Source organism: Pseudophryne corroboree, chromosome 4 (genome assembly GCF_028390025.1).
Source record: "Pseudophryne corroboree isolate aPseCor3 chromosome 4, aPseCor3.hap2, whole genome shotgun sequence".
In the NCBI taxonomy this organism is placed as follows: Eukaryota; Metazoa; Chordata; class Amphibia; order Anura; family Myobatrachidae; genus Pseudophryne; species Pseudophryne corroboree.
The window spans coordinates 814,433,330-814,577,508 of record NC_086447.1 but is presented as its reverse complement, the minus strand read 5'-3'; the positions used below and the strand labels follow the sequence as shown (position 1 = coordinate 814,577,508).

Below are 144,179 nucleotides of genomic sequence, written 5' to 3'. Positions count from 1 at the left end.
TAGGATAGCTCCAAAAATCCCACAATACCCTCTGAAGCCAGAGGTGGAGTTAGGAGTTTACCCTGTAATAGAGCGCTTGCTACAACAGGGCATTCTGGTAAGGACGTCAAGCACTGCCAATAGTCCCATCTTCCCTGTTAAAAAGAGTGGGGGGAGGGGTTACAGATTAGTGCAGGATCTAAGAGGGATCAACAAAATAGTTGAGAGTCAATTCCCCGTAGTGCCAAATCCAGCTGTCTTCCTTATGCAAATACCTCCCACTGCCAAATTTTTCACTGTAATTGACCTCTGCTCCGCTTTCTTCTCGGTACCTCTGCACCCTGACAGTCAATACTTATTCGCATTTACATACAGAGGAGTTCAGTACACCTGGACTCGCTTACCACAAGGTTTCATAGACAGTCCATGTATTTTCTCACAGGCCTTGCATGATTGTTTACAGTCTTTCCAACCTGAGAGTGGATCAGTATTAATACAGTACGTGGATGATTTACTGCTGTGTTCTGATTCACTAGAAGCGTCCCTGAGAGATACGAAACAACTCCTGTTTCATCTTTCAGACACAGGACACAAGGTTTCCAAAGATAAGTTACAATTATGCCAGACCAGGGTGAAGTATTTGGGACACTGTCTGACACAAGGACTGAGACACCTCACCGCTGATAGAATTCAAGCAATTCGTGACATGACCCTTCCACAAACCCAGCAACAGATTAGAACGTTTTTAGGAATGTGTGGGTATTGCCGTAACTAGATCCCAGGTTTTTCCATACTGGCCTTACCTTTGCAGGAGATGGTCTCATCAAGCAAACCTGATCGGATTTCGCACACGGACGAATCTGAGAAGGCATTTGAGAGACTTAAACAGTGCCTAACGCAGGCACCGGCATTAGGTATGCCAGACTATGGGAAACCCTTTGAGCTGTACGGAACAGAGAGTGCTGGGTGCGCAGCAGGTGTCTTAACCCAGAAGCATGGTGATGCCAGCAGGCCGGTAGCCTACTATAGCGCTCAGCTAGATACGGTAGCGCGATCCCTCCCCACATGCTTACGAAGTGTTGCAGCAATAGCATTGCTAGTTACAAAAAGCGAAGATGTAGTGCTAGGACACAACCTCACAATTCATACACCACATGCAGTGTCAGCTTTACTGAATTCTGCCCAAACCAGGCACGTCTCATCAGCACGGTTTACAAGGTGGGAATTGGAATTAATGGCCCCGGTAAACATTACTATAAAGAGATGCAGCGCACTAAATCCTGCAACATATCTCGCAGGAGTGCCTGGACAGCCACAAAGGGTGGAGGATGAGAGTGATAGTGAAGGAGGATTTAGTAAGGACAGCGACACACATGATTGTATGGAATATTTGACCCAAAATTTCACGGCAAGGCCTGACATCAGTGACAACCCACTGGAAGATGTAGATTTTACTTTCTACACTGACGGTAGTTGTCACAGACAGACGGACTCGGGAGACTTGTGTACTGGATACGCAGTCGTAGATGACCAAAGTACCATAGAAGCAGAACCGCTAGGCCCACCACACTCAGCACAAGTTGCTGAACTGGTTGCCCTAACCAGAGCATGTGAATTGGCTAAGGGCAAGTCAGCCAATATTTACACAGATTCTAGGTACGCCTTCGGAGTAGTCCATGATTTCGGGGCCCTATGGCGCCTCAGAAATTTCATGACGGCAGCTGGCACACCCGTAGAGCATGCAGCCCACATCAAAAGACTTCTAACAGCACTACAGGAACCCGACAGAGTGGCTGTTATCAAGTGTAAAGCCCACACGTATAGCCAAGACCCGGTATCACTTGGTAACAGCCGAGCAGACGAAGCTGCTAAATCAGCAGCCGGTACCCTCATACAGACAGACATCACGCAACTGATGGTATTTAATACTGTCAACACACAGAAATTGTGTGAAATGCAAAATTTGTGTTCACCACAGGAAAAGGCAGTTTGGAGGTCAAAAGGATATGGCCAGGAGTCCTCAGGACTCTGGACAGATGGACAGGGTAAGCCAGTGGCACCCAGAGCATACCTTCCAAGTCTAGCGGAAGCGGTACATGGGCTGACTCATCTAGGCAAAGAAGGAATGTGTAAGTTGGTAAGAGCTTATTGGTGCGCCCCAGGATTTTCTTCCCATGCGGGTAAAAGAGCGATGACATGTCTCACCTGCTTGAGGAAGAATATCGGAAAGGCAATACCAACAGAGCCATCCCATATCCCTCCGACAGATGGCCCTTTCCAGGTAATACAAATTGATTTCATACAATTACCACCTTGTAGAAATTTAAAATATGTATTGGTCTGTATTGATGTGTTCTCAAATGGGTTGAAGCATTTCCCGCGGCCACAAATACCGCTATGTTTACTGCAAAGAAAATTGTGCAGGAATTTGTGTGCAGGTATGGTATCCCTAGAATCATTGAGAGTGATAGGGGTACCCATTTTACAGGTGAAGTCTTTCAAACAATGTGTAAGTTGATGGGAATTAATAGTAAGCTGCACACTCCGTACCGCCCCCAGGCGAGTGCGAAGGTGGAAAGAGTAAACAGCACTATTAAAAATAAATTGAGCAAGGTAATGACTGAAACAGGACTGTTATGGCCTGAAGCTTTGCCAATCGTATTATACAGCATCAGAACCACTCCCAGGTCCCCTCTTAATCTGTCTCCTTTTGAAATTCTGTTTGGTCGACAACCCCATGTTATGATTAACCCCCAGGATGATTTGAAATGTAACAATGAAGTAACCGTAAAGTACTTGGTTAAGATGAGTAAGCAATTGAGGAATCAGAATGATAATCTAAAGTTGGTGATTCCTGATTTGCCGGACAGTAATTGTCATGACATTGAACCTGGGGATTTTCTACGCTCAGGTTGCCTTATTGACAGATGGGAAGGACCATATCAAGTCTTATTGACCAGCACAACTGCATTGAAGGTTGCCGAGAGGGAGACTTGGGTCCATTCGTCTCATTGTAAAAAGGTTGCTGACCCAGAGAGGTCCCGTGATAAAGAACAGACGGTAGAGGTTGTATCACTAGAGTGTCTGTTCAGGGAAGATTGAGACGACACCCGAGCGCTGAGAATAATAAGACCGGAGGCGTTTGTCGAGCCAGATTTCTTTTTGCTATTTGTTATTTTCTCCAGTTCCCACACCCCTCCTATTTCCCTTCCCCCTTCTTATTTTTCTCCTTTTTCTCCTCTAAGATGGACTTGCCCCAAGAGACTGTGATCTGGATTTTCCTGTTGACCATGATGTTGACCAGAGCAGTCTGTTTCTGTGAGAGTACCATGGAGGTCGAGAAAGGATCTGGAATGGGTTCTGATGACCAGGATGGAGGCGTAGATTTCCAAGAGCAGCACAATCACCGAGTAAAGGCGAGTATCAGAAAACGATCTGATAGCATTGACAATAGAAGGAATTGTGAAGGATTGTTAGCTGAAGAGAACTGCATCTGTAGGCACTGTGACAATATAGTTGAGGATGGGTGCATCAAGAAATGTCAGTCCAGTTTTAATATCCACATGGACCGGCATCTATTGAGTGACTATCACTCCTTAGTGGGTAAAGTGTTAAACCAGACAGACTGTTGGGTATGCTCTCAAGTACCTCAAGGTCATAGCAAATCAGGACTAGTACCATTCCCTTTAACTGTAGGAGAGGTACTTGAGCTAAGTGGTGGGAGGCCGGTGGACAAGAGGTTTAATATCTCTAGTCCTCCTAGTTTGAAGCTCCACCAATATCATGTGGATAGGTCCTTAGTATGCTTTAACATTTCCAATCCCCGAAAGCCGGGAAATTGGGAAGTGTCATGGAGTAATCAAACCATGACCTTTTCATACAGAGCCGACAGAATGCCCATAGACACAGAACTTATACGCCAGATAGCCGACAATGGAAGATTTTTCCGGTATAGGTACACTTTAGGAAGTAGGACCATGCGAGTTGGAGAAGTATCACCAGGATACTGTGCACATATCGTACAAACAGATACGTGTACTAAACAGATGGGAGAATTAGGGTTAGGAGATTTCACATGGAAAATTTGTAACATGGTAATGTCATACTCCGTCCCATATGTTCTCCCCGATGATGCATATTTCATATGCGGGAGGAAGGCGTATAAGTGGCTTGCCCCAAACTCAGAGGGATTATGTTACATTGGAAAAGTACTGCCTGAAGTAATGACTGTATCCCATAGTAAAATGAAAGATATTCACCGCAGTGCCCAAGCTCCTTATACTCACACTCATTACGAGCACATCGTTAAACGGCACCTGATAGAAAGAACAGAGCATCCGGCCTCTGACCTGATCCATGAATCCACCGGGATTCAAGTCCTACTCACGTTAGATATCACTCGTACCGCCAGAGAAGTGTTAAACTATAGATATATATCTGCGCTTGCAAATTTATTAGACAATATCACCGAAATGTATGACGACACATTCAGGTATACTGGGAGAGAGTTACAAGCCTACAAAACAGAACTGGCTCAGCATATGATGATTCTTAATTACCTCACAGCTGTGACAGGCGGGTATTGTGTTACCCTAGCAACTCAATATGGAATAAAGTGCTGCACGTACATTACAAACAGCACAGAGGACCCGGCCGAGGTCATAGACCAAAAGATGGTTGACATTTTGCAATTAAAGTGGGAGTTCCGAAGGAAACACAATCTCACTCTCGCTGCTGTGGGTAATGAGCTGACCGGTTGGGGTGTCATGGTTGAACCCACGAAATTGGTTCTCGGGCTTAGGAGAATGGGCCCAAGGTATTATCATGGATGTAGGGAAATTTCTCTTGTGTATTCTGGGAGTCGTCATATTGGTTGGCCTGATATTTAGATGCGTTCGGATTTTAACGAAGTGTAAAGGTAATACCAGAGTGATGAGTCTGAGGAGCGAGGACACTGTAATAACAACAACTAATTTGATTTATGACCCAACGATAGAGACAATGTTGTGATGAAAATGTGATTCCACGGTCCGTTTCTTTCACCCGTTTCTCCTTTGTTTTCCTCCAAGGTACAAAGACATCCGCTTGGAAGAAGAATTTGACAACCTCTTTTATACAGACCATCAATGAACTATGTCACCGACCCCCCCCCCCCCCAATATCCCTAGTGACTTTAAATTTTTACGAAAGCCCAAATACTTTAGTGACTGTAATTTTCTGGACAATGGAAAAGCTTTTGTCGCCATTTATAGCAAAAGCATCGAGAGACATCAGACAACATGTACATCAAGACAAGACACAAGACAAGACCTCAATCGGCGAATGCATACTAAACTCACATAGTTTATGACTGCATTTATAATAATTGCTTCTTATCTTCACCTCTACAACCTTCAGGTAATGACACACATAGTCGAAAGGGAATATAGACACAGATATCAGCACTCACATACCCCCCATTCATGTATCATCAACTAAATGTGCTCCCCCATTTGTTGCAACCAAAAGCCGAAAAGAGCTCGGTAAAGTTTGACAGCCCATCCACAGACCCTTAATACGGGATAAGAAGGATTCAAATGTATACTTCGCAATACCTCAAAGCTTGATTTAAAACACGTACGGCACGATGATACATGACCCCTCAAACATGGATTCATACACACATGCTTCTACTATCTCACTAGGTCATACCTTTTTCCCACCTTCTCGTCTCCTCCCTTTACCCAATCATAAAAAGGTATTTACATGATGACATATATTTTTCTTTTTTGAACTGTTTTAGGAAGTGGCAGTTATTGATGACTGCCAAAGGGTGGACTGTCAAAGTCGGAAAAATATCATGCTACACGTTGCCATATATTCACCCCATGCGCTTGCCCGCTGCACGTGCACATTCTCTCCCGTGCGTGCGGATACTCGCAGCTGCGTGACGGTGCCTCCACGGCCATGCGCTCGGGCCCGTGGTATGTGCATTTACGGTAGAGTTTGTGTGCGTCTGGCGGGCGACTCAATCGTTACATAGTAAATCCAAATAGTATGTTTTATAGGTAATGTTCCCCTTAATAATAACTGTAAGTTTGTTTATTGTAACTGGTCCCTGGACAGAGAAATTCCTCTTTGCATGATACGAAGGGTCAGATAGGGTCTGAGCGGTGGTGTTTGGTACCTAACTAAAGAACATTTTATTAGGAACAATCCGGTGCTGGTTAGGTAAAGATTAATCGCTCCTGCGTATAGTTATGTCTATTAGTAGTTTCTGGACATTTACTATATTTGCGGTTCATTACCAATGCGGCGGGAATCCTGAGATTCCCTCCCACCTGAGCAGTTCGATATAGTCACAGCCCACCTGTTTAAACCAACCTATGACCTTTTGTTATAATGCGGGGAGACATTCCTGTGTCCAATGAACAATGAGATTATAGGTCCCTTTGTAGTATACTGTATGCAGGGTATATAAGAACAGCCAGCCTGGCCCAGCTCAGTCTTCTCTCCACAACGGTTATCATCATTGACAAACTCGAGAGCTGGTGACCAGGACTGCGCAGCGAATCATTCCCCAGTGTGTAAGTTCTCTCTGTGACCATCCTTATTCTCTGACTGTATTTTGCCACGTTCTCTCTCTCTCTCTCATTGTATGTTATTGTTTGCGATTGTGCCGCTATTGTATATCTATGTGTAGTTATACTGTTTAGATATTAATGTTAGCCTGTAGAGTATAAGATGTTAACTGTGTTTCCCCTTTTGATATAACTAAATCTCGTTAGTAAAGGTTTTGGAGCCTTAGCAAGGTATTGTGTGTTTATTACATTGCTGAGGGTAATCGGAGCGTCTCAATCGCTCAAGCAGCTTTTATATTAACAAGGTTAAGCAACGTTATATCGCTACAGTATTTCAGTAGTAAGGTTTACAGTATAAACTCAATCTTTCAGTGTGTTGCATACAAGGTTTACTGAGTGTCATCCCGTGAGCGTCTGCGCCGCTCGTGTTCCCCTCGTGGTCACAAGCGTCCGCTACGCTAGTAGCGTAGCATTACGGTAGTCGGCCGCCTATAGCGTGCTCGACACCAAGCGTTAAGCTGTGAGCGAGCGTGCCGCTCGTGCGTCTCGACCACGGCTAAGCGTCTGCTACGCTAAGTGCGTACCCTTACGGTACCCCATACGCCAATTGCGTACTGAGTCTCTTACCCACATACAGTGAATGTTATAAGGTAATTAATCAGCATTATCAGGGCAAAACCATGGTGGTCATTCCGAGTTGTTCGCTCGTTAAATTTTTTCGCATCGCAGCGATTTTCTGCTTAGTGCGCATGCGCAATGTTCGCACTGCGACTGCGCCAAGTAAATTTGCTATGCAGTTAGGTATTTTACTCACAGCTTTTTCTTCGTTCAGGCGATCGGAGTGTGATTGACAGGAAGTGGGTGTTTCTGGGCGGAAACAGGCCGTTTTATGGGTGTGTGTGAAAAAACGCTACCGTTTCTGGGAAAAACGTGGGAGTGGCTGGAGAAACGGAGGAGTGTCTGGGCGAACGCTGGGTGTGTTTGTGACGTCAAACCAGGAACGACAAGCACTGAACTGATCGCAGATGCCGAGTAAGTCTGGAGCTACTCTGAAACTGCTAAGAGATGTGTAATCGCAATTTTGAGAATCTTTCGTTCGCAATTATAAGAAGCTAAGATTCACTCCCAGTAGGCGGCGGCTTAGCGTGTGCAAAGCTGCTAAAAGCAGCTTGCGAGCGAACAACTCGGAATGAGGGCCCATGTGCACTGCAGTGGGGGCAGATATAACATTTGCATAGAGAGTTAGATTTGGGTGGGTTATTTTGTTTCTGTGCAGGGTAAATACTGGCTGCTTTATTTTTACACTGCAATTTAGATTGCAAATTGAACACACCACACCCAAATCTATCTCTCTCTGCACATGTTATATCTGCCTCCCCTGCAGTGCACATGGGGGATAATTCTGAGTTGATCGCAGCAGGATTTTGGTTAGCAGTTGGGCAAAACCATGTGCACTGCAGGGGAGGCAGATATAACATGTGCAGAGAGAGTTAGATTTGGGTGTGGTGTGTTCAATCTGCAATCTAAATTGCAGTGTAAAAATAAAGCAGCCAGTATTTACCCTGCACAGAAACAAAATAACCCACCCATGTCTAACTCTCTCTGCAAATGTTATATCTGCCTCCCCTGCAGTGCACATGGTTTTGCCCAACTGCTAAAAAATTTCCTGCTGCGATCAACTTGGAATTACCCCCATGGTTTTGCCCAACTGCTAAAAAAATTCCTGCTGCGATCAACTTGGAATTACCCCCAGAATCCGCTGTTCAGTCTTTGTATAATTACTTTGAAAACTGCTGCTTAAGGCAGCCACCTGTAAAGTGCCTGCATACTGCAAGGCACCAACTTACAAACTGAGCTCACTGGCATGGAGGCGGGGTTAAAGAGGAGGTGGCGCTGTGCATCTTTGGAACAGTCAAAAGCTTTGAGCCTGTTGGTGCCTCGGATCAAGATCCTACTCTACACCCCGATGTAATTCCTTGTGGAGCCCAGTGTACCCCGCAGCAGAAATTAAATTATCGAAACGTCGATACTTTGAACTAGTGACCTCCGTGTCTGTTCTTACCTGATTGAAAGTCCCTTGAGTGCCACCATTTTCTACCCTGTATATATATACATATATACTGTGTATATATATATATATATATATATAGACAGAGGTGGTGGTCCGGCACAGCCACATAATTAGATAATGTCCTGGGTGCCCTCACAGAAAAGGAATGGATAGCATACAGGTGGTGCGGCACTCCAAGGATTTTCACACCGACAGCAGTTCAATTGCTGTCGGTGTGAAAATCCTTGGAGTGCCGCACCACCTGTATGATATATATATATATATATATATATATATATATATATATATATAACACCAGCAATGGAGTGGCACTCGTAGGACTTCAGTCAGACAACAAAGGACACAGCGGTCACAGGTTTGGTGAAATCGACGTTTCGATAATTTAATATCGTCTTCAGGATAACGAAAGTGCATAAAAGACAACATTTAAATACCTACTGACCACTCCTCATGTCTCCACGCCACCGCTGCGGGCGCCGGGTCCTCGGACGACAGCAGACTGCGTCGCGCACTTCCTGTGCGCCCGGACGCTCGAGCGGTTGCCTGGAAACCAGAAACATCATGTGACCCAAACAAACAACATACGGCATTGCGGAAGCGAGTGTATCTGTTGAAGATCTACATACAGGGACAGCATATTAGTAACTGGAAATATACATGATCGATGTGTCATGACTACACAATGCATATACAGGAAAGTAATATCTATTGATATAATAAGCATAGCCAGACAAGGCACAATACTCATGAATATTATATGAATAAATGCATGATTCAAACAGAGACTGCTGTAAAAAGAATGTTAGATGCTATCTGTAAAGGCAGTAAGAAAAAACAAGTGTGTTAATAGTCACTCACATAGGAGATAATAAATCCCAGAGACATCTAGTAGCTAAACAGACCACCTCAGAGCCAGACTAAAGAAATTGTGAGTACATATAAACTCACAGGAAACAATTCAGAGGGAGATTCTCATTTAACCCTTTGGGTGTGATCGTATTCAGGCGGTGTATCCACCTAGCTTCTCTCTTAAGGAGGGCCTTGCCCCTATCACCCCCCCTAAGGCGTTTCGGTTCAGTGTCAATGATTTTGTACCGCAATGTGGAAAGGCCATGACCCGATAATTTAAAGTGCCGAGCAACTGGTTGATTGGATCCACTCTTACCCCCTTCCAAAGCAAGTCTAATGGCAGATCTGTGGAGTGCCATGCGCTCTTTAAACATCCTTGTGGTCTTTCCCACATAAAGGAGACCACAGGGACATCTGATAATGTAAATAACATAGGTGCTACTACATGTCAGCACATGGCGTATGGCGATCCGTTCCCCCGAATGTGGGTGGGCAAAGGAATCACCATACTCCATGAAGCTGCATGTAGTGCAGCCGGTACATCTATAGCATCCCGCTTTTCTCGTGAGAAAGGTACTCGGCCCACTCTTCGTGACACTAGAGACATCATTTTTAACAAGCCAGTCTTTAAGGTTCCTATTTCTAGAATAGCTGGCTAGGACTTTGGTATTTCTTAACATCGTTAATTCAGGATCTGCTGTCACCACGGGCCATAAGTTCTTCACTGCCTTCGCTATACGTGGACTGGCTGGAGAGTATTGTTGTACAAACGGAATACAGTCACCAAGACGTTTTTTTACTGTCCACAGATGGAATCAGGGTTCTAGATCGTGGAATAACGAGGGCTCTCTCTTTGGCTTTCACCAAATCCACATGTTTATATCCTCTGAGCATGAATTGTTTAATCATAATATCGATCTCCCTCTCGGTATTACCGATATCATCTGATACACGGTGTATTCTCAGAAATTGTGAGAAGGGTAAACCCTTCTTTGTAGAATTAGGGTGTTGGCTACTAGCATGCAATATCGTGTTACGATCAGTAGCCTTCTTGTACAATGAAGTACAGATTCTGCCATTCTCTACAGAGATTTGGACATCCAGATAATTCACAGACTGTGTACTCATATGATACGTGAATTTGATGGTACTTTCCATGGCATTGATGGCTGTCATAAGGATATTGTTATATATATATATATATATATATATATATATATATATATATAATGGCAGAAAAGAACCGTCACTCGATGCTTGAAAAAGTTCCAGATGGTGCCCTCAGTATAAATGATTGATAGCAGATACGAAGAACTGCGGCACTCGTGGTTATTATTAAAGACAACAAGTGTTTACTGGGTCATATCCAATGCAAAAAAATGGCTATAGTAGCCGACGTTTCGGTGCTACACGCACCGTTTTCAAGGCAGGCATAACAGTATAACTTGGCAAAGGACTAAAATTTGCACCGTCAAATCAGATTAATAAATTTGAGACTTTTATTGATCTCAACAAGTTTGTCAGGGCATTGACACTTAAGAGACATTTCGCAAGAAAAGATAAAGAAACCACACTGTCTCAATCAACCAAATCTGGTTTAAAAAGAAAATCTAAATTTTATCCCTTGGAGTCCAAAGGCAACTACATTAATGTATTCTACGAACAAGTAAGAAAAGATTTATGTGAAGATGACCTTGAAAAAAGCAAATTCTCAAACTTAAAAAATGCTGAAAAAGAAGCACTGAAAAAGTTACAAGAAAACAGAAACATTGTCATTAAGCAGGCGGACAAAGGAGGAGGCCTCGTAATAATGGACAGAGATGCATATGTGACAGAAGCCATCCGTCTTCTCAGTGACGATATCTCATACAGAAAACTTCCAAACGACCCTACAAATACATTCGTTGAAGAATTGAGAGTTTTACTAGTACAGTATCTTCATAACCAAATTTTGGAAAAAGAAGAATTCCAATATCTGATGACATCAAATCCGGTCATACCCATCTTCTACTTCCTACCAAAGATACACAAGACACTTGTCAATCCACCAGGTAGACCCATTATTGCTGGAATCGACTCATTGACAGCACATATGTCCGAGTACATAGATGTCTTTCTTCAGAAATACGTGGTGCAACTTCCATCATATCTCAAAGACACGAAGAACGTATTGGACATACTACCAATGGTACAGTGGAAGAATTCTTACATGTGGATAACCATAGATGTCCAGAGTCTTTACACCTGTATTGTACATGAAAAAGGGATTGAAGCATGTCGGAGGTTTCTAGACAGGGATTTGGATCTCTCCATACCCCATAAAGATGCCATTTGTGAGTTCATCAAGTTCATTCTCCATCACAATTACTTTAAATTCCAGGACACCTTTTTTCTTCAGACATGTGGGACAGCTATGGGGACGATTTTTGCGCCCAGCTTCGCAAACCTCCTCATGGGAAGCTGGGAGGAGGACCATATTCATTCCAATAATCCATGTATCGATCAGCTGATACTATACAAACGTTATATTGATGATATTCTCATAATCTGGGAAGGTCAAGAGGAAGACTTCATGGTTTTCTTTAACCTAATATCTACTAACGACTATAACTTGAAATTCACATATCATATGGACAAAGTGAAAATAGACTTTCTGGACATGACTTTATCAAGTACCAATCAAAAAATCAATACCTGCAACTATATAAAAAAAGTGGATACTAACAGTTACTTACACTACAAAAGCTGTCATGCAAAGGGTTGGAAAAATAACATCCCGTACTCTCAATTTCATCGGATCAGACGTAACTGCAGCAATCCAGATGAGTGCGCCAAACAACTTGAACTATATGCAGGAAGATTTAAAGAGAGACAATATCCAGAGACTACCATTAAGAAGGCACTTGAAAAAGTTTATGATGCCAATACGGCGACCGTATCAATCAAAGAGAAATCAGATGAGAAATTCATCCCCTTCATCACCACCTATAACTGCCAGGAACAGTTCATCAAGAAATCGTTTAATAAACACTGGAACCTCCTTTTACTTGACCCCGTCCTCAAAGATATCATTCCAGAACGGCCAAAAATTGTCTTTAGAAAGACCAAAAGTCTCAAAGACATCCTAGCCCCAAGTCTTTTGAAAAAGGAAGAGCCTACAAATAAAATCGGGATGCCTAAGTGTAAAGGAAATTATAAATGCGGAAATTGCAACATGTGTAAGTTTGTACATCCAGTTAGAAGATACTTCTCCAACCATAACAACTCGAAAGAATATTTAATTAAAGACTTCATGAACTGTAACTCAACCATGGTCATATATCTTTTAGAATGCACATGTGGCCTAAAATATGTGGGCAAAACTAAACGACTACTTAAAATTCGACTACAGGAACATGTCCGAAATATAAAAAACAAGGTTGAGAATCACGCAGTTTCCAAACACTTCAAGGAAAAACACAAGTCCAATCCCGAAGATCTGACATTCAAAGCTATCGAGCAAATCAAATCAGGAGAAAGAGGGGGAGATATATTGAACAAATTATCGAAAAGAGAGATGTTCTGGATCTTTGAACTCCAAACTATGGCACCTCTGGGCTTCAACGAAGCATTTGAAATCGCCCCTTTTTTATAAGAGACTCATCACCTATACTATCAAACTTTTAAAAAAAACATTTTTAAATTTTTTTTTTAAATTATTAATATATAAAAAATTCTCTTTAAGATTTAATTCTTTATTATGTTCATATACACTTTTAGTCCACAATTGCACTATATTATTGCACCTTAGTCATTTCTTTCTTTTATTATGATCGTTATAATGATCTTGAGTCATCACGTCACTTAATTACCTGCAATTTAATTGCACATCTTACATTTCTGCATGTTTTATTGCACTTGTTCTTAATTACTCCAGTCATCATATAATAAATTAATCTATCCTCTTAATGTTCCAGCCCATTGGCGAAAAACCAGCTCCGTCCAGCTTCAGTTTGGACGTTTTTAAACTTCACGACCACTACGTGTGAACCACTATGGACTTTATGTTGGAATCCATGAAAACCTATTAAGATGGGACATACCCCTATACATGGAAAAAGAACTACACCACTATGTGCTTTTTTATATATATATATTTTTTTTATATATATATTTTTTATGTTTATCTACTTCTCTTTTAATTAGGATTACTCCGGATATGCTCTATATATTTATGTGCCTTCATACATTTAGTACTTTGCCCACTTCATCGCTCCGTCACTGCCCCCCTTGTTTCAGTCTCCAGTTAAAGAGCAGCAGTTAGTAACTGCTGTTAAGCTCCGCTGCACAGGGCGCATCGTCACTGAGATGACGATGCGTTCCACAGTGCGTTCCACCGGCCGGCGGAAGTACCTTCCGCGAGACCGGAAGTGACGCGCGGCGGACCACGGCAGGAACTAGCTGTGCGTTCCAGCGTGCGTTCCACCGCGCTACACAGCGCCATACGAAGCTTTTAAGCTTCGTTTAACACTTTATTTTCCCTGCCTCATCACTTGGTTGTGCCCTATATACACCCCACATATAGCTACCATGCCTTAAATTAAAAATAGAATGTTTCTCTTCAGCAAAAATCGATATCACCCAACAGGAAGTGATGTCATCAATTACCTGGCCATGTGCTGGGCTCTCACTATCTCCTTAGGTATAAATGGAGCATCTTTGCTCACTGACCTTATCCCCATGATGAAGTCTAATTAAGGACGAAACGCGTTGGGACTGATGCACCTGAACTTCCCTTATGGGCAGATAAGCTGTTTTAATACTTATTTTTTGTACGTTTGAATTTTTACTATCTATCTTGGATGTTTATGGAAAATCTGATGTATCCCATTCCTGATATGGACAGATAAGCTTGTCATTCATTTTATCTTGTACGCTCGCATTACTTCTACCTTTTATGTTTTATGTGTTTTATTAAATATTGTGAAAAACTTTAAAAAAATCCCTGGCTGTGGATTTTAAAATTGTGGGATTTGCCTTTACCCAGAAAGTTTTTTATAACACATAATTGGTTCATTTGATCTGTAGATTGAAAATTGCGTTAAAAACAGTACGCGCTATGTTATTTTGTTCTTCTTTTTTCATGTACCTATACTGGTCCTATGACTGAAGCAAAAGTCTGTTTATGCCAGATAAGTAGCGTCCTGTTCTCAATCACACCAGCTCTATATTTCATATTTTTATATAATTTTATTAGACACTAGTAGGCGCCCTTTTCTTCACTTCCTAAAAATAACAGTATAACAATTTAACAAACGACGTGTAAATGACACTCACCTAAGTAGGTTAGAGCCACCTCACCGCGGGAAAGCCAGGACCGGCGTGCGCTTCTGTTAGCCGCAGCTTCCAGTGCGTCACATCCGGTGACGTCAGACAACTTCCGCCTCGGTTACCCTGGCAACGCGTCCAGTTGTCCTGTTGCCCTGTTGCCAGGCCAAAAGCATGATGCCGCTGAGTGATCTCCCCGGCCCTCCAAGCGGCGAACTGGAATACAGACACGTGCACAGAATAAGCTACAGGGATCAAACATTCAACACTCATATATTGATCAATCAGTGCATAACACTATATGCACCTTCCCTGATGCTAAGCTAGTGGGGGTCATAAGCAACACACAGGAAGGTAAACAATTACCATATGCTACAGATACAGGCAAAGCAAAATGAACAAAATAGTAGTAAGAATCATAGATGTGAGAGCAGGAGGATTCATGTCCTCAACACGGTATCCCCGCTCGGGATGAACGAACGATTAAACTTGAACGTTTTTGGAGGTCATTGATCTTCTACATAGTTCCTGTAGTCCTGCATAGTGAAACATGCTCACATTCCCACCATGGTGGTAGCATTAACTTGATAGGGTTTACTTATTGCCCGTATCAAGTTGCAAGACACATTTACATCTATGATTTATCTGTTATTCTTACTACTATTTTGTTCATTTTGCTTTGCCTGTATCTGTAGCATATGGTAATTGTTTACCTTCCTGTGTGTTGCGTATGACCCCCACTAGCTTAGCATCAGGGAAGGTGCATATAGTGTTATGCACTGATTGAACAATATATGAGTGTTTAATGTTTGATCCCTGTAGCTTATTCTGTGCATGTGTCTGTATTACAGTTCGCCGCCTGGAGGGCCGGGGAGATCACTCAGCGGCATCATGCTTTTGGCCTGGCAACAGGACAACTGGACGCGTTGCCAGGGTAACTGAGGCGGAAGTCGTCTGACGTCAATGGATGTGACGCACTGGAAGCTGCGGCTAACAGAAACGCACGCCGGGCCCGGCTCTCCCGCGGTGAGGTGGCTCCAACCTATTTAGGTGAGTGTCATTTACACGTCTTGTTTGTTAAATTGTTATACTGTTATGCCTGCATTGAAAAGGGTGCGTGTAGCACGGAAACATCGGCTACTATAGGCATTTTTTTTGCATTGGATATGACCCAGTAAACACTTGCTGTCTTTAATAATAACCACGAGTGCCACAGTTCTTCGTGTCTGATATATATATATATATATATATATATATATATATATATAAATAAAAGAAAAAAGGAGGGTACCCAATAGCGCTAAGAGAATGAAAGAACAGCACCTCTAGAAGAACCTCCTGTTGGCAAAGGTTTGGGAGGAAACAGCAAACAAACAGATCTGGGGGCGCTTACATGTATGGTATTGTTTTGATAATATTAGTACATCAGTTTAAAAAAAAAACAATTTTCAATTACATAGAATAAAATGTATTCATAAAAGTTCAGAATAAAACATAGTACGTCTTTGTAATTTTACAGAGGACGTCTTAGGATATATCCGGGTTTACATTCAGTTTTTAGTGTATTACTTTGTTGAAACATATGATACATAAGTAGAACGATCAATGTGTATACAGGGGCGGATTGGCCCACCAGGACACCATGACAGATTCCGATGGGCTGGTCCATATCCCCCTCAGCCAAGCTGATTCACACTCAGGCTGGGCTGGCTCACACTGCTTCCAGTACTTGCGGTTCATTGGAATGCAATCCAGAAGTTAGGCTAGCGGGCACTTCCAGATGCCGCTAGCCGTGAAAAGTGGTGATGCTGTTCTACCAACGGGGGACCTGGAGAAAGTTAACCAGCCCAGCTGCATCCTCTTTCTGGCCCCGACCAAAGGTCTCTTCAATGAGCCCAGACCGGGAGCAGCAGCATAGCGATGGTTGGAGCCGGGTTCACTACACCCGCTGCCACCCTAGCTCCCGCACTGTCACTGAACTGGCCAGAGCAGCAACTGAGCACTGAAGGGGACCCGACAGAGAGGTTATTTTTAATTACATTATTTGCATTATCATGATGGTGTAAGGGTTAGGGCGTCCCTGGTCACAGTGTATGGTTTGGGTACTGGACAGGAGCAGGATGTACCTTGTTCTCAGGATGCCAGCTGATCAGGCAGCACTCACAGCCAGCCCTGGGACAATCTCTAATGCAACGTCCTTCAGCCCTATAGCTGCCCAATGTCTGTCCATGATGATGGGCCTATTTATGTAATGCGGTGGCTACATGTGTAATGTGGTGCTATTTGTGTAATGTGGTGCTATACCTGTGATGTGGTGCTATTTGTGTTATGTGCTGCTATTTGTCTAAGGAGAGAGAATTGACTGCATAGGAAAGGAAAGAGTTAAACATCCTGTGAGGGGTGGACCTAGCTGTGAGGAAAGTACAGCCTTTGGAAAAAGGGGAGGGTTAATATATATAGGGAATGCTAGGACAGTTTGCTCTCTCTTGCTTCTGAATTGCCTTTGGGGTGAGTGCTGCATAGCAGAGTCTCCCCATTAATTGTCAGATTATTTAAATTACATTATATCAAGCCTCTTTACCTTACATTACCCTCCTTTTGTAACATGGCTGCCTCTCGCCCTCGCCGTTCCGCCGGGACCCCAGCTCGGTACCGCATATCGGGCGGTGGGGCTGGGCCCGAGGACGGGCTGGCTGGCCCTGGGGACGGCGTCCCGTCCCCCGGGGCCTACACGGGCTCTGGCAGGGTCACGGAGCGGCGGACTCGGTCATCCGTGCCGCCGGGCGCAGGCGGCGGCGGGGCGGAGGTTCAGTCAGGCCGCCCGGGGGTGGCAAGGGAGGCATCAATGCCGGGCGCGCGCGTGCGCGCCGTGGTGGGCGCCCGTCGATGGAGCCGCAGGAGTCTCCAGTCTCTTCCCCCTCGTCAGGGCAGCACAGCGGTGCCAGGCGAGGGGGGAGATCAGGCGGGAGGCGGCGGTTAGCCGGACGAGGCCCATCGCGGGGCCTCGTCCGTCGGATGCACCAGGTAATGTGGACGGGGGCTTGATGGCGGGAAGAGGCGGGACGCGCGCACGGGGTGCGTGCGCGCCCGCATCAGGCGGCGCCGTTCGTGCACGTGTGCGCGCAGCGGCGCCGCTGGTCTCCCTGTCTCCCCAGCTCACTCCCCTGCAGCCGGAGTCCGGCGGGGAGCGGGGGAGGAGGAGGGACAGGGAATGGGTCAGAGGCAGCAGGGCTGCCCAAGACAATAGAGGGTCTCGCCGCGGCGCCCTCCCAGCGGGCGGAGGTAGCTCCGGTCTGCGGGGGGAGGGGGCGCGCGAGGAGCTGGAGAGCGAAGGCAGCGCTGGCACCGACGGCCAGTCCCAAGACGGGAGCAGAGTCTGGTGGGGGACTGGGCCGCTGGTGGTCAGGGGCTCTCCCGTTTCCCCACCGGGGCAGACGGGGCGGCAGACGTCGGGGCCCCAGTTGGCGCCTGTCGGGCGTCGAGCGGGCAGGCGCGCGCCGACACCGGCTGGGGGGCCCTCGGGGGCCGACGCCACATTTTGGGGTGGTCAGGACCCCTCCGGAACGCTGGCGTCGGCCCTGGCCACGGTGGTGGCGGCATTGGGGCCGCTGGCCTCGGCCGCATCCCCGGGAGTGGCTATCAGTTCCGGCACGCATGCAGTGGCAGGCGGCGCAGCGAGTTGCCCGCGCCTGCCGGGAGCTCGGGGCGGCCGCGGTGCAGCTGGATCATCGGGCCGGGCGGGACGAACAGGGGCGGGCAGCGGGGACGCCTCCCCCCCGGGGTACTCGGCATGGGCCGCGACTGCTTGCTGGGTCCTTTGCTCCTTTTTCTTCTGCAGGTGATCGCGGAGAAGTGGAGATGGCGGAGACCGAGGATGAGGATGTCGGATTTGCCACACCGGAGGATTCCAGGTCTGAGCAGTCGACGGCATCAGGTGAGGTGGAACAATCGGGGTCGGGCTCCTGCACGCGCTCTAGTTCTCGCAGCTCTTCCTCTTCTTCCTCTTCGTCTTGTCTGTCGTCGTCGGCGTCCGAAGTCAGTAGTACGACTAGGGCAAAGAAGTGCGCAACGAAATACGCCAAGAGGGCGGCGGGTCAGCAGGAGAGACGGAAGAGACGCAAGCGGCTTAGCGAGGACGCTCGCAAGGCCAAGAAGCGCCGCGATTTGCCGGGGGTAGTCCACTGCGATTACACTGCTGTGATGCGGGGACTGCGGGACAGCTGCCGTAGGAAAATATGCAGGGGTGACTACGTTGATATGTTCGTATTGACGAAGGACGCAAAGAAGGACTATAAGTCGGCGTCAGCCAAGAAGGGCATCGGGGCCGAGGCTTTCCGTACCTTCGATAACTGGCTGTCCGGTTTTCGTGTCTTCGCGGCTTGTTACCTGGAAGATAGGCCGGACGAGCATATGAATGTTATTCGATACCTGCATTTAATCCACGACATGCAGCGCACATCGTCGGGCATCGAATGGCGGATGTACGACGAAAAATTCCGGGAAAAGCAGGACTGCTTGCAAGTGATAGATTTCGGTTGCAAGGACGTCGAAGTCTGGCTACAAGTCACCCGGGCCTCTCAACAGGCTAGGGAGCCCCGTATTCCGGGGGCGGACGGGCATCGCGCAGGGTCGTCCGCCCAAGGGACCGGCGCGGATGGTCGATCGGGCAAGGCAAGTAGGCCGGCCGTCCGCGGAGGGGGGCAGGCCGTCGCAAAAGGAAAGTGCTTCGCGTTTAACAATGCGACCTGTTCTTTCGGCAAGCAGTGGCGGTTTTGACATTTGTGCTTGCAGTGTGGCGGCTCCCACCCAGCCTCTACCTGTTTTAAAGGCAGTCGCCAGGGTGCCCGGGGTAAGCAAACTTACTCAAGACCTGGCGCAAGCGGGAGCGCTCCGCAGAGCTCCAATGCCAATTAATTTGGATACAATGGGCAAGTGGTTGACGTGGTATCCAAATAGGGCGGACGCGCAATTTTTGTTTGACGGTTTTCGTTTTGGTTTTCGCTTGCCTGTTGCGAGCAAGGTTTCGGTCCGGGCCCAACGGAATCTCCAGTCTGCTCGTGCCTTGCCGTCGGTTCTGCGGGAGAAGGTGGATAAGGAGGTTAGGCTGGGTAGAATGGAGGGACCATTTAACTCACCCCCGGTGGATGACTTGGTCATCTCCCCAGTGGGGGTGGTTCCCAAGAAGACTCCAGGTGCTTTTAGGCTCATTCAGCATCTTTCTTACCCGTCGGGGTCGTCGGTCAACGACGCGATACCGCCGGCTCATTGCTCGTGGTGTATCAGTCGTTTAACGAGGCGCTAGAGCTGGTCCGTAGTTACGGGCCTGGGGCCCTTATGGCTAAGATAGATGTGGAATCCGCCTTTCGGTTGCTGCCGTTGCATCCGGACTCACTCCATTTTATGGGTTTGCGGATTGGAGCGGAGTATTTCATCGACAAATGTTTGCCGATGGGATGTTCCGTTTCCTGCTCGTTCTTTGAACGGTTTAGCACATTCCTTCATTGGTGCGTGGAGTCTTCGTCAGGTGGTCACGGGGTCGCCCATTACCTCGATGACTTCCTGTGTGTGGGTCCGGCAAATTCACCACGGTGCGGCGACTTGCTATTCAGCATCCGAGCTCTGTTTTTTCACTTCGGCGTTCCCGTGGCCGAGGATAAAACAGAGGGGCCGGTCTCCTGTTTGTCATTTTTGGGGATAGAAATCGACACGGTGGCGGGATCGTGTCGACTGCCTCAGGACAAGGTTGCGAAGCTGCGCGAGGCTATCTGCCGGTTCGGAAGGTCGCGCAAGGTCACTCTGCGGCAGGCGCAGTCCTTGCTGGGCATTTTGAACTTTGCTTGTCGGGTAATCCCGATGGGCAGGGTTTTCTGCCGGAAGCTGGAAAGGGCGACTGCGGGTTGTGCCAGACCACATCATTTCGTGCACTTGTCCTCCGAGATTCAGAGGGATTTGGCCATATGGGCCTCGTTCCTGGAGGACTTCAACGGGATGTGTATATGGCAAGCCCCAACGGTCGACAGCGCCGGGCTGCAGCTGTTTACCGACGCGGCGGGTTCCTCTGGGTTCGGTTGCTATCTGGAGGGATCTTGGTGCGCGGCCTCGTGGCCGGCGGAATGGCATCGCAAGGGTTTCACTAAGGACCTTTTGCTGCTGGAGCTTTTCCCCATTATGGTGGCACTGGAGGTTTGGGGCGATCGGCTGGCTCATCGCAGCATCTTGTTTAGATGTGACAATCTGGGCGTGGTGCATGCGATAAATAACCAGGGGGCGAAGTCGCTGGTGGTCCTGAGGGTGCTGGGGCAGTTGCTGTTGACATGCCTGCGTAGGAATGTGTGGTTCCGCGCGCAGCATGTGCCTGGGCTGGAGAACGGAATTGCCGACGCATTGTCACGAGGGCAGTGGGAAAGGTTTTGTTTGTTGGCACCCGAGGCCGACGAGCACGGTTTTCATTGTCCCGGTTATGTCTGGCAGGTGATCGGGCCGGACTGGAGGGTCTAGCGATGCGGTCAGTCGCGCCGAACACCCTTAAGGCTTACGGGCAAGCCTGGAGCGAGTGGGAGGAGTTTGTTCGAGGACGAAGTCAACAAGGTAAGAGCGGGCATCGGATGATGCTTTCTTTTATTTGGCAGCTATATGTTACGGGTAGGTCCAGAGCGGTGGTATCCCGGTACTTGGCTGGTATTTCGTTCTTTAGCAAAATCAGGGGCGTCCCTGACGTGACGAAAAGCGGGATTCTGCTGAAGGCGATGAAGGGATGGGCAAGCGTGGCACCGACGCCGCCTGATAGGAGGTGGCCCATTGATGCGGCCTTGCTTCCGGCTGTCATCAGGGCGGTTGGCGGTATCGCGTCGTCCATGTTTGAGTCGCTGCTGTTCAGTTTGACGTTCTCAATGGCTTATCACGGTGCCTTTTGGGTTTTGGAGTTGGTGGCGCCTTCTAAGCGAGCAGATTCGCGCATGCTTGTCGGGGACGTGGTGGTGGGTGAGAGGTCCTTGCTGTGCAGATTGCGTCGCTCTAAGACGGACCAAGTTGGTAGAGGTCGCTGGGTCACCTTGGTTCCGGCACTCGAGGAGAGCATTTGCCCAGTGAGGTTGGCAGTTCAATATGCTGCAGTACGGCCCGATGGTCGGGGGTCATGGCTGCTGCATTATGCCGGTCTGCCGGTGACGAAATATCAGTTTCGTTGGATGCTGGGTCGCTGTCTGGCGAGCTTGGGCCTTCCACCCGCTGCTTTCGGGACGCATTCCTTCCGCATCGGGGCTGCGACGTCGGCTGCGTCGGCAGGGTTTTCCGTGGCTGAAATCCAGGCGGTGGGGCGATGGAAGTCGTCAAGTTACAGACGATATATTCGCCCCGTTGCATGAGATGTTGGCTTGCATGGGGTTTTGTTTAGTTGTAGTTGTGATAAGTTATGTTGTACAGTTCAGTACGTTCTTGTGTTGTGCGTCTGTTTGTCTTCCCGTTTTATCCTACTCAGGGATTAGCCACTCGCCGCTGCTGGCAGCGGGGGTCTGAAGTTCTTTTGCGATTTTTTGCCTGACTTGACGGACTGAATTCTAATCCACAATTCAGCTGATCAGTTCTAATCAAAGTCCCTCAGCAGGTTTTTACGCTTTCACCTCCAGCTGAGTTCTTACATATTTTTCCCATTTTATAACCCCCCTCCCCCGTTTAATTTTAATTTTAATTTTGATCTTCCCATTTGTGTGTTTATGTTCTGCTTCAAATTGGCTGGAAGCTTGTGCAGATCGGCTAGGCCGTGACTTCTGCAATAAACGAAATCTCAATTTTTTCTTTTGGCAGATCCTTCAGGTTAATGCGTTTAATAACAATGCTATAGATAATTAGTAACCAATTTTACCCCCTTTCCTTCTCTTCAGGTTGGTTTGACGATGACTTGGCTATCTGGGTGGTTGGCCACTCTTATGTGTATTGGGCAGCCAGGTTTTTGGCCTCGGAGGGGGCACAGATGTTTCCTAGGGCTCATGGAGTTCTTTGGCTTGGTTGGCGGGGGATGATGTGGAAAGATCTGAAGAGTAGACTAGTCAGTCAGGCCAGTGAGCATGGAGTCCCTAGGGTGCTGGTTGTCCATTTAGGTGGCAACGACCTGGGGAAGAGGACATATTTGGAGCTGCGGTGGGCTATGATAAAGGATCTGGCCAGTGTGGCCGCAGCATGGGCTAATTGTGTCTTGGTGTTCTCTTTGATGGTGCCAAGGTTGAGTTGGCGAGGTGTGGCGGATGGTCGCCTGATTGATGAAGCCAGGCAGAAGTGAATGGGGCGGTGGCGAAGTGGGTATTGTCCCACGGAGGCAAAGTGGTTCGCCACCCTAGGATTCGGTTCCAAAACAGTCACCTTTTTCGGCCTGATGGTGTGCATCTGTCCAATGAGGGGATGATGCTTTTCCTGGAGGATCTGTGTCTAGTGTTGCAGGAGTTAGGGTGAGGTTATGCTGGCGGTGCAAAGACTCTGGGGAGGAGTCTTTCGCTGTTGGCGGAAAAGAACGGCAGGTTGTAGTTTGTATTGTTAGCTGTAGTGATTTACAGTTTGGTGTGGTTTAGGTGCACTCACCTCCATCGACTTTTAGGGCCGATCGACCACCCGTCCGGGGGCAGCGGCAGGCACCCATCAGGGTGGGTAGTCACTGTGGGGGTTGAGTTGGGCACCTATTACCGATTTGATAGTTTGTATTTAAATTAGGATAGTTTTGAATTTTAACATTTTTAAGGTTAGCGTCAGTTCAATAGAGCCGTTCTTTTTTCTGCCACCATATGCCGGCTGAATCGCCATGTTAACAAAATTTTAAATTACAGGTTTGCTAATAGTTAGGGTACAATAAATAGCTAGCAATTTTTCTGCCAAATTCAAGTCTCCGTGTCATTATTTCTTGGTATTAGAGGTAATGAATGCTTTACTTTGAATGAAGGGGTCCACCGAGTATCATTAGGAGGTTTATGCAGTGCTATACGTGTAATGTGGTGCTATTCATACAATTATATAGTGGCTATGTATGTAATCAGGGGTGGATTGGCCACTGGGACAGATTCCATTGCACTGGTCCCGTGTCTGTGTTTCACTACTTGTGTGTGCTCTCTCCCTGTACTGTGCTGTATGTAGTGTGTGCTCTCTCCCTGTACTGTGCTGTAGTAGTGTGTGCTCCCTCCCTGTACTGTACTGTGCTGTAGTAGTGTGTGCTCCTCCTCCCTGTGCTGTATGCATACCCTCCAACATCACTCGCCCCACTAGGTACAAAATGCTCTGTTTCTGGACTTCCCTCTTAATTTATTATTACCATCACCTGTGAAGAAACAGCTTTCTTATCATTCAACTAGTTCAACACAGGTGATGGAAATCATTAATTAAGAGGGAAGTCCAGAAACAGAGCATTTTGTTCCTAGTGGGGCGGGTCATGTTGGAGGGTCTGCTGTATGTAGTGTGTGCTCCCTCCCTGTACTGTGCTGTATGTAGTGTGTGCTCCCTCCCTGTACTGTGCTGTATGTAGTGTGTGCTCCCTCCCTGTACTGTGCTGTATGTAGTGTGTGCTCCCTTCCTGTACTGTGCTGTATCTAGTGTGTGCTCTCTCCCTGTACTGTGCTGTATGTAGTGTGTGCTCCCTCCCTGTACTGTGCTGTATGTAGTGTGTGCTCTCTCCCTGTACTGTGCTGTATGTAGTGTGTGCTCCCTCCCTGTACTGTGCTGTATGTAGTGTGTGCTCCATCCCTGTACTGTGCTGTATGTAGTATGTGCTCTCTCCCTGTACTGTGCTGTATGTAGTGTGTGCCCCCTCCCTGTACTGTGCTGTATGTAGTGTGTGCTCCCCCTCCCTGTACTGTGCTGTATGTAGTGTGTGCTCCCCCTCCCTGTACTGTGCTGTATGTAGTGTGTGCTCCTCCTCCCTGTACTGTGCTGTATGTAGTGTCTGCTCCTCCTCCCTGTACTGTGCTGTATGTAGTGTGTGCTCCCTCCCCGTACTGTGCTGCATGTAGTGTGTGCTCCTCCTCCCTGTAGTGTGCTGTATGTAGTGTGCGCTCCTCCTCCCTGTACTGTGCTGTATGTAGTGTGTGCTTCTCCTCCCTGTACTGTGCTGTATGTAGTGTGTGCTCCCCCTCCCTGTACTGTGCTGTATGTAGTGTGTGCTCCCTCCCTTTACTGTGCTGTATGTCGTGTGTGCTCCCTCCCTGTACTGTGCTGTATGTCGTGTGTGCTCCCTCCCTGTACTGTGCTGTATGTCGTGTGTGCTCCCTCCCTGTACTGTGCTGTATGTCGTGTGTGCTCCCTCCCTGTACTGTGCTGTATGTCGTGTGTGCTCCCTCCCTGTACTGTGCTGTATGTAGTGTGTGCTCTCTCCCTGTACTGTGCTGTATGTCGTGTGTGCTCCCTCCCGGTACTGTGCTGTATGTCGTGTGTGCTCCCTCCCTGTACTGTGCTGTATGTCATGTGTGCTCCCTCCCTGTACTGTGCTGTATGTCGTGTGTGCTCCCTCCCTGTACTGTGCTGTATGTAGTGTGTGCTTCTCCTCCCTGTACTGTGCTGTATGTCGTGTGTGCTCCCTCCCTGTACTGTGCTGTATGTAGTGTGTGCTTCTCCTCCCTGTACTGTGCTGTATGACGTGTATGCTCTCTCCCTGTACTGTGCTGTATGTCGTGTGTGCTCCCTCCCTGTACTGTGCTGTATGTCGTGTGTGCTCCCTCCCTGTACTGTGCTGTATGTCGTGTGTGCTTCTCCTCCCTGTACTGTGCTGTATGTCGTGTGTGCTCCCTCCCTGTACTGTATGTAGTGTGTGCTCCCTCCCTGTACTGTGCTGTATGTAGTGTGTGCTCTCTCCCTGTACTGTGCTGTATGTAGTGTGTGCTCCCTCCCTGTACTGTGCTGTATGTAGTGTGTGCTCTCTCCCTGTACTGTGCTGTATGTAGTCTGTGCTCTCTCCCTGTACTGTACTGTATGTAGTGTGTGCTCCCTCTCTGTACTGTGCTGTATGTAGTGTGTGCTCCCTCCCTGTACTGTGCTGTATGTAGTGTGTGCTCCTCCTCCCTGTACTGTGCTGTATGTAGTGTGTGCTCCCTCCCTGTACTGTGCTGTATATAGTGTGTGCTCTCTCCCTGTACTGTGCTGTATGTCGTGTGTGCTCCCTCCCTGTACTGTGCTGTATGTAGTGTGTGCTCCTCCCTGTACTTTGCTGTATGTAGTGTGTGCTCCCTCCCTGTACTGTACTGTATGTAGTGTGTGCTCCCTCCCTGTACTGTGCTGTATGTAGTGTGTGCCCCCTCCCTGTACTGTGCTGTATGTAGTGTGTGCCCCCTCCCTGTACTGTGCTGTATGTAGTGTGTGCTCCTCCTCCCTGTACTGTGCTGTATGTAGTGTGTGCTTCTCCTCCCTGTACTGTGCTGTATGTAGTGTGTGCTCTCTCCCTGTACTGTGCTGTATATCGTGTATGCTCCCTCCCTGTACTGTGCTGTATGTAGTGTGTGCTACTCCCTCCTGTACTGTGCTGTATGTCGTGTGTGCTCTCTCCCTGTACTGTGCTGTATGTAGTGTGTGCTCTCTCCCTGTACTGTGCTGTATGTAGTGTGTGCTTCTCCTCCCTGTACTGTGCTGTATGTCGTGTGTGCTCCCTCCCTGTACTGTGCTGTATGTCGTGTGTGCTCCCTCCCTGTACTGTGCTGTATGTTGTGTGTGCTTCTCCTCCCTGCACTGTGCTGTATGTAGTGTGTGCTCTCTCCCTGTACTGTGCTGTATGTCGTGTGTGCTCCCTCCCTAGTGTGTGCTCTCCCTGTACTGTGCTGTATGTCGTGTGTGCTCTCTCCCTGTACAGTGTTGTATGTAGTGTGTGCTCCCTCCCTGTACTGTGCTGTATTTAGTGTGTGCTCTCTCCCTGTACTGTGCTGTATGTAGTGTGTGCTCTCTCCCTGTACTGTGCTGTATGTAGTGTGTGCTCCCTCCCTGTACTGTGCTGTATGTAGTGTGTGCTTCTCCTCCCTGTACTGTGCTGTATGTCGTGTGTGCTCCCTCCCTGTACTGTGCTATATGTAGTGCGTGCTTCTCCTCCCTGTACTGTGCTGTATGTCGTGTGTGCTTCCTCCCTGTACTGTGCTGTATGTAGTGTGTGCTCCCCCTCCCTGTACTGTGCTGTATGTAGTGTATGCTCCCTCCCTGTACTGTGCTGTATGTAGTGTGTGCTCCCCCTCCCTGTACTGTGCTGTATGTAGTGTGTGCTCCCCCTCCCTGTACTGTGCTGTATGTAGTGTGTGCTCCCCCGCCCTGTACTGTGCTGTATGTAGTGTGTGCTCCCTCCCTGTACTGTGCTGTATGTAGTGTGTGCTCCCTCCCTGTACTGTGCTGTATGTAGTGTGTGCTCCCTCCCTGTACTGTGCTGTATGTAGTGTGTGCTCCCCCTCCCTGTACTGTGCTGTATGTAGTGTGTGCTCCCTCCCTGTAATGTGCTGTATGTAGTGTGTGCTCCCTCCCTGTACTGTGCTGTATGTAGTGTGTGCTCCCCCTCCCTGTACTGTGCTGTATGTAGTGTGTGCTTCTCCACCCTGTACTTTGAAACATATAAAGGTAAAAAAAATTAAGATTTTACTCACCGGTAAATCTTTTTCTCGTAGTCCGTAGTGGATGCTGGGGACTCCGTAAGGACCATGGGGAATAGCGGCTCCGCAGGAGACTGGGCACAACTAAGAAAGATTTAGGACTACCTGGTGTGCACTGGCTCCTCCCTCTATGCCCCTCCTCCAGACCTCAGTTAGGATACTGTGCCCGGAAGAGCTGACACAACAAGGAAAGGATTTTGGAATCCCGGGTAAGACTCATACCAGCCACACCAATCACACCGTATAACTCGTGATACTATACCCAGTTAACAGTATGAAAAATAACTGAGTCTCTCAACAGATGGCTCTCAACAATAACCCTTTAGTTAAACAATAACTATATACAAGTATTGCAGACGATCCGCAGTTGGGATGGGCGCCTAGCATCCACTACGGACTACGAGAAATAGATTTACCGGTGAGTAAAATCTTATTTTCTCTAACGTCCTAAGTGGATGCTGGGGACTCCGTAAGGACCATGGGGATTATACCAAAGCTCCCAAACGGGCGGAAGAGTGCGGATGACTCTGCAGCACCGAATGAGCAAACTCTAGGTCCTCCTCAGCCAGGGTATCAAACTTGTAGAATTTTGCAAATGTGTTTGACCCCGACCAAGTAGCTGCTCGGCAAAGTTGTAAAGCCGAGACCCCTCGGGCAGCCGCCCAAGAAGAGCCCACCTTCCTCGTGGAATGGGCTTTCACTGATCTAGGATGCGGCAGTCCAGCCGCATAATGTGCAAGCTGAATCGTACTACAGATCCAGCGAGCAATAGTCTGCTTTGAAGCAGGAGCACCCAGCTTGTTGGGTGCATACAGGATAAATAGCGAGTCAGTTTCTCTGACACTAGCTGTCCTGGAAACATACATTTTTAGGGCCCTGACCACGTCCAGCAACCTGGAATCCCCCAAGTCCTTAGTAGCCGCAGGCACCACAATAGGTTGGTTCAAATGAAAAGCTGACACCACCTTAGGGAGGAATTGGGAACGAGTCCTCAATTCCGCCCTATCCATATGGAAAATCAGATAAGGCTTTTACATGACAAAGCCGCCAATTCTGACACACGCCTGGCCGAAGCTAAGGCTAACAGCATGACCACTTTCCACGTGAGATACTTTATCTCCACGGTTTTAAGTGGCTCAAACCAATGTGACTTTAGGAAATCCAACACCACGTTGAGATCCCAAGGTGCCACTGGAGGCACAAAAGGGGGCTGAATATGCAGCACTCCTTTAACAAATGTCTGAACTTCAGGCAGTGAAGCCAGTTATTTTTGGAAGAAAATCGACAGAGCCGAAATCTGGACCTTAATGGAACCCAATTTGAGGCCCATAGGACTGTAGGAAGTGCAGGAATCGACCCAGCTGAAATTCCTCCGTTGGGGCCTTCCTGGCCTCACACCAAGCAACATATTTTCGCCATATGCGGTGATAATGTTTCGCGGTCACATCCTTCCTGGCTTTGATCAGCGTAGGAATGACTTCCTCCGGAATGCCCTTTTCCTTTAGGATCCGGTGTTCAACCGCCATGCCATCAAACGCAGCCGCGGTAAGTCTTGGAACAGACAGGGCCCCTGCTGCAGCAGGTCTTGTCTGAGCGGTAGAGGCCATGGGTCCTCTGAGATCATTTCTTGAAGTTCTGGGTACCAAGCTCTTCTTGGCCAATCCGGAACAATGAGTATAGTTCTTACTCTTCTCCTTCTTATTATCCTCAGTACCTTGGGTATGAGAGGAAGAGGAGGGAACACATAAACCGACTGGTACACCCACAGTGTCACTAGAGCGTCCACAGCTATCGCCTGAGGGTCCCTTGACCTGGCGCAATATTTTTCTAGCTTTTTGTTGAGGCGGGACGCCATCATGTCCACCTGTGGCCTTTCCCAACGGTTTGCAATCAGCTGGAAGACTTCTGGATGAAGTCCCCACTCTCCCGGGTGGAGGTCGTGCCTGCTGAGGAAGTCTGCTTCCCAGTTGTCCACTCCCGGAATGAACACTGCCGACAGTGCTAACACGTGATTTTCCGCCCATCGGAGAATCCTTGTGGCTTCTGCCATCGCCATCCTGCTTCTTGTGCCGCCCTGTCGGTTCACATGGGCGACCGCCGTGATGTTGTCTGACTGGATCAGTACCGGCTGGTTTTGAAGCAGGGGTCTTGCCTGACTTAGGGCATTGTAAATGGCCCTTAGTTCCAGAATATTTATGTGTAGGGAAATCTCCTGGCTTGACCAGAGTCCTTGGAAGTTTCTTCCCTGTGTGACTGCCCCCCAGCCTCGAAGGCTGGCATCCGTGGTCACCAGGACCCAGTCCTGTATGCCGAATCTGCGGCCCTCCAGAAGATGAGCATTCTGCAGCCACCACAGTAGAGACACCCTGGTCCTTGCAGACAGGGTTATCAGCCGATGCATCTGAAGATGCGATCCGGACCACTTGTCCAACAGATCCCACTGAAAGATCCTTGCATGGAACCTTCCGAATGGAATTGCTTCGTACGAAGCTACCATCTTTCCCAGGACTCGCGTGCAGTTGTGCACCGACACCTGTTTTGGTTTTAGGAGGTCTCTGACTAAAGATGACAACTCCTTGGCCTTCTCCTCCGGGAGAAATACCTTTTTCTGTTCTGTGTCCAGAACCATTCCCAGGAACAGTAGACGCGTTGTAGGAACCAGCTGCGACTTTGGAATATTCAGGATCCAGCCGTGCTGCTGTAGCACTTCCCGAGCTAGTGCTACTCCTATCCACAACTGTTCCTTGGACCTCGCCTTTATAAGGAGATCGTCCAAGTACGGGATAACTATAACTCCCTTTTTCCGAAGGAGTATCATCATTTCGGCCATTACCTTGGTAAATACCCTCGGTGCCGTGGACAGACCAAATGGCAATGTCTGGAATTGGTAATGACAGTCCTGTACCACAAATCTGAGGTACTCCTGGTGAGGAGGGTAAATGGGGAAATGCAGGTAAGCATCCTTGATGTCCAGTGATACCATGTAATCCCCTTCCTCTAGGCTTGAAATAACCGCCCTGAGCGATTCCATCTTGAACTTGAACCTTTTTATATATGTGTTCAGGGATTTCAAATTTAAAATGGGTCTCACCAAACCGTCCGGTTTCGGTACCACAAACATTGTGGAATAGTAACCCCTTCCTTGTTGAAGGAGGGGTACCTTGACTATCACCTGCTGCGAATACAGCTTGTGAATTGCCTCTAGCACTGCCTCCCTGTCTGAGGGAGTTGTTGGCAAGGCAGATTTGAGGAAACGGCGAGGGGGAGACGTCTCGAATTCCAGCTTGTACCCCTGAGATACCACTTGTAGAATCCAGGGATCCACCCGTGAGCGAGCCCACTGATCGCTGAAGTTCTTGAGACGGGCCCCCACCGCACCTGGCTCCGCCTGTGGAGCCCCAGCGTCATGCGGTGGACTTAGAGGAAGCGGGGGCGGACTTATGTTCCTGGGAACTGACTGTATTTTGCAGCTTTTTCCCTCTACCTCTGCCTCTGGGCAGAAAGGACGCGCCTCTAACCCGCTTGCCTTTCTGGGGCCGAAAGGACTGTACCTGATAATACGGTGCTTTCTTTGGCTGTGAGGGAACATGGGGTAAAAATGTTGATTTCCCGGCTGTTGCTGTGGAAACTAGGTCAGAGAGACCAACCCCAAACAACTCCTCACCCTTGTAAGGCAAAACTTCCATGTGCCTTTTAGAATCTGCATCCCCTGTCCACTGCCGAGTCCATAATCCCCTCCTGGCAGAAATGGACATTGCACTTATTCTAGATGCCAGCCGGCAAATATCCCTCTGTGCATCTCTCATGTATAAGACTGCGTCTTTAATATGCTCTATGGTTAGCAATATAGTGTCCCTGTCTAGGGTATCAATATTTTCCGACAGGGAATCTGACCACGCAGCTGCAGCACTGCACATCCATGCTGAAGCAATAGCTGGTCTCAGTATAATGCCTGAGTGTGTATAAACAGACTTCAGGATAGCCTCCTGCTTCCTATCAGCAGGCTCCTTTAGGGCGGCCGTGTCCGGAGACGGTAGTGCCACCTTCTTTGACAAGCATGTGAGCGCTTTATCCACCCTAGGGGATGTCTCCCAACGTGACCTATCCTCTGGCGGGAAAGGGTACGCCATTAGTAACTTTTTAGAAATTACCAGTTTCTTATCGGGGGAAGCCCACGCTTCTTCACACACTTCATTTAATTCATCAAACGGGGGAAAAACCACTGGTAGTTTTTTCTCCCCAAACATAAAACCCTTTTTTGTGGTACCTGGGGTAATATCAGAAATGTGCAACACATTTTTCATTGCCGTAATCATGTAACGGGTGGCTCTATTGGAATGTACACTAGTCTCATCATCGTCGACATTGGAGTCAGTATCCGTGTCGACATCTGTGTCTGCCATCTGAGGTAGCGGGCGTTTTAGAGCCCCTGATGGCTTTTGAGACGTCTGGGCAGGCACGAGCTGAGAAGCCGGCTGTCCCACATCTGCTATGTCGTCAAACCTTTTATGTAAGGGGTTGACACTGTCACGTAATTCCTTCCACATATCCATCCATTCAGGTGTCGGCCCCGCAGGGGGTGACATCACATTTATCGGCACCTGCTCCGCCTCCACATACGCCTCCTCATCAAACATGTCGACACAGCTGTACCGACACACCGCACACACACAGGGAATGCTCTGACTGAGGACAGGACCCCACAAAGTCCTTTGGGGAGACAGAGAGAGAGAGAGTATGCCAGCACACACCAGAGCGCTATATATACAGGGATTCACACTACCCACAGTGAGTTTCCCCTATAGCTGCTAATATTATGCAGAATTGCGCCTAAATTTAGTGCCCCCCCTCTCTTTTTTACCCTATGTAGTCTGGAAACTGCAGGGGAGAGCCTGGGGAGCGTCCTTCCAGCGGAGCTGTGAGGGAAAATGGCGCCAGTGTGCTGAAGGAGATAGCCCCGCCCCTTTTCCGGCGGGCTTCTCCCGCTTTTTTATATGTATATTTGGCAGGGGTATTTTACACATATATAGCCTTTATGACTATATTATGTGGTATTTGCCAGCAAGGTACTCTTACTGCAGCCCAGGGCGCGCCCCCCCCCCCCCAGCGCCCTGCACCCATCAGTGACCGGAGTATGTGGTGTGCATGGGGAGCAATGGCGCACAGCTGTAGTGCTGTGCGCTACCTTGATAAAGACCGAAGTCTTCTGCCGCCAATTTCCAGGAACGTCTTCTTGCTTCTGGCTCTGTAAGGGGGACGGCGGCGCGGCTCCGGGACCGGACGACCGAGGCTGGGCCTGTGTTCGATCCCTCTGGAGCTAATGGTGTCCAGTAGCCTAGAAGCCCAAGCTAGCTGCAAGCAGGTAGGTTCGCTTCTCTCCCCTTAGTGCCACGTAGCAGTGAGTCTGTTGCCAGCAGATCTCACTGAAAATAAAAAACCTAAAATATACTTTCTTTTCTAGGAGCTCAGGAGAGCCCCTAGTGTGCATCCAGCTCGGCCGGGCACAAAATTCTAACTGAGGTCTGGAGGAGGGGCATAGAGGGAGGAGCCAGTGCACACCAGGTAGTCCTAAATCTTTCTTAGTTGTGCCCAGTCTCCTGCGGAGCCGCTATTCCCCATGGTCCTTACGGAGTCCCCAGCATCCACTTAGGACGTTAGAGAAAAGGGGTTTGTAGAATGAAAAATCAGTAAAATCAGAAGTAGATTAAAGGTATGACAGCAGTGTCGGTAGAAACAGAAAGTGGGCATATGAGTCCTTGTATATCAGACGTACAGATGTACATCAGGGAAGGGCATTGTAGCAGCATATGCATAAAGTCGAAGGTAAACAATAGCATAACGCAAAGCAAAGGAGGCCCCAACTGTGTCTATCTCAGAATCAGGACCTCTGAGGAGTGACCCCTCCCCCTCTGACTCCGCCCCCATTAGGGATGCTTCCATAAATTTCCCGGGCTGGTGTTCGATCCCAATCCGCCCCTGTGTGTGTCTGTCTATCTATCTATCTATCTATCTATCTATCTATCTATCTACACATCGATCTATTGTTCTACTTCTGTATCGTATGTTTCAACGAAGAAATACACTAAACACTTAATGTGTGTGTGTATATATATGTGTGTGTGTATCCACAACATACATAAGGAATCCCTTCAGTAACACTGATAAAGATAAGGGACTATTTTCCCACAATCCATCACGCGACTACCTTACACACATACCGCTTCCGCCGATTCAGGTGCGGAGCAATACTTGGCTGTTGCGCTCGCACTTAGAACGCCGGGTAATGTAGTCCTGTCCGTGCGCCGCGTGACTGGGTTCGCCTACACGTCGCTCTTGTAGGAGACTACAGAACCCGCTCACACTCTGCGTCAGGGAAAGGGGGTGTGAGAGTCACGTGAGCGTGTGTCCTCGCGGCTGTTGGACGGTTGGTGAAGTAAAGGTGACCTGCTGCTACCGCTGACACTGACTGTGAGTCATTCATCCCAACTGCTCCAGCTATCCGCCGGGACATCGCCATCCCTCCTCTGCCGCCTGCTCTATCAGCCGCCTGTCAGAAATCATGGTGTGTATATGGCCTCGTACAGCCGGAGCTTTCTTACTGCAGTCTGCTCCATTCATTACACGCATAATATCTGTGGAAGGATTAGTGGCGTGATATTATGGTATAGTGCTGCAAATAATACGGTGCCTGCGCCACACGGCGCGTTATATGCATTTATGTATGCGCGCTATATGCATTATGTGCGGATGCAGTCTGAGCCGCCCTCTGCCTGGGTTATATAGCTGGCAGGTTACCAGGACGCTATTCCCGCAGCGGGGTTTAACCTTGCTTGATCTCTGTTGCGGGATGCACTCGATTGCCTCAGTTGCTGTATCCTCCTTTTACACTGGAAATTGCAGCTTATCTTTATTTTAAATGTCTACAGGGAACCATTGCACTCTTATTACACGTACTTCGCTAACTTCGAGATAAACTGCAATGCAGGTCTAGTTCAAGGTCTCTCTAAGGATGACCTAGAAATCTGGAGCTTCATTCTACATGCTGGAGGATGAAGTTCAGGCCTCATGAGTTAAATGTGCATATATGGCGCATAGCTGTGATGTAATTATGTTTGGTAGCAAATACACTAAATTCAGTCTGGTTGTGTGTTGCTGGGTTTTCTCCTGCCCATCACAATATTACTTTCTATTTCATAAGAGAACTATTACAGCGCTGTGTAATATATTATTTTGTGGGGTTTCACCTTTCTGTGTGTGAAATCCAGCAGTAGTAATATAATGACTTTATTTTTAAGCTGTTGAGTATCTAAGTGGTCCATGGCACGACACTCATTATTGTTCATGTAAATAAGCAACCCAATTTTATTCACATCCATATTGGCCACGCCCTAGACAGGCGTAACTAGGGGAGGCAGTTAAAATACTGGGATTTAGGAGACCACTGCTGGTGAAATATCACCGGACAGAATCCCGACCTCCGCAGGGTATTCCCACTCAATTGGTGGGTCCACGCATCCAGTTGAATGGTAATATAACCTGTGGCAAGAGGACTCGCTGCTGGGATTTTGACAGATTGGGTGCTGCTGTTGGTGTACTTACAGCCATAATAATTTGTCGGACAAACATACCTATTCTGTAACTAGAACTTTGTGGGCCCCATAGCAAAATCTTGATGGGGCTCCCCTTCGGGTGTTGTTCGTTTTATCGACAGTGTTTAGGTCGACCACTATAGGTCGACAGTCACTAGGTTGACAGGGATGGAAGGTTGACAGGGTTTCTAGGTCGACATGTGCTAGGTCGACAGGTCTAAAGGTCGACATGAGGATTAAAAAAAAAAAAAAAATTGGTGTCTTTTTCTTCGTAGAGTGACCGGGATCCCAAATTAGTGCACTGTGTTCGCTCGCCATGCTTCGGGCATGGTGCATATGCTTGGCACACTTTACCGTTCCAATCGTAGTCCACGTGGATCGTTAAGTATGAAAAAATCCCCCCCCCCCCCCCCCCCCCAAAAAAAAGTGAAAACCTCATGTCGACCTAGAAACCCTGTTGACCTTCCATCCCTGTCGACCTAGTGACTGTCGACCTAGACACTGTCGATCTTCAATAGAAATAGATATGTATGAGTTCTGGCGCAGTGAAGTTAGCAGCCCAATCCTAACCTTCCTATGATCCGCCCAAATCCAGATCACACAAACAAGTGAAAAACAATAAATGGAAGGAAGATCAAAGGCGCTACTTTACAAAAAACTTGTATATCAAGAAAGAAATATAATATACATCACATACAATCTTCGTAGTCCTTCGTTAATTTCTTTCTATTATTCCAATGATTGCCGGATGTTTACATGTAAAAAAAAAAACAAAATTGAACACCAAATGTGTAGTAATGTTTCTAATATGGTCAATTTCTGTGAGTTCTCCGGTGAAACAGAGCCCTATGTTGTGAGGATTTCTTGATAGTAGATAAGGATAGTTTCTCTAACGTCCTAAGTGGATGCTGGGGACTCCGTAAGGACCATGGGGAATAGCGGCTCCGCAGGAGACTGGGCACAAAAGTAAAGCTTTAGAACTACCTGGTGTGCACTGGCTCCTCCCCCTATGACCCTCCTCCAAGCCTCAGTTAGATTTTTGTGCCCGAACGAGAAGGGTGCACACTAGGTGGCTCTCCTGAGCTGCTTAGTGAAAAGTTTAGTTTTAGGTTTTTTATTTTCAGTGAGACCTGCTGGCAACAGGCTCACTGCATCGAGGGACTAAGGGGAGAAGAAGCGAACTCACCTGCGTGCAGAGTGGATTGGGCTTCTTAGGCTACTGGACATTAGCTCCAGAGGGACGATCACAGGCCCAGCCATGGATGGGTCCCAGAGCCGCGCCGCCGGCCCCCTTACAGAGCCAGAAGACAGAAGAGGTCCGGAAAATCGGCGGCAGAAGACGTCCTGTCTTCACCAAGGTAGCGCACAGCACTGCAGCTGTGTGCCATTGCTCCTCAGCACACTTCACACTTCGGTCACTGAGGCTGCAGGGCGCTAGGGGGGGGGCGCCCTGAGCAGCAATAAAAACACCTTGGCTGGCGAAAATACATCACATATAGCCCCCAGGGCTATATGGATGAATTTTAACCCCTGCCAGAATCCATAAAAAAGCAGGAGAAAAGTCCGCGAAAAAGGGGCGGAGCCTATCTCCTCAGCACACTGGCGCCATTTTCCCTCACAGCTCAGTTGGAGGGAAGCTCCCCTGGCTCTCCCCTGCAGTCACTACACTACAGAAAGGGTTAAAAAAGAGAGGGGGGCACTAATTACGCGCAGTATTAACAATACAGCAGCTATAAGGGGAAAAACACTTATATAAGGTTATCCCTGTGTGTATATATATATATATAGCGCTTTGGTGTGTGCTGGCAAACTCTCCCTCTGTCTCCCCAAAGGGCTAGTGGGGTCCTGTCCTCTATCAGCATTCCCTGTGTGTGTGTGCTGTGTGTCGGTACGTTTGTGTCGACATGTATGAGGAGAAAAATGATGTGGAGACGGAGCAGATTGCCTGTAATAGTGATGTCACCCCCTAGGGGGTCGACACCTGAGTGGATGAACTGTTGGAAGGAATTACGTGACAGTGTCAGCTCTGTATAAAAGACAGTGGTTGACATGAGACAGCCGGCTACTCAGCTTGTGCCTGTCCAGACGTCTCATAGGCCGTCAGGGGCTCTAAAGCGCCCGTTACCTCAGATGGCAGATATAGACGCCGACACGGATACTGACTCCAGTGTCGACGGTGAAGAGACAAATGTGACTTCCAGTAGGGCCACACGTTACATGATTGAGGCAATGAAAAATGTTTTACACATTTCTGATAATACGAGTACCACCAAAAAAGGGGTATTATGTTCGGTGAGGAAAAACTACCTGTAGTTTTCCTGAATCTGAGAAATTAAATGAGGTGTGTGATGATGCGTGGGTTTCCCCCGATAACAACTGATTTCTAAAATGTTATTGGCATTATATCCTTTCCCGCCAGAGGTTAGGGTGCGTTGGGAAACACCCCCTAGGGTGGATAAAGCGCTCACACGCTTGTAAGAACAAGGGCTCTACCCTCTCCTGAGATGGCCGCCCTTAAGGATCCTGCTGATAGAAAGCAGGAGGGTATCCTAAAATGTATTTACACACATACTGGTGTTATACTGCGACCAGCAATCGCCTCAGCCTGGATGTGCAGTGCTGGGTTGGCGTGGTCGGATTCCCTGACTGAAAATATTGATACCCTAGATAGGGACAGTATATTATTGCCTATAGAGCATTTGAAAGATGTATTTCTATATATGCGTGATGCACAGCGGAATATTTGCCGACTGGCATCAAGTCTAAGTGCGTTGTCCATTTCTACCAGTAGAGGGTTATGGACACGACAGTGGTCAGGTGATGCGGATTCCAAACGGCATTTGAAAGTATTGCCTTATTAAGGGGAGGAGTTATTTGGGGTCGGTCTTTCAGACCTGGTGGCCACGGCAACAGCTGGGAAATCCACGTTTGTACCCCAGGTCGCCTCTCAACATGAGAAGACGCCGTATTATCAGGCGCAGTCTTTTCGTGGACAAGTGGGCAAAAGGTTCCTCATTTCTGCCCCGTGACAGAGGGAGAGGAAAAAGGCTGCAGAAATCAGCCAGTTCCCAGGAACAGAAACCCTCTCCCGCCTCTGCCAAGCCCTCAGTATGACGCTGGGGCTTTACAAGCAGAATCAGGCACGGTGGGGTGCCCGTCTCAATGAATTTCAGCGCGCAGTGGGCTCACTCGCAAGTAGACCCCTGGATCCTTCAGGTGATATCTCAGGGGTACAAATTGGAATTCGAGACGTCTCCCCCTCGCCGTTTCCTAAAGTCGGCTTTACCGATGTCTCCTTCTGACAGGGAGACAGTTTTGGAAGCCATTCACAAGCTGTATTCCCAGCAGGTGATAATCAAGGTACCCCTCCTGCAACAGGGAACGGGGTATTATTCCACACTGTTGTGGTACCGAAGCCGGACGGCTCGGTGAGACCGATACTAAATCTAAAATCTTGAACACTTACATACAGAGGTTCAAATTCAAGATTGAGTCACTCAGAGCAGTGATTGCGAACCTGGAAGAAGGGGACTACATGATGTCTCGGGACATCAAGGATGCTTACCTTCATGTCCCAATTTACCCTTCTCACCAAGGGTACCTCAGGTTTATGGTACAGAACTGTCACTATCAGTTCAGACGCTGCCGTATGGATGGTCCACGGCACCCCGGGTCTTTACCAAGGTAATGGCCGAAATGATGATATTCCTTCGAAGGAAGGGAATTTTAGTTATCCCTTACTTGGACGATTCCCTGATAAGGGTAAGATCCAGGGAACAGTTGGAGGTCGGTGTAGCACTATCTCAGGTAGTGTTGCGGCAGCACGATTGGATTCTCAATATTCCAAAATCGCAGCTGGTTCCGACGACTCGTCTTCTGTTACTAGGGATGATCCTGGACACAGTCCAGAAAAAGGTGTTTCTCTATCGTCCTAGTGGATGCTGGGGTTCCTGAAAGGACCATGGGGAATAGCGGCTCCGCAGGAGACAGGGCACAAAAAGTAAAGCTTTAGGATCAGGTGGTGTGCACTGGCTCCTCCCCCTATGACCCTCCTCCAAGCCAGTTAGATTTTTGTGCCCGGCCGAGAAGGGTGCAATCTAGGTGGCTCTCCTAAAGAGCTGCTTAGAAAAGTTTAGCTTAGGTTTTTTATTTTACAGTGAGTCCTGCTGGCAACAGGATCACTGCAACGAGGGACTTAGGGGAGAAGAAGTGAACTCACCTGCGTGCAGGATGGATTGGCTTCTTGGCTACTGGACATCAGCTCCAGAGGGACGATCACAGGTACAGCCTGGATGGTCACCGGAGCCTTGCCGCCGGCCCCCTTGCAGATGCTGAAGTAAGAAGAGGTCCAGAATCGGCGGCAGAAGACTCCTCCGTCTTCTAAAGGTAGCGCACAGCACTGCAGCTGTGCGCCATTTTCCTCTCAGCACACTTCACACGGCAGTCACTGAGGGTGCAGGGCGCTGGGAGGGGGGCGCCCTGGGAGGCAAATGAATACCTATTTTGGCTAAAAATACCTCACATATAGCCTCCGGAGGCTATATGGAGATATTTAACCCCTGCCAGAATCCGTTAAAAGCGGGAGACGAGGCCGCCGAAAAAGGGGCGGGGCCTATCTCCTCAGCACACAGCGCCATTTTCCCTCACAGAAAGGCTGGAGGGAAGGCTCCCAGGCTCTCCCCTGCACTGCACTACAGAAACAGGGTTAAAACAGAGAGGGGGGGGCACTAATTTGGCGTTAGAAATATATAAAACAGATGCTATAAGGGAAAACACTTATATAAGGTTGTCCCTATATAATTATAGCGTTTTTGGTGTGTGCTGGCAAACTCTCCCTCTGTCTCTCCAAAGGGCTAGTGGGTCCTGTCCTCTATCAGAGCATTCCCTGTATGTGTGCTGTGTGTCGGTACGTGTGTGTCGACATGTATGAGGACGATGTTGGTGAGGAGGCGGAGCAATTGCCTGTAGTGGTGATGTCGCTCTCTAGGGAGTCGACACCGGAATGGATGGCTTATTTAGGGAATTACGTGATAATGTCAACACGCTGCAAGGTCGGTTGACGACATGAGACGGCCGACAAACAATTAGTAATAAACAAACGTATTCCTTATTAGGGCCACACGTTAAAGGCAATGAAGGAGGTGTTACATATTTCTGATACTACAAGTACCACAAAAGAGGGTATTATGTGGGATGTGAAAAAACTACAGTAGTTTTTCCTGAATCAGATAAATTGAATAAAGTGTGTGATGATGCGTGGGTTCCCCCAGATAGAAAATTATGGGCGGTATACCCTTTCCCGCCAGAAGTTAGGGCGCGTTGGGAAACACCCCTTAGGGTGGATAAGGCGCTCACACGCTTATCAAAACAAGTGGCGGTACCGTCTATAGATAGGGCCGTCCTCAAGGAGCCAGCTGACAGGAGGCTGGAAAATATCATAAAAAGTATATACACACATACTGGTGTTATACTGCGACCAGCGATCGCCTCAGCCTGGATGTGCAGAGCTGGGGTGGCTTGGTCGGATTCCCTGACTAAAAATATTGATACCCTTGACAGGGACAGTATTTTATTGACTATAGAGCATTTAAAGGATGCATTTCTATATATGCGAGATGCACAGAGGGATATTTGCACTCTGGCATCAAGAGTAAATGCGATGTCCATATCTGCCAGAAGATGTTATGGACACGACAGTGGTCAGGTGATGCAGATTCCAAACGGCAAAAAGGTGTATTGCCGTATAAAGGAAGAGGAGTTTTTTGGGGTCGGTCCATCGGACCTGGTGGCCACGGCAACTGCTGGAAAATCCACCGTTTTTACCCTAAGTCACATCTCTGCAGAAAAAGACACCGTCTTTTCAACCTCAGTCTTTTCGTCCCTATAAGATCATATCTGCCCAGGGATAGAGGAAAGGGAAGAAGACTGCAGCAGGCAGCCCATTCCCAGGAACAGAAGCGCTCCACCGCTTCTGACAAGTTCTCAGCATGGCGCTGAGACCGTACAGGACCCCTGGATCCTACAAGTAGTATCCCAGGGGTACAGATTGGAATGTAGAGACGTTTCCTCTTCGCAGGCTCCTGAAGTCTGCTTTACCAAGGTCTCCCTCCGACAAGGAGGCAGTATGGGAAAAAATTCACAAGCTGTATTCCCAGCAGGTGATGATTAAATTACCCCTCCTACTACAAGGAAAAGGGGTATTATTCCACACTATATTGTGGTACTGAAGCCAGAAGGCTAGGTGAGACTTATTCTAAAAAAATTTTTGAACACTTACAAAGGTTCAAATCAAGATGGAGTCACTCAGAGCAGTGATAACGAACCAGGAAGAAGGGGACTATATAGTGTCCGGGGACATCAGGGATGCTTACCTCTATGTCCCAAATTTGCCCTTCTCACTAAGGGTACCTCAGGTTCGTGGTGCAGAACTGTCACTATCCGTTTTAGACGCTGCCGTTTGGATTGTCCACGGCACCCCGGGTCTTTACCAAGGTAATGGCCGAAATGATGATTCTTCTTCGAAGAAAAGGCGTCTTAATTATCCCTTACTTGGACGATCTCCTGATAAGGGCATAGTCCAGGGAACAGTTGGAGGTCGGAGTAGCACTATCTCGGATACTGCTACAACAGCACGGGTGGATTCTAAATATTCCAAAATCGCAGCTGATCCCGACGACACGTCTGCTGTGCCTAGGGATGATTCTGGACACAGTCCAGAAAAAGGTGTTTCTCCCGGAAGAGAAAGCCAGGGAGTTATCCGAGCTAGTCAGGAACCTCCTAAAAACAGTGCATCATTGCACAAGGGTCCTGGTAAAAATGGTGGCTTCCTACGAAGCAATTCCATTCGGCAGATTTCACGCAAGAACTTTTCAGTGGGATCTGCTGGACAAATGGTCCGGATCGCATCTTCAGATGCATCAGCGGATAACCCTATATCCAAGGACAAGGGTGTCTCTCCTGTGGTGGTTATAGAGTGCTCATCTTCTAGAGGGCCGCAGATTTGGCATTCAGGATTGGATGCTGGTGACCACGGAGCCCAGCCCGAGAGGCTGGGGAGCAGTCACACAAGGAAAAAATTTCCAGGGAGTGTGATCAAGTCTGGAGACTTTTCTCCACATAAATATACTGGAGCTAAGGGTAAATTTATAATACTCTAAGCTTAGGAAGACCTCTGCTTCAAGGTCAGCCGGTATTGATCCAGTGGGAAAAACATCACGGCAGTCGCCCACGTAAACAGACAGGGCGACACAAGAAGCAGGAGGGCAATGGCAAAAACTGCAAGGACTTTTCGCTGGGCGGAAAATCATGTGATAGCACTGTCAGCAGTGTTTCATCCCGGGAATGGAAACTGGGAAGCAGACTTCCTCAGCAGGCACGACCTCCACCCGGGAGAGTGGAAACTTCATCGGGAAGTTTTTTCCACATGATTGTAAACCGTTGGGAAATACCAAAGGTGGACATGATGGCGTCCCGTCTGAACAAAAAACGGGACAGGTATTGCGCCAGGTCAAGAGACCCTCAGGCAATAGCTGTGGACGTTCTGGTAACACCGTGGGTGTACCAGTCGGTGTATGTGTTCCCTCCTCTGCTTCTCATACCTAAGGTGCTGAGAATTATAAGACGTAGAGGAGTAAGAACTATACTCATGGCTCCGGATTGGCCAAGAAGGACTTGGTACCCGGAACTTCAAGAGATGCTTACAGAGGTTTTATGGCCTCTGCCGCTAAGAAGGGACTTGCTTCAGCAAGTACCATGTCTGTTCCAAGACTTACCGCAGCTGCGTTTGTCGGCATGGCGGTGGAACGCCGGATCCTAAGGGAAAAAGGCATTCCGGAAGAGGTCATTCCTACCCTGGTCAAAGCCAGAAAGGAAGTGACCGCACAACATTATCACCACATGTGGCGAAAATATGTTGCGTGGTGTGAGGCCAGGAAGGCCCCACAAAGAAATTTCAACTCGGTCGTTTCCTGCATTTCCTGAAAACAGGAGTGTCTATGGGCCTCAAATTGGGGTCCATTAAGGTTCAAATTTCGGCCCTGTCGATTTTCTTCCAGAAAGAATTGGCTTCAGTTCCTGAAGTCCTGAATTTTGTCAAGGGAGTATTGCATATACAACCCCCTTTTGTGCCTCCAGTGGCACTGTGGGATCTTAACGTAGTTCTGGGATACCTCAAATCACATTGGTTTAAAACCAGTCAAATCTGTGGATTTGAAGCATCTCACATGAAAAGTGACCATGATCTTGGCCCTGGCCTGGACCAGGCGAGTGTCAAATTGGTGGTTTTTTCTCAAAAAAGCCCATATCTGTTTGTCCATTCGGACAGGGCAGAGCTGCGGACTCGTCCCCAGTTCTCTCCCTAAGGTGGTGTCAGTGTTTCACCTGAACCAGCTTATTGTGGTGCCTTGCACCTACTAGGGACTTGGAGGACTCCAAGTTGCTAGATGTTGTCAGGGCCCTGAAAATATGTTCCAGGACGGCTGGAGTCAGGAAAACTGACTTGCTGTTATCCTGCATGCACCCAACAAACTGGGTGCTTTTGCTTCTAAGCAGACTATTGCTAGTTGGATGTGTAATACAATTCAGCTTGCACATTCTGTGGCAGGCCTGCCACAGCCAAAATATGTAAATGCCCATTCCACAAGGAAGGTGGGCTCATCTTGGGCGGCTGCCCGAGGGGTCTCGGCTTTTACAACTTTGCCGAGCGGTTATTTAGTCAGGGGCAAACACGTTTGTAAAATCCTACAAATTTGATACCCTGGCTAAGGAGGACCTGGAGTTCTCTCATTCGGTGCTGCAGAGTCATCCGCACTCTCCCGCCCGTTTGGGAGCTTTGGTATTATCCCCATGGTCCTTTCAGGAACCCCAGCATCCACTAGGACGATAGAGAAAATAAGAATTTACTTACCGATAATTCTATTTCTCGGAGTCCGTAGTGGATGCTGGGCGCCCATCCCAAGTGCGGATTATCTGCAATACTTGTACATAGTTACAAAAATCGGGTTATTATTGTTGTGAGCCATCTTTTCAGAGGCTCCGCTGTTATCATACTGTTAACTGGGTTCAGATCACAGGTTGTACAGTGTGATTGGTGTGGCTGGTATGAGTCTTACCCGGGATTCAAAATCCTTCCTTATTATGTACGCTCGTCCGGGCACAGTATCTAACTGGCTTGGAGGAGGGTCATAGGGGGAGGAGCCAGTGCACACCACCTGATCCTAAAGCTTTACTTTTTGTGCCCTGTCTCCTGCGGAGCCGCTATTCCCCATGGTCCTTTCAGGAACCCCAGCATCCACTACGGACTCCGAGAAATAGAATTATCGGTAAGTAAATTCTTATTTTCTCCCGGAGGAGAAAGCCAGGGAGTTATCCGAGCTAGTCAGGAACCTCCTAAAACCGAGCCAACTCTCAGTGCATCAATGCACAAGGGTTCTGGGTAAAATGGTGGCTTCCTACGAAGCAATCCCATTCGGCAGATTCCACGCAAGAACTTTCCAGTGGGACCTGCTGGACAAATGGTCCGGGTCGCATCTTCAGATGCATCAGCGGATAACCCTGTCACCAAGGACAAGGGTGTCCCTCCTGTGGTGGTTGCAGAGTGCTCATCTTCTAGAGGGCCGCAAATTCGGCATTCAGGACTGGGTCCTGGTGACCACGGATGCCAGCCTGCGAGGCTGGGGAGCAATCACACAGGGAAGGAATTTCCAGGGCTTATGGTCAAGCCTGGAGACATCACTTCACATAAATATCCTGAAGCTAAGGGCCATTTACAATGCTCTAAGCTTAGCAAGACCTCTGCTTCAAGGTCAGCCGGTGTTGATCCAGTCGGACAACATCACGGCAGTCACCCACGTAAACAGACAGGGTGGCACAAGAAGCAGGAGGGCAATGGCAGAAGCTGCAAGGATTCTTCGCTGGGCGGAAAATCATGTGATAGCACTGTCAGCAGTATTCATTCCGGGAGTGGACAACTGGGAAGCAGACTTCCTCAGCAGACACGACCTCCACCCGGGAGAGTGGAGACTTCACCCAGAAGTCTTCCACATAATTATAAACCGTTGGGAAAAACTCGACAGGTATTGCGCCAGGTCAAGGGACCCTCAGGCAATAGCTGTAGACGCTCTGGTAACACTGTGGGTGTACCAGTCAGTGTATGTGTTCCCTCCTCTGCCTCTCATACCCAAGGTACTGAGATTGATAAGAAGGAGAGGAGTAAGCACTATATTCGTGGCTCCGGATTGGCCAAGAAGGACTTGGTAACCGGAACTTTAAGAGATGCTCACGGAGGATCCGTGGCCTCTACCTCTAAGAAGGGACCTGCTCCAGCAAGGACCCTGTCTGTTCCAAGTCTTACCGCGGCTGCGTTTGACGGCATGGCGGTTGAACGCCGGATCCTGAAGGAAAAAAGGCATTCCGGATGAAGTCATCCCTATCCTGATCAAAGCCAGGAAGGATGTAACCGCAAAACATTATCACCGCATTTGGTGAAAATATGTTGCGTGGTGCGAGGCCAGTAAGGCCCGACGGAGGAAATTCAACTGGGTCGATTCCTACATTTCCTGCAAACAGGAGTGTCTATGGGCCTGAAATTGGGGTCCATTAAGGTTCAAATTTCGGCCCTGTCAATTTTCTTCCAAAAAGAACTAGCTTCAGTCCCTGAAGTTCAGACGTTTGTAAAAGGGGTACTGCATATACAGCCTCCTTTTGTGCCTCCAGTGGCACTTTGGGATCTCAATGTAGTTTTTGGGTTCCAAAAGTCACATTGGTTTGAACCACTTAAATCTGTGGAGTTAAAATATCTCACATGGAAAGTGGTCATGCTGTTGGCCCTGGCCTGGGCCAGGCGCGTGTCAGAATTGGCGGCTTTATCCTGTAAAAGCCCTTATCTGATTTTCCATTCGGACAGGGCGGAATTGAGGACTCGTCCTCAGTTTCTCCCTAAGGTGGTTTCAGCGTTTCACCTGAACCAACCTATTGTGGTGCCTGCGGCTACTAGGGACTTGGAGGACTCCAAGTTGCTAGACGTTGTCAGGGCCCTGAAAATATGTTTCCAGGACGGCTGGAGTCAGAAAATCTGACTCGCTGTTTATCCTGTATGCACCCAACAAGCTGGGTGCTCCTGCTTCTAAGCAGACTATTGCTCGTTGGATTTGTAGTACAATTCAGCTTGCACATTCTGTGGCAGGCCTGCTACAGCCAAAAATCTGTAAATGCCCACTCCACAAGGAAGGTGGGCTCATCTTGGGCGGCTGCCCGAGAGGTCTCGGCTTTACAACTTTGCCGAGCAGCTACTTGGTCAGGAGCAAATACGTTTGTAAAATTCTACAAAATTGATACCCTGGCTGAGGAGGACCTGGAGTTCTCTCATTTGGTGCTGCAGAGTCATCCGCACTCTCCCGCCCGTTTGGGAGCTTTGGTATAATCCCCATGGTCCTTACGGAGTCCCCAGCATCCACTTAGGACGTTAGAAAAAATAAGAATTTACTTACCGATAATTCTATTTCTCGTAGTCCGTAGTGGATGCTGGGCGCCCATCCCAAGTGCGGATTGTCTGCAATACTGGTACATAGTTATTGTTACCAAAAAATCGGGTTATTGCTGTAGTGAGCCATCTTTTCTAGAGGCTCCTCTGTTATCATGCTGTTAACTGGGTTTAGATCACGAGTTATATGGTGTGATTGGTGTGGCTGGTATGAGTCTTACCCGGGATTCAAAATCCTTCCTTATTGTGTACGCTCGTCCGGGCACAGTATCCTAACTGAGGCTTGGAGGAGGGTCATAGGGGGAGGAGCCAGTGCACACCAGGTAGTTCTAAAGCTTTACTTTTGTGCCCAGTCTCCTGCGGAGCCGCTATTCCCCATGGTCCTTACGGAGTCCCCAGCATCCACTACGGACTACGAGAAATAGAATTATCGGTAAGTAAATTCTTATTTTCTCACCACCACTTCATAAACATAGGTAAACGTACCAAGACTCACTTAGAATTATATATCACCATACACGTAAAGGTTTCTTTTACACTTCTGATCATAGCATATGAACCAAGCTCTGTTCAATAAAACTATATAATTCTAAGAGAAAGTGGCAGGGGGAGGAAGAGCAAGCTGGAGATGCACTACCTGACTACAGCAGAGGTCTCTGATGAGGCGAGCACTTCATGGCATTAGGTTCTGCCCCACTAAATAGCCACAAATTGTGGCTCTGGCTGGGTAAGTGTGTGTTCCGCGCTATATCCTACGTTCTCCATGTGACTGCAGCCTTGTGAGAGCTATCTGCGGCAGCTGTTCTTCCCATGGGTAAGGGTGAAGTGGTAGTGGCGAGCCTTGGAGGCAGCACGTGACTGGGTGCAGGAGGAGAAGCGGGCCCTGGAAGCAGCCCGAGCCCCATAGCTGCTGCACCCACGGTAGTTATGCTACTGGCTCTAGGTGTCTAGGTAATGCTAATCAGTAGTGACACTGCACAAGGGGGGTAATTCCAAGTTGATCGCAGCAGGAATTTAGTTAGCAATTGGGCAAAACCATGTGCACTGCAGGGGAGGCAGATTTAACATGTGCAGAGAGAGTTAGATTTGGGTGGGGTGTGTTCAATCTGCAATCTAATTTGCAGTGTAAAAATATAGCAGCCAGTATTTACCCTGCACAGAAATAAAATAACCCACCAAAATCCAACTCTCTGCACATGTTAAATCTGCCTCCCCTGCAGTGCACATGGTTTTGCCCAATTGCTAACTAAATTCCTGCTGTGATCAACTTGGAATTACCCCCAAGATACAGCCCTGAGATAGTGGACACTGCAATCTCTAATTTAACAGTTACTTGTTGTAACTGTTGGTGTTTTGAAGCCATCACTGATCCAGGTACTGTAGTAAATAAGATTTGTATTGGACATAGTGGTTTAGAGTGCTAAGGAGACTAAGGGGTATATGCAATTGTGGTCGAATTCCCGAAATTGTCGAATTTCGGGTCATTTTCGACCAAAAAAAAAAATTCCCCTATGCAATCCAGTGCTTTCCGACCAAAAAACGGACTTTCAAAATTCGACTTTTTGAAATTCGAATTTTTGCAAATTCGACTTTTCTGCAATGATACAAGTGCTGCAATTCGACCAAAGCATATTCAATTCAAGTTTGAAAATTCGACAGCAGTGCTTTTAGACAGCAAATTCGTCATTTTCAATCCGCCACACTTTGGAGGGTGAAAACAAATAAAAAAAATTTTAAACATGTTTTTTTTTGGTGTTTTTTTTTTTTTTTTTTGGGAATAGCAGATCTATTTATATTAGAAGGGATTAGGTACTTTTTTTTTTTTTTTTGGGGAGGCACAAATATTATTTATATATTTTTTTTAAAATATTAATTTTTTTTTTTTTTTTTTTTTAATATGCTGGAAGGGTAAAATCATAAAAAAAAAATGGCGTGGGGTCCCCCCTCCAAAGCATAACCAGCCTCGGGCTCATTGAGCTGGTCCTGGTTCTAAAAATGCGGGGGAAAAATTGACAGGGGATCCCCCGTATTTTTAAAACCAGCACCGGGCTCTGCGCCTGATGCTGGTGCCAAAAATACGGGGGACAAAAAGACTAGGGGTCCCCCGTATTTTTAACACCAGCATCGGGCTCCACTAGCTGGACAGATAATGCCACAGCCGGGGGTCACTTTTAGGCCGTGCCCTGCGGCCGTGGCATTAAATATCCAACTAGTCACCCCTGGCCGGGGTACCCTAGGGGAGTGGGGACCCCTTCAATCAAGGGGTCCCCCCCCCCCAGCCACCCAAGGGCCAGGGGTGAAGCCCGAGGCTGTCCCCCCCCCCCCCCCCATCCAATGGGCTGCGGATGGGAGGGCTGATAGCCTTTTGTGATAGAAAGATATTGTTTTCTCTATCGTCCTAGTGGATGCTGGGGTTCCTGAAAGGACCATGGGGAATAGCGGCTCCGCAGGAGACAGGGCACAAAAAGTAAAGCTTTTTCAGATCAGGTGGTGTGCACTGGCTCCTCCCCCTATGACCCTCCTCCAGACTCCAGTTAGATTTTTGTGCCCGGCCGAGAAGGGTGCAATCTAGGTGGCTCTCCTAAAGAGCTGCTTAGAAAAAGTTTAGCTAGGTTTTTTATTTTACAGTGATTCCTGCTGGCAACAGGATCACTGCAGCGAGGGACTGAGGGGAGAAGGAGTCAACTCACCTGCGTGCAGGATGGATTGGCTTCTTGGCTACTGGACATCAAGCTCCAGAGGGACGATCACAGGTACAGCCTGGATGGTCACCGGAGCCGCGCCGCCGGCCCCCTTGCAGATGCTGAAGTCAGAAGAGGTCCAGAATCGGCGGCTGAAGACTCCTGCAGTCTTCTAAAGGTAGCGCACAGCACTGCAGCTGTGCGCCATTTTCCTCTCGGCACACTTCACACGGCAGTCACTGAGGGTGCAGGGCGCTGGGAGGGGGGCGCCCTGGGAGGCAAATGAATACCTATAAAGGCTAAAAATACCTCACATATAGCCCCTAGAGGCTATATGGAGATATTTAACCCCTGCCTGATTTTTCTAAATAGCGGGAGACGAGCCCGCCAGAAAAGGGGCGGGGCCTATCTCCTTAGCACACGGCGCCATTTCCTCTCACAGCTCCGCTGGTCAGGACGGCTCCCAAGTCTCTCCCCTGCACTGCACTACAGAAACAGGGTAAAACAGAGAGGGGGGGCAAATTTATGGCGATATTTTGATATAACAAAGCAGCTATAAGGGAGCACTTATTATAAGGCTATCCCTGATATATATATATAGCGCTTTTGGTGTGTGCTGGCAAACTCTCCCTCTGTCTCCCCAAAGGGCTAGTGGGTCCTGTCTTCGTTAGGAGCATTCCCTGTGTGTCTGCTGTGTGTCGGTACGTGTGTGTCGACATGTATGAGGACGATATTGGTGTGGAGGCGGAGCAATTGCCAAATATGAGGATGTCACCCCCTAGGGAGTCGACACCAGAATGGATGCCTTTATTTATGGAACTACGGGATAGTGTCAACACGCTAAAGCAGTCGTTTGACGACATGAGGCGGCCGGACAATCAATTAGTGCCTGTTCAGGCGACTCAAACACCGTCAGGGGCTGTGAAACGCCCTTTGCCTCAGTCGGTCGACCCAGACACAGGCGATGACTCCAGTGGTGACGGTGACGAATCAACCGTATTTTCCAGTAGGGCCACACGTTATATGATTTTGGCAATGAAGGAGGCGTTACATTTAGCTGATACTACAGGTACCACTAAACAGGGTATTATGTGGGGTATGAAAAAACTACCTATAGTTTTTCCTGAATCAGAAGAATTAAATGACGTGTGTAATGAAGCGTGGGTTGCCCCTGATAAAAAGCTGATAATTTCAAAGAAATTATTGGCATTATACCCTTTCCCGCCAGAGGTTAGGGAGCGCTGGGAAACACCTCCTAGGGTGGACAAGGCGCTAACACGCTTATCTAAACAAGTGGCGTTACCCTCTCCTGAGACGGCCGCACTTAAAGATCCATCAGATAGGAGGATGGAAAATATCCAAAAAAGTATATACACACATGCAGGTGTTATACTACGACCAGCTGTAGCGACTGCCTGGATGGGCAGTGCTGGGGTAGTTTGGTCAGAGTCCCTGATAGAAAATATTGATACCCTGGACAGGGACAATATTTTACTGTCGTTAGAACAAATAAAGGATGCATTTCTTTATATGCGTGATGCACAGAGGGATATCTGCACACTGGCATCACGGGTAAGTGCTATGTCCATTTCGGCCAGGAGAGCTTTATGGACGCGACAGTGGACAGGCGATGCGGATTCAAAACGGCATATGGAAGTTTTGCCGTATAAAGGGGAGGAGTTATTTGGAGTCGGTCTATCAGATTTGGTGGCCACGGCTACAGCCGGGAAATCCACCTTTCTACCTCAAGTCACTCCCCAACAGAAAAAGGCACCGACTTTTCAACCGCAGCCCTTTCGTTCCTTTAAAAATAAGAGAGCAAAGGGCTATTCATATCTGCCACGAGGCAGAGGTCGAGGGAAGAGACAGCAACACGCAGCTCCTTCCCAGGAACAGAAGCCCTCCCCGGCTTCTACAAAAGCCTCAGCATGACGCTGGGGCTTCTCAAGCGGACTCGGGGACGGTGGGCGGTCGTCTCAAAAATTACAGCGCGCAGTGGGCTCACTCGCAGGTAGATCCCTGGATCCTGCAGATAATATCTCAAGGGTACAGGTTGGAATTAGAGACAGATCCACCTCGCCGTTTCCTGAAGTCTGCTTTACCAACGTCCCCCTCCGAAAGGGAGACGGTTTTGGAAGCCATTCACAAGCTGTACTCTCAGCAGGTGATAGTCAAGGTACCTCTTCTACAACAAGGGAAGGGGTATTATTCCACTCTTTTTGTGGTACCGAAGCCGGATGGCTCGGTAAGGCATATTCTAAATCTGAAGTCCTTGAACCTGTACATAAAGAAGTTCAAGTTCAAGATGGAGTCACTCAGAGCAGTGATAGCGAACCTGGAAGAGGGGGACTTTATGGTATCCTTGGACATCAAGGATGCGTATCTCCACGTTCCAATTTACCCCTCACACCAGGGGTACCTCAGGTTCGTTGTACAAAACTGTCACTATCAGTTTCAGACGCTGCCGTTCGGATTGTCCACGGCACCTCGGATCTTTACAAAGGTAATGGCCGAGATGATGATTCTTTTTCGAAGAAAAGGCATATTAATTATCCCATACTTGGACGATCTCCTAATAAGGGCGAGGTCCAGAGAACAGCTAGAGATGGGATTAGTACAACAGAAGTGACAGAAAATAAAATCACAATGCGCTACACACGGTGTAAAATGAATAAAACTGGATACATTCACCAATATCTTTCCTCCTCCACGTTAATGTAAATGGATTTGTTCCTCATGTGCATGTAAGGAAATTAAAAAAGATATGCCATATGGTGAAGTACAGTTTAATAAAAATACATTTAAAAACTCAATTTCCAGCATCAATCATTCACAGAAAGTGCAAGTGCAATAACAGCAATAATGGGGAATCCTCTGGAGGCTGCAAAATGAACAATTACCGGCAGGATGCAAGGTCATTCGCATAGAATAATCTTGACAGCATAAAAGTCTGTTGGATAGCCCGGGTTCCTTTAGACCATATGTGCAGATGGTTCTCCCGTCTGGTCTTGGTTCAGTCAGCTGCCTCCGTCACCCCACGTCCACCAACGCGTTTCTACCCGCTCAATCGGGTCTTTTTCAAGGTGTGTGTCCAGAAAAGGATAAGTCCGTCTGTCCCGGAGCCTGATTTTAAACTAAACCTGTCCAATCGCCGGCCGGCGGGCGCAGCTGATTCCTATACATCAATCAAACTACAAGTCCCATGAATCATTGCGGCGCCCGTCCGGCCGGTTTCCTGTTTGTTCCATGTGCCGATACGTCATTTCCTGTTTGGTAACCATGGTAACCTCCGTACGGCTTCTTCAGTTCATTATATACATCAGGTACTCCTTAACGTAAATCAGTCCAAACATTTAATACCTCCGGAAGGAAGAGGATATGATATTAGTATTGATTCCACTTAGTTTCAATGTAATTTTAAACGGACATTTAAAACAATCTTAGATACCAATTTTCCACATAAAGTGCACATTGCGTATATGAAAGTGACTGGTGCAGACATATAAAACCCGGAATTTAAAGTGCAAAGCATAGAGTTAGAGGGTAACAACAATTATAATAATTCCAAATGCAATCAAAGAAACCATTTTAACTCGAAATCAATATTCAGGCCTCCAGGTTGTAGAGTTTTTAGGTCAAAAATAGCTCTCATCTCAGCCTGTGCTAATTGAGTTGCTAAATCCTTCCTTCTCCAGTGACCTTTTACTGCCCGGAGTCCTACAAATCTTTTGATCTGTGTTGTACATTTATTATGAATTTTTTTAAAATGATCTGACAGTGCATGGGTGTCCAGACCCCCCCGAATGTTTCTAAGATGTTCTCCTATTCGGATTTTTAGGGGTCTGGACGTTCGGCCAATATAAAATAGTCCACACCCACACTCTATGGCGTAAATAACATTCTTCGTATTGCATGTCACGAAATCCCTAATCTCATATTTATAATTATTGATTGTTACCTCTGTGGTTTTATTTCTCCCATCCCCCTGAATGTTACGGCACCCTATGCAGGTCCCACACCGAAAAAAGCCTTTCGACTTAATCGTTGAAATTGATTTGGTGGGTGGCAAAGCACTTCTCACCAGTCTGTTCTTTATGTTGGGGGCCTTTCTGTATATACATTTTGGCCTTGCTGGTAATAAATTCCCCACAATAGGATCATTTAATAAAATCTTCCAATGCCTTTGTAAAATTCTCTCTACCTTTTTATAGTTGGAATTAAAATCTGTAATGAAAGACCATTCGAAATTGTTACTTGTCTCTTTTCTATTCTTTCTTAAGAGAGTGTCTCGGGGAATATCTTTCACTTTTTTCAAATCTTTATCAATTGCATCCTTTTGATAACCGGATGCAACAAAATTATCCCTCATTTCTGTTGCTTGTTTCTCATATATTCCCTCATCTGTACAATTTCTTCTCAGACGTCTCAGTTGTCCCCCAGGAATATTCTTGAGCCAATCGGGATGATGACAACTTTCATTCCTTAGATAGGCATGAGAGTCAGTGGTTTTAGAGTAACCCTTTGTTAAAATCTTATTTTCCTCTATATAGATGGTCACATCCAAAAAGTTGATGGTTTGAGTATTGCTCTCAAATGAAAAATTGATGTTAACACTATTCAAATTTAAATCGATAAAAAATTCCTCTAAAAGCTCCTGACCTCCCCTCCAAATAAAAAACACGTCGTCTATATATCTCGACCAGGACACCAGGTTCGCTCCAAATGGGTTATTTTCCCATATATACTCATTTTCCCATGCCCCCATAAAAAGGTTGGCATAGCTAGGAGCGAACCTGGTGCCCATGGCCGTGCCGACGTTTTGAATATAAAAACTGTCTTTAAAAGCAAAATAATTGTTAGAAAGTATAAACTCTACACCCTCCAATATTAGTGTTTGTGTAGTCTCCTTTATGTCACTAAGCTGGAGTACTCCTTCAACAGCCTTTATACCAATTTCATGTTTAATCACTGTGTACAGCGATTTTACATCTGCTGTCACCATAATCCAAGTATTTTCCCACTGTACTTCGTTAATTTTATTCAAAAAATCGAGCGTATCTTTTAAGTGGGAACGGTTTTTGAGTACCAGGGGCTGCAAAAAATAATCAATGTACTCAGAAAGGTTTGCAGTCACTGAGTTCACTCCTGATACAATTGGTCTTCCCGGTGGCCTCAGTGGATCTTTGTGGATTTTTGGTAATACATAGACCACCGGGACGACTGGTTCTTCATTCATCAGAAATTTATATTCTCTCTCATCTATAGTGTTTATCCCTTTATGTGGTTCCAGCATAACCTTTAATTTTTCTACAATTTTGTTCGTTGGGTCTGTTTTAAGTTTAGTATAAGTTACTTCATCCTCCAGTTGTCTATAAATCTCGGCTTCATAGGATGATTTGTCCATCAGGACGATACCTCCGCCTTTATCCGCCGGTTTTACAATCAACTCGGCATTCTCCTGCAATGTTTTTAAGGCTTTCCTCTCCTTGAACGTCAGATTATTTTTGGTATTTTTTGATGGTAGTTTCTTAATATCCTCATAAACCATTTCATAAAAGGTATCTAAATGATTTCCTTTCATATGGACTGGGTTAAACAGTGATTTGGGCTTAAAGGGCGTATTTGGAGTTGTTGTCATCCCTTGTTCACCCATAACTGTCTCCTTGCTTTCAAAGAAACGTTTTAATGTCAATTTCCTGATGTACTTATTTAAATCTATAAATATAGAGAATTGATTGAGGGGAATGGAAGGGGCATAATTAAGCCCTTTCTCTAGAACTGATATTTCATGTTCCCCCAGTAGGTGACTACTTAAGTTGAAAATTTTTACTTTTCCTCGTCCCCCTTGATCATCCTGAGTGGTCTCATCTTTCGATAAGAGATGTTTCTTTTTTCTCTTTCTGTTTTTTCTCTTTCTCTTTTTAGTCCGCCCCCCTCTACATCCTCGTTTGTTTATTTGGGGTAACGTAGTTTTCTGGCCTGTTCTAAAAAATGTGGGGACCTTCTCCTTTCTCCTATTTGTGGGAGTCTATTTTCAATAGAAGTGTTCACCTGTTCTCTTCTCTCCTCATAAGTTCCCTGTAATTTCGGGGGTGTGCATTCCCACCTATTAAATCTCCAATTCCCATTTATGGGGGAAACATCTCTTCTGTTCCTCTGCTTAGCCCCTTCTTCCCTTTTCCTTTCCCTATTTTGTCTTTCTGGGACCTCATATCTCTGTTTTCCTTCCCTTCCCTCGATATATGAACCTCTAGGGTTGGTATGTCTTTCTGAGGTTTGTGGGAACTTTCTCCTCCCCTGTTTTCTAATGGGGGTCTTTTGCTGTACCCTGGGGGCTAATGGAGTGTTGATAACAACTCCCTCCCCTTCAACAGGATTTAATAATTTGCGGTCTCTATTGAATTTCTTGACCTTTCGGTCAATCAAAACCCTCTCATTTCTTTTTAAATTTGTATCAATTCTTTTTTCATAATCTTTATATTCCTGTGTATCCGCAAATTTATTGGAGAGATCTTTGTATACTTGGATCTCTTCTTCTAATTTACTTAAGTCTTGTTTTCTGTCCTCCACAATCAATTTTATTAGGGACAGTGAGCATGACTTAAGTATTTTATTCCACTCCTCTTTAAAAGTTTCCCTTGCGGACGAGAAAGATGCCGCTTTATGGATAACCAGACCTTTAGGAATGAGTTGGTTTACTAAGTATTTTTCCAGTGTTACCATTTCCCACCACAATTTACTCTCTTTATTTAATGCATGTTCTAATTTTTTCATCAAATCACCTAGATTTTCATCTAGAAGTAATGTGGGTTCTCCATCTTCTCTAAAGGCATTCTCAAATAAATTTCTACGGTTCTCCCTGTATTTAAACATAATGCAGCACTCAAACTTAACCCTCCAATGAGAGACAAAAGTATGCAATAAAACCAGAAAGTGAAGGAAAGTATCAGAGTGCGCTCAGGAACAGCAGCAAATGTGAAAGATTCTGTCTAGGAGGGTGCTCTCTCCCTCCCCACACATAGATTGATACAACAGAAGTGACAGAAAATAAAATCACAATGCGCTACACACGGTGTAAAATGAATAAAACTGGATACATTCACCAATATCTTTCCTCCTCCACGTTAATGTAAATGGATTTGTTCCTCATGTGCATGTAAGGAAATTAAAAAAGATATGCCATATGGTGAAGTACAGTTTAATAAAAATACATTTAAAAACTCAATTTCCAGCATCAATCATTCACAGAAAGTGCAAGTGCAATAGTGCAATAACAGCAATAATGGGGAATCCTCTGGAGGCTGCAAAATGAACAATTACCGGCAGGATGCAAGGTCATTCGCATAGAATAATCTTGACAGCATAAAAGTCTGTTGGATAGCCCGGGTTCCTTTAGACCATATGTGCAGATGGTTCTCCCGTCTGGTCTTGGTTCAGTCAGCTGCCTCCGTCACCCCACGTCCACCAACGCGTTTCTACCCGCTCAATCGGGTCTTTTTCAAGGTGTGTGTCCAGAAAAGGATAAGTCCGTCTGTCCCGGAGCCTGATTTTAAACTAAACCTGTCCAATCGCCGGCCGGCGGGCGCAGCTGATTCCTATACATCAATCAAACTACAAGTCCCATGAATCATTGCGGCGCCCGTCCGGCCGGTTTCCTGTTTGTTCCATGTGCCGATACGTCATTTCCTGTTTGGTAACCATGGTAACCTCCGTACGGCTTCTTCAGTTCATTATATACATCAGGTACTCCTTAACGTAAATCAGTCCAAACATTTAATACCTCCGGAAGGAAGAGGATATGATATTAGTATTGATTCCACTTAGTTTCAATGTAATTTTAAACGGACATTTAAAACAATCTTAGATACCAATTTTCCACATAAAGTGCACATTGCGTATATGAAAGTGACTGGTGCAGACATATAAAACCCGGAATTTAAAGTGCAAAGCATAGAGTTAGAGGGTAACAACAATTATAATAATTCCAAATGCAATCAAAGAAACCATTTTAACTCGAAATCAATATTCAGGCCTCCAGGTTGTAGAGTTTTTAGGTCAAAAATAGCTCTCATCTCAGCCTGTGCTAATTGAGTTGCTAAATCCTTCCTTCTCCAGTGACCTTTTACTGCCCGGAGTCCTACAAATCTTTTGATCTGTGTTGTACATTTATTATGAATTTTTTTAAAATGATCTGACAGTGCATGGGTGTCCAGACCCCCCCGAATGTTTCTAAGATGTTCTCCTATTCGGATTTTTAGGGGTCTGGACGTTCGGCCAATATAAAATAGTCCACACCCACACTCTATGGCGTAAATAACATTCTTCGTATTGCATGTCACGAAATCCCTAATCTCATATTTATAATTATTGATTGTTACCTCTGTGGTTTTATTTCTCCCATCCCCCTGAATGTTACGGCACCCTATGCAGGTCCCACACCGAAAAAAGCCTTTCGACTTAATCGTTGAAATTGATTTGGTGGGTGGCAAAGCACTTCTCACCAGTCTGTTCTTTATGTTGGGGGCCTTTCTGTATATACATTTTGGCCTTGCTGGTAATAAATTCCCCACAATAGGATCATTTAATAAAATCTTCCAATGCCTTTGTAAAATTCTCTCTACCTTTTTATAGTTGGAATTAAAATCTGTAATGAAAGACCATTCGAAATTGTTACTTGTCTCTTTTCTATTCTTTCTTAAGAGAGTGTCTCGGGGAATATCTTTCACTTTTTTCAAATCTTTATCAATTGCATCCTTTTGATAACCGGATGCAACAAAATTATCCCTCATTTCTGTTGCTTGTTTCTCATATATTCCCTCATCTGTACAATTTCTTCTCAGACGTCTCAGTTGTCCCCCAGGAATATTCTTGAGCCAATCGGGATGATGACAACTTTCATTCCTTAGATAGGCATGAGAGTCAGTGGTTTTAGAGTAACCCTTTGTTAAAATCTTATTTTCCTCTATATAGATGGTCACATCCAAAAAGTTGATGGTTTGAGTATTGCTCTCAAATGAAAAATTGATGTTAACACTATTCAAATTTAAATAGATAAAAAATTCCTCTAAAAGCTCCTGACCTCCCCTCCAAATAAAAAACACGTCGTCTATATATCTCGACCAGGACACCAGGTTCGCTCCAAATGGGTTATTTTCCCATATATACTCATTTTCCCATGCCCCCATAAAAAGGTTGGCATAGCTAGGAGCGAACCTGGTGCCCATGGCCGTGCCGACGTTTTGAATATAAAAACTGTCTTTAAAAGCAAAATAATTGTTAGAAAGTATAAACTCTACACCCTCCAATATTAGTGTTTGTGTAGTCTCCTTTATGTCACTAAGCTGGAGTACTCCTTCAACAGCCTTTATACCAATTTCATGTTTAATCACTGTGTACAGCGATTTTACATCTGCTGTCACCATAATCCAAGTATTTTCCCACTGTACTTCGTTAATTTTATTCAAAAAATCGAGCGTATCTTTTAAGTGGGAACGGTTTTTGAGTACCAGGGGCTGCAAAAAATAATCAATGTACTCAGAAAGGTTTGCAGTCACTGAGTTCACTCCTGATACAATTGGTCTTCCCGGTGGCCTCAGTGGATCTTTGTGGATTTTTGGTAATACATAGACCACCGGGACGACTGGTTCTTCATTCATCAGAAATTTATATTCTCTCTCATCTATAGTGTTTATCCCTTTATGTGGTTCCAGCATAACCTTTAATTTTTCTACAATTTTGTTCGTTGGGTCTGTTTTAAGTTTAGTATAAGTTACTTCATCCTCCAGTTGTCTATAAATCTCGGCTTCATAGGATGATTTGTCCATCAGGACGATACCTCCGCCTTTATCCGCCGGTTTTACAATCAACTCGGCATTCTCCTGCAATGTTTTTAAGGCTTTCCTCTCCTTGAACGTCAGATTATTTTTGGTATTTTTTGATGGTAGTTTCTTAATATCCTCATAAACCATTTCATAAAAGGTATCTAAATGATTTCCTTTCATATGGACTGGGTTAAACAGTGATTTGGGCTTAAAGGGCGTATTTGGAGTTGTTGTCATCCCTTGTTCACCCATAACTGTCTCCTTGCTTTCAAAGAAACGTTTTAATGTCAATTTCCTGATGTACTTATTTAAATCTATAAATATAGAGAATTGATTGAGGGGAATGGAAGGGGCATAATTAAGCCCTTTCTCTAGAACTGATATTTCATGTTCCCCCAGTAGGTGACTACTTAAGTTGAAAATTTTTACTTTTCCTCGTCCCCCTTGATCATCCTGAGTGGTCTCATCTTTCGATAAGAGATGTTTCTTTTTTCTCTTTCTGTTTTTTCTCTTTCTCTTTTTAGTCCGCCCCCCTCTACATCCTCGTTTGTTTATTTGGGGTAACGTAGTTTTCTGGCCTGTTCTAAAAAATGTGGGGACCTTCTCCTTTCTCCTATTTGTGGGAGTCTATTTTCAATAGAAGTGTTCACCTGTTCTCTTCTCTCCTCATAAGTTCCCTGTAATTTCGGGGGTGTGCATTCCCACCTATTAAATCTCCAATTCCCATTTATGGGGGAAACATCTCTTCTGTTCCTCTGCTTAGCCCCTTCTTCCCTTTTCCTTTCCCTATTTTGTCTTTCTGGGACCTCATATCTCTGTTTTCCTTCCCTTCCCTCGATATATGAACCTCTAGGGTTGGTATGTCTTTCTGAGGTTTGTGGGAACTTTCTCCTCCCCTGTTTTCTAATGGGGGTCTTTTGCTGTACCCTGGGGGCTAATGGAGTGTTGATAACAACTCCCTCCCCTTCAACAGGATTTAATAATTTGCGGTCTCTATTGAATTTCTTGACCTTTCGGTCAATCAAAACCCTCTCATTTCTTTTTAAATTTGTATCAATTCTTTTTTCATAATCTTTATATTCCTGTGTATCCGCAAATTTATTGGAGAGATCTTTGTATACTTGGATCTCTTCTTCTAATTTACTTAAGTCTTGTTTTCTGTCCTCCACAATCAATTTTATTAGGGACAGTGAGCATGACTTAAGTATTTTATTCCACTCCTCTTTAAAAGTTTCCCTTGCGGACGAGAAAGATGCCGCTTTATGGAGGTTCATATATCGAGGGAAGGGAAGGAAAACAGAGATATGAGGTCCCAGAAAGACAAAATAGGGAAAGGAAAAGGGAAGAAGGGGCTAAGCAGAGGAACAGAAGAGATGTTTCCCCCATAAATGGGAATTGGAGATTTAATAGGTGGGAATGCACACCCCCGAAATTACAGGGAACTTATGAGGAGAGAAGAGAACAGGTGAACACTTCTATTGAAAATAGACTCCCACAAATAGGAGAAAGGAGAAGGTCCCCACATTTTTTAGAACAGGCCAGAAAACTACGTTACCCCAAATAAACAAACGAGGATGTAGAGGGGGGCGGACTAAAAAGAGAAAGAGAAAAAACAGAAAGAGAAAAAAGAAACATCTCTTATCGAAAGATGAGACCACTCAGGATGATCAAGGGGGACGAGGAAAAGTAAAAATTTTCAACTTAAGTAGTCACCTACTGGGGGAACATGAAATATCAGTTCTAGAGAAAGGGCTTAATTATGCCCCTTCCATTCCCCTCAATCAATTCTCTATATTTATAGATTTAAATAAGTACATCAGGAAATTGACATTAAAACGTTTCTTTGAAAGCAAGGAGACAGTTATGGGTGAACAAGGGATGACAACAACTCCAAATACGCCCTTTAAGCCCAAATCACTGTTTAACCCAGTCCATATGAAAGGAAATCATTTAGATACCTTTTATGAAATGGTTTATGAGGATATTAAGAAACTACCATCAAAAAATACCAAAAATAATCTGACGTTCAAGGAGAGGAAAGCCTTAAAAACATTGCAGGAGAATGCCGAGTTGATTGTAAAACCGGCGGATAAAGGCGGAGGTATCGTCCTGATGGACAAATCATCCTATGAAGCCGAGATTTATAGACAACTGGAGGATGAAGTAACTTATACTAAACTTAAAACAGACCCAACGAACAAAATTGTAGAAAAATTAAAGGTTATGCTGGAACCACATAAAGGGATAAACACTATAGATGAGAGAGAATATAAATTTCTGATGAATGAAGAACCAGTCGTCCCGGTGGTCTATGTATTACCAAAAATCCACAAAGATCCACTGAGGCCACCGGGAAGACCAATTGTATCAGGAGTGAACTCAGTGACTGCAAACCTTTCTGAGTACATTGATTATTTTTTGCAGCCCCTGGTACTCAAAAACCGTTCCCACTTAAAAGATACGCTCGATTTTTTGAATAAAATTAACGAAGTACAGTGGGAAAATACTTGGATTATGGTGACAGCAGATGTAAAATCGCTGTACACAGTGATTAAACATGAAATTGGTATAAAGGCTGTTGAAGGAGTACTCCAGCTTAGTGACATAAAGGAGACTACACAAACACTAATATTGGAGGGTGTAGAGTTTATACTTTCTAACAATTATTTTGCTTTTAAAGACAGTTTTTATATTCAAAACGTCGGCACGGCCATGGGCACCAGGTTCGCTCCTAGCTATGCCAACCTTTTTATGGGGGCATGGGAAAATGAGTATATATGGGAAAATAACCCATTTGGAGCGAACCTGGTGTCCTGGTCGAGATATATAGACGACGTGTTTTTTATTTGGAGGGGAGGTCAGGAGCTTTTAGAGGAATTTTTTATCTATTTAAATTTGAATAGTGTTAACATCAATTTTTCATTTGAGAGCAATACTCAAACCATCAACTTTTTGGATGTGACCATCTATATAGAGGAAAATAAGATTTTAACAAAGGGTTACTCTAAAACCACTGACTCTCATGCCTATCTAAGGAATGAAAGTTGTCATCATCCCGATTGGCTCAAGAATATTCCTGGGGGACAACTGAGACGTCTGAGAAGAAATTGTACAGATGAGGGAATATATGAGAAACAAGCAACAGAAATGAGGGATAATTTTGTTGCATCCGGTTATCAAAAGGATGCAATTGATAAAGATTTGAAAAAAGTGAAAGATATTCCCCGAGACACTCTCTTAAGAAAGAATAGAAAAGAGACAAGTAACAATTTCGAATGGTCTTTCATTACAGATTTTAATTCCAACTATAAAAAGGTAGAGAGAATTTTACAAAGGCATTGGAAGATTTTATTAAATGATCCTATTGTGGGGAATTTATTACCAGCAAGGCCAAAATGTATATACAGAAAGGCCCCCAACATAAAGAACAGACTGGTGAGAAGTGCTTTGCCACCCACCAAATCAATTTCAACGATTAAGTCGAAAGGCTTTTTTCGGTGTGGGACCTGCATAGGGTGCCGTAACATTCAGGGGGATGGGAGAAATAAAACCACAGAGGTAACAATCAATAATTATAAATATGAGATTAGGGATTTCGTGACATGCAATACGAAGAATGTTATTTACGCCATAGAGTGTGGGTGTGGACTATTTTATATTGGCCGAACGTCCAGACCCCTAAAAATCCGAATAGGAGAACATCTTAGAAACATTCGGGGGGGTCTGGACACCCATGCACTGTCAGATCATTTTAAAAAAATTCATAATAAATGTACAACACAGATCAAAAGATTTGTAGGACTCCGGGCAGTAAAAGGTCACTGGAGAAGGAAGGATTTAGCAACTCAATTAGCACAGGCTGAGATGAGAGCTATTTTTGACCTAAAAACTCTACAACCTGGAGGCCTGAATATTGATTTCGAGTTAAAATGGTTTCTTTGATTGCATTTGGAATTATTATAATTGTTGTTACCCTCTAACTCTATGCTTTGCACTTTAAATTCCGGGTTTTATATGTCTGCACCAGTCACTTTCATATACGCAATGTGCACTTTATGTGGAAAATTGGTATCTAAGATTGTTTTAAATGTCCGTTTAAAATTACATTGAAACTAAGTGGAATCAATACTAATATCATATCCTCTTCCTTCCGGAGGTATTAAATGTTTGGACTGATTTACGTTAAGGAGTACCTGATGTATATAATGAACTGAAGAAGCCGTACGGAGGTTACCATGGTTACCAAACAGGAAATGACGTATCGGCACATGGAACAAACAGGAAACCGGCCGGACGGGCGCCGCAATGATTCATGGGACTTGTAGTTTGATTGATGTATAGGAATCAGCTGCGCCCGCCGGCCGGCGATTGGACAGGTTTAGTTTAAAATCAGGCTCCGGGACAGACGGACTTATCCTTTTCTGGACACACACCTTGAAAAAGACCCGATTGAGCGGGTAGAAACGCGTTGGTGGACGTGGGGTGACGGAGGCAGCTGACTGAACCAAGACCAGACGGGAGAACCATCTGCACATATGGTCTAAAGGAACCCGGGCTATCCAACAGACTTTTATGCTGTCAAGATTATTCTATGCGAATGACCTTGCATCCTGCCGGTAATTGTTCATTTTGCAGCCTCCAGAGGATTCCCCATTATTGCTGTTATTGCACTATTGCACTTGCACTTTCTGTGAATGATTGATGCTGGAAATTGAGTTTTTAAATGTATTTTTATTAAACTGTACTTCACCATATGGCATATCTTTTTTAATTTCCTTACATGCACATGAGGAACAAATCCATTTACATTAACGTGGAGGAGGAAAGATATTGGTGAATGTATCCAGTTTTATTCATTTTACACCGTGTGTAGCGCATTGTGATTTTATTTTCTGTCACTTCTGTTGTATCAATCTATGTGTGGGGAGGGAGAGAGCACCCTCCTAGACAGAATCTTTCACATTTGCTGCTGTTCCTGAGCGCACTCTGATACTTTCCTTCACTTTCTGGTTTTATTGCATACTTTTGTCTCTCATTGGAGGGTTAAGTTTGAGTGCTGCATTATGTTTAAATACAGGGAGAACCGTAGAAATTTATTTGAGAATGCCTTTAGAGAAGATGGAGAACCCACATTACTTCTAGATGAAAATCTAGGTGATTTGATGAAAAAATTAGAACATGCATTAAATAAAGAGAGTAAATTGTGGTGGGAAATGGTAACACTGGAAAAATACTTAGTAAACCAACTCATTCCTAAAGGTCTGGTTATCCATAAAGCGGCATCTTTCTCGTCCGCAAGGGAAACTTTTAAAGAGGAGTGGAATAAAATACTTAAGTCATGCTCACTGTCCCTAATAAAATTGATTGTGGAGGACAGAAAACAAGACTTAAGTAAATTAGAAGAAGAGATCCAAGTATACAAAGATCTCTCCAATAAATTTGCGGATACACAGGAATATAAAGATTATGAAAAAAGAATTGATACAAATTTAAAAAGAAATGAGAGGGTTTTGATTGACCGAAAGGTCAAGAAATTCAATAGAGACCGCAAATTATTAAATCCTGTTGAAGGGGAGGGAGTTGTTATCAACACTCCATTAGCCCCCAGGGTACAGCAAAAGACCCCCATTAGAAAACAGGGGAGGAGAAAGTTCCCACAAACCTCAGAAAGACATACCAACCCTAGAGGTTCATATATCGAGGGAAGGGAAGGAAAACAGAGATATGAGGTCCCAGAAAGACAAAATAGGGAAAGGAAAAGGGAAGAAGGGGCTAAGCAGAGGAACAGAAGAGATGTTTCCCCCATAAATGGGAATTGGAGATTTAATAGGTGGGAATGCACACCCCCGAAATTACAGGGAACTTATGAGGAGAGAAGAGAACAGGTGAACACTTCTATTGAAAATAGACTCCCACAAATAGGAGAAAGGAGAAGGTCCCCACATTTTTTAGAACAGGCCAGAAAACTACGTTACCCCAAATAAACAAACGAGGATGTAGAGGGGGGCGGACTAAAAAGAGAAAGAGAAAAAACAGAAAGAGAAAAAAGAAACATCTCTTATCGAAAGATGAGACCACTCAGGATGATCAAGGGGGACGAGGAAAAGTAAAAATTTTCAACTTAAGTAGTCACCTACTGGGGGAACATGAAATATCAGTTCTAGAGAAAGGGCTTAATTATGCCCCTTCCATTCCCCTCAATCAATTCTCTATATTTATAGATTTAAATAAGTACATCAGGAAATTGACATTAAAACGTTTCTTTGAAAGCAAGGAGACAGTTATGGGTGAACAAGGGATGACAACAACTCCAAATACGCCCTTTAAGCCCAAATCACTGTTTAACCCAGTCCATATGAAAGGAAATCATTTAGATACCTTTTATGAAATGGTTTATGAGGATATTAAGAAACTACCATCAAAAAATACCAAAAATAATCTGACGTTCAAGGAGAGGAAAGCCTTAAAAACATTGCAGGAGAATGCCGAGTTGATTGTAAAACCGGCGGATAAAGGCGGAGGTATCGTCCTGATGGACAAATCATCCTATGAAGCCGAGATTTATAGACAACTGGAGGATGAAGTAACTTATACTAAACTTAAAACAGACCCAACGAACAAAATTGTAGAAAAATTAAAGGTTATGCTGGAACCACATAAAGGGATAAACACTATAGATGAGAGAGAATATAAATTTCTGATGAATGAAGAACCAGTCGTCCCGGTGGTCTATGTATTACCAAAAATCCACAAAGATCCACTGAGGCCACCGGGAAGACCAATTGTATCAGGAGTGAACTCAGTGACTGCAAACCTTTCTGAGTACATTGATTATTTTTTGCAGCCCCTGGTACTCAAAAACCGTTCCCACTTAAAAGATACGCTCGATTTTTTGAATAAAATTAACGAAGTACAGTGGGAAAATACTTGGATTATGGTGACAGCAGATGTAAAATCGCTGTACACAGTGATTAAACATGAAATTGGTATAAAGGCTGTTGAAGGAGTACTCCAGCTTAGTGACATAAAGGAGACTACACAAACACTAATATTGGAGGGTGTAGAGTTTATACTTTCTAACAATTATTTTGCTTTTAAAGACAGTTTTTATATTCAAAACGTCGGCACGGCCATGGGCACCAGGTTCGCTCCTAGCTATGCCAACCTTTTTATGGGGGCATGGGAAAATGAGTATATATGGGAAAATAACCCATTTGGAGCGAACCTGGTGTCCTGGTCGAGATATATAGACGACGTGTTTTTTATTTGGAGGGGAGGTCAGGAGCTTTTAGAGGAATTTTTTATCTATTTAAATTTGAATAGTGTTAACATCAATTTTTCATTTGAGAGCAATACTCAAACCATCAACTTTTTGGATGTGACCATCTATATAGAGGAAAATAAGATTTTAACAAAGGGTTACTCTAAAACCACTGACTCTCATGCCTATCTAAGGAATGAAAGTTGTCATCATCCCGATTGGCTCAAGAATATTCCTGGGGGACAACTGAGACGTCTGAGAAGAAATTGTACAGATGAGGGAATATATGAGAAACAAGCAACAGAAATGAGGGATAATTTTGTTGCATCCGGTTATCAAAAGGATGCAATTGATAAAGATTTGAAAAAAGTGAAAGATATTCCCCGAGACACTCTCTTAAGAAAGAATAGAAAAGAGACAAGTAACAATTTCGAATGGTCTTTCATTACAGATTTTAATTCCAACTATAAAAAGGTAGAGAGAATTTTACAAAGGCATTGGAAGATTTTATTAAATGATCCTATTGTGGGGAATTTATTACCAGCAAGGCCAAAATGTATATATAGAAAGGCCCCCAACATAAAGAACAGACTGGTGAGAAGTGCTTTGCCACCCACCAAATCAATTTCAACGATTAAGTCGAAAGGCTTTTTTCGGTGTGGGACCTGCATAGGGTGCCGTAACATTCAGGGGGATGGGAGAAATAAAACCACAGAGGTAACAATCAATAATTATAAATATGAGATTAGGGATTTCGTGACATGCAATACGAAGAATGTTATTTACGCCATAGAGTGTGGGTGTGGACTATTTTATATTGGCCGAACGTCCAGACCCCTAAAAATCCGAATAGGAGAACATCTTAGAAACATTCGGGGGGGTCTGGACACCCATGCACTGTCAGATCATTTTAAAAAAATTCATAATAAATGTACAACACAGATCAAAAGATTTGTAGGACTCCGGGCAGTAAAAGGTCACTGGAGAAGGAAGGATTTAGCAACTCAATTAGCACAGGCTGAGATGAGAGCTATTTTTGACCTAAAAACTCTACAACCTGGAGGCCTGAATATTGATTTCGAGTTAAAATGGTTTCTTTGATTGCATTTGGAATTATTATAATTGTTGTTACCCTCTAACTCTATGCTTTGCACTTTAAATTCCGGGTTTTATATGTCTGCACCAGTCACTTTCATATACGCAATGTGCACTTTATGTGGAAAATTGGTATCTAAGATTGTTTTAAATGTCCGTTTAAAATTACATTGAAACTAAGTGGAATCAATACTAATATCATATCCTCTTCCTTCCGGAGGTATTAAATGTTTGGACTGATTTACGTTAAGGAGTACCTGATGTATATAATGAACTGAAGAAGCCGTACGGAGGTTACCATGGTTACCAAACAGGAAATGACGTATCGGCACATGGAACAAACAGGAAACCGGCCGGACGGGCGCCGCAATGATTCATGGGACTTGTAGTTTGATTGATGTATAGGAATCAGCTGCGCCCGCCGGCCGGCGATTGGACAGGTTTAGTTTAAAATCAGGCTCCGGGACAGACGGACTTATCCTTTTCTGGACACACACCTTGAAAAAGACCCGATTGAGCGGGTAGAAACGCGTTGGTGGACGTGGGGTGACGGAGGCAGCTGACTGAACCAAGACCAGACGGGAGAACCATCTGCACATATGGTCTAAAGGAACCCGGGCTATCCAACAGACTTTTATGCTGTCAAGATTATTCTATGCGAATGACCTTGCATCCTGCCGGTAATTGTTCATTTTGCAGCCTCCAGAGGATTCCCCATTATTGCTGTTATTGCACTATTGCACTTGCACTTTCTGTGAATGATTGATGCTGGAAATTGAGTTTTTAAATGTATTTTTATTAAACTGTACTTCACCATATGGCATATCTTTTTTAATTTCCTTACATGCACATGAGGAACAAATCCATTTACATTAACGTGGAGGAGGAAAGATATTGGTGAATGTATCCAGTTTTATTCATTTTACACCGTGTGTAGCGCATTGTGATTTTATTTTCTGTCACTTCTGTTGTATCAATCTATGTGTGGGGAGGGAGAGAGCACCCTCCTAGACAGAATCTTTCACATTTGCTGCTGTTCCTGAGCGCACTCTGATACTTTCCTTCACTTTCTGGTTTTATTAGAGATGGGATTAGCACTGTCTCAAGAAGTGCTAAAACAGCACGGGTGGATTCTGAATATTCCAAAATCCCAGTTAATGCCGACAACTCGTCTGCTGTTCCTAGGGATGATTCTGGACACGGTTCAGAAAAAGGTTTTTCTCCCGGAGGAAAAAGCCAGGGAGTTATCCGAGCTTGTCAGGAACCTCCTAAAACCAGGAAAGGTGTCTGTACATCAATGCACAAGAGTCCTGGGAAAAATGGTGGCTTCTTACGAAGCAATTCCATTCGGCAGATTCCACGCAAGAATTTTCCAAAGGGATCTGTTGGACAAATGGTCAGGGTCGCATCTTCAGATGCCCCAACGGATAACCCTGTCTCCAAGGACAAGGGTGTCTCTTCTGTGGTGGTTGCAGAGTCCTCATCTATTGGAGGGCCGCAGATTCGGCATACAGGATTGGATCCTGGTGACCACGGACGCCAGCCTGAGAGGCTGGGGAGCAGTCACACAAGGAAGAAACTTCCAGGGAGTATGGACAAGCCTGGAAACGTCTCTTCACATAAACATTCTGGAACTAAGAGCAATATACAATGCTCTAAGCCAGGCAGAACCTCTGCTTCAGGGAAAACCGGTGTTGATCCAGTCGGACAACATCACGGCAGTCGCCCATGTGAACAGACAGGGCGGCACAAGAAGCAGGAGTGCAATGGCAGAAGCTGCAAGGATTCTTCGCTGGGCAGAGAATCATGTGATAGCACTGTCAGCAGTGTTCATCCCGGGAGTGGACAACTGGGAAGCAGACTTCCTCAGCAGACACGATCTTCACCCGGGAGAGTGGGGACTTCATCCAGAAGTCTTCCACATGCTGGTAACCCGTTGGGAAAGACCAATGGTGGACATGATGGCGTCTCGCCTCAACAAAAAACTGGACAGGTATTGCGCCAGGTCAAGAGATCCGCAGGCAATAGCTGTTGACGCGCTGGTAACGCCTTGGGTGTACCAGTCGGTGTATGTGTTTCCTCCTCTGCCTCTCATACCAAAAGTATTGAGAATTATACGGCAAAGAGGCGTAAGAACGATACTAGTGGTTCCGGATTGGCCAAGAAGGACTTGGTACCCGGAACTTCAAGAGATGATCACGGAAGATCCGTGGCCTCTACCTCTAAGGAGGGACTTGCTTCAGCAGGGTCCCTGTCTGTTTCAAGACTTACCGCGGCTGCGTTTGACGGCATGGCGGTTGAACGCCGGATCCTAAAGGAAAAAGGCATGCCGGAAGAAGTCATTCCTACTTTGATTAAAGCAAGGAAGGAAGTAACCGTGCAACATTATCACCGAATTTGGCGAAAATATGTTGCGTGGTGCGAAGATCGGAGTGCTCCGACGGAGGAATTTCAACTGGGTCGATTCCTACATTTCCTGCAATCAGGATTGTCTATGGGTCTCAAATTGGGATCTATTAAGGTTCAAATTTCGGCCCTGTCGATTTTCTTTCAAAAAGAATTGGCTTCAGTCCCTGAAGTCCAGACCTTTGTTAAGGGAGTGCTGCATATATAGCCTCCTGTGGTGCCTCCAGTGGCACCGTGGGATCTCAATGTGGTTTTGGACTTTCTAAAATCTCATTGGTTTGAACCACTAAATAAGGTGGATTTGAAATATCTCACTTGGAAAGTGACCATGCTTCTAGCCCTGGCTTCTGCCAGGAGAGTATCAGAATTGGCAGCTTTATCTTACAAAAGCCCATATCTGATTTTCCATTCGGACAGGGCAGAACTGCGGACTCGTCCGCATTTTCTCCCTAAGGTGGTGTCAGCATTTCATCTGAACCAGCCTATTGTAGTGCCTGCGGCTACAAGTGACTTGGAGGACTCCAAGTTACTGGACGTTGTCAGAGCATTAAAAATATATATTGCAAGGACAGCTGGAGTCAGAAAATCTGACTCGTTGTTTATATTGTATGCACCCAACAAGATGGGTGCTCCTGCGTCTAAGCAGACGATTGCTCGTTGGATCTGTAGCACAATCCAACTTGCACATTCTGTGGCAGGCCTGCCACAGCCTAAATCTGTAAAGGCCCACTCCACAAGGAAGGTGGGCTCATCTTGGGCGGCTGCCCGAGGGGTCTCGGCATTACAACTTTGCCGAGCAGCTACGTGGTCAGGGGAGAACACGTTTGTAAAATTTTACAAATTTGATACTCTGGCTAAGGAGGACCTGGAGTTCTCTCATTCGGTGCTGCAGAGTCATCCGCACTCTCCCGCCCGTTTGGGAGCTTTGGTATAATCCCCATGGTCCTTTCAGGAACCCCAGCATCCACTAGGACGATAGAGAAAATAAGATTTTACTTACCGATAAATCTATTTCTCGGAGTCCGTAGTGGATGCTGGGCGCCCATCCCAAGTGCGGATTATCTGCATAAATTGTACATAGTTATTGTTAACTAATTCGGGTTATTGTTGAAGGAAGCCATCTTTCAGAGGCTCCGCTGTTATCATACTGTTAACTGGGTTTAGATCACAGGTTGTACGGTGTGGCTGGTATGAGTCTTACCCGGGATTCAAAATCCTCCCTTATTGTGTACGCTCGTCCGGGCACAGTACCTAACTGGAGTCTGGAGGAGGGTCATAGGGGGAGGAGCCAGTGCACACCACCTGATCTGAAAAAGCTTTACTTTTTGTGCCCTGTCTCCTGCGGAGCCGCTATTCCCCATGGTCCTTTCAGGAACCCCAGCATCCACTACGGACTCCGAGAAATAGATTTATCGGTAAGTAAAATCTTATTTTTTCCATTAGTACTACAAGTCCCAGCAAGCCTCCCCCGCAAGCTGGTACTTGGAGAACCACAAGTACCAGCATGCGGGAGAAAAACGGGCCCGCTGGTACCTGTAGTAGTAGTAGTAGTACTACTGGGAAAAAAATACCCAAATAAAAACAGGACACACACACCGTCAACAGTAAAACTTTATTATACACTACCGACACACACATACTTACCTATGTTCACACGCCGACATCGGTCCTCTTCTCCATGTAGAATCCACGGATACCTGAAAAGAAAAGTTCAATATACTCACCTCAACCAGGGTCCAGAGATAAATCCACGTACTTGGCAAAAAAATAAATCGCAAATACCCGCTCCATAACGGACTGAAAGGGGTCCCATGCTGACACATGGGACACCTTTCCACGAATGAGACCTGTCAGTGACAGCTGTCACTGACAGGTCTCTAAGCCAACCAGGAAGCGCAACGGTGCGCTCACCTGATTGGCTGATCGCTGTCTGAACTCAGACAGCGCATCGCATAGCTCCCTCCATTATATTCAATGGTGGGAACTTAGCGGCTAGCGGTGAGGTCACCCGCCGGTCAGCGGCTGACCGGCGGGTGACCCCACCGCTACCCGCAAAGTTCCCACCATTGAAAGTAATGGAGCGGCTTTGCGAGGCGCTGTCAGAGTCCAGACGGCGCACAGCCAATCAGGTGAGCGCCACGGAAGTAGCGCTTCCTGATTGGCTGAAGGGACATCAGTGACAGGAGTCACGTGATGTCCCGGCATTCGGGGAAAGGAGTCTAATGTGAAAACATTGGACCCCTTTCATTAGTCCGGTGGATCGTGTTCGTTTTTTTTTTTTACCAAGTACGTGGATTATACCCTGGACCTGGATGTACCTCTGGACGCTGGAAGGTGAGTACCATTTTTTTCACAGGTACCCTCGGATCGTCGGAGACCGTGGCAGTCGGCGTGTCAACATAGGTAAGTATGTGTGTGTCGGTGTATGAAATAAAGTTTTACTATCAAGGTGTGTGTGTCCTGTTTTTATTTGGGTATTTTTTCCCCAGTAGTACTACAGGTACCAGCGGGCCCGTTTTTCTCCCGCATGCTGGTACTTGTGGTTCTCCAAGTACCAGCTTGCGGGGGAGGCTTGCTGGGACTTGTAGTACTAATGGAAAAAACAATCTTTTAATTTTCACAAAGGCTATCAGCCCTCCCATCCGCAGCCCATTGGATGGGGGGGGGGGGGGGGGACAGCCTCGGGCTTCACCCCTGGCCCTTGGGTGGCTGGGGGGGGGGGGGACCCCTTGATTGAAGGGGTCCCCACTCCCCCAGGGTACCCCGGCCAGGGGTGACTAGTTGGATTTTTGATGCCACGGCCGCAGGGCACGGCATAAAAGTGACCCCCGGCTGTGGCATTATCTGTCCAGCTAGTGGAGCCTGATGCTGGTGTTAAAAATACGGGGGACCCCTACTCTTTTTGTCCCCCGTATTTTTGGCACCAGCATCAGGCGCAGAGCCCGGTGCTGGTTTTAAAAATACGGGGGATCCCTGGCCAATTTTTCCCCTGCATTTTTAGAACCAGGACCAGCTCAAAGAGCCCGAGGCTGGTTATGCTTTGGAGGGGGGACCCCACGCCATTTTTTTTTTCGGGTTTTTCACGTTTTTTCCCGTTTTTTAAAATCGCGGCAAAATCCGCCAAATCGGCCGATTTTCGCCCGCGATTCTGGCGAATCCGTTTTTCATTGAATATGGTGAATCCCGGCAGGCACCTGCCGGGATTCACCTGGCGAATTTGGTCGAATTAAAAAACGGCGATAATTGCCGCGAATTCGACCGCAATTGCATATACCCCTAAAGGTGCATACACACGGTGAGATATTGTCTATGCCCGATTTTTGACTATCTTTACTTGAGCTATTGGCTATGTGATTTTTACTATACTATACTTTGTACTAGATAGTGAAAGTTGACTTGCCTGCACAGTCTATAATTTATTTATTTTGCTTGTGATGCCGACCCCACGGGAGTGCGTATCGGTATCGCAAGCTGTGTACCCATGGTGCGATATTGACTGACGTTCCTTACTATTTTGACTATATAGTCAAAATCGTAAGCATACATCGCACTGTGTGTATGCACCTTAAAGTAGGCAGAAGACTAGAGTGGGCAAACCTATGTTGCGGTTTCTGCGATTGTAAAGATGACTGATAGGAGACAATGTTTCCAACTTCTTATCAGGAGGCGCATGCGTTGGGTAAGTGAATAGCCCTATAGTGTTTTAGGAAGTCAGGCACTGATAGACCACTGTCTTGAGTAGGTGTATTCTTAGTGTCTTCATGCATATTATTATTGAAGTAGTAGTAGGTCTTCATGCATATTGACAGTTATCTAGCTGACCAAATTTGGTAGCCTTCTACTGTAACATCTTAAATACACTAGCAGGGACTTTGATGGGCAAGGTTTGAAAGCAATAAGGCGTGGAAGGATGTTAATTGTCAAAGTCGTGATCTTCTTTCCCGGAAATAAGCAAGTTACTGTATTTGGCAATTGACAACTTTAAACAGTGAGTCGATGTTTGCTGCGTAAAATTAGCTATAGGGTCTGGTTAAATATGCCTAGGTTTCATTTAAATTTAGAGATGAGCGGGTTCGGTTTCTCTGAATCCGAACCCGCACGAACTTCATGTTTTTTTTCACGGGTCCGAGCGACTCGGATCTTCCCGCCTTGCTCGGTTAACCCGAGCGCGCCCGAACGTCATCATGACGCTGTCGGATTCTCGCGAGACTCGGATTCTATATAAGGAGCCGCGCGTCGCCGCCATTTTCACACGTGCATTGAGATTGATAGGGAGAGGACGTGGCTGGCGTCCTCTCCATTTAGATTAGGAGAGAGAGATTGACCTGAGGCTGATACTGTAGAAGAGTGCAGAGTTTAGTGACTGACCACCAGCAGTGCAGTTGTTTTATTTAATATATCCGTTCTCTGCCTGAAAAAAACGGTACACACAGTGACTCAGTCACATACCATATCTGTGTGCACTGCTCAGCCCAGTGTGCTGCATGCCTGCATCATCTATGTATATATTATATATCTGACTGTGCTCAGCTCACACAGCTTATAATTGTGGGGGAGACTGGGGAGCACTGCAGTGCCAGTTATAGGTTATAGCAGGAGCCAGGAGTACATATTATATTAAAATTAAACAGTGCACACTTTTGCTGCAGGAGTGCCACTGCCAGTGTGACTGACCAGTGACCTGACCACACTGACCACCAGTATAGTTAGTAGTATACTATATTGTGATTGCCTGAAAAAGTTAAACACTCGTCGTGTGACTTCACTTGTGTGGTGTTTTTTTTTTAATTCTATAAAAAACTCATTCTGCTGACAGTGTCCAGCAGGTCCGTCATTATATAATATATATACCTGTCCGGCTGCAGTAGTGAGATATATATATATATATATATATATATATATATATATATATATATATATATATATATATATATATATATATATATATATATATATATATATATATATATATATATATATATATATATATATATATATATATAATTTTTTATATCATTATTTATCATCCAGTCGCAGCAGACACAGTACGGTAGTTCACGGCTGTAGCTACCTCTGTGTCGGCAGTCCATCCATAATTGTATACCACCTACCCGTGGTTTTTTTTTCTTTCTTCTTTATACATACATACTACTACATCTCTTTATCAACCAGTCTATATTAGCAGCAGACACAGTACAGTACGGTAGTTCACGGCTGTGGCTACCTCTGTGTCGGCAGTCCGTCCATAATTGTATACTAGTATCCATCCATCTCCATTGTTTACCTGAGGTGCCTTTTAGTTGTGCCTATTAAAATATGGAGAACAAAAATGTTGAGGTTCCAAAATTAGGGAAAGATCAAGATCCACTTCCACCTCGTGCTGAAGCTGCTGCCACTAGTCATGGCCGAGACGATGAAATGCCAGCAACGTCGTCTGCCAAGGCCGATGCCCAATGTCATAGTACAGAGCATGTCAAATCCAAAACACCAAATATCAGTAAAAAAAGGACTCCAAAACCTAAAATAAAATTGTCGGAGGAGAAGCGTAAACTTGCCAATATGCCATTTACCACACGGAGTGGCAAGGAACGGCTGAGGCCCTGGCCTATGTTCATGGCTAGTGGTTCAGCTTCACATGAGGATGGAGGCACTCAGCCTCTCGCTAGAAAAATGAAAAGACTCAAGCTGGCAAAAGCAGTAGCACCGCAAAGAACTGTGCGTTCTTCGAAATCCCAAATCCACAAGGAGAGTCCAATTGTGTCGGTTGCGATGCCTGACCTTCCCAACACTGGACGTGAAGAGCACGCGCCTTCCACCATTTGCACGCCCCCTGCAAGTGCTGGAAGGAGCACCCGCAGTCCAGTTCCTGATAGTCAGATTGAAGATGTCAGTGTTGAAGTACACCAGGATGAGGAGGATATGGGTGTTGCTGGCGCTGGGGAGGAAATTGACCAGGAGGATTCTGATGGTGAGGTGGTTTGTTTAAGTCAGGCACCCGGGGAGACACCTGTTGTCCGTGGGAGGAATATGGCCGTTGACATGCCTGGTGAAAATACCAAAAAAATCAGCTCTTCGGTGTGGAACTATTTCAACAGAAATGCGGACAACAGGTGTCAAGCCGTGTGTTCCCTTTGTCAAGCTGTAATAAGTAGGGGTAAGGACGTTAACCACCTCGGAACATCCTCCCTTATACGTCACCTGCAGCGCATTCATAATAAGTCAGTGACAAGTTCAAAAACTTTGGGTGACAGCGGAAGCAGTCCACTGACCAGTAAATCCCTTCCTCTTGTAACCAAGCTCACGCAAACCACCCCACCAACTCCCTCAGTGTCAATTTCCTCCTTCCCCAGGAATGCCAATAGTCCTGCAGGCAATGTCACTGGCAATTCTGACGAGTCCTCTCCTGCCTGGGATTCCTCCGATGCATCCTTGCGTGTAACGCCTACTGCTGCTGGCGCTGCTGTTGTTGCTGCTGGGAGTCGATGGTCATCCCAGAGGGGAAGTCGTAAGCCCACTTGTACTACTTCCAGTAAGCAATTGACTGTTCAACAGTCCTTTGCGAGGAAGATGAAATATCACAGCAGTCATCCTGCTGCAAAGCGGATAACTGAGGCCTTGACAACTATGTTGGTGTTAGACGTGCGTCCGGTATCCGCCGTTAGTTCACAGGGAACTAGACAATTTATTGAGGCAGTGTGCCCCCGTTACCAAATACCATCTAGGTTCCACTTCTCTAGGCAGGCGATACCGAGAATGTACACGGACGTCAGAAAAAGACTCACCAGTGTCCTAAAAAATGCAGTTGTACCCAATGTCCACTTAACCACGGACAAGTGGAGCAGGGCAGGGTCAGGACTATGACTGTGACAGCCCACTGGGTAGATGTATGGACTCCCGCCGCAAGAACAGCAGCGGCGGCACCAGTAGCAGCATCTCGCAAACGCCAACTCTTTCCTAGGCAGGCTACGCTTTGTATCACCGGTTTCCAGAATACGCACACAGCTGAAAACCTCTTACGGCAACTGAGGAAGATCATCGCGGAATGGCTTACCCCAATTGGACTCTCCTGTGGATTTGTGGCATCGGACAACGCCAGCAATATTGTGTGTGCATTAAATATGGGCAAATTCCAGCACGTCCCATGTTTTGCACATACCTTGAATTTGGTGGTGCAGAATTATTTAAAAAACGACAGGGGCGTGCAAGAGATGCTGTCGGTGGCCAGAAAAATTGCGGGACACTTTCGGCGTACAGGCACCACGTACAGAAGACTGGAGCACCACCAAAAACTACTGAACCTGCCCTGCCATCATCTGAAGCAAGAAGTGGTAACGAGGTGGAATTCAACCCTCTATATGCTTGGAGGTTGGAGGAGCAGCAAAAGGCCATTCAAGCCTATACAATTGAGCACGATATAGGAGGTGGAATGCACCTGTCTCAAGCGCAGTGGAGAATGATTTCAACGTTGTGCAAGGTTCTGATGCCCTTTGAACTTGCCACACGTGAAGTCAGTTCAGACACTGCCAGCCTGAGTCAGGTCATTCCCCTCATCAGGCTTTTGCAGAAGAAGCTGGAGACATTGAAGGAGGAGCTAACACGGAGCGATTCCGCTAGGCATGTGGGACTTGTGGATGGAGCCCTTAATTCGCTTAACAAGGATTCACGTGTGGTCAATCTGTTGAAATCAGAGCACTACATTTTGGCCACCGTGCTCGATCCTAGATTTAAAGCCTACCTTGGATCTCTCTTTCCGGCAGACACAAGTCTGCTGGGGTTGAAAGACCTGCTGGTGAGAAAATTGTCAAGTCAAGCGGAACGCGACCTGTCAACATCTCCTCCTTCACATTCTCCCGCAACTGGGGGTGCGAGGAAAAGGCTCAGAATTCCGAGCCCACCCGCTGGCGGTGATGCAGGGCAGTCTGGAGCGACTGCTGATGCTGACATCTGGTCCGGACTGAAGGACCTGACAACGATTACGGACATGTCGTCTACTGTCACTGCATATGATTCTCTCACCATTGAAAGAATGGTGGAGGATTATATGAGTGACCGCATCCAAGTAGGCACGTCACACAGTCCATACTTATACTGGCAGGAAAAAGAGGCAATTTGGAGGCCATTGCACAAACTGGCTTTATTCTACCTAAGTCGCCCTCCCACAAGTGTGTACTCCGAAAGAGTGTTTAGTGCCGCCGCTCACCTTGTCAGCAATCGGCGTACGAGGTTACATCCAGAAAATGTGGAGAAGATGATGTTCATTAAAATGAATTCTAATCAATTCCTCCGTGGAGACATTGACCAGCAGCAATTGCCTCCACAAAGTACACAGGGAGCTGAGATGGTGGATTCCAGTGGGGACGAATTGATAATCTGTGAGGAGGGGGATGTACACGGTGATATATCGGAGGGTGATGATGAGGTGGACATCTTGCCTCTGTAGAGCCAGTTTGTGCAAGGAGAGATTAATTGCTTCTTTTTTTGGGGGGGGGTCCAAACCAACCCGTCATATCAGTCACAGTCGTGTGGCAGACCCTGTCACTGAAATGATGGGTTGGTTAAAGTGTGCATGTCCTGTTTTGTTTATACAACATAAGGGTGGGTGGGAGGGCCCAAGGACAATTCCATCTTGCACCTCTTTTTTTCTTTGCGTCATGTGCTGTTTGGGGAGGGTTTTTTGGAAGGGACATCCTGCGTGACACTGCAGTGCCACTCCTAAATGGGCCCGGTGTTTGTGTCGGCCACTAGGGTCGCTAATCTTACTCACACAGTCAGCTACCTCATTGCGCCTCTTTTTTTTTTTCTTTGCGTCATGTGCTGATTGGGGAGGGTTTTTTGGAAGGGACATCCTGCGTGACACTGCAGTGCCACTCCTAGATGGGCCAGGTGTTTGTGTCGGCCACTAGTGTCGCTTAGCTTAGTCATCCAGCGACCTTGGTGCAAATTTTAGGACTAAAAATAATATTGTGAGGTGTGAGGTATTCAGAATAGACTGAAAATGAGTGGAAATTATGGTTTTTGAGGTTAATAATAATATGGGATCAAAATGACCCCCAAATTCTATGATTTAAGCTGTTTTTTAGTGTTTTTTAAAAAAAACACCCGAATCCAAAACACACCCGAATCCGACAAAAAAAATTCGGTGAGGTTTTGCCAAAACGCGGTCGAACCCAAAACACGGCCGCGGAACCGAACCCAAAACACAAAACCCGAAAAATTTCAGGCGCTCATCTCCTATTTAAATTATCAAGCTGCCATCCAAAATCATAGTTTGCTTTCATAGTTTGTAAACTAGTTTTGGGGAAGGTGGAGGCTAATAAATTCTGACTCTTATATGGGTTAACTCTAGTTGGAGAGCTCTCTGTAAATCAGGAGGTGGTGTAGGAGATTAAGGAAGAAAACATGGGGTTTAGTAACTATACATCAATATATCATCCTTGTCAAGTGACTCTAAGAGGTCTGCATTTTGGTGGCCAGGGCTCTCATTAGGGCGAAAATAAATGTAGTGAAAGCTGACAGCCCAGCCAGGTACCACTATGACCCTAAAACAAAGGTCTTAAAACCATTAGTAAGGACTGTCGCTGTGGAATTAAAATAGAGGGCCACCACTGAGTACCATGTGCTCTCTTCCTGCGTGACCAAAGGTGCATATACATGGAATGATAGAACAAACTATGTGGGCATTGCCGATCAAATGGAACGCCCAATCTTGTACCTAGTTCCCTGTGTATGCAAGAGAACGATGCCGATGCGTGCACCCATGGGTCGCTAGCGACAGCCTCAGATCTTTTGTACATGGCAGGAAAATCTGGGGCTGTAGCTAGAGATGCCATGCTGCCAAATGCAGCATGGCCCCCACTGGTATCTGCAAATGTGTATACACTTGCCAGTCCTGTCGCAGACAACGGTATGTTCATTCGTCGCGTGTGTACCTACCTTTAGTAGTGTTCTGGTGACTGACAGGTTTTTTTTTTTTTGCCCAGGAGCGTGGGGGCATGTTGTATGAGGTGGGGTGAGCTCAGGTGACATGGCACAAAAATACTCCTGAATATGAAACAGGAGTTATGTATGTCCATGCAAGCAATCAATGGGAAGGCTTCATATATTGAGTGATATAAAAATGTTACAGTATTTGCCTACAATGAAACTTCCTAAGTCTGTTGTAGTACAGATACAGTTATTAAATTAAGGGTGAAGGGAGGGGGGTGCGATGCAAAGTTTGGTATGTGTTCAAATGTAACAATGAGCAAAACTGCCGCCAAGATGCTACTTGGATGATTAACATGAAGTTTAGAAGTAAAAAAAATAAAGTCCCACTGCAACCCACTCGATGAAACTAAACCCACATTGACCGTTTTTATGGCCTAAATGGACCACTCATACAAGATTGAAACTGATAGATTTACAGTGTTCTAACACAGCATAGTAGTGTTTATGGGTTGTGTAGTGTGTGGGGTTTTTTTTTATTTTTTTTTTCTGATTCTCCCCCCCCCCCCCCCCCCCCCCCCCTCCCATAAAATTATATCACTGTCTGACCTGTCTTCTCTTGCAGCCTGAGCCTATAAAAGTCCTGGTGACTGGAGCTGCTGGTCAAATTGCCTATTCCCTACTGTATGGAGTTGCTAATGGTGATGTCTTTGGCAAAAAACAGGTAATTTTCCAGTTACACTGTTAACGAACTGGTCTGTACAATTGGTCTTTTTTATGGAAACCACTGAAAAGTTATATGGTAGCATTGCTATATGCAACGGGATCGGTATGAAATACCTCCAATCAAAATCCCAACACCAATTGACCGATGGTCAAAATCCCGACAAGGTCAAAATACCGACATTTAAAATACCGACAAGGTCAAAATACCAACATGTAAAATGCCGACAGGTCAAAATACCGACATGCATTTTTTGATGTTTTTGTGTGTGTATGTCGACATAAATCAACATGGACACCATATAAAGTGTACCGCGTCCCCTTGCATGGCTCGCTGCGCTCGCCATGCTTCGGGCACGGTGCCTCGCTGCGCTCTGCACACTATTATATTCCCCCTCCAGGTCCACTGGGATGGTAAAGTATGAACAAGTCTGTTTCAATGAAAAAATCTTGAAAAACTTGTGTCGGCATTTTACGTGTCGGCATTTTACGTGTCGGGGTTTTGACCTTGTCGGGGTTTTGACCATCGGTCAATTGGTGTCTGGATTTTGAACGTCTGTATTTTGATTGGAGGTAAACTGACTGCATCTCTATGCAACATGTCATATTCTCCCTGTGATTTGTTTTGGTGCAGGTTTGATACTGAAAATAAACCTGTCTTTTTCTCTGCTCTCTTTCCCTCTTAAAATGTGCATTTTGCTTGCATAGCTAAAACTGGGGGCAACAAACCTACATTTACTAGCTTGCAGTGATCAATTTGAGGTGCAACCTTTCTATGTCTGTTAATGTGTCTGAATCTGTATACGAAGTACTGTGATGCAGCAACTGTGTTTCGGACATCTTTAAAAAAAAAAAAAAAAATTCCACAAAGTTCCGTTGTGCTTTATCTGCAACTTTGTACATGTTTACACTAGTTCCCAAGGCTAGTCAGCCCAGCTTCTGCAGTACACTATGGTGTTCTGCTGCATCTACGACTTAAGATGGCCTTACACCAAAAATCTGGTAATGTATGGGAGCAAATGACAACTGACCATTTGCTCCCAAACACTGAAAACAGACCAAAATGGTCAGACAAATTGGTTACGTCCATTTGATTTAACCAATTTGACAATTTTCTGGAATTTCGGAGCAAATGGTCAATTGTCATTTGCTCCCATATATTACCAGGTTTTCATTCCAGCGAGCCAGATTTGAAAATCAATCTTTAACTGTATGACCAGCTTAAAGCTGGGTATACACTATACCAGAGCTGGCCAAACCGGTCCTCGAGATCTACCAACAGTTCATGTTTTCCAGGCCTCCTGGAGATCTGTAGAATTGTCAGTTAGGAATGAATGCAGCACCTCTTAATTAGTAATGACTACACCTGTGCACCAGCTAGGTGGTCTGGAAAATGTGAACTGTTGGTAGATCTCGAGGACCGGTTTGGCCAGGCCTGCACTATACCATCTGGCTGGTTGGAATGAAAATTTGCTAATGTATGGAAGCAAATGACAATCAACCATTTGCTTCCAAACACACCATGGATTTAACAAATTTGCCTGAATGACCGATTTTGTCTTTCTTCCAGTGTTTGGGAGCAAATGGTTGTTAGTCAGTTGCTTCCATACACTACCAGATTTTCATTCCAGCCAGATTGGACAGATGGTCTGCCAGTTATAGGCCCTACACACTGGCCGATTTTCTGAAAGATATGAACGATCTCGTTCATAAATGAACGAGAACTCGTTCATATCTTTCAGTGTGGAGACTCCAGCGATGAACGATGCACGGCCCCACGCTCGTTCATCGCTGGTCTCCCGTCGGCTGTGCATGCAGGCCAATATGGACGATCTCGTCCATATTTGCCTGCACTTCAATGCAGCCGCGTGACGGGGGGAGTGAAGAAGCTTCACTCCCCTCGTCACTGTTCCCGGGTCGCTCGTCGGCCGTCGGGCACCTCGGCGGCGCATCGTGATGTGTAGGGCCCATTAGTTGTATAGTGTGTGCCCATTTTAAGATACAAAATGTAAAGAAAATAGAAGGTATGCTACATCTGAGTGTCTTGGTTGCCCATAGACATTAGGTGTATGAGTACATCTCTATAGTGTGTGTGTGTGTGTGTGTGTGTGTGTGTGTTTTCACTCTGTAAATAAACATTTTCTTATTTCTCTAACGTCCTAGTGGATGCTGGGGACTCCGTCAGGACCATGGGGATTAGCGGCTCCGCAGGAGACAGGGCACAAAAGCAAGCTTTTAGGATCACATGGTGTGTACTGGCTCCTCCCCCCATGACCCCCCTCCAAGCCTCAGTTAGGTTTTTGTGCCCGGCCGAGAAGGGTGCAATCTAGGTGGCTCTCTTAAAGAGTTGCTTAGAAAAAGTTTTTAGGTTCTTTATTTTCAGTGAGTCCTGCTGGCAACAGGCTCACTGCATCGAGGGACTTAGAGGAGAGATTTTCAACTCACCTGCGTGCAGGATGGATTGGATTCTTAGGCTACTGGACATAGCTCCAGAGGGAGTCGGAACACAGGGCTCGCCCTGGGGTTCGTCCCGGAGCCGCGCCGCCGACCCCCCTTGCAGATGCTGAAGATGAAGAGGTCCGGAACCAGGCGGCAGAAGACTCTCAGTCTTCATCAGGTAGCGCACAGCACTGCAGCTGTGCGCCATTGTTGTCAGCACACTTCACACAGCGGTCACGGAGGGTGCAGGGCGCTGGGGGGGGGCGCCCTGGGCAGCAATGTATAATACCTGTATGGCGAAAAATACATCACATATAGCCCTTGAGGCTATATGGATGTATTTAACCCCTGCCAGATATCTAAAACTCCGGAGAAGAAGCCCGCCGAAAAGGGGGCGGGGCCTATTCTCCTCAGCACACAGCGCCATTTTCCCTCACAGAAAGGCTGGTGGGAAGGCTCCCATGCTCTCCCCTGCACTGCACTACAGAAACAGGGTTAAAACAGAGAGGGGGGGGCACTGATTTGGCGATATGTATATATATTAAAATGCTATAAGGGAGGAACACTTATATAAAGGTTGTCCCTGGATAATTATAGCGTTTTGGTGTGTGCTGGCAAACTCTCCCTCTGTCTCCCCAAAGGGCTAGTGGGTCCTGTCCTCTATCAGAGCATTCCCTATGTGTGTGCTGTATGTCGGTACGTGTGTGTCGACATGTATGAGGAAAATATTGGTGAGGAGGCGGAGCAAATTGCCTGTAATGGTGATGTCACTCTCTAGGGAGTCGACACCGGAATGGATGGCTTATTTATGGAAATTACGTGACCATGTCAACACGCTGCAAGCCGGTTGACGACATGAGAGGGCTGGCGAACAAATTAGTATCTGTCCAGGCGTCTCAAACACAGTCAGGGGCTGTAAAATGCCCATTTACCTCAGTCGGTCGACACAGACCCAGACACGGACACTGTTTTCAGTGTCGACGGTGAAGAAACAAACGTATTTTCTTTAAGGGCCACACGTTAAGGGCAATGAAGGAGGTGTTACATATTTCTGATACTCCAAGTACCACAAAAAAGGGTATTATGTGTGAGGTGAAAAAACTACCTGTAGTTTTTCCTGAATCAGATAAATTAAATGCGTGGGTTTCCCCCGATAGAAAATTATTGGCGGTATACCTTTTCCCGCCAGAAGTTAAGGCGCGGTGGGAAACACCCCTCAGGGTGGATAAGGCGCTCACACGCTTATCAGAACAAGTGGCGGTACCATCTACGGATAGGGCCGTACTTAAGGAGCCAGCTGATAGGAGGCTGAAAAATATCCTAAAAAGTATACACACACATGCTGGTGTTATACTGCGATCAGCGATCGCCTCAGCCTGGATGTGCAGAGCTGAGGTGGCTTGGTCGGATTCCCTGACTAAAAATATTGATACCTTTAACAGGGACAGTATTTTATTGACTATAGAGCATTTAAAGGATGCATTTCTATATATGCGAGATGCGCAGAGGGATATTTGCACTCTGGCATCAAGAGTAAATGCGATGTCCATATCTGCAAGAAGATGTTTATGGACACGACAGTGGTCAGGTGATGCAGATTCCAAACGGCACAAAGATGTATTGCCGTATAAAGGGGAGGAGTTATTTGGGGTCGGTCCATGGGACCTGATGGCCAGGGCAACTGCTGGAAAATCCACCGTTTTTTACCCTAAGTCACATCTCTGCAGAAAAAGACACCGTCTTTTCAGCCTCAGTCCTTTCGTCCCTATAAGAGTCATATCTGCCCAGGGATAGAGGAAAGGGAAGAAGACTGCAGCAGGCAGCCCATTCCCAGGAACAGAAGCCCTCCACCGCTTCTACCAAGTTCTCAGCATGACGCTGGGACCGTACAGGACCCCTGGATCCTACAAGTAGTATCCAAGGGGTACAGATTGGAATGTCGAGAGGTTTCCCCCCTCGCAGGTTCCTGTAGTCTGCTGTACCAATGTCTCCCTCCGACAGGGAGGCAGTATTGAAAACAATTCACAAGCTGTATTCCCAGCAGGTGATAATAAAATTACCCCTCCGACAACAAGGAAAGGGGTATTACTCCACACTATATGGTGGTACTGAAGGCTAGGTGAGACCTATTCTAAATCTGAAAAATTTGAACACTTACAAGGGTTCAAATCCAGATGGAGTCACTCAGAGCAGTGATAGCAAAGAACAAGGGGACTATATGGTGTCCCGGGACATCAGGGATGCTTACCTCCATGTCCCAAAATTTGCCTTTTCTCACCAAGGGTACCTCAGGTTCGTGGTACAGAACTGTCACTATCAGTTTCAAGACGATGCCGTTGGATTGTCCTAGGCATCCCGGGTCCTTACCAAGGTAATGACCGAAAGGAGGATTCGTCTTCAAAGAAAATGGACGACCTCCTGATAAGAACAAGGTCCAGAGAACAGTTGGAGGTCGGAGTAGCACTATCTCAAGTAGTTCTACGACAGCACGGGTGGATTCTAAATATTCCAAAACCGCAGTTGTTCCGACGACACGTCTGCTGGTCCTAGGGATGATTCTGGACACAGTCCAGGAAAAGGTGTTTCTCCCAGAGGAGAAAGCCAGGGAGTTATCCGAGCTAATCGGGATCCTCCTAAAACCAGGAAAAGTGTCAGTGCATCATTGCACAAGAGTCCTGGTAAAAATGGGGGCTTATTACGAAGCGCTTCCATTCGGCAGATTTCACGCAAGAACTCTTCAGTGGGATCTGCTGGAAAAATGGTCCGGATCGCATCTTCAGATGCATCATCGGATAACCCTATATCCAAGGACAAGGGTGTCTCTCCTGTGGTGATTACAGAGTGCTCATCTTCTAGAGGGCCGCAGATTCGGCATTCAGGATTGGATGCTGGTGACCACGGAGGCCAGCCTGAGAGGCTGGGGAGCAGTCACACAAGGAGTGTGATCAAGTCTGGAGAATTCTCTCCACATAAATATACTGGAGCTAAGAGCAAATTTATAATGCTCTAAGCTTAGCAAGACCTCTGCTTCAAGGTCAGCCGGTATTGATCCAGTGGGATAACATCACGGCAGTCGCCCACGTAAACAGAAAGGGCGGCACAAGAAGCAGGAGGGCAGTGGCAAAACTGCAAGGATTTTTCGCTAGGCGGAAAATCATGTGATAGCACTGTCAGCAGTGTTCATTCCGGGAGTGGACGACTGGGAAGCAGACTTCCTCAGCAGGCACGACCTCCACCCGGGAGAGTGGGAACTTCATCGGGAAGTTTTCCGCATGATTGTGAACCGTTGGGAAAGACCAAAGGTGGACATGATGGCGTCCCGCCCGAACAAAAAATGGGACCGGTATTGCGCCAGGTCACGAGACCTTCAGGCGATAGCTGTGGACGTCCTGGTAACACCGTGGGTGTAACAGTCGGTGTATGTGTTCCCTCCTCTGCTTCTCATAACCAAGGTATTGAGAATTATAAGACATAGAGGAGTAAGAACTATACTCGTGGCTCCGGATTGGCCAAGAGGGACTTGGTAACCGGAACTTCAAGAGATGCTCACAGAGGACTAAGGGCCTCGGGAGCTAAGAAGGGATTTGCTTTCAGCAAGTACCATGTCTGTTCCAAGAGGAACCGTGGCATCGGCCTTTAAGAAAGGACCTGCTCCAGCAGGGACCTTGTCTGTTCCAAGACTTACCGCGACTGCGTTTGACGGCATGGTGGTTTGAACGCCGGATCCTAAGGGAAAAGGCATTCCGGAAGAGGTCATACCTACCCTGGTCAAAGCCAGGAAGGAGGTGACCGCACAACGTTATCACCACATGTGGTAAAAATGTTGCGTGGGTGAGGCCAGGAAGGCCCCACGAAAAAATTTCAACTAGGTCGATTTCTGCACTTCCTGCAAACAGGAGTGTCTATGAGCCTCAAATTGGGGTCCATTAAGGTTCAAGTTTCGGCCCTATAGATTTTCTTCCAGAAAGAATTGGCTTCAGTTCCTGAAGTCCAGACGTTGTCAAGGGAGTATTGCATATACAGCCCTTGTGTGCCTCCAGTGGCACCGTGGGATCTCAACGTAGTGTTGGGATTCCTCAAATCATATTGGTTTGAACCACTAAAATCTGTGGATTTGAAATATCTCACATGGAAAGTGACCATGCTGTTGGCCCTGGCCTCGGCCAGGCGATTGTCAAAATTGGCGGCTTTGTCTTACAAAAGCCCATATTTAATTTTCCATTCGGACAGGGCAGAACTGCGGACTCGTCCCCAGTTTCTTCCTAAGGTGGTGTCAGCGTTTCACCTGAAACAACCTATTGTGGTGCCTGCGGCTACTAGGGACTTGGAGGACTCCAAGTTGCTAGATGTTGTCAGGGCCCTGAAAAAATAAATAAATAAATAAATATATATATATATATATATATATATATATATATATATATATATATATATATATATATATATATATATATATATATATATATATATATATATATATATATTTATATATATATTAATATAATATAATTCCAGGACGGCTGGAGTCAGAAAGTCTGACTTGCTGTTTATATTGTAGGCACCCAAAAAGCTGGGTGCTCCTGCTTCTAAGCAGACTATTGCTCGTTGGATTTGTAGTACAATTCAGCTTGCACATTCTGTGGCAGGCCTGCCACAGCCAAAATCTGTAAATGCCCATTCCACAAGGAAGGTGGGCTCATCTTGGGCGGCTGCCCGAGGGGTCTCGGCTTTACAACTTTGCCGAGCAGCTACTTGGTCAGGGGCAAACACGTTTGCTAAATTCTACAAATTTGATACCCTGTCTGAGGAGGACCTGGAGTTCTCTCATTCGGTGCTGCAGAGTCATCCGCACTCTCCCGCCCGTTTGGGAGCTTTGGTATAATCCCCATGGTCCTGACGGAGTCCCCAGCATCCACTAGGACGTTAGAGAAAATAAGATTTTACTTACCGATAAATCTATTTCTCATAGTCCGTAGTGGATGCTGGGCGCCCATCCCAAGTGCGGATTGTCTGCATTACTTGTACGTAGTTATTGTTACAAAAAATCGGGTTATTATTGTTGTGAGCCATCTTTTTTAGAGGCTACTTCATTGTTATCATACTGTTAACTGGGTTCAAATCACAAGTTGTACGGTGTGATTGGTGTGGCTGGTATGAGTCTTACCCGGGATTCAAGATCCTTCCTTATTGTGTACGCTCGTCCGGGCACAGTACCTAGCTGAGGCTTGGAGGGGGGTCATGGGGGGAGGAGCCAGTACACACCATGTGATCCTAAAAGCTTGCTTTTGTGCCCTGTCTCCTGCGGAGCCGCTAATCCCCATGGTCCTGACGGAGTCCCCAGCATCCACTACGGACTATGAGAAATAGAATTATCGGTAAGTAAAATCTTATTTTAATCCTGAAATTCGATGGCACAGGATAAAGATTATAGTGGATGGATTAAAAAAAAACAAAAAATACCCTGACTCCGGATTCACCTTCTTACTTTATGCCCCTCACCAGTGTTCATTTCATGTCGACATGATGAGAGAGAGAGAGTGTGTGTGTGTGTGTATATGTGTATGTGTGTGTATATATTTTCTCTCTATTTAATAAATTATTCGAAAAAATTTTAAAGCGCCACCAACAATATACTATTGAAGCTTTAAATATACAGCTGGAACCTGTTGAAGCAATGGCTGCTGCTTTGTAGATCTCGTCCCTTGTGTGCAGAAACGAATTGGTGTGCTTCCTCCTTAATGGATCCATGTTATTTTTTGCAGTCTATCGTACTTGTTCTCCTCGATATTACCCCCATGATGGGCGTACTGGATGGAGTTGTGATGGAGCTGCAGACTGTGCCCTGCCTCTTCTGAAAGGTAACATCTTCATTTATTCCATTGGCTTTTCCAGTAAACTCTAACGTACCTATAGAAGTTTACTGTAGCATGTTATTGCTTTGGAACTTAAATTTTTTCCAATGCCTTTTAAACCAATTTAATAGTTTTTGTATGCAGTTTCTCAAGACACAACTTGACAAACCAAGTAGAATGTCCTTATTACCATGTGTATACATGGAAACCTTCATTTTCAGATTTTCCATCTTTGTTTTCAATTATCGCTTGTGCTTTGTTTCATGGTAATAAGTGAGTGTGTTTTGCATAATGCCACAATAAAATCCCACTTTTATATACTGAACTAGCTGCGTTGTTTTGCAGCAGAGTATTGTATAACTTTCTATTTTATCTAAGAAGCCAAACCCTGCTCTTTTACCTATGTAAAAGATTAGCTTGTATATCATGCAGGCCCGTGATGTAACTTTTTGCAGTCATAAGGGTAGATTCGGTGATGTACAAGGTTTCAGAGACTGCAGGATATTGGTGGTAAGAAATGGGTGCAATGATTACCTACAGTAACTCAGAAGTGATTCATTGGGAGCTTGTGGCTAACAATCTGCCCCATAAATTGATACTGGCAACCATTAAATGCTATAATGTGTTTATTCCTGTAGCTGTCAGTGGTGGCCAGAGAGCGCCTTATACATACCAGGAACTATTGTATTGATTCCATGCCCTGCAGGCTATGCACAGTGTGACTCGTGTATAATTTGACAATTTCCATCTATCAAACATGAAAACCAACTTTAATTTGTCTTGCAGAGTATCGAAAGATATGTGTAGTTCAGCAAGTATAGTGCATGTGCCTGCTTTCTGCCAGGTGATGTGGCTTAAGTGATGGTAGTAAATGCCAAAGTTCTAGTCCACAGTTCATACACATGTAACAGGTCATTAAAACAAGTCACACATGCAGAATGAAAATACTAATTACATTTCTCTATCGTCCTAGTGGATGCTGGGGTTCCTGAAAGGACCATGGGGAATAGCGGCTCCGCAGGAGACAGGGCACAAAAAGTAAAGCTTTTCCAGATCAGGTGGTGTGCACTGGCTCCTCCCCCTATGACCCTCCTCCAGACTCCAGTTAGATTTTTGTGCCCGGCCGAGAAGGGTGCAATCTAGGTGGCTCTCCTAAAGAGCTGCTTAGAGAAAGTTTAGCTTAGGTTTTTTATTTTACAGTGAGTCCTGCTGGCAACAGGATCACTGCAACGAGGGACTGAGGGGAGAAGAAGTGAACTCACCTGCGTGCAGGATGGATTGGCTTCTTGGCTACTGGACATTAGCTCCAGAGGGACGATCACAGGTACAGCCTGGATGGTCACCGGAGCCGCGCCGCCGGCCCCCTTGCAGATGCTGAAGTCAGAAGAGGTCCAGAATCGGCGGCTGAAGACTCTGACAGTCTTCTAAAGGTAGCGCACAGCACTGCAGCTGTGCGCCATTTTCCTCTCAGCACACTTCACACGCTGTCACTGAGGGTGCAGGGCGCTGGGGGGGGGCGCCCTGGGAGGCAACTGTAAACCTATATACTGGCTAAAAATACCTCACATATAGCCCCCAGAGGCTATATGGAGATATTTAACCCCTGCCAAACTTCACTAAAGAGCGGGAGACGAGCCCGCCGTAAAAGGGGCGGGGCCTATCTCCTCGGCACACAGCGCCATTTTTTCTCTCACAGAAAGGCTGGAGAGAAGGCTCCCAGGCTCTCCCCTGCACTGCACTACAGAAACAGGGTTTAAACAGAGAGGGGGGGCACAAATTGGCGATATAAATATATATATATATAAAGATGCTATTAGGGAGAAACACTTATATAAGGTTGTCCCTATGTAATTATAGCGTTTTTTGGTGTGTGCTGGCAAACTCTCCCTCTGTCTCTCCAAAGGGCTAGTGGGGTCCTGTCCTCTGTCAGAGCATTCCAGGTGTGTGTCGGTACGTGTGTGTCGACATGTATGAGGACGATGCTGGAGGAGGCGGAGAAATTGCCTGTAATGGTGATGTCACTCTCTAGGGAGTCGACACCGGAATGGATGGCTTATTTAGGGAATTACGTGAGAATGTCAACACGCTGCAAGGTCGGTTGACGACATGAGACGGCCGACAAACAATTAGTAACGGTCCAGGCGTCTCAGAAACACCGTCAGGGTTTTTTTATAAAAAACGCCCATTTACCTCAGTCGGTCGACACAGACACGGACACTGAATCCAGTGTCGACGGTGAATAAACAAACGTATTCCTCATTAGGGCCACACGTTAAGGGCAATGAAGGAGCTGTTACATATTTCTGATACTACAAGTACCACAAAAAAGGGTATTATGTGGAAGTGAAAAAACTACCTGTAGTTTTTCCTGAATCAGATAAAATAAAATGAAGTGTGTGATGATGCGTGGGTTTACCCCGATAGCAAATATTGGCGTTATACCTTTTCCCGCCAGAAGTTAGGGCGCGTTGGGAAACACCCATTAGGGTGGATAAGGCGCTCACACGCTTATCAAGTGGCGTTACCGTCTCCAAATACGGCCGCCCTCAAGGAGCCAGCTGATAGGCAGCTGGAAAAATATCCTAAAAAGTATATACACACAGATGGTGGTTATACTGCGACCAGCGATCGCCATCAGCCTGGAGATGCAGTGCTGGGTTGGCTTGGTCGAATTCCCTGACTAAAAATATTTTATTGATATAGAGCATTTAATAGGATGCATTCTATATATATGTATGCGAGATGCACAGAGGGATATTTGCACTCTGGCATCAAGATAAGTGCGTTGTCCATATCTCCCAGAAGATGTCATGGACACGACAGTGGTCAGGTGATACAGATCCCATACGGCACATGGAAGTATTGCCGTATAAAGGGAAGGAGTTATTTGGGGTCGGTCCGTCGGACCTGGGGGCCACGGCCACAGCTGGGAAATCCAACCTTTTTTACCCCAAGTTACATCTCAGCAGAAAAAGACACTGTCTTTTCAGCCTCAATCCTTCCGTTCCCATGTGGGCAAGCGGGCAAAAGGCCAGTCATATCTGCCCAGACATAGAGGAAAGGGAAGTAGACTGCAGCAGGCAGCCCCTTCCCAGGAAAAGAAGCCCTCCACCAGTGGGGGGGTAGTCTCAAGAGTCTCAGCGCGCAGTGGGATCACCCGCAAGTTGACCCCTAGATCATACAAGTATTATCCCAGGGGTACAGATTGGAGAGTCGAGACATTTTTTCCTCGCAGGTTCCTGAAGCCTGCTTTACCAACGGCTCCCTCCGACAAGGAGGCAGTATTGGGAAAAAATTCACAAGCTGTATTTCCAGCAGGTGATAATCAAAGTACCCCTCCTACAACAAGGAAAAGGGTATTAGTCCTCCACACTATATTGTGGTACTTAAGCCAGACGGCTTGGTGAGACATAGTCTAAATCTGAAATCTTTGAACACTTACATAAAAAGGTTCAAATCAAGATGGAGTCACTCAGAGCAGTGATAGAGAACCGGAATAAAGGGGACTATATGGTGTCCCTGGACATCAAGGATTACCTCCATGTCCAAATTTGCCCTTCCCAACAAGGGTACCTCTGGTTCGTGATACAGAACTGTCAATATCAGTTTCAGACGCTGCCGTTGAATTATCCACGGCACCCCGGGCCTTTACCAAGGTAATGGCCGAAAAGATGATTCTTAAAAGAAGAAGGCATCTAAATTATCCCTTACTTGGACGATATCCTGAAAGGGACAAGTTTCCAGAGAACAGTTGGAGGTCGGAAAAGAACTATCTAAAGTAGTTCTACGACAGCACGAGTGGATTCTAAATATTCCAAAAATCGCAGCTGTTTTCCGATGATACGTCTGCTGTTCCTAGGAATGATTCTGGGCATAGTCCAGAAAGAGGTATTTCTCCTGGAGGGGAAAGCCAGGGAGTTATCCGACCTAGTCAGAAACCTCCTAAATCCAGGCCAAGTATCAGTGCATCAATGCACAGGAGTCCTGGGAAAAATGGTGGCTTCTTACGAAGCGATTCCATTCGGCAGATCTCACGCAAAAACTTTTCAGGGGGATTTGCTGGACGGATGGTCCGGATCGCATCTTCAGATGCATCAGCGGATAACCCTGTCTCCAAGGACAAGGGTGTCTCTTCTGTGGGGGCTGCAGAGTGCTCATCTTCTAGAGGGCAGCACATTCAGCATTCAGGACTGTGTTCTGGTGACCACGGATGCCAGCCTGAGAGGCTGGGGAACAGTCACACAAGGAAGAAATTTCCAAGGAAGTGTGGTCAAGTCTGGAGATTTCTCTCCACATGAATATACTGGAGCTAAGGGCAGTTTACGATGCTCTGAGCCTAGGAAGACCTCTGCTTCAAAGTCAACCGGTGCTGATCCAGTAGGACATCATCATGGCAGTCGCCCACGTAAACAGACGGGGCGGCACAAGAAGCAGGAGGGCAATGACAGCAAGGATTCTTCGCTGGGCGAAAGATCATGTGATAACACTGTCAGCAGTGTTCATTCCGGGAGTGGACAACTAGGAAGATTTCCTCAGCATAAATGAATTCCACCCGGAAAAGTGGGAACTTCATCTGGAAGTTTCCACATGTTTGTAAACCGTTGGGAAAGACCAAAGGTGGTTATGATGGCGTCCCACATGAAGCGCCAGGTCTAGAGACCCTCATGCAATAGCTGGGACGCTCTGGTAACACCGTGGGTGTACCAGTCGGTGTATGTGTTCCCTCCTCTGCCTTTCATACCCAGTGTATGGAGAATGATAGGAAGGAGAGGAGTAAGAACTATACTCGTGGTTCCGGTTTGGGCCAAGAAGAACTTGGTACCCGGAACTTCAAGAGATACTAGAAAGGATCTTGATTCAGCAGGAATCATGTCTGTTCCATGACTTACCGCAGCTGCGTTGACGCCAGGGCGGGTGAACGCCGGATCCTAAGGGAAAAAGGCATTCCGGAAGAGGTCATCCCTACCCTGGTCAGAGCCAGGAAGGAGGTGACCGCACAACATTATCACCGCTTAGGTGAAAATATGTTCCATGGTGTGAGGCCAGGAAGGCTCCACGGAAGAATTTCAACTAGGTTAATTCCTACATTCCTGCAAGCAGGAGTGTATATGGGTCTCAAATTGGGGTCCATTAAGGTTCAAATTTCGACCGGTCGATTTTCTTCCAGAAAGAAATTGGCTTCAGTTCCTGAAGTCCAGAAGTTAAGGGAGTACTGCATATACAACCCCTTTTTGATGTCTCCAGTGGCACTGGGCGATCTCAACGTAGTTTGGGATTCCTAAAATCACATTGTTTTAAACAACTCAAATCTGTGGATTTGATATATCTCACATGGAAAGTGACCATGCTGTTGGTCCTGGCCTCGGCCAGGCGAGTGTCAGAATTGGCGGCTTTATCTCACAAAGCCATATCTGATTGTCCATTCGGACAGAGCAAAGCTGTGGACTCGTCCCCAGTTTCTCCCTAAGGTGGTGTCAGCGTTTCACCTGAACCAGCTTATTGTGGTGCCTGCGGCTACTAGGGACTTGGAGGACTCCAAGTTGCTGGATGTTGTCAGGGCCCTGAAAATATAGTTTCCAGGTCGGCTGGAGTCAGGAAATCTGACTTGCTGTTTATCCTGTATGCACCCAACAAGCTGGGTGCTCCTGCTTCTAAGCAGACTATTGCTCGTTGGATTTGTAGTACAATTCAGCTTGCACATTCTGTGGCAGGCTTGCCACAGCAAAAAATATGTAAATGCCCATTCCACAAGGAAGGTGGGCTCATCTTGGGCGGCTGCCCGAGGGGTCTCGGCATTACAACTCTGCCGAGCAGCTACGTGGTCGGGGGAGAACACGTTTGTAAAATTTTACAAATTTGATACCCTGGCAAAAGAGGACCTGGAGTTCTCTCATTCGGTGCTGCAGAGTCATCCGCACTCTCCCGCCCGTTTGGGAGCTTTGGTATAATCCCCATGGTCCTTTCAGGAACCCCAGCATCCACTAGGACGATAGAGAAAATAAGAATTTACTTACCGATAATTCTATTTCTCGGAGTCCGTAGTGGATGCTGGGCGCCCATCCCAAGTGCGGATTATTCTGCAATACTTGTACATAGTTATTGTTACAAAAATCGGGTTATTGTTGTAGGAAGCCGTCTTTCAGAGGCTCCTTTTGTTATCATACTGTTAACTGGGTTTAGCTCACAAGTTGTACGGTGTGATTGGTGTGGCTGGTATGAGTCTTACCCGGGATTCAAAATCCTCCCTTATTGTGTACGCTCGTCCGGGCACAGTACCTAACTGGAGTCTGGAGGAGGGTCATAGGGGGAGGAGCCAGTGCACACCACCTGATCTGGAAAAGCTTTACTTTTTGTGCCCTGTCTCCTGCGGAGCCGCTATTCCCCATGGTCCTTTCAGGAACCCCAGCATCCACTACGGACTCCGAGAAATAGAATTATCGGTAAGTAAATTCTTATTTTAATTGTCTTCCCTTTTTAACAATCAAATTGGAAACTTCAGGGTTTTGGGTGTTTTTTTTTTTTTTTTTTTTTAATATCGCCAATTTAGCTGTCTGCAAGAAAAATGTCTACCGTGGCTAATGGGTGCCTGAACAGAACAACAATTGAATTGTTCTGTTTTGTGCCCCATATTGATAGCTGTGGGGAAAACATTTGAATAGCCCCTGAATGACTAAAGTGCAAATGCATCGTGGAGGCTTTTTTGGTTAAATGTATACATTTTTGGTGCGCAATAGAGAAACTATATACAATTTTACATGGGGCAAAATAAACGTAACTTCACTTAAACCACGAAGTTCACACTATGGGCTCAAACCAGTTATCCCTGAGTAAATACAGCATACAGCTGGACTCGCAGATTTGTTTGTGGCCACATAGGGTTGTGTTCAAAAGGTAGAGGGAGAGATCAGGCAGCGAGGGGGGCAAGTTGCGGTGTTGCCGGCCTGTCTGTGCTGTTAGAACAGCAACTTGCCACTTTTTGTGGCTAATGGGATTGACCCTCTATAACCTGTTTGCACAGTATGATAACAGCAGTGTTATTCCACATGATGCGCTGTCTGTAAAAACTTAATGGAGTCCTGCACTTGTATAATAGTCTGCAAATGGAGCGTCCCTTCACTGTTCTTCACTCAGTAGAAGATGAGGGGGTGGCAGGCCCAGTTCCAAAACTGTTTGTATCCCATTGACAGTAGGAATTGTGAAAGAAATGAGTATTATGTGCTGCATGGCCAGTCTGGCTGCAGTGGTGCTCCAGAACTTAATTACTGAAGTTGGAGACTGAATATTTTAGGAGTTGAACATTTTATGGCAAACTGGCCACACTAAGAAATAATGAGAGCAGCATAATATACGCTGCATTACTTTTGTCCTGTGTGTGCTGTTCAGCTCATATTGGGCCGTAAATGGGGAAAATAATGCTTTTCAACTGGAGCTAAATTGTAGGTCTTATCACTTCAGCGTAATCTCCGTAAATCTGTATTATAAACATAAACCACACTACTCATTTTAAAGAGGTGTTTGAACAGAAAACCTTGCAGCATGACTTCACTTTGTGTAACCATTTAACCCACTATTAAAAACATATTCCTGAAACAAAGTTCAAAGTAAAATGTTTACTTCATGTGCTATTCTAGATTTATCTGTAGGGTAAAGGTAATATCTAACCACCTGAAAAACCACTTGTATAGCAATTTAATGTTCTATTCTACTTGTGTATTGCAGGACTGTTTACAGTTATTCTGTTGTAGACTTTTGCACAGGTTTATGCAGTATACCTTTGCAAAGCTAGAAAATATGTATTGAGCTTCTTACATATGCCATTTATGTACATCTGTAAACTACATTCAGCAGCTCTGCTGAAAGGCCTATGGGAACCTACCCTATGAATAATGGCCATGGCAAAAGCAGCATGGATAGAAGTTACTTGTTGAGCAGGGTTATGCAATAGTTTTGAGATGTTGTGTTGTATTTGCAGATGTGACTGCTACAGACAAGGAGGAGGTCGCGTTTAAAGATATAGATTGTGCCATTCTGGTGGGCTCCATGCCAAGGAGAGAGGGCATGGAAAGAAAAGACTTGTTGAAGGCGAATGTGAAAATCTTTAAGTCTCAGGGTGCTGCACTTGATAAATACGCCAAGAAATCGGTCAAGGTGATTGGCTCTTTACCAATATTAAGATTACATAAAAAAAAAAGTGTGTGTATATACTCGAGTATAAGCCGACTTTTTCAGCACATTTTTCTAAGCTGAAAAAGCCCCCCTCGGCTTATACTCGAGTCAACGGCTGCAGCAGACGCCGTGGGCTGTGTGGGCGTCCGCTGCAGCCGGCTCCAGGGACAGACACTACAGGTCATTATTGACCTCTAGTGTCTGTGCGGTGTTGCTATGGGAGAGACGTCATGACGTCTCTCCCATAGAGATGATCGGGTGCCGGGAAGCAGGTGCCGGAGCGGGCGGCCAGACGGAGCGGAGCAGCGCAGCAGCAGAAGAAGCGGTCGGGAAGCAGGAGCGGGGCAGTGGTAAGTATTGTTTTAGTGTGTGTTGTGTGTTTGTAAGCGGCAACGGGGGCACAGTAACGGGGCAAAGAAAGGTGGCACAACTACTGGGGGCAAAGAAAGGGGGCACAATTACTGAGGGCAAAGAAAGAGGGGTCATAACTACTGGGGGCAATGAAAGAGGGGGCATAACTACTGGGGGCAAAGAAAGAGGGCATAACTACTGGGGGTAATGAAAGAGGGGGCACAACTACTGGGGGCAAAGAAGGGGCATAACTACTGGGGGCGAAGCAGCGGGGGCATGTTTTTATCTGGCACTGTGGGGAGATATGTCACTGGGGGTATATGTGGCACTGGGGGCACAACCCTAGCAACAAGCATTACCCCCTGGCAACAAGCATAACACCTACCGCATGAAACCCCTGGCAACGAGCATGACACCCTGAGCATGAAAACCCCCGGCACCGTGCATTTCCCACCCTAGGCTTATCCTCGAGTCAGTAATTTTTCCCAGTTTCTCTGACGTCCTAGTGGATGCTGGGAACTCCGTAAGGACCATGGGGATAGCGGGCTCCGAAGGAGGCTGGGCACTCCAGAAAGATCTTAGACTACCTGGTGTGCACTGGCTCCTCCCACTATGACCCTCCTCCAAGCCTCAGTTAGATTTCGTGCCCGGCCGAGGTTGGATGCACACTAGGGGCTCTCCTGAGCTCTTAGAAAGAAATAGACTTAGGTTTTTTTATTTTCAGTGAGACCTGCTGGCAACAGGCTCACTGCAGCGAGGGACTAAGGGGAGAAGAAGCGAACTCGCCTGCTTGCAGCCGGATTGGGCTTCTTAGGCTACTGGACACCATTAGCTCCAGAGGGATCGACCGCAGGCCCAGTCCTTGGTGTTCGGTCCCGGAGCCGCGCCGCCGTCCCCCTTACAGAGCCAGAAGCAAGAAGATGGTCCGGAAAATCGGCGGCATGAAGACTCGGTCTTCACCAAGGTAGCGCACAGCACTGCAGCTGTGCGCCATTGCTCCTCTCACACACTTCACACTCCGGTCACTGAGGGTGCAGGGCGCCGGGGGGGGGGCGCCCTGAGGCAGCAATAAAAACACCTTGGCTGGCAAAAATACCTCAATATATAGCCCCAGGGGCTATATATGAGGTAAATACCCCTGCCAGATTCCATAAAAAAGCGGGAGAATAGGCCGCGGAAAAGGGGCAGAGCTATCTCCCTCAAGCACACTGGCGCCATTTTCCCTCACAGCTCCGATGGAGGGAAGCTCCCTAGCTCTCCCCTGCAGTTTACAACACAGAAAAGGGTTAAAAAAGAGAGGGGGGGCATTTAATTTAGGCGCAGTATACATATATAAAAAAAGCAGCTATAGGGGACATAACTCAGTTAGTCCCTGCATTATATAGCGCTCTGGTGTGTGCTGGCATACTCTCACTCTGTCCCCCCAAAGGGCTTTTGTGGGTCCTGTCCTCGTTTAGAGCATTCCCTGTGTGTCTGCGGTGTGTCGGTACGGCTGTGTCGACATGTTGAATGAGGAGGCTTATATGGTGACGGAGCAGAGGCCGATATATGTGATGTAGCCCCCTGTGGGGCCGACACCAGAGTGGATGGATAGGTGAAAGGTATTAACCGACAGTGTCAACTCCTTACATAAAAGGGTGGATGACGTAACAGCTGTGGGACAGCCGGCTTCTCAGCCCGCGCCTGCCCAGGCGTCTCAAAGGCCATCAGGGGCTCAAAAACGCCCGCTCTCTCAGATGGCAGACACAGATGTCGACACGGAGTCTGACTCCAGTGTCGACAAGGTTGAGACATATACACAATCCACTAGGAACATCCGTGACTTGATCCCGGCAATAAAAAATGTTACACATTTCTGACATTAACCCAAGCACCTCTAAAAATGGGTTTTTAGGTTTGGGGAGAAAAAACAGGCAGTGTTTTGTTCCCCCATCAGATGAATAAATGAAGTGTGTGAAAAGTTCCCCCGTTTAGAAACTGGTAATTTCTAAGGTTACTGATGGCGTACCCTTTCCCGCCAGGAGGATAAGTTACGCTGGGAGATATCCCCTAGGGTGGATAAGGCGCTCACACGGTTGTCAAAAAAGGTGGCACTGCCGTTTTAGGAACGGCCACTTTGAAGGTACCTGTTGATAAAAGACAGGAGGATATCCTGAAGTCTGTATTTACACACTCAGGTACTAGACGGAGACCTGCAGATCGTGCTGCTGCAGCGTGATCGGTGACCCTGTCAAACATGAGAACATATTAAAGACGTCGTCTTATATATGAGGGATGCACAGAGGGACATGTTGCCGGCTGGCATCCAAAATGAATGTAATGTCCATTCTGTCAGGAGGGTATTAGAGACCTGTCACGGGACAGGTGATGCTGACTTTAAAAAGATTCTGCCTTATAAGGGTGAGGAATTATTTGGGGATGGTCTCTGGGACCTCGTATCCACAGCCACAGCTGGGAAGAAATATTTTTACCTCAGGTTCCCTCACAGACTAAGAAAGCACTGTATCAGGTACAGTCCTTTCGGCTTCAGAAAAGCAAGCGGGTCAAAGGCGTTTCCCTTCTGTACAGAGACAAGGGAAGAGGGAAAAAGCTGCACCAGTCAGCCTGCTCCCAGATTCAAAATTCTTCTCTCGCTTCCTCTGAGTCCACAGCATGACGCGGGGGCTCCACAGGTGTAGCCAGGTACGGTGGGGGGCCGTCTAAAAAAAATTTCAGCGATAAGTGGGCTCGCTCACAGGTGGATCCCTGTTTCTTTCAAGAAGTATGTCAGGGGTACAAGCTGGAATTCGAGATATCTCCCCCCAGCCGTTTCCTAGATTATGGCTTGCCGACAACTCCCTCAGGCAGGGAGGCTGTACTAAAGGCAATTAATAAGCAGTATTCCCAACAGGTAATACTCAAGTGCCCCTACTTCAACAACGACGGGGTTACTATTCTACACGGGTTGGGGTACCGAAACCGCATGGTTCGGTGTGACCCATTTATATTAAAATCCTTGAACACATACATAAAAAGATTCAAGTTCAAGATGGAATCGCTCGGGGCATTTATTGCAAGCCTGGACGAGGGGGATTACATGGTATCCCAGGACATCAAGGATGCTTACCTGCATGTCCCCATTTACCATCCTCGCCAGAAGTACCTCAGATTGGTGGTACAGGATTACCATTACCAAGTCCAGACAGGACTGTACAAGGCACCGAGGGTGTTTACCGGGGTAATGGCCGAAATGATGATACTCCTTCGAAAAAAGGGAGTTTTAATTATCCCGTACTTGGACAATCTCCTTATAAGGGCGAGGTCCAAGGAGCAGTTGCTAGTCGGGGTAGCACTATTTTGGAAAGTGCTACAACAGCAGAGTTGGATTCTAAACAGTCCAAAGTCACAGCTGGTTCCTATGACACGTCTACTGTTCCTGGGGATGGTTCTGGACACAGACCAGAAATAAGTGTTTCTCCGGGAGGAGAAAGCCAAGGAGCTGTCATCTCTAGTCAAAGACCTCCTGAAGCCAAAACGGGTATCGGTGCATCATTGCACGTGAATCCTGGGAAAAAGGGTAGCTTCCTACGAAGCAATCCCATTCGGCAGGTTCCATGCAAGAACTTTTCAGTGGGACCTGTTGGACAAGTGGTCCGGATCGCATCTTCAAATGCATCGGCTGATAACCCTGTCTCCAAGGACCAGGGTATCTCTAAAATGGTGGCTGCAGAGTGCCCATCTTAAGGAGGGCCACAGGTTCGACATACTGGACTAGGTCCTAGTGACCATGGAGGCCAGCCTTTGAGGCTGGGGGCAGTCACACAGGGAAGAAAATTCCAAGGACTTTGGTCAAGTCAGGTGACTTCTCTACACAGGCAAGGCCTCTGCTTCAAAACCAGCCGGTACTGATCCAATCAGACAACATCACGGCGGTCGCCCATGTAAACCGACAGGGCGACACAAGAAGCAGGATGGCGATGGCAAAAGCCACAAGGATTCTCCGATGGACGGAAAATCATGTGTTAGCACTGTCAACAGTGTTCATTCCCGGAGTGGACAACTGGGAAGCTGATCTTCTCAGCAGACACAACCTCCACCCGGGAGAGTGGGGACTTCATCCAGAAGTCTTCCAAAGGATTGTACACCTTTGGGAAAGGCCACAGGTGGACATGATGGCGTCCCGCCTCAACAAAAAGCTATAAAAGATATTGCGCCAGGTCAAGGGACCCTCAGGCGATGGTTGTGGACGCTCTGGTAACACCGTGGGTGTACCAGTCGTTTTATGTGTTCCCTCCTCTGCCCCTCATACCAAAGGTATTGAGAATAATAATAAGAAGGCGAGGAGTAAGAACGATACTCGTGGTTCCGGATTGGCCAAGAAGAGCTTGGTACCCAGAACTTCAAAAAATTATATCAGAGGACCCATGGCCTCTGCCGCTCAGACAGGACCTGCGGCAGCAGGGGCCCTGTCTGTTCCAAAACTTGCTGCGTTTGACGGCATGGCGGTTGAACGCCGGATCCTGAAGGAAAAGGGAATTCCGGAGGAAGTCATTCCTACGCTTATTAAAGCTAGGAAAGAGGTTACAGCAAATCGTTATCACCGCATATGGCGGAAGTATGTTGCATGGTGTGAGGCCGAAAAGGCCCCAACAGAGGAATTTCAACTAGGTCGATTTCTGCATTTCCTGCAAGCAGGAGTGAATATGGGCCTAAAACTGGGCTCCATTAAGGTACAGATCTCGGCTCTGTCGATTTTTTTTTTTTTTTTTTTTTTCTTTCAAAAAGAACTAGCTTCAGTACCTGAAGTTCAGACTTTTGTAAAGGGAGTGCTGCATATTCAGCCCCCGTTTGTGCCCCCTGTGGCACCTTGGGATCTCAACGTGGTGTTGAGTTTCTTAAAATCACATTGGTTTGTACCACTAAAAACCGTGGATCTGAAATATCTCACGTGGAAGGTGGTCATGTTATTGGCCTTGGCTTCGGCCAGGCGAGTATCAAAATTGGCGGCTTTGTCCTGTAAAAGCCCTTATCTGATTTTCCATATGGATAGGGCAGAATTGAGGACTCGTCCCCAGTTTCTCCCTAAGGTGGTGTCAGCGTTTCACCTGAACCAGCCTATTGTGGTGCCTGCGGCTACTAGGGACTTGGAGGACTCCAAGTTGTTAGACGTGGTCAGGGCCCTGAAAATATATGTTTCCAGGACGGCTGGAGTCAGAAAATCTGACTCGCTGTTTATCCTATATGCACCCAACAAGCTGGGTGCTCCTGCTTCTAAGCAGACTATTGCTCGTTGGATTTGTAGTACAATTCAGCTTGCACATTCTGTGGCAGGCCTGCCACAGCCAAAATCTGTCAATGCCCATTCCACAAGGAAGGTGGGCTCATCTTGGGCGGCTGCCCGAGGGGTCTCGGCTTTACAGATTTGCCGAGCTGCTACTTGGTCAGGGGCAAACACGTTTGCAAAATTCTATAAATTTGATACCCTGGCTGAGGAGGACCTGGAGTTCTCTCATTCGGTGTTGCAGAGTCATCCGCACTCTCCCGCCCGTTTGGGAGCTTTGGTATAATCCCCATGGTCCTTACGGAGTTCCCAGCATCCACTAGGACGTCAGAGAAAATAAGAATTTACTCACCGGTAATTCTATTTCTCGTAGTCCGTAGTGAATGCTGGGCGCCCATCCCAAGTGCAGTGTATCTGCAATACTTGTACGTAGTTATTGTTAACTAAATCGGGTTATTGTTGAGCCATCTGTTGAGAGGCTCGGTTGTTTCATACTGTTAACTGGGTTTCATATCACGAGTTATACGGTGTGGCTGGTATGAGTCTTACCCGGGATTCAAAATCCTTCCTTATTGTGTACACTCGTCCGGGCACGGTGTCCTAACTGAGGCTTGGAGGAGGGTCATAGTGGGAGGAGCCAGTGCACACCAGGTAGTTTAAGATCTTTCTGGAGTGCCCAGCCTCCTTCGGAGCCCGCTATCCCCATGGTCCTTACGGAGTTCCCAGCATCCACTACGGACTACGAGAAATAGAATTACCGGTGAGTAAATTCTTATTTTTTTGTGGTAAAATTAGGTGCCTCGGCTTATATTCGGGTCGACTTATACTCTAGTATATACTGTGTGTGTGTGGTGTTGTTTTTTTTCCTTCTCTCTTATCCAAAATGCTTGGGACCAGGAGTATTTTGGATATCTGATTTTTCCATATTTTGGAATAATCTCATACCATCATGGTGATGGGACCTAAATCTAAGCACAATGCATTTTTCATATACACCTTATACTCATAGCCTGAAGGTAATTTTAACCAATATTTTTAATAACTTTGTGCAGTCAACAAAGTGTGTGTACATTCACACAATTCATTTGTTTCATATACACACAGCCTGAAGGTCATTTAATACAATAATTGTAATAACGTTGTGTATTAAGCAAAGTCTGTGTACATTGAGCCATCCGAAAACAAAGGTTTCTCTGACGTCCTAGTGGATGCTGGGGACTCCGTCAGGACCATGGGGAATAGCGGCACCGCAGGAGACTGGGCACAACTAAAGAAAGCTTTAGGACTACCTGGTGTACACTGGCTCCTCCCACTATGACCCTCCTCCAGACCTCAATTAGAATCTTGTGCCCGGCCGAGCTGGATGCACACTAGGGGCTCTCCTGAGCTCCTAGAAAGAAAGTATATTTTAGGTTTTTTTATTTTACAGTGAGACCTGCTGGCAACAGGCTCACTGCTATGAGGGACTAAGGGGAGAAGAAGCGAACCTACCTGCTTGCAGCTAGCTTGGGCTTCTTAGGCTACTGGACACCATTAGCTCCAGAGGGATCGACCGCAGGACCCGTCCTTGGTGTTCGTTCCCGGAGCTGCGCCGCCGTCCCCCTTACAGAGCCAGAAGCAACAAGATGGTCCGGAAAATCGGCGGCAGAAGACTTCAGTCTTCACCAAGGTAGCGCACAGCACTGCAGCTGTGCGCCATTGCTCCTCATGTACACCTCACACTCCAGTCACTGATGGGTGCAGGGCGCTGGGGGGGGGGGGCCCTGAGCAGCAATATTAAGACCTTGGCTGGCAAAATAATCACAATATATAGTCCCAGAGGCTATATATGTGATAAATACCCCTGCCAGAATCCATAAAAAAGCGGGAGTAAAGTCAGCCGAAAAAGGGGCGGGGCTATCTCCCTCAGCACACTGGCGCCATTTTCTCTTCACAGTGCAGCTGGAAGACAGCTCCCCTGTAGTTTTCAGGCTCAAAGGGTTAAAAAGAGGGGGGGCACTAAATTTAGGCGCAATATTGTGTATACAAGCAGCTATTCAGGAAAATTCACTCGGTTATAGTGTTAATCCCTAAATTATATAGCGCTCTGGTGTGTGCTGGCATACTCTCTCTCTCTGTCTCCCCAAAGGGCTTTGTGGGGTCCTGTCCTCAGTCAGAGCATTCCCTGTGTGTGTGTGGTGTGTCGGTACGGCTGTGTCGACATGTTTGATGAGGAGGCTTATATGGAGGCGGAGCAGAGGCCGATAAATGGGATGTCGACACCAGAGTGGATGGATAGGTGGAAGGTATTAACCGACAATGTCCACTCCTTACATAAAAGGCTGGATGACATAACAGTTGTGGGACAGCCGGCTTCTCAGCCCGCGCCTGCCCAGGCGTCTCAAAGGCCATCAGGGGCTCAAAAAAAACGCCCGTTACCTTAGATGGCAGACACAGATGTCGACACTGAGTCTGACTCCAGTGTCGACGAGGTTGAGACATATACACAATCCACTAGGAACATCCCTTGCATGATCTCGGCAATGAAAAATGTTACAAATTTCTGACATTAACCCAAGGGGTTTTATGTTTGGGGAGAAAAAGCAAGCCGGTGTTTTGTTCCCCCATCAGATGAGTGAATGAAGTGTGTGAAGAAGCGTGGGTTCCCCCGATAAGAAACTGGTAATTTCTAGAAAGTTACTGCTGGCGTACCCTTTCCCGCCAGAGGATAGGTCACGTTGGGAGATATCCCCTAGGGTGGATAAGGCGCTCACACAATTGTCATAAAAGGTGGCACTGCCGTCTTGGGATACGGCCACTTTGAAGGAGCCTGCTGATAAAAAGCAGGAGGCTATCCTGAAGTCTGTATATACACACTCAGGTATTATACTGAGACCTGCAATTGCCTCAGCATGAATAGTGCTGCTGCAGCAGGGTCTGATACCCTGTCAGATAATATTAATACCCTAGACAGGGATAATAAGAATTTACTTACCGATAATTCTATTTCTCGTAGTCCGTAGTGGATGCTGGGGACTCCGTCAGGGCACAAAAATAAAGCTTTAGGATTAGGTGGTGTGTACTGGCTCCTCCCCCTATGACCCTCCTCCAAGCCTCAGTTAGGATACTGTGCCCGGACGAGCGTACACAATAAGGAAGGATATTGAATCCCGGGTAAGACTCATACCAGCCACACCAATCACACCGTATAACTTGTGATCTGAACCCAGTTAACAGTATGACAAACGTAGGAGCCTCTGAACAGACGGCTCACAACAATAACAACCCGAATTTGTTTGTAACAATAACTATGTACAAGTATTGCAGACAATCCGCACTTGGGATGGGCGCCCAGCAACCACTACGGACTACGAGAAATAGAATTATCGGTAAGTAAATTCTTATTTTCTCTAACGTCCTAAGTGGATGCTGGGGACTCCGTCAGGACCATGGGGATTATACCAAAGCTCCCAAACGGGCGGGAGAGTGCGGATGACTCTGCAGCACCGAATGAGAGAACTCAAGGTCCTCCTCAGCCAGGGTATCAAATTTGTAGAATTTTGCAAACGTGTTTGCCCCTGACCAAGTAGCAGCTCGGCAGAGTTGTAATGCCGAGACCCCCCGGGCAGCCGCCCAGGATGAGCCCACTTTCCTTGTGGAATGGGCCTTGACAGATTTAGGTTGTGGCAAGCCTGCCACAGAATATGCAAGTTGAATTGTGCTACAAATCCAACGAGCAATCGTCTGCTTAGAAGCAGGAGCACCCATCTTGTTGGGTGCATACAATATAAACAGATAAATCAGACTTTCTGACTCCCGCCGTTCTTGAAATATATATTTTCAATGCCCGGACCACGTCCAACAACTTGGAATCCTCCAAATCGTTAGTAGCCGCAGGCACCACAATAGGCTGCTTCAGGTGAAACGCTGACACCACCTTAGGCAGAAAATGAGGACGTGTCCGCAGTTCTGCCCTGTCCGTATGGAAAATCAGATATGGGCTCTTATATGATAAAGCCGCCAATTCTGATACTCTCCTGGCTGAAGCCAGGGCCAGTAGTATGGTTACTTTCCATGTAAGATACTTCAACTCCACCGATTTGAGCGGCTCAAACCAATGGGATTTGAGAAAATCCAAGACTACATTAAGATCCCACGGTGCCACTGGGGGCACAACCGGGGGCTGTATATGTAGTACTCCTTTTACAAAAGTCTGGACTTCAGGAACTGAAGCCAATTCTTTCTGGAAGAAAATCGACAGGGCCGAAATTTGAACCTTAATGGACCCCAATTTGAGGCCCATAGACAATCCTGTTTGCAGGAAATGTAGGAATCGACCCAGTTGAAATTCCTCCGTGGGGGCCTTCCTGGCCTCACACCACGCAACATATTTTCTCCAAATGCGGTGATAATGTTGTGCAGTCACCTCCTTCCTGGCTTTTACCAGTGTAGGAATGACCTCTTCCGGAATGCCTTTTTCCCTTAGAATTCGGCGTTCAACCGCCATGCCGTCAAACGCAGCCGCGGTAAGTCTTGGAATAGACACGGTCCCTGCTGAAGCAGGTCCCGTCTTAGAGGTAGAGGCCACGGATCCTCCGTGAGCATCTCCTGAAGTTCCGGGTACCAAGTTCTTCTTGGCTAATCCGGAGCCACTAGTATCGTTCTTACTCCCTTTTGCCGTATAATTCTCAGTACTTTTGGTATGAGAGGCAGAGGAGGGAACACATACACTGACTGGAACACCCACAGTGTTACCAGAGCGTCCACAGCTATTGCCCGAGGGTCTCTTGACCTGGCGCAATACCTGTCCAGTTTTTTGTTGAGGCGGGACGCCATCATATCCACCATTGGTTTTTCCCAACGGTTCACAATCATGTGGAAGACTTCTGGGTGAAGTCCCCACTCCCCCGGGTGAAGATCGTGTCTGCTGAGGAAGTCTGCTTCCCAGTTGTCCACTCCCGGAATGAATACTGCTGACAGTGCTATCACATGATCTTCCGCCCAGCGAAGAATCCTTGCAGCTTCTGCCATTGCTGTCCTGCTTCTTGTGCCGCCCTGTCTGTTTACGTGGGCGACTGCCGTGATGTTGTCCGACTGGATCAACACCGGCTGACCCTGAAGCAGGGGTTTTGCCAGACTTAGAGCATTGTAAATCGCTCTTAGCTCCAGTATATTTATGTGAAGAGACCTCTCCAGGCTTGACCATACTCCCTGGAAGTTTCTTCCCTGTGTGACCGCTCCCCAGCCTCTCAGACTGGCATCCGTGGTCACCAGGACCCAGTCCTGTATGCCGAATCTGCGGCCCTCTAACAGATGAGCACTCTGCAACCACCACAGAAGAGACACCCTTGTCCGTGGCGATAAGGTTATCCGCTGATGCATCTGCAGATGTGATCCGGACCATTTGTCCAGCAGATCCCACTGAAAAGTTCGTGCGTGGAATCTGCCGAATGGAATCGCTTCGTAAGAAGCCACCATCTTTCCCAGGACTCTTGTGCATTGATGCACAGACACTTTCCCTGGTTTTAGGAGGTTCCTGACAAGTTCGGATAACTCCCTGGCTTTCTCCTCCGGAAGAAACACCTTTTTCTGAACCGTGTCCAGAATCATTCCCAGGAACAGCAGACGTGTCGTCGGGGTCAACTGAGATTTTGGAAAATTCAGAATCCACCCGTGTTGTTGCAGCACTAGTTGGGTTAGTGCTACTCCGTCCTCCAGCTGTTCTCTGGACCTTGCCCTTATCAGGAGATCGTCCAAGTAAGGGATAATTAATACGCCTCTTCTTCGCGGAAGAATCATCATTTCGGCCATTACCTTGGTAAAGACCCGAGGTGCCGTGGACAATCCAAACGGCAGCGTCTGAAACTGATAATGACAGTTTTGCACCACGAACCTGAGGTACCCTTGATGTGAAGGGCAAATTGGGACATGCAGGTAAGCATCCTTTATGTCCAGGGACACCATAAAGTCCCCTTCTTCCAGATTCACCATCACTGCTCTGAGTGACTCCATCTTGAACTTGAATTTTTGTATGTACAGGTTCAAAGATTTCAGATTTAGAATAGGTCTTACCGAGCCGTCCGGCTTCGGTACCACAAATAGCGTGGAGTAATACCCCTTTCCCTGTTGTAGGAGGGGTACCTTGACTATCACCTGCTGAGAAAACAGCTTGTGAATGGCTTCCAATACAGTCGCCCTGTCTGAGGGAGACGTTGGCAAAGCAGACTTTAGGAACCGGCGAGGGGGAGACTTCTCGAATTCCAACCTGTAACCCTGAGATACTACCTGCAGAATCCAGGGGTCCACCTGTGAGCAAGCCCACTGTGCGCTGAAATTCTTGAGTCGACCCCCCCACCGCTCCTGAGTCCGCTTGTAAGGCCCCAGCGTCATGCTGAGGGCTTTGCAGAACCCTGGGAGGGCTTCTGTTCCTGGGCAGGGGCTGCTTGCTGCCCTCTCTTACCCCTTCCTCTGCCCCGAGGCAGATATGACTGTCCTTTTGTCCGCTTGTTCTTATAGGACCGAAAGGACTGCGGCTGAAAAGACGGTGTCTTTTTCTGTTGGGAGGGGGTCTGAGGTAAAAAGGTGGATTTTCCGGCAGTTGCCGTGGCCTCCAGATCCGATAGACCGACGCCAAATAATTCCTCCCCTTTATACGGCAATACTTCCATATGTCGTTTGGAATCCGCATCACCTGACCACTGTCGCGTCCATAAACTCCTTCTGGCAGATATGGACATCGCATTTACTCTCGATGCCAGAGTGCAAATATCTCTCTGAGCATCTCGCATATAAAGGAAAGCATCCTTTAATTGCTCTATAGTCAATAAAATACTGTCCCTATCCAGGGTATCAATATTTTCAGTCAGGGAATCCAACCAGACGACCCCAGCACTGCACATCCAGGCTGAGGCGATGGCTGGTCGCAGTATAACACCAGTATGTGTGTATATACTTTTTAGGGTAGTTTCCAGTCTCCTATCAGCTGGATCCCTGAGGGCGGCCGTATCAGGAGACGGTAACGCCACTTGTTTTGATAAGCGTGTGAGCGCCTTATCCACCCTAGGGGGTGTTTCCCAGCGCGCCCTAACCTCTGGCGGGAAAGGGTATAATGCTAATAACTTTTTTGAAATTAGCATTTTTCTATCTGGGTTAACCCACGCTTCATCACATACATCATTTAATTCCTCTGATTCAGGAAAAACTACTGGTAGTTTTTTCACCCCCCACATAATACCCCTTTTTGTGGTACTTGCAGTATCAGAGATATGCAAAGCCTCCTTCATTGCCGTGATCATATAACGTGTGGCCCTACTTGAAAATACGTTTGTTTCATCACCGTCGACACTAGATTCAGTGTCTGTCTGGGTCTGTGTCGACCGACTGAGGTAAAGGGCGCTTTACAGCCCCTGACAGTGTCTGAGACGCCTGGGCAGGTACTAACTGGTTTGCCGGCCGTCTCATGTCGTCAACTGATTTTTGTAATGTGCTGACATTATCACGTAATTCCATAAACAAAGCCATCCATTCCGGTGTCGACTCCCTGGGGGGTGACATCACCATTATCGGCAATTGCTCTGCCTCCACACCAACATCGTCCTCATACATGTCGACACACACGTACCGACACACAGCAGACACACAGGGAATGCTCTTATCGAAGACAGGACCCCACTAGCCCTTTGGGGAGACAGAGGGAGAGTTTGCCAGCACACACCCAAGCGCTATAATATATATGGGAACAACCTTATATAAGTGTTGTTTCTTATAGCAGCTTAAATATATCAAAATATCGCCAAAAAATGCCCCCCCTCTCTGTTTTACCCTGTTTCTGTAGTGCAGTGCAGGGGAGAGTCCTGGGAGCCTTCCTCACAGCGGAGCTGAGCAGGAAAATGGCGCTGTGTGCTGAGGAGAATAAGCCCCGCCCCCTATTTCGGCGGGCTTTTCTCCCGGAGTTTTAGATATCTGGCATGGGTTAAATACATACATATAGCCTCAATGGCTATATGTGATGTATTCTTTTGCCATAAAGGTATTAAATATTGCTGCCCAGGGCGCCCCCAGCAGCGCCCTGCACCCTCCGTGACCGCTTGGTGTGAAGTGTGTGACAACAATGGCGCACAGCTGCAGTGCTGTGCGCTACCTTCATGAAGACTGAAGAGCCTTCTGCCGCCTGTTTCCGGACCTTCAATCTTCAGCATTTGTAAGGGGGGTCGGCGGCGCGGGTCCGGGACGAACCCCAGGGTGAGACCTGTGTTCCGACTCCCTCTGGAGCTAATGGTGTCCAGTAGCCTAAGAATCCAATCCATCCTGCACGCAGGTGAGTTGAAATTCTCTCCCCTAAGTCCCTCGATGCAGTGAGCCTGTTGCCAGCAGGACTCACTGAAAATAAAAAACCTAAAAACTTTTTCTAAGCAGCTCTTTAGGAGAGCCACCTAGATTGCACCCTGCTCGGACGGGCACAAAAACCTAACTGAGGCTTGGAGGAGGGTCATAGGGGGAGGAGCCAGTACACACCACCTAATCCTAAAGCTTTATTTTTGTGCCCTGTCTCCTGCGGAGCCGCTATTCCCCATGGTCCTGACGGAGTCCCCAGCATCCACTTAGGACGTTAGAGAAAATATTTTGCTAACATAGAGCATATTAAAGACGTTGTCTTATATATGAGGGATGCACAGAGGGATATTTGCCGGCTGGCATCCAGAATTAATGCAAGGTCCATTCTGCCAGGAGGGTATTAGAGACCCGGCAGTGGATAGGTGATGCTGACTTTAAAAGGCACATGGAGATTCTGCCTTATAAGGGTGAGGAATTGTTTGGGGATGGTCTCTGGGACCTCGTATCCACAGCAACAGCTGGGAAGAAAAATTTTTACCTCAGGTTTCCTCACAGCCTAAGAAAGCACTGTATTATCAGGTACAGGCCTTTCGGCTTCAGAAAAGCAAGGGGGCCAAAGGCGCTTCCTTTCTGCACAAGGGAAGAAGGAAAAAGCTGCACAGACAGCCAGTTCCCAGGATCAAAAAGCTTCCGCTGGGGCTCCACAGGTGGAGACAGGTGCGGTGGGGGCACGTCTCGGGAACTTCAGGGACCAGTGGGCTTGCCCACAGGTGGATCCTTGGGTTCTGCAAGTAGTATCACAGGGATACAAGCTGGAGTTCGAGGCGACTCCCCCCTCACCGTTACCTCACATCAGCCTTGCCTGCTGCCCTCGGAGATAGGGAGTTGGTACTGGCGGCAATTCACAAGGTGTACTTCCAGCAGGTGAAATCGAGGTACCCCTCCTTCAACAAGGCCGGGGTTACTATTACAAAAAATGTTTGTGGTACCGAAACCAGACGGTTCGGTGAGACCCATTCTAAAATTGAACTCCTTGAACACTTTTATATACGAAGGTTCAAGTTCAAAATGGAATCGCTCAGGGCGATTATTGCAAGCCTGGAGAATTTCGGGGTATCACTGGACATCAAGGATGCTTACCTGCATGTCCCTATTTACCCTCCTCACCAGGAGTACCTCAAAATTGTGGTACAGGATTGTCATTACCAATTCCAGACGTTGCCGTTGGTCTGTCCCCGGCACCGAGTGTATTTACCAAGGTAATGGCCGAAAGAATTATCCCGTACTTGGACAATCTCCTTATAAAGGCGAGGTCCAGGGAGCAGTTGTTTGTCAGAGTAGCACTATCTCGGGAAGTGCTACAACAGCACGGCTGGATTCTGAATATTCCAAAATCGCAGCTGGTTCCTACGACGCATCTACTGTTCCTGGGTATGGTTCTGGACACAGGAGGAGAATGCCAAGGAGCTGTCATCTCTAGTCGGAGGCCTCCTGAAACCAAAACAGGTGTCGGTGCATCACTGCACGTGAGTCCTGGGAAAAATGGTAGCTTTCTACGAAGCAATTCCATTCGGCAGGTTCCATGCAAGAACTTTTCAGTGGGACCTGTTGGACAAGTGGTCCGGATCGCATCTTCAGATGCATCGGCTGATACCCTGGTCCTTGGAGACAGGGTTATCTCTGCTGTGGTGGCTGCAGAGTGCTCATCTTAAAGAGGGCCGCAGATTCGCCATACAGGACTGGGTCCTGGTGACCACTGATGCCAGCCTTCGAGGCTGGGGGGCAGTCACACAGGGAAGAAACTTCCAGGGACTATGGTCAAATCAGGAGATTTCCCTACACATAAATATTCTGGAACTAAGGGCCATTTCCAATGCCCTAAGTCAGGCAAGACCCCTGCTTCAAAACCAGCCGGTACTGATCCAGTCAGACAACATCACGGCGGTCGCCCATGTAAACCGACAGGGCTGCACAAGAAGCAGGATGGCGTGGCAGAAGCCACAAGGATTCTCCGATGGGCGGAAAATCACGTACAAGCACTGTCGGCAGTGTTCATTCCGGGAGTGGACAACTGGGAAGCAGACTTCCTCAGCAGACACGACCTACACCCGGGAGAGTGGGGACTTCATACAGAAGTCTTCCAACTGATTGTAAACCGTTGGGAAAGGCCATAGGTGGACATGATGGCGTCCCGCCTAAACAAAAAGCTAGAAAGATATTGCGCCAGGTCAAGAGACCCTCAGGCAATAGCTGTGGACGATCTAGTGACACCGTGGGTGTACCAGTCGGTTTGTGTTCCTTCCTCTTCCTCTCATACCCAAGGTACTGAGGATAATAAGGAAAACAGGAGTAAGTACTATACTCATTGTTCCGGATTGGCCAAGAAGAACTTGGTACCCGGAACTTCAAGAAATAATCTCGGAGGACCCATGGCCTCTACCGCTCAGACAGGACCTGCTGCAGCAGGGTCCGTGTCTGTTCCAAGACTTACCGCGGCTGCGTTGACGAGATGGCGGTTGAACGCCGGATCCTGAAGGAAAAGGACATTCCGGAGGAAGTCATTCCTACGCTAATTAAAGCTAGGAAAGAAGTAACCGCAAACCATTATCACCGCATTTGGCGAAAATGTTGCGTGGTGTGAGCCCAGGAAGGCCCCAACAGAGGAATTTCAGCTGGGTCGATTTCTGCACTTCCTCAAGTCAGGAGTGACTATGGGCCTAAAATTGGGTTCCATTAAGGTCCAGATTTCTGTTCTGTCGATTTTCTTCCAGAAAGAACTGGCTTCACTGCCTGAAGTTCAGACATTTGTAAAGGGAGTGCTACATATCCAGCCCCCTTTTGTGCCTCCAGTGGCACATTGGGATTTTCTAAAATCACACTGCTTTGAACCAATTAAAGCCGTAGATTTAAAATATCTCGCGTGGAAGGTGGTCATGCGATTGGCCTTGGCTTCGGCCAGGCGTGTGTCAGAATTGGCGGCTTTGTCGTGTAAAAGCCTCATCTGTTTTTCCATATGGATAGGGCAGAATTGAGGACTCGTCCCCAGTTTCTCCCTAAGGTGGTATCAGCTTTTCACTTGAACCAACCTATTGTGGTGCCTGCGGCTACTAGGGACTTGGAGGATTCCAAGTTACTTGACGTAGTCAGGGCCTTGAAAATTTATGTTTCCAGGACGGCTGGAGTCAGGAAAACTGACTCGCTATTTATCCTGTATGCACCCAACAAGCTGGGTGCTCCTGCTTCTAAGCAGACTATTGCTCGCTGGATTTGTAGCACAATTCAGCTTGCGCATTCTGCGGCTGGACTGCCGCATCCTAAATCTGTAAAAGCCCATTCCACAAGGAAGAGGGCTCTTCTTGGGCGGCTGCCCGAGGGGTCTCGGCTTTACAACTGCCGAGCTGCTACTTGGTCAGGGTCAAACACGTTTGCAAAATTCTACAAAATTGATACCCTGGCTGAGGAGGACCTGGAGTTCTCTCATTCGGTGCTGCAGAGTCATCCGCACTCTCCCGCCCGTTTGGGAGCTTTGGTATAATCCCCATGGTCCTTACGGAGTTCCCAGCATCCACTAGGACGTCGGAGAAAATAAGATTTTACTCACCGGTAAATCTATTTCTCGTAGTCCGTAGTGGATGCTGGGCGCCCATCCCAAGTGCGGATTGTCTGCAATACTTGTATATAGTTATTGCCTAACTAAAGGGTTATTGTTGAGCCATCTGTTGAGAGGCTCAATTATATTTCATACTGTTAACTGGGTATAGTATCACGAGTTATACGGTGTGGCTGGTATGAGTCTTACCCAGGATATAAAATCCTTCCTTATTGTGTCAGCTCTTCCGGGCACAGTATCCTAACTGAGGTCTGGAGGAGGGTCATAGTGGGAGGAGCCAGTGCACACCAGGTAGTCCTAAAGCTTTCTTTAGTTGTGCCTAGTCTCCTGCGGAGCCGCTATTCCCCATGGTCCTTACAGAGTTCCCAGCATCCACTAAGGACTACGAGAAATAGATTTACCGGTGAGTAAAATCTTATTTTCACTTTTTCACTCGCTCAAAAAAAATCCATGTTTCGGAATATTTGGATATGGGATACGCAACCTGTGTATGTATGGCCGGCAACTGACACTACACACGGGATATATTCCCTTTGAGCAAAAATACAGTTAACTGAAAATAAATGAGAGATATATATATATATATATATATATATATATATATATATATATATATATATATATATATATATATATATATATATATATATATATATATATATTATACACACATACACACTTTTTTTATTTTACTATTTCTATAGTAAAACTTTTGTATGTAATTCAGGTTTTTAACTGACAAGTTCCACAGTATGGAAAAAATTAAATGTGGTATATAGAAATTGAAAGTAATTGGCCAATAGTTATAAATGGTAGCATATGCAGGTACAAATGTTTGTAAATTAGTGACAGCTGCCACGTGTTCATGTGTGCTGTTAATCTAGGATTTATATTGTGCCATGCTTCTAGAAGGTCAGGGTTTGGAGTGTGCTTCCCCTTCTAAAAAAAATTAAACGTGAAGAAACAACTAATTATGAGCACATGGTTAAAATGCATAGATGTTAAAAGTTGCAAATTTTCAGAGAAAATGGATGCATTTGCTTATTTGAACAGTAGTGATGCAGTCCCTGAATTGTCCACCATTACAGATTGTGCAGATTGCTGGTTGATAAAACATTATTTATTTCTCTAACGTTCTAGAGGATGCTGGGGACTCCGTAAGGACCATGGGGAATAGACGGGCTCCGCAGGAGATGGGGCACTTTAAGAAAGCTTTGGATTCTGGGTGTGCACTGGCTCCTCCCTCTATGTCCCTCCTCCCAGACCTCCGTTTTACACTGTGCCCAGATGGTTGCACTGCAGGGAGCTCTCCTGAGTTCTTTGCATTAGAAAGCATTTTTGTTTGGATTTTTCTATTTTTACAGGGAGCACTGCTGGCAACAGGCTCCCTGCATCGAGGGACTGGGGAGAGAGGAGCAGACCTACTTAAATGATAGGATCTGCTTCCTCGGCTACTGGACACCATTAGCTCCAGAGGGGGTGAACACAGGTTCGTCCTGGGCTTCCACCCCCGGAGCCACGCCGCCGTTCTCACAGAGCCAGAAGAACAGAAGCAAGAAGACGTCTCAGGCGGCAGAAGCCTTCAGCGGCTTCACTGAGGTAACGCACAGCACCGCAGCTGTGCGTCATTGCTTCACACACTCCGGTCACTCTATGGGTGCAGGGCGCAGGGGGGGCGCCCTGGGCAGCAATAATAACACCTCAAAACATGGCAAAAAGGTATGTACATGTACAGCTGGGCACTGTACATGTATATAAAAGAGCCCCTGCCATTTTTACACAAATTTGAGCGGGACCAAAGCCTGCCACCGAGGGGGCGGGGCTTCTCCCTCAGCACTCACCAGCGCCATTTTTCTCTCCACAGAACGCTGAGAGGAAGCTCCCCGGACTCTCCCCTGCTTACACACGGTGAAGGGGTGTTTAAAAGAGGGGGGGGGGGGCACATAATTGGCAGATAAGATATTATACAGCGCTGCTGGTGAAAAACATTTTGTGTTGGTCTCCAGGGTCATTGCGCTGGGGTGTGTGCTGGCATACTCTCTCTCTCTCTCTCCAAAGGGCCTTAAAGGGGATACTGTCTTCAGAAAAGAGTTTCCCTGTGTGTGAAGTGTCGGTACGTGTGTCGACATGTTTGACAAGGAAGGCTCACTTAATGTGGAGGGAGAGTGTTTGAATGTCAGGTCGCCGTCGGCAACGCCGACACCGGACTGGGTGGATATGCTGAATGTCTTAAATGCAAATGTGAATCTCCTGCATAAAAGGTTAGACAAGGCTGAAGCTAGGGATCAGTCAGGTAGCCAGACCGTGCCTGTCCCTGTGGCGCCAGGACCTTCAGGGTCTCAAAAGCGCCCCATATCCCAAGTCGCTGACACAGATACTGACTAGTGTCGACTATGAGGATGCAAAATTACAGTCGAAGGTGGCAAAGGGTATTCGATACATGATTGCCATAAAAGAGGTTTTGCATATCGCTGAGGAACCCCCTGTCCCTGATAACGAGGGTTCACATGTATAAAGGGAAAAAGCCTGAGGTCACGTTTCCGTCCTCATTTGAGCTAAGCGAATTGTGCGAAAAGGCTTGGGAGTCTCCGGATAGGAGACTACAGGTTCCCAAAAGGATTCTTATGGCGTATGCTTTTCCACAGAAGGATAGGATACGATAGGAATCTTCGCCTAAAGTAGACAAGGCGCTGACACGCTTATTCAAGAAGGTGGCACTGCCTTCTCCGGATACTGCTTCCCTCAAGGATCCTGCTGATCGCAAGCAGGAAATTACCATGAAGCACATTTACACACATTCAGGAACTATCGTTAGACCGGCCATGGCGTCGGCCTGGGTTTGTAGTGCTGTCGTGGCATGGGCAGACTCCTTATCTACGGAGATTGACACCTTAGATAGGGATACCATTCTAATGACCATTGAGCATATCGGAGATGCTGCCTTGTATATGAGGGATGCTCAGAGAGACATTTGTTTACTAAGCTCCAGAATAAACGCTATGTCTATTTCTGCTAGGCGACTCTTGTGGACCCGACAGTGGACGGGAGACACCGACTCAAAGCGGCATATGGAGTCATTTCCTTACAAGGGGGAGGAGTTGTTTGGAGAAGGCCTCTCGGACCTTGTCTCTACTGCTACGGCCGGTAAATCGAATTTCTCTGACGTCCTAGTGGATGCTGGGGACTCCGTAAGGACCATGGGGGGATAGCGGCTCCGCAGGAGACTGGGCACAAAAGTAAAGCTTTAGAACTACCTGGTATGCACTGGCTCCTCCCCCCATGACCCTCCTCCAAGCCTCAGTTAGATTTCTCTGACGTCCTAGTGGATGCTGGGACTCCGTAAGGACCATGGGGAATAGCGGCTCCGCAGGAGACAGGGCACAAAATAAAAGCTTAAAGATCAGGTGGTGTGCACTGGCTCCTCCCCCTATGACCCTCCTCCAAGCCTCAGTTAGATTTTTGTAATCTAGGTGGCTCGCCTGAGCTGCTTAGAATAAAAGTTTAGTTTAGGTTTTTTTATTTTCAGTGAGTCCTGCTGGCAACAGGCTCACTGCATCGTGGGACTAAGGGGAGAAGAAACGGACTCACCTGAGTGCAGAGTGGATCGGGTTTCTTAGGCTACTGGACACTAGCTCCAGAGGGACGATCACAGGTTCAGCCTGGATGGGTCACCGGAGCCGCGCCGCCGTCCCCCTTACAGAGCCAGAAGAGACGAAGAGGTCCGGTGAAATCGGCGGCAGAAGACATCCTGTCTTCAGTCTAAGGTAGCGCACAGCACCGTAGCTGTGCGCCATTGCTCTCGGCACACTTCACACTCCGGTCACTGAGGGTGCAGGGTGCTGGGGGGGAGCGCCCTGAGACGCAATATAACAGTAATACCTTAGGTGGCAAAAAAGAATACATCACATATAGCTCCTGGGCTATATGGATGTATTTTAATCCCCTGCCATTTTACACAGAAAAAGCGGGAGATAAGGACGTCGTGAAGGGGCGGAGCCTATCTCCTCAGCACACAAGCGCCATTTTCCCTCACAGCTCCGCTGGAAGGACGGCTCCCTGACTCTCCCCTGCAGTCCTGCTTCAGAATCAGGGTAAAAAAGAGAAGGGGGGGCATTTTTGGCAGCAAATAACGATAATAACAGCAGCTATAAGGGAATAACACTTATATAAGGTTATCCCTGTATATATATATATATATATATATATATATATCGCTGGGTGTGTGCTGGCAGACTCTCCCTCTGTCTCTCCAAAGGGCTAAGTGGGGTCCTGTCCTCTATCAGAGCATTCCCGGTGTGTGTGCTGTGTGTCGGTACGCGTGTGTCGACATGTATGAGGAGGAAAATGATGTGGAGGCGGAGCAGTTGCCTGTGTTGGTGATGTCACCCCCTAGGGAGTCGACACCTGACTGGATGATTGTATTTAAACAATTAAGTGATAATGTCAGCAATTTGCAAAAAACTGTTGACGACATGAGACAGCCGGCAAATCAATTAGTGCCTGTCCAGGCGTCTCGGACACCGTCGGGGGCGCTAAAACGCCCGTTACCTCAGTGGGTCGACACAGACCCTGACACAGATACTGAGTCTAGTGTCGACGGTGACGAGACAAACGTAATGTCCAGTAGGGCCACACGTTACATGATCACGGCAATGAAAGAGGCATTGAACCTTTCTGACACTACAAGTACCACAAAGAAGGGTATTATGTGGGGTGAGAAAAAACTACCAATAGTTTTTCCTGAGTCAGAGGAAATAAATGAGGTGTGTGAAAAAGCGTGGGTTTCCCCCGATAAAAAAACTGCTAATTTCTAAAAAATTATTAGCATTATATCCTTTCCCGCCAGAGGTTAGGGCGCGTTGGGAAACACCCCCTAGGGTAGATAAGGCGCTCACACGTTTATCTAAACAAGTAGCGTTACCGTCTCCTGATACGGCCACCCTCAAAGAACCAGCTGATAGAAGGCTGGAAAATATCCTAAAAAGTATATACACACATACTGGTGTTATACTGCGACCAGCAATCGCCTCAGCCTGGATGTGCAGTGCTGGAGTCGCATGGTCGGATTCCCTGACTGAGAATATTGATACCCTGGATAGGGACAATATTTTGTTAACTATAGAACATTTAAAGGATGCATTACTGTATATGCGTGATGCACAGAGGGATATTTGCACCCTGGCATCAAGAGTAAGTGCTATGTCCATCTCTGCCAGAAGAGCGTTATGGACGCGACAGTGGTCAGGGGATGCGGATTCCAAACGGCACATGGAAGTATTGCCGTATAAAGGGGAGGAGTTATTTGGGGCTGGTCTATCGGACCTGGTGGCCACGGCAACGGCTGGAAAATCCACCTTTTTACCCCAGGTCACTCCACATCAGCAGAAAAAGACACCGTCTTTTCAAACTCAGTCCTTTCGTTCCCATAAGTACAAGCGAGCAAAAGGCCACTCTTTTCTGCCCCGGGGCAGAGGAAGAGGAAAAAGACTGCACCATGCAGCCGCTTCCCAGGAGCAGAAGCCCTCCCCTGCTTCTGCCAAGTCTTCAGCATGACGCTGGGGCTTTACAAGCAGACTCGGATATGGTGGGGGCCCGTCTCAAGAATTTCAACGCGCAGTGGGCTCACTCGCAAGTGGATCCCTGGATTCTACAGGTAGTATCGCAGGGGTACAAACTGGAATTCGAGGCGTTTCCCCCTCGTCGGTTCCTGAAGTCTGCTTTACCAAAGTCTCCCTCCGACAGGGAGGCAGTTTTGGAAGCCATTCACAAGCTGTATTCCCAGCAGGTGATAATCAAGGTACCCCTCCTGCAACAAGGAAAGGGGTATTATTCCACGCTGTTTGTGGTACCGAAGCCGGACGGCTCGGTGAGACCAATTTTAAATCTGAAATCCTTGAACACTTACATAAAAAGGTTCAAATTCAAGATGGAGTCACTCAGAGCAGTGATAGCGAACCTGGAAGAAGGGGACTATATGGTGTCTCTGGACATCAAAGATGCTTATCTCCACGTCCCAATATACCCTTCTCACCAAGGGTACCTCGGGTTTGTAGTACAAAACTGTCATTATCAGTTTCAGACGCTGCCGTTTGGATTGTCCACGGCACCTCGGGTCTTTACCAAGGTAAGGGCCGAAATGATGATTCTTCTACGAAGAAAAGGCATTTTAATTATCCCTTACTTGGACGATCTCCTGATAAGGGCAAGATCCAGGGAACAGTTAGAAGTCGGAGTAGCACTATCTCAGGTAGTGTTACGTCAGCACGGGTGGATTCTAAATATTCCAAAATCGCAGCTGATTCCAACGACACGTCTACTGTTCCTAGGAATGATTCTGGACACAGTCCAGAAGAAGGTGTTTCTCCCGGAGGAGAAGGCCAGGAAGTTATCCGAGCTAGTCAGGAACCTCCTAAAACCAGGACAGGTCTCAGTGCATCAGTGCACGAGGGTCCTGGGGAAAATGGTGGCTTCTTACGAAGCGATTCCATTCGGAAGATTCCATGCAAGAACATTTCAGTGGGATCTACTGGACAAATGGTCCGGATCGCATCTGCAGATGCATCAGCGGATAACCCTGTCGCCAAGGACAAGGGTGTCTCTCCTGTGGTGGCTGCAGAGTGCTCATCTACTAGAGGGCCGCAGATTTGGCATTCAGGATTGGATCCTGGTAACCACGGATGCCAGCCTGAGAGGCTGGGGAGCAGTCACACAGGGAAGGAATTTCCAGGGCCTGTGGTCAAGCATGGAAACATCTCTTCATATAAACATTCTGGAACTAAGGGCCATTTACAATGCCCTAAGTCAAGCAAAACCTCTGCTTCAGGGTCAGGCGGTGTTGATCCAGTCGGACAACATCACGTCAGTCGCCCACGTAAACAGACAGGGCGGCACGAGAAGCAGGAGGGCAATGGCAGAAGCTGCAAGGATTCTTCGCTGGGCGGAAAATCATGTGATAGCACTGTCAGCAGTGTTCATTCCGGGAGTGGACAACTGGGAAGCAGACTTCCTCAGCAGACACGACCTTCACCCGGGAGAGTGGGGACTTCACCCAGAAGTCTTCCACCTGATTGTAAACCGTTGGGAAAAACCAAAGGTGGACATGATGGCGTCACGTCTAAACAAAAAACTGGACAGATATTGCGCCAGGTCAAGGGACCCTCAGGCAATAGCAGTGGACGCTCTGGTAACGCCGTGGGTGTACCAGTCAGTGTATGTGTTCCCTCCTCTGCCTCTCATACCAAAAGTACTGAGAATCATAAGAAGGAGAGGAGTAAGAACTATACTCGTGGTTCCGGATTGGCCAAGAAGGACTTGGTACCCGGAACTTCAAGAGATGCTCACGGACGAACCGTGGCCTCTACCTCTAAGAAAGGACCTGCTACTGCAGGGGCCTTGTCTGTTCCAAGACTTACCGCGGCTGCGTTTGACGGCATGGCGATTGAACGCCGGATCCTGAGGGATAAAGGCATTCCAGAAGAAGTCATCCCTACTCTGGTCAAAGCCAGGAAGGACGTAACCGCAAAACATTATCACCGCATTTGGCGTAAATATGTTGCGTGGTGTGAGGCCAAGAAGGCCCCTACAGAGGAATTTCAACTGGGTCGTTTCCTTCATTTCCTGCAAACAGGACGGTCTATGGGCCTAAAATTAGGGTCCATTAAGGTTCAAATTTCGGCCCTGTCGATTTTCTTCCAGAAAGAACTGGCTTCAGTACCTGAAGTTCAGACATTTGTAAAAGGGGTGCTGCACATACAGCCTCCTTTTGTGCCTCCAGTGGCACCTTGGGATCTCAATGTTGTGTTGAGTTTTCTAAAGTCACATTGGTTTGAACCACTTTCCACTGTGGACTTAAAATATCTCACATGGAAGGTGTCGATGCTGTTAGCCTTGGCTTCAGCCAGGCGTGTGTCAGAATTGGCGGCTTTATCATATAAAAGCCATTACTTAATTTTTCATTCTGACAGGGCGGAATTGAGGACTCGTCCTCAATTTCTACCTAAGGTGGTTTCTGCATTTCGCATGAACCAACCTATTGTGGTACCTGCGGCTACCAGGGACTTAGAGGACTCTAAGTTGCTTGACGTTGTCAGGGCCTTGAAAATATGTTTCCAGGACGGCTGGAGTCAGAAAATCTGACTCGCTGTTTATCCTGTATGCACCCAACAAGCTGGGTGCTCCTGCTTCTAAGCAGACGATTGCTCGTTGGATTTGTAGTACAATTCAGCTTGCACATTCTGTGGCAGGATTGCCACAGCCAAAATCAGTAAAAGCCCATTCCACAAGGAAAGTGGGCTCATCTTGGGCGGCTGCCCGAGGGGTCTCGGCTTTACAACTTTGCCGAGCAGCTACTTGGTCAGGGGCAAACACGTTTGCTAAATTCTACAAATTTGATACCCTGGCTGAGGAGGACCTGGAGTTCTCTCATTCGGTGCTGCAGAGTCATCCGCACTCTCCCGCCCGTTTGGGAGCTTTGGTATAATCCCCATGGTCCTTACGGAGTCCCAGCATCCACTAGGACGTCAGAGAAAATAAGATTTTACTTACCGATAAATCTATTTCTCGTAGTCCGTAGTGGATGCTGGGCGCCCATCCCTAGTGCGGATTGTCTGCAATACTTGTATATAGTTATTGTTACAAAAATTCGGGTTATTATTGTTGTGAGCCATCTTTTCAGAGGCTCCTTTGCGTTTATCATACTGTTAACTGGGTTCAGATCACAAGTTGTACGGTGTGATTGGTGTGGCTGGTATGAGTCTTACCCGGGATTCAATATCCTTCCTTATTATGTACGCTCGTCCGGGCACAGTATCCTAACTGAGGCTTGGAGGAGGGTCATAGGGGGAGGAGCCAGTGCACACCACCTGATCTTTAAGCTTTTATTTTGTGCCCTGTCTCCTGCGGAGCCGCTATTCCCCATGGTCCTTACGGAGTCCCAGCATCCACTACGGACTACGAGAAATAGATTTATCGGTAAGTAAAATCTTATTTTTTGTGCCCGAACGAGAAGGGTGCACACTAGGTGGCTCTCCTGAGCTGCTTAGTGAAAAGTTTAGTTTTAGGTTTTTTATGTTCAGTGAGACCTGCTGGCAACAGGCTCACTGCATCGAGGGACTAAGGGGAGAAGAAGCGACCTCACCTGCGTGCAGAGTGGATTGGGCTTCTTAGGCTACTGGACATTAGCTCCAGAGGGACCGATCACAGGCCCAGCCATGGATAGGTCCCAGAGCCGCGCCGCCGGCCCCCTTACAGAGCCAGAAGACAGAGGTCCGGAAAATCGGCGGCAGAAGACGTCCTGTCTTCAACAAGGTAGCGCACAGCACTGCAGCTGTGCGCCATTGCTCTCAGCACACTTCACACTCCGGTCACTGAGGGTGCAGGGCGCTGGGGGGGGGCGCCCTGAGACGCAATAAAAACACCTTGGATGGCAAAAAAATGCATCACATATAGTTCCTGGGCTATATGGATGAATTTAACCCCTGCCAGAATACACAGAAAAACGGGAGATAGGCTCCGCCCCCTTCTCGGCGGCCTTATCTCCTCAGCACACTGGCGCCATTTTCCCTCACAGCTCCGTTGGAGGGAAGCTCCCTGGCTCTCTCCTGCAGTCACTACACTACAGAAAGGGTTAAAAAAGAGAGGGGGGCACTAATTACGCGCAGTATTAAAAATACAGCAGCTATAAGGGGAAAAACACTTATATAAGGTTATCCCTATGTATGTATGTATGTATGTATGTATGTATGTATGTATGTAGCGCTCTGGTGTGTGCTGGCAAACTCTCCCTCTGTCTCCCCAAAGGGCTAGTGGGGTCCTGTCCTCTATCAGAGCATTCCCTGTGTGTGTGCTGTGTCGGAACGTTTGTGTCGACATGTATGAGGAGAAAAATGATGTGGAGATGGAGCAGATTGCCTGTAATAGTGATGTCACCCCCTAGGGGGTCGACACCTGAGTGGATGAACTGTTGGAAGGAATTACGTAACAGTGTCAGCTCTGTATAAAAGACAGTGGTTGACATGAGACAGCCGGCTACTCAGCTTGTGCCTGTCCAGACGTCTCATAGGCCGTCAGGGGCTCTAAAGCGCCCGTTACCTCAGATGGCAGATATAGACGCCGACACGGATACTGACTCCAGTGTCGACGGTGAAGAGACAAATGTGACTTCCAGTAGGGCCACACGTTACATGATTGAGGCAATGAAAAATGTTTTACACATTTCTGATAATACGAGTACCACCAAAAAGGGGTATTATGTTCGGTGAGGAAAAACTACCTGTAGTTTTCCTGAATCTGAGAAATTAAATGAGGTGTGTGATGATGCGTGGGTTTCCCCCGATAACAACTGATAATTTCTAAAATGTTATTGGCATTATATCCTTTCCCGCCAGAGGTTAGGGTGCGTTGGGAAACACCCCCTAGGGTGGATAAAGCGCTCACACGCTTGTAAGAACAAGGGCTCTACCCTCTCCTGAGATGGCCGCCCTTAAGGATCCTGCTGATAGAAAGCAGGAGGGTATCCTAAAATGTATTTACACACATACTGGTTATACTGCGACCAGCAATCGCCTCAGCCTGGATGTGCAGTGCTGGGTTGGCGTGGTCGGATTCCCTGACTGAAAATATTGATACCCTAGATAGGGACAGTATATTATTGCCTATAGAGCATTTAAAAGATGCATTTCTATATATGCGTGATGCACAGCGGAATATTTGCCGACTGGCATCAAGTGTAAGTGCGTTGTCCATTTCTGCCAGTAGAGGGTTATGGACACGACAGTGGTCAGGTGATGCGGATTCCAAACGGCATTTGGAAGTATTGCCTTATTAAGGGGAGGAGTTATTTGGGGTCGGTCTTTCAGACCTGGTGGCCACGGCAACAGCTGAGAAATCCACGTTTGTACCCCAGGTCGCCTCTCAACATAAGAAGACGCTGTATTATCAGGCGCAGTCTTTTCGTGGGCAAGCGGGCAAAAGGTTCCTCATTTCTGCCCCGTGACAGGGAGAGGAAAAAGGCTGCAGAAATCAGCCAGTTCCCAGGAACAGAAACACTCTCCCGCCTCTGCCAAGTCCTCAGCATGACGCTGGGGCTTTACAAGCAGACTCAGGCACGGTGGGGGCCCGTCTCAAGAAGTTCAGGGCGCAGTGGGCCCACTCGCAAGTGGACCCCTGGATCCTTCAGGTGGTATCTCAGGGGTACAAATTGGAATTCGAGACGTCTCCTCCTCGCCGTTTTCTAAAGTCTGCTTTACCGACGTCTCCCTCAGACAGGGAGGCAGTATTGGAAGCCATTCACAAGCTATATTCCCAGCAGGTGATGATCAAGGTACCCCTCCTACAACAGGGAAAGGGGTACTATTCCACACTATTTGTGGTACCGAAGCCGGACGGCTCAGTGAGACCAATTTTAAACCTAAAATCCTTGAACACTTACATACAAAGGTTCAAATTCAAGATGGAGTCACTCAGAGCAGTGATTGCAAACCTGGAAGAAGGGGACTATATGGTGTCTCTGGACATCAAAGATGCTTACCTACATGTCCCAATTTACCCTTCTCACCAAGGGTACCTCAGGTTTGTGGTACAGAACTGTCACTATCAGTTTCAGACGCTGCCGTTTGGATGGTCCACGGCACCCCGGGTCTTTACCAAGGTAATGGCCGAAATGATGATACTCCTTCAAAGGAAGGGAGTTTTAGTTATCCCTTACTTGGACGATCTCCTGATAAGGGCAAGATCCAGGGAACAGTTGGAAGTCGGAGTAGCACTATCTCAGATAGTGCTGCGCCAGCACGGTTGGATTCTCAATATTCCAAAATCACAGCTGATCCCGACGACACGACTTCTATTCCTAGGGATGATCCTGGACACAGTCCAGAAAAAGGTGTTTCTCCCGGAGGAGAAAGCCAGGGAGTTATCCGAACTAGTCAGAAATCTCCTAAAACCAGGCCAAGTCTCAGTGCATCAATGCACAAGGGTCCTGGGAAAGATGGTGGCTTCTTACGAAGCAATCCCATTCGGCAGATTCCACGCAAGAACCTTCCAGTGGGATCTGCTAGACAAATGGTCCGGGTCGCATCTTCAGATGCATCAGCGGATAATCTTGTCACCAAGGACAAGGGTGTCTCTCCTGTGGTGGTTGCAGAGTGCTCATCTTCTAGAGGGCCGCAGATTCGGCATTCAGGACTGGGTCCTGGTGACCACGGATGCCAGCCTGAGAGGCTGGGGAGCAGTCACACAGGGAAGAAATTTCCAGGGCTTGTGGTCAAGCCTGGAGACATCACTTCACATAAATATCCTGGAGCTAAGGGCCATCTACAATGCTCTAAGCCTAGCAAGACCTCTGCTTCAAGGTCAGCCGGTGCTGATCCAGTCAGACAACATCACGGCAGTCGCCCACGTAAACAGACAGGGCGGCACAAGAAGCAGGAGGGCAATGGCAGAAGTTGCAAGGATTCTTCGCTGGGCGGAAAATCATGTGATAGCACTGTCAGCAGTGTTCATTCCGGGAGTGGACAACTGGGAAGCAGACTTCCTCAGCAGACACGACCTCCACCCGGGAGAGTGGGGACTTCACCCAGAAGTCTTCCACATGATTGTGAACCGTTGGGAAAAACCAAAGGTGGACATGATGGCGTCCCGCCTCAACAAAAAACTGGACAGGTATTGTGCCAGGTCAAGGGACCCTCAGGCAATAGCTGTGGACGCTCTGGTAACACCGTGGGTGTACCAGTCAGTGTATGTGTTCCCTCCTCTGCCTCTCATACCCAAGGTACTGAGAATCATAAGAAGGAGAGGAGTAAGGACTATACTCGTGGCTCCGGATTGGCCAAGAAGGACTTGGTACCCGGAACTTCAAGAGATGCTCACAGAGGACCAGTGGCCTCTACCTCTAAGAAGGGACCTGCTCCAGCAGGGACCCTGTCTGTTCCAAGACTTACCGCGGCTGCGTTTGACGGCATGGCGGTTGAACGCCGGATCCTGAAGGAAAAAGGCATTCCGGATGAAGTCATCCCTACCCTGATCAAAGCCAGGAAGGATGTAACCGCACAACATTATCACCGTATTTGGCGTAAATATGTTGCGTGGTGCGAGGCCAGGAAGGCCCCTACAGAGGAATTTCAACTGGGTCGTTTCCTGCATTTCCTGCAAACAGGACTGTCTATGGGCCTAAAATTAGGGTCCATTAAGGTTCAAATTTCGGCCCTGTCGATTTTCTTCCAGAAAGAACTGGCTTCAGTTCCTGAAGTTCAGACGTTTGTCAAGGGGGTACTGCATATACAGCCTCCTTTTGTTCCTCCAGTGGCACCTTGGGATCTCAATGTAGTTTTGGGGTTCCTAAAATCACATTGGTTTGAACCACTCACCACTGTGGACTTAAAATATCTCACATGGAAAGTGGTAATGCTGTTGGCCCTGGCTTCAGCCAGGCGTGTCTCAGAATTGGCGGCTTTATCCTATAAAAGCCCTTACCTAATTTTTCATACGGACAGGGCAGAATTGAGGACTCGTCCTCAATTTCTCCCTAAGGTGGTTTTCAGCGCTTCACTTGAACCAGCCTATTGTGGTACCTGCGGCTACTAGGGACTTGGAGGACTCCAAGTTGCTGGACGTAGTCAGGGCCCTGAAAATATGTTTCCAGGACGGGTGGAGTCAGAAAATCTGACTCTCTGTTATCCTGTATGCACCCAACAAGCTGGGTGCTCCTGCTTCTAAGCAGACTATTGCTCGTTGGATTTGTAGTACAATTCAGCTTGCACATTCTGTGGCAGGCCTGCCACAGCCAAAATCTGTAAAAGCCCATTCCACAAGGAAGGTGGGCTCATCTTGGGCGGCTGCCCGAGGGGTCTCGGCTTTACAACTTTGCCGAGCAGCTACTTGGTCAGGGGCAAACACGTTTGCCAAATTCTACAAATTTGATACCCTGGCTGAGGAGGACCTGGAGTTCTCTCATTCGGTGCTGCAGAGTCATCCGCACTATCCCGCCCGTTTGGGAGCTTTGGTATAATCCCCATGGTCCTTACGGAGTTCCCAGCATCCACTAGGACGTCAGAGAAAATAAGAATTTACTTACCGATAATTCTATTTCTCGTAGTCCGTAGTGGATGCTGGGCGCCCATCCCAAGTGCGGATTGTCTGCAATACTTGTACATAGTTATTGTTGCAAAAATCGGGTTATTGTTGTGAGCCATCTTTTCAGAGGCTCCTCTGTTATCATGCTGTTAACTGGGTTCAGATCACAGGTTGTACGGTGTGATTGGTGTGGCTGGTATGAGTCTTACCCGGGATTCAAAATCCTTCCTTATTGTGTACGCTCGTCCGGGCACAGTATCCTAACTGAGGCTTGGAGGAGGGTCATAGGGGGAGGAGCCAGTGCACACCAGGTAGTCCTAAAGCTTTACTTTTGTGCCCAGTCTCCTGCGGAGCCGCTATTCCCCATGGTCCTTACGGAGTTCCCAGCATCCACTACGGACTACGAGAAATAGAATTATCGGTAAGTAAATTCTTATTTTTTTTACCTTATGTTCCCCCGCAGCATGCTAAGAAGGTACCGCATGATCAAATGCAGTCCTTTCGTTCCAATAAAAGCAAGAAGGTACGAAGATCGTCCTTTGTTGCCAGAGGTAAAGGCAAGGGAAAAAAGCTGCACTCGGCTAGCTCCCAAGTGCAGAAGTCCTCCCCTACTTCCGCAATGTCCACCGCATGAGGTGGGGGGGGTCAGATCAAGTGGGGGCACGTCTTCGTCTTTTCAGCCACGTCTGGATTCTCTCACAGGTGGATCCCTGGGCAATAGGGATTGTTTCTCAGGGATACAGACTGGAATTCGAAGACATGCCTCCTCGCCGGTTTTTCAAATCGGCGCTGCCGGCTTCCCCGTCGGAGAGGGAGCTGGTGTTAGCTGCAATTTACAAATTGTACATTCAACAGGTGATAGTCAAAGTTCCTCATCTCCAGCAAATAGAGGGTTATTATTCATCCCTGTTTGTGGTGCCGAAACCGGACGGTTCGGTCAGACCCATTTTAAATCTGAAATCCCTGAACCTGTACTTGAAGAGGTTCAAAATGGAATCGCTCAGAGCGGTCATCGCCAGCCTGGAGGGAGGGGATTGGATGGTGTCCCTGGACATAAAGGATGCGTACCTTCATGTTCTGATTTTCCCTCCTCACCAGGTGTTCCTGAAATTTGCAGTACAGGACTGTCCCTACCAATTTCAGACGTTGCCGTTTGGTCTTTCCACGGCCCTGAGAATTTTCACCAAGGTAATGGCGGAAATGATGGTGCTCCTGCACAGGCAGGGCGTCACAATTATCCCGTATTTGGACGATCTCCTCATAAAGGCGAGATCTCGGGAGAAGTTGCTGGACAGCGTGTCTCTGTCCGTGAAGACGTTTTGGAGGCATGGCTGGATTCTCAATTTACCGAAATCCCAGCTAGTCCCTGCAACGCGTCTGACCTTTTTCTGACCTTTTTGGGCCTGATTCTAGACACAGACCAAAAAAGAGTTTTTCTTCCAGTGGAGAAGGCTCAGGAGCTCGTAGCTCTGGTCAGGAACCTATTGAAGCCAAAAAAGGTTTCAGTGCATCATTGCACGAGGGTTCTGGGGAAGATGGTGGCTTCATACGAGGCCATCCCCTTCGGCAGGTTCCATGCAAGGACCTTTCAATGGGACCTATTGGACAAATGGTCCGGGTCCCATCTACACATGCAAAAAACGGACCACCCTGTCTCCCAGGGCCAGGGTGTCTATTCTGGGGTGGCTGCGCAGTGCTCACCTCCTGGAGGGTCGCAGGTTCGGCATTCAGGACTGGGTCCTGGTGACCACGGACGCGAACCTCCGAGGTTGGGGAGCTGTCGCACTAGGAAGAAATTTCCAGGGTCCCCTCCAGTTCCCAGAAAAGGTCCCTGGCCCAAACTATGCAAAGGGACACTGACACAGATTCCGACACTGACGTTGACACTGGGGATTTGAGGGGGGTAGATCCCAAACTGGCTAAGAGCATTCAATGTATGATAGTCGCTATAAAAGAGGTGTTGGAATTTCCTGACGCAACACCTCCACCTGAGGAAATAGATTATTTTTAAATTAAATAAAAAAACAGGTGGTGATGACATGCTGCAAATTCTAGGTCATATCAAAGACTCTGCAGGTTACTTGGTTGAGGCTATGAAGGACGTAGGCTTACTGGGCTCACGGGCCTCTGCTATGGCGATTTCAGCCCACAGGGTGCTCTGGATCAGACAATGGAATGCTGACGCATGAATCCAAAAGAAATATTGAGACGCTCCCTTACAATGGTGAAGCCCTCTTTGGAGAGAAACTAGATGCCATGATATCAACTACTACATCTGGCAAGTCAGCATTTCTGCCGTCGGCAGCTGCACCGGCTAAAAAGTATATCATTCTCATACTATGCGGTCCTTTCGGCCCAACAAGTACAAAGGCTAAAACTACCCCTTTTTTCACAGGAAAGGGGAGAGGAAAAGGGTAGAAAACTTATAACACACTCAGGCTCCCAGGAGCAGAAGTTGGCAACTACTTCTGCAAAAGCCACAGCATGACGCTGGGGCTCCTCTGCGGGAGTGCGATCGAGTGGGGGCACGTCTACTATTTTTCAGACCTGGATCCTTGGATTTTACAGATGATATCCCAACGTTAAAAGTTGGAATTTCAAGACCTTCCCCATGCCGATTTTTCACATCAGCCTTGCCAGTTTCTGCTGAAGACGGCACAAATGTCCTGAACGCAATACACAAATTTTGTCAAGACAAAGGAATTGCCTTGGTTCCTGCCGAACAAAGTAACCAAGGCTTTTATTCAAGCGTGTTTGTGGTACCGAAGCCGGATGGCTCGGTCAGACCGATCTTTAAACCCTAAAATCTCTGAATCTTTGTTTGAAAAGAATCAAGTTCAAGATGGAATCCTTGAGAGCAGTGATTTCCAGCTTGGAAGAAAAGGAATTTCTGGTGTCAGTGGACATCAAGGATGCTTACTTGCATGTCCCCATTTACCCGCCACATCAAGCATAACTGAGGTTTGCGGTTCAGGATTGCCCCTACCAATTCCAGACATTACTGTTCGGGCTCTCCACGGCTCCGAGAATATTCACCAAGGTGTTGGCGGAGATGATGGTTCTCCTTCGCAAACAAGGAGTCAACATAATTCCATACTTGGACGATCTCCTCGTAAAAGCGAGATCCAGTACAAGCTACTCCAGAACATAGCATTATCCCTGAAGGTGCTTCAACAGCACGGTTGGATCATCAACTTTCCAAAATCCCAGTTGGAACCGACAATGAGATTATAATTTTTGGGAATGATACTGGACACCGAGGTACAGAGAATATTTCTACCTGTGGAAAAGGCTCAGGAGATCCAGAGCATGGTCAAACAACTTTTGAGACCAAGAACAGTATCAATTCATCAGTGCATTCGCCTGTTGGGGGAAATGGTAGCGGCTTACGAGGTGCTACAATATGGCCGAGTCCATGCCAGGGTCTTCCAGTGGGACCTACTGGACAAGTGGTCAGGGTCGCATCTCCACATGCATCAAAGGATAATCTTGTCAGCGAAACCCAGAATTTTGCTCCTGTGGTGGCCACAAATTTCTCACCACCTGGAGGGATGCAGGTTTGGGATTCAGTCTCCGAGGATGGGGAGCAGTCACGCAAGGAGAGCTTCCAAGGAAGCTGGTCAAATCAAGAAACTCGCCTTCACATAAACATTCTGGAGTTGAGAGCTGTGTACAACAGCCTTCATCAAGCGGCATACCTTCTTCTTCAAGGTCGTCCCATACAGATACAGGCAGTAGCTTGCATAAACCGTCAAGGCGGAACAAAAAGCAGGGCGGCAATGGCAGAGGTGACAAAGATACTCATCTTGGCAGAAAGACATGCAAAAGCTCTGTCGGCAATTTTTCATTCCGGGAGTGGACAACTGGGAAGCAGACTTCCTCGGCAGACACGATCTCCATCCAGGAGAATAGGGCCTCCACCCAGTAGTCTTTGCGGAAGTAACAAGTCGTTGGGGTGTTCCTCAAGTGGACATGATGGCATCTCGTCTCAACAAGAAGCTTCCGACATATTATTCCAGGTCGAGAGACCCACAAGCAATAGCAGTGGATGCACTGGTGACCCAGTGGGTGTTTCAGTCGGTGTATCTGTTCCCTCCACTTCCACTTATTCCAAAGGTTCTCAAGGTCATCAGAAGAACAAGAGTTCGAGCAATTCATTGCTCCAGACTGGCCAAGGAGGGCCTGGTATCCAGATCTTCAAGAGTTTATTACTGGAAGATCCTCAGCCTCTTCCTCTTCGCGTGGACCGGCTTCAGCAGGGGCCGTTAGTTTATCAAGACTTACCGCGGCTGCGTTTGACGGCATGGCTGTCGAGCACCAGATCCTAGCCCGTAAGGGTATTCCCACACTTATTCTGGCCAGGAAAGGGGGTAACGTCCAAACATTACCATCGTATTTGGAGAAAATATGTATCTTGGTGTGAATCAAAGAAGTCTCCTGCGGTGGAGTTTCCATTAGGACGTCTTCTCCTAGTTCTACAGGCGGGTGTGGATGCTGGATTGAGATTAGGCTCTGTCAAGGTTCAGATTTCGGCCTTGTCTGTTTTTCTTTCAGAAACAATTGGCTTCTCTTCCTGAGGTCCAGACGTTCGTTAAGGGGGTTCTGCGCATCCAACCTCCCTTTGTGGCGCCATGGGATCTTAAAGTGGTGTTGCAGTTCCATAAATCGGACTGGTTTGAGCCTCTACAAGACGTAGAGTTGAAGTTTCTCACTTGGAAAGTGGTCATGCTATTGGCCTTGGCCTCAGGCAGACGGGTGTCTGAGTTAGGAGCTCTCACACGAGTCTTTACTTAATATTTCATGAAGATAGGACTGAACTGAGAACACGTCAGCACTTTCTTCCGAAGGTTGTGTCTTCTTTTCATATCAACTAACCAGTGGTGGTGCCAGTGGCTTCTGACACCTCAGCCGTCTCTAAATTCTTGGATGTTGTCAGAGCGTTGAGGATTTATGTTGCAAGAACGGCTAGGATAAGGAAAACGGAATCTGTTTGTCCTCTATGACCCCAACAAGATTGGGGGTCCTGCTTCTAAGCAGACTATTGCGCGCTGGATCAGGGGTACCATTCAGCACGCTTATTCCACGGCAGGATTGCCGTTACAGACTTCGGTAAAAGCCCACTCGACAAGGAAAGTCGGTTCGTCCTGGGCGGCTGCCCGGGGTGTGTCTGCTTTACAAATCTGCCGAGCTACTACTTGGTCAGGTGCAAACACATTTGCTAAGTTTTATAAGTTTGACACCTTGGCTGCTGACGACCTAATATTTGGTCAGTCCGTTCTGCAGGAACATTAGCACTTTCTCGCCCGGAGCTTTGGTACATCCCTATGGTACTAAAATGGACCCCAGCATCCTGTAGGACGTAAGAGAAAATAGGATTTTAATTACCTGCCGGTAAATCCTTTTCTCGTAGTCCGTAGAGGATGCTGTATGTGTGTTGTGGTTCCCTCCCCTTCCTCTTGTTCAAACTGAAAGGTAAGTAAAATGCAACAAGGCCATAACATTCTGTGACTTTGGATGGTGAAGTAATGAAGCAAGCAGAGCAATTATTTTAATTCCCTGGATGAAACGCCACCCTACCATGCTTAATTATTATTTTATTTATTTTTATTTATTTTCTTAAATCTACTTCATTTTATTTTTTTTGCGTTTACCAGACTTGCACAATAAAGGTGATAAGTGGATGTTTATACTAGAAAATGAGAGCAGTATTAAAGCCAATCAGTCACCTGCACTGCAGTAATTTTGTGGTCTGACGAAATTTGACATCTGTTCAGATAGGCCGCCGCCCCCCCCCCCCCTCCCCTTTAATGTGTGTAGGTGACAGTTCTACTTTTAGTCTAACCTTGTCATTATGATTAGTTTCTTTGTGCAGACTGCACTTGAACGCTGACAACGTCCTTTTTGTTTTAGGTGATTGTTGTGGGAAATCCTGCAAATACCAACTGTCTAACTGCAATAAAGTCTGCTCCATCCATCCCTAAACAGAACTTCAGCTGCCTGACCTTTTTAGATTACAACAGAGCCAAAGCTCAGGTAAGAGTTGGCACCTTGGGATACAGTGATGGGCCACAATGATCTCCATAAAATTTGAGCATTATGTAATAACAAGTCCATATTCTAGATCTATAATGGAAAGAGGACATATTTGTATAAAGATTGACGTCTTACCAGAAACAATGTGCTTTGTTTTAATTTCTTCCAGATTGCTCTTCGTCTGAACACTACAGCTGATGCGGTGAAGAATGTGATTATTTGGGGGAATCACTCCTCCACTCAGTACCCTGATGCTAGCCATGCCACTGTACATCTGCAAGGGAAGGACCTGAGTGTACAGGAGGCGGTGAAGGATGACAGCTGGCTGAAAGGAAACTTTATCTCTGTAAGAAAGAAGTGGTCCTTGGAAATTTGCGTGCTGCATTTCTTGACTTAGTCTGAGGAACCCAAGATGTGCTACCCTGGGGCATTCCATAGGCTCAAATATAGCTGCGTCCCACCCGCTCCCACTTTATTATCCTGATGTCCTATTGTACATGTGCTAGTAATGCCAGCAATGGTTGTTAGGCGCTATTAGTGGTAAAGCTGTGTGTGTGTGTGTGTGATTTTTTTCTTCTCTCTTGCACATTTGGTTAATATCCATTTTTAATAGGAGTCTGTGTGTGACATAACATGTACGTAAGACGTGATGCAAATATGTTTTCAATGATGAAGTTTGAATTCTCGGTTGGATTTGTAACTTCGACAAAGCTCCTAAGTTTTTTAGTTATTGTTAACATTTTATTGTTGGTAACGGTATAATATGATGTCCTGAGAATTGCAGGACCAGTCAGGGTTTTCATAGGTGACTGGTGAGATGCAGGAGAAGTGTTGCCTTTATGATGTGAAAAAAAAAGACTAGTAAACTAGTTATTGGGAGGCAGGTGCTGGACTAAGGTGAGACATTGGGGTGATGCCTTAATTCTGAGTGAAGAGAACAGAAGTACGAATAAGTGTGAAGTTGAGTTCTGATTGTGGTTGGATATATGTCTTGAAAGTTAGAGATGGTGGGGTAGCTTGTTGCATTCATGTGGTCATGCATTTTTACTATATCTGCTGCCTCGTCCTTTTGTCCTCGCGTCCCCCTTCCCCATTAGTTTACTCTGCATCCGTTCTGTAGATCTAGACTCAAAAGGTCGACATGACAATGGTTGATACAAAGTTGTGGTGTGTTGGGTGGCTTTCTTTTCTTTTTCTTTGTGTGGGTGTTTTTTTTGTTTTACCATCTACCTTTTTGAGTGTAGATCTAATAATCCACACCCCATTTACTCAGCCTGGACATGGTTTGTGATTCATAATTGTACCCTTTGCCATAAAAGCTCCTGTAAGTGCATTAGTGTACCAGTTACTCATGGATTCTTTCCATCTTCTAGACTGTGCAGCAGCGCGGTGCAGCGGTTATAGCAGCAAGAAAATTATCCAGTGCTATGTCTGCTGCCAAAGCTATTGGGGACCATGTGAGGTATATCTGGTTCGGAACCCCAGAGGTAAATTTATTTTTATTTGTTACTTTTTTTTTGAGGGGGGGGGGCGGAGATATAGAACTGTGATGCCTTCAAATCTAAGTTTCTACTGCGGATTTTCTTCCCTCTGAGATGTGTGGGTCGCCTGTGCATGCATATGGATTAGTTTGCTAGCCTAAGAATAGACTGAGGTTGTAGTGATGCAGATGGACGGCTCCCAATTTTCCTCTTCATTTTGAAGTCTTGTATTTCATGGTGACAAATGCCTCAGTTTTTCTAAATGAAAGCACTTTCAATTGTTTCTGACTTTCTGTTTCCATATTAAGGGAGAATATGTTTCCATGGGCGTTATTTCTGATGGAAACTGTTACGGGATACCTAATGATCTGCTGTATTCATTCCCTGTTACAATCAAGGTAATAGTGTACTATACACGTTCTTGCTTATGAAAATCTACCTAAAAGTGCCATAACGTGACCAGTTACCCAGCAGTCTGTTGCCCTTATTTCCCTATCTCATGTACTCTACTCTACTTTTAAACAGGACAAGGAGTGGAAAATAGTTGAAGGCCTCAAAATTGACGACTTCTCTCGTGGGAAGATGGATTTAACAGCCAAAGAACTTCAAGAAGAAAAAGATACTGCCTTTGAATTCCTCTTAATTGCCTGACTAGAAAATGATCTACAAATGCACTTACCTTCTGAGAAAATGAAAAGTTGTCTTTAAGTTTTAGTACAGAGTGCTTATGTCGAAAATGGTTCTCAGTACCAAAGTTACGTGACTGTCACATCTAAGTTAGTTTTGTATCTGTGTGACTAGTTTGGCATTCCTAGTTATAGTGAATAAATAAATAAAAACTGTTGGGTTTAAACTCTTAGCTATGAAGTACTGTTATTGCACGGTTTTCCCTTGTTAAGTACAGTGGAAGCTACTGTAATTTCTCATACGTCCTAGAGGATGCTGGGGACTCTATAAGGACCATGGGGTATAGACGGGATCTGCAGGAGACATGGGCACACTATAAGACTTTGAATGGGTGTGAACTGGCTCCTCCCTCTATGCCCCTCCTCCAGACCTCTGTTAGATTCTGTGCCCAGGAGAGACTGGTCACACACTAGGGGAGCTCTACTGAGTTTCTCTGGAAAGACTTTGCTAGACTTTTTTTTTTTTTTTTTCGGAGAGACCTGCTGGCTACAGGCTCTCTGCTTCATGGGACTGAGGGGATAGAAGTCAGACCTACTTCTTCAGAGTTAAGGGCTCTGCTTCTTAGGCTACTGGACACCATTCGCTCCAGAGGGTTCGATCACTTGGTGCGCCTAGCTGCATGTTCCCAGAGCCGCGTCGTCAACCCCCTCACAGAAGCCGGGTGAGTATTGAAGAGAAGACTTCAGTGACGGCAGAAGATTTCAGGTCTCGGAGGTACCGCGCAGCGGTCGCGCTGCGCCTCTTTGCTCCCACACACCAACGGTTCTACAAGGGTGCAGGGGGGGTGCCCTGGGCAGCAATATACCTCTTTCCTGACACTGGCAGAAGAGATATACAGTGCATAGACACTGTATAGGGACCCCCGCCAGTATAAAATATGAATAATATTAGAGGGGCTGAAGTGCGCCTAGAGGGGGCGGGGCTTAGCCCTCACAACTTGTTACAGGCAGCTAACGGTGGAAAACGAGGGGGGGGGGGGGGTGGCAAGGTGTTTTTAGTGCAAAGCAGGAAAATATAGCACTATACACTATAATGTGCGTGTTAGTTAATGAGTTGTAATTGTATGCTGTGTTTGCCCTGTCACATATACCCATGTAAGCTTATAGTACACATGTCGACGTGTGTTTGCTCTGCCACGAGCTGGCTATGGGAATCCCTCTGTCGGCATTGCCGACTCCTGATGGTACTTGGGTCTTTAGTTCAAGTGTCAGCAGGTCGGTAGTTGTATGCTTTTTTTTTTTTTTAAGTAAACACTGTATGGGTGACACAGTAGTATGTGGGTGACCTGTCGGCACCATCTGGTATTACTGGGTGTAAATTAACATGAAGTCAATACCCTATACCTCTATAGGGTACGGTTCCATGGGCCTGTAGCTCTAGCACAGATGTGCTTTTATTTGTGGGGGAATGATATTAAATTTATGTGTATAGACTTCCCTTGAACCCCTCTGGGTCGTAAAAATGTTTCTCTGACTTCCTAGTGGATGCTGGGTACTCCGTAAGGACCATGGGGTATAGACGGGCTCCGCAGGAGACTGGGCACTCTTAAAAGAAAGATTAGGTACTATATCTGGTGTGCACTGGCTCCTCCCTCTATGCCCCTCCTCCAGACCTCAGTTAGTATCTGTGCCCGGCCAGAGCTGGATGCACCCTAGGGGGCTCTCCTGAGCTTCCTAGAAAAGAAAGTATTTGTTAGGTTTTTTTATTTTCAGTGAGATCTGCTGGCAACAGACTCACTGCTACGTGGGACTGAGGGGAGAGAAGCGAACCTACCTGCTTGCAGCTAGCTTGGGCTTCTAAGGCTACTGGACACCATTAGCTCCAGAGGGATCGAACACAGGCCCAGTCCTCGGTCGTCCGGAGCCGCGCCGCCGTCCCCCTTGCAGAGCCAGAAGAACGAAGAGAAGTTGAAAATCGGCGGCTGAAGACTCCGGTCTTCATTAAGGTAGCGCACAGCACTGCAGCTGTGCGCCATTGCTCCCTTAGCACACCACACACTCCGGTCACTGATGGGTGCAGGGCGCTGGGGGGGGCGCCCTGGGCAGCAATTAGATTACCTTACTTGGCGAAAAGCACATAATACAGTCTGAAACTGTATATGTGCATTAACCCCCGCCATTAAAGTACATAAAAGGACAGAAGCCCGCCGCTGAGGGGGCTGGGCCTTCTTCTTCAGCACACCGGCGCCATTTTCTCTTCACAGCTCAGCTGGAAGGAAGCTCCCCAGGCTCTCCCCTGCAGTATCCTGGTACACAAAGGGTAAAATGAGAGGGGGGGGCACATAAATTTAGGCGCAAAACTGTGTATATAAGCTGCTATAGGGGAAAAATCACTCAGTATAGTGTACATCCCTGTATTATATAGCGCTGTGGTGTGTGCTGGCATACTCTCTCTCTCTCCAAAGGGCCTGGTGGGGGAACTGTCTTCAAATAGAGCATCCCCTGTGTGTGTGGTGTGTTGGTACACGTGTGTCGACATGTCTGAGGTAAAAGGCTCCTCTAAGGAGGTGATAGAGCGGATATGTGTGTGGGAGGGTGTCTCCGTCGACAACGCCGACACCTGTTTGGATATGTGTAAGTGCGGAGGTAAAATTATTGCACAAAAGGTTAGGGAACAGAAAGGGACAGACCAGGGTAGATTTCCTATGTCAGTCCTTCAGAGTCTCTCTATGTTCACTATCCAAAATAACAAAGTATCGACACAGAGTTTAACTCCACTGTCGACTACAATAATGCAAAGTTACAGCCAAGAGGGCTAAAAGATATTCAATATAGGATTATTGGAATAAAAGATGATTTGCATATCACTGATGACTCATCTGTCCCTGACACGAGAGTACACATGTTAAGGGGAAGAATGCTGAGGTAAATTTCCCTCCTCTCATGAGGAAAAAGAGCGTGAATCTCCAGACAAGAGACGGCAGCTTCCCACAAGAGAATTCTCTGGCTGTATCCTTTCCCCACTAGGGCCAGGATGTGTTGAGAATCTTCCCCTCGGGTGTCCTGTTTGCACTAGCTATTCTCAGGGATCCTGCAGATAGCGTGCACATTCTAGTATACTACCCAGACCAGCGATTGTGTCGGCATGGGTTTATAGCGCTGTGGCAGCGTGGACAGGTACCTTATCAGCAGAGATTGAGACCCTAGTATGCATATAAATATTTTAAGATGCTGTCTTAAGTGATAGATATATAATTATAAAGCATGCCCAAAGGGACATGAGTATACTGGGTCCTAGAGACAAAAGCTATGTCGATTTCTGCTTGACGTGTCCTGTAGAATATACATTGGACAGATGATGCCGAATTAAGAGGCATATGGAAGGCTGAGGATTGTGTGGAGAAAGGTTCTCGGGCCTGGTCTCCACAGCTATAGCTGATAATTCTGATATTTTGCCTTATATTCCTGCACAGCCTAGGAAAGCACGACATTATTAAATGCAGCTTTTCGAATAAAGAAACAAGAAAGTATGAGGTGCGTCCTTTCTTGTCAGAGCCGGGGGCAGAGGAAAGAAGCTGTACAACACAGCTAGTCCCCAGGAACAGAATCCTCCCCGGCCTCTACAAAAATCCACCGCATGTCGCTGGGGCTCCACAGGCGGAGCTAGGCCTGGTGGGGACACGCCTTCGTAAGTTCAGCCACAAGTGGGTTCACTCCCTGTTAGATCCCTGGGCAATAGAAATTGTATCGCAGGGATAGAGGCTGGACTGTGAGAAGATGCCCCCTCACCGAGGACCCGGCGGGCTTCCCCCCAAGAGAGGGAGCCAGTGTTAACTGCAATTCGTAAATTGTATCTTCAACAGGTGGTGGTCAAGGGTCCCCTCCTTCAACAAGAGGGTGTTATTATTCGACCATGTTATAATCCCGAAACCAGACGGTTCGGTTAGACCCATATTGTATTAAAATCCCTGAACATATACCTGAAAAGGTTCAGGTTCAAGATGGAATCGCTAAGAGCGGTCATTGCAAGCCTGAAATGAATCGGGACTTAAGGGATGCATACCTTCGTGTCCCCATTTATCCACCTCATCAGGCGTACCTCAGAATTGCGGTACGGGATTGTCATTACCAATTTCACCAAGGTAATGGCGGATATGATGGTGCTCCTGCGGTAGCAAGGTGTCACTATTATCACATACTTGGATGATCTCCTCATAAAAGCGAGATCAAGATAGCAGTTGCTGGACAGCGTATCACCTTCTCTGGAAGTGAAACGGCAACACGACTGGATTCTATATATTCCGAAGTCGCAGTTGGTTCCTACAGCTCATCTGCCTCGCCTAGGCATGATCCTAGACACAGACCAGAAGAGGGTTTATCTCCCGATAGAGAGAGAGCTCAGGAGCTCATGACACTGGTCAGGAATCCATTGAAAACCAAAACAGGTGTCAGTGCATCACTGCACTCGAGTCCTGGGAAGGATGATGGCATCATACGAGGCCATCCCCTTCGGCTGGTTCCATGCAAGGACAATGGAACTTACTGGACAAGTGGTCACGATCACATCTTCAGTTGCATCGGTTAATCACCCTATCCCCCAGGGCCAGGGTGTCTCTCCTGTGGTGGCTGCGGAGTGCTCACCTTCTCGAGGGTCGCAGATTCGGCATTCAGGACTGGGTCCTGGTGACCACGGATGCAAGCCTCCGAGGTTGGGGGGCAGTTACACAGGGAAGAAAATTCCAAGGTTTGTGGTCAAGCCAACAGACTTGCCTTCACATCAATATCCTGGAACTAAGGGCCATATACAACGCCCTAAGTCAAGCGGAGTTCCTGCTTCGCGACCAACCGGTTCTGATCCAGTCAGACCGCAGGGGCTCATGTGCCGCCCTGGCGGTTTACAAGGAGCAGGGTGGCAAGGGTAGAAGCCACCAGAATTCTTCGCTGGGCGGAGAATCAAGTAAGCGCACTGTCAGCAGTGTTCATTCCGGGAGTGGACACGACCTCTACCCGGGAAAGTGGTGACTTCATCAGGAAGTCTTCACGCAGTTTTGCAAATTGATGGAAACTGCCTCAGGTGGACTACATGGCGTCCCACCTCAATAAAAAGATAAAAAAGGTTTTACGCTGGGTCAAGGGACTCTCAGGCGATAGCTGTGGTCGCATTAGTAACACCGTGGGTGTTCCAGTCGGTCTATATATTCCCTCCTCTTCCTCTCAGACCCAAGGGCTGAGAATTGTAATAAACGGAGGAGTGTGAACAATATTCTTTGCTCCAGATTGGCCAAGAAGGGCTCGGTACCCGGAACTGCAAGAAATGCTCTGAGGACCCATGGCCTCTGCCTCTCAGTCAGGACATGTTGCAACAGGGACCCTGTCTGATCCAAGACTTACCGCGGCTGCGTTGGACGGCATGGCGGTTGAACGCTGGATCCTAGCGGAAAAGGGCATTCCGGATGCAGTTTTTCCTACGCTGATAAAGGCTAGGAAAGACGTGACCGCAAGACTTTTTCACTGTATATGGCGAAAATAGGTTGCTTGGTGTGTGGCCGGGAAGGCCCTACAGAGGAATTCCAGGGGGGTCGATTCCTGCACTTCCTACAGTCAGGAGTGACTATGGGCCTAAAATTAGGATCCATAAAGGCCAAGATTTCGGCCCTATCCCTTTTTCTCTCAAAAAGAACTGGCTTCACTGCCTGAAGTTTGGACGTTGTTACAGGGGTGCTGCATATTCAGCCCCTTTTGTGCCTCCAGTGGCACCTTGGGATCTTAACGTGTGTTGAATTCCTGAAATCCCACTGGTTTGAGCCACTTAAGACCGTGGAGCTAAAATATCTCACGTGGAAAGTGGTCATGCTTTTGGGCTTAGCTTGGACTAGGCGTGTGTCAGAATTGGCGGCTTTGTCATGTAAAAGCCCATATCTGATCTTCCATATGGAAAAGGCAGAATGGAGGACTCGTCCCCAATTTCTACCTAAGGTGGTATCATCGTTTCATTTGAACCAACCTATTGTGGTGCCTGTGGCTACTAGGGACTTGGAGGATTCCAAGTTGCTGGACGTAGTCCGGGCCCTGAAACTTTGTTTCCAGGACGGCTAGAGTCAGAAAAACTGACTCGCTATTTATCCTGCATGCACCCAACAAGCTGGGTGCTCCTGCTTCAAAGCAGACTATTGCTCGCTGGATCTGTAGCACGATTCAGCTTGCACATTCTGCGGCTGGACTGCCGCATCCTAAATTAGTAAAAGCCCATTCCACGAGGAAGGTGGGCTCTTCTTGGGCGGCTGCCCGAGGGGTCTTGGCTTTACAACTTTTGCCGAGCTGCTACTTGGTCGGGTTCAAACACTTTTGCAAAATTCTACAAGTTTGATACCCTGGCTGAGGAGGACCTTGAGTTCTCTCATTCGGTGCTGCAGAGTCATCCGCACTCTCCCGCCCGTTTGGGAGCTTTGGTATAATCCCCATGGTCCTTACGGAGTACCCAGCATCCACTAGGACGTCAGAGAAAATAAGAATTTACTCACCGGTAATTCTATTTCTCGTAGTCCGTAGTGGATGCTGGGAGCCCATCCCAAGTGCGGACTCTCTGCAATACATGTATATAGTTATTGCTTAACTAAAGGGTTATTGTATGAGCCATCTGTTGAGAGAGGCTCAGTTATTGTTCATACTGTTAACTGGGTATAGTTATCACGAGTTGTACGGTGTGATTGGTGTGGCTGGTATGAGTCTTACCCTGGATTCCAAATCCTTTCCTAGTAATGTCAGCTCTTCCGGGCACAGTTTCCCTAACTGAGGTCTGGAGGAGGGGCATAGAGGGAGGAGCCAGTGCACACCAGATATAGTACCTAATCTTTCTTTTAAGAGTGCCCAGTCTCCTGCGGAGCCCGTCTATACCCCATGGTCCTTACGGAGTACCCAGCATCCACTACGGACTACGAGAAATAGAATTACCGGTGAGTAAATTCTTATTTATTTCTCTTACGTCCTAGAGGATGCTGGGGACTCCGTAAGGACCATGGGGTATAGACGGGCACTATAAAGAACTTTTGAATGGGTGTGCACTGGCTCCTCCCTCTATGCCCCTCCTCCAGACCTCAGTTAGATCCTGTACCCGGAGGAGATTGGGTGCATTACAGGGGAGCTCTCCTGAGTTTCTCTAAAGAATTTTGTTAGGTTTTTTATTTTCAGGGAGCACTGCTGGCAACAGGCTCCCTGCATCGTGGGACTGAGGAGAGATAAGCAGACCTACTTAAGTGATAGGATCTGCTTCTTAGGCTACTGGACGCCATTAGCTCCAGAGGGAGTCGGAACGCAGCTCTCCCCTCGCTGTTCGTCCCAGAGCCACGCCGCCGTCCTCCTCGCAAAGCCGGAAGATAGAAGCCGGGTGAGTATAAGAAGAAAGAAGACTTCAAAGGTGGCTGAAGACTTCAGATCTTCAGCCGTTGCTCCCACACACTACACACACTAGCGGGCACTGATCGGTGCAGGGCATAGAGGGGGCGCCCTGGGCAGCAATAAACACCTCTAATTCTGGCATTATAAGGTTAGACACTGCGGAGTCAGTAATTCTATAAATCCCCTGCCAGTTTGTGATATTTTAAGCGGGACCGAAGCCTGCCGCTGGAGGGAGTGGAGCTTGGTCCCTC

At 47.0% G+C, this 144,179-nt stretch overlaps 1 protein-coding gene across 1 annotated transcript; it reads left to right on the top strand.

Annotated features, from left to right (window-relative positions):
- The first annotated feature begins 33,758 nt into the window (after nt 1–33,758).
- MDH1 (malate dehydrogenase 1) lies at nt 33,759–136,766 on the top strand. The gene is given in 10 exon segments (XM_063918449.1): nt 33,759–33,918; nt 80,238–80,336; nt 88,537–88,603; nt 88,606–88,632; nt 96,599–96,774; nt 134,304–134,426; nt 134,596–134,772; nt 135,800–135,913; nt 136,216–136,305; nt 136,433–136,766. Coding segments are annotated over 10 exon segments (1,002 nt in total). The 5' UTR covers nt 33,759–33,915; the 3' UTR covers nt 136,559–136,766.
- Nucleotides 136,767–144,179: the final 7,413 nt, after the last annotated feature.